The 124,290-nt window shown below is 46.6% G+C and overlaps 2 protein-coding genes across 2 annotated transcripts; both read left to right on the forward strand.

Annotated features, from left to right (window-relative positions):
* Positions 1–1,208: 1,208 nt before the first annotated feature.
* clptm1 (CLPTM1 regulator of GABA type A receptor forward trafficking) lies at positions 1,209–58,910 on the forward strand. Its single transcript, XM_080218158.1, has 14 exons — positions 1,209–1,338; positions 18,399–18,535; positions 21,649–21,772; positions 24,516–24,674; positions 27,085–27,202; positions 28,569–28,654; positions 30,123–30,243; positions 36,642–36,886; positions 40,881–40,974; positions 42,939–43,129; positions 46,270–46,365; positions 48,106–48,241; positions 54,702–54,869; positions 58,484–58,910. Exons 1-14 carry the CDS (start codon positions 1,291–1,293, stop codon positions 58,648–58,650), a joined length of 1,890 nt encoding a protein of 629 aa, XP_080074284.1. The 5' UTR covers positions 1,209–1,290; the 3' UTR covers positions 58,651–58,910.
* Positions 58,911–68,109: 9,199 nt separating this feature from the next.
* LOC145362171 (potassium channel subfamily K member 13-like) lies at positions 68,110–80,102 on the forward strand. The gene is made up of 2 exons (XM_080218221.1): positions 68,110–68,449; positions 79,172–80,102. The coding sequence occupies exons 1-2, from the start codon at positions 68,110–68,112 to the stop codon at positions 80,044–80,046; spliced, it is 1,215 nt and encodes a 404-aa protein (XP_080074347.1). The 3' UTR covers positions 80,047–80,102.
* The last annotated feature ends 44,188 nt before the right edge of the window (positions 80,103–124,290 follow it).

The raw sequence follows: 124,290 nt of genomic DNA on the forward strand, positions 1-124,290 counted from the left end.
CTGGTGTTGTGAGACTTCTTACTGTGATGATGGAAGGGGCTGTGCTCTGAAAGCTTGTGCTACCAAATAAACCCGTTGGCCTTTAACCTGGTAGTTGTGAGACTTCTGACATTGCTGTATGAGCACAGTAAGAAGTCTCACAACACCAGGTTAAAATCCAACGGGTTTGTTTGGTAGCACAAGCCACTAGCTTTCGGAGCACTGTTCCTTCGTCAGGTGAGCGGGAATTCTATTCAACAAAAGGACATATAAAGACACAAACTCAATTTATAGAATTATGATTGGAATGCGAGTCTTTACAGCTAATCAAGTCTTAAAGGTACTGAAATAGGGAAAGGGTTAATGAATTTTGTACCTAGTATATATCACAAACATAACCCTTCCTCATGGCTGATCTCCTTAAGCTTATACTACTCCTGGTATCAATATAAATTATTTATTCATGTTTTCCTTACTTGTTCATATCTTTCGTTCTTTAACTTTTGTCTCCATAAAGACAGAAAGTCAAATGTGAATGTTATTTTGCAGACATCGCAAACCTGATCTGTTTGTGCCAACTGAACATTGTTAAACAGCTACAGCTGATAGATTGCGATACTGGCTTACAGCTGCAGCTGGTAGATTATGATACCATTAGCAGGAAGAGTCCTGCTGGGACAGCCGCGACTGCCCAAATAATTTCAGGGAAGGAGATGCCGACGCTGCCAGAAGTGTTGTGGGTCACAACCGGACCGAAAATTATGTCGTGACTGCAGCTGCCAGATGGACTGAGAATCCTGGTTGAATTGGGAGTTTGCATCGTGACCAAAATAGGAAGACCTGCAGTCCTAACCGGAATTGGGAGTTTGCATCGTGATTGATACTGGGCCTCATGATGTATAAAACCCACTTGTATTTGTGTTCAGTGAGAAGCCTGGTAAACCAGTGCTGGGTCCAGGTTTCTTTATTTTGAAATAAAACTTACTGTATTTTGACTCACTAACAGTCTCAGAGGTGTCTTTTACCTACAACAGGTACAGACAATGTGAGCGGAGAGAAGGTTAAGCACAGGTTGAAGAGATGTGTATTGTCTCCAGCCAGGCCAATGAGTGAGATTTTTCAAGTCCAGGCAAGTCATATGAGAGTCAGGTGAGACCATGCTGGCAAGGGAGGCATTTCCGCCTGCGTCAAAGATGGTGGGCGACTATTTCTCACAGGACGCCCGCGAGATTCTCGTATGACCTTCGACCCCCCGTCCCCTTCCTCCACCCCACTCTCTCCAAATCCCGCAGTTAAAGCTGCTGCGGGAAGATGGCGGCGCAGGAAAGCGCGGTGCCGGTGCGGTCGGCAAACGGCGAGGTGAGGAAGCCGGAGATGGGGTGGTGAGGGGTACTGAGGGAGGAAGCCGGGAGGTGGGCTGCCAGGACCGGGGGGGGAGGGAACCCGCTGCCGCCGGGGCGGCTCTTCCAGCGGCCTCGGTTCCTTCCCCACCCCCGGCCGCTGCTCCTGGGGCCCTGGCAGCCGCTGGGTGGCCAGCCTGGCACAGGGAGGCAGGGACAGTGAGATCCCTGGGTGACACACACCCACAGAGAGACATCCCCACCCCCGGAATCTAAATGGTTTTTTTGGGGGGTGGGGGGGTGTCGGAGGATTAGTCTAGTCAGTCCCATCCTTCCAGGGCCCTTCGGCCCGTCAAGCCTGTACTCAACTCTGGTAAAGCATCTTCCTCAGGCCGTGATCCCATATATTTACCCCCTCATCCTTACCTTAACCCGTACATCTTTGGACAGTAAGGGGCAATTTAGCATGGTCAGTCCACCTAACTTGCACATCTTTGGGCATGGGGCAATTTAGTATGACCAATCCATCTAACCTACACATCTTGGACCCTAAGGGGCAATTTAGCATGGCTGATCCACTGAATCCACACATTTTTGGACACCAAGGACTAGTTTAGCATAGCCAATCCACATAACCACATCTTGAGACACTAAGGACCAGTTTAACGTGGCCAATCCATCTAATCTGCACATCTTTGGACAATGTGGGGAAAATATTCTACCAATGTCACCAGGGTACGCAATACAATCAGCCCAGGCATCAGATCCAGCTGGTGGATCTTTCATTCTATTAATAAAATCTGGAATTGAAAGCTAACCTCAGTAACAGCGATTGTGACATCTATCATCAATAGTGAAAGCCCATCTGATTCACTAATGTCCCTTTAGGGAAGAACATCTGCTTTCCTTGCCTTGTCTGCCCTATGTGTGAGTTCCGGCCTACAGCAAATGAGAGTGGCACAGTTAGTACTGCTGCCTTCCAGCATTCGGGACCCAGGTTTGTTTCCGGTCCTGGGTGACTTTGTGGCGTTTGTATATTCTCCCTGTGTCTGTGTGGATATCCTCCCAAATGCCAAAGATGATGTTTGGCCATGCTAAATTACCCTTTAGTGTCAAGGGGATTGGTGGGTTGGGTGCATGGAGTTGAAGGGATAGGGCCTGAGTGGGATTGTTATCAGTGCAGGCTTGGGCTGAATGGCCTCCTGCACTGTAGGGGTTCTATGATAAGTAAATGACTGTGGGCACTGGAAAAACAGAAAATGCTGGAAAATCTCAGCAAGTCTGACTGCATCTGTGAAGAGTGAACAGAACTAACGTTTCAAATGAGGTGAGGGGGGGAGATCTAAAAAGGTTCAGAGGGGCAGTTTTTTCACATTGTGTGGTGAGTGTCTGCAGCAAGCTGCCAGAGATAGTAGTAGAGGCAGGTACAATTTTGACTTTTAAAAAACATTTTGACAGTTACTTGGGTAAGATGCCTATAAAGGAATATGGGCCAAACACAGGCAATTGGGACTAAATGGTTAAAAAAGGGATGGCATGGACAAATTGGGTCAATGGGACTGTTTCCATGCTATAAACCTCTGTGACTCTGAGCATGGATAACCCTTCGCCAGAGTAAATGTGATTGATTCTTAACTGAAATGGTTAAGCAAGCTGCCACGGTGGCTCAGTGATTAGCACTAGTGCATCACAACCTGAGACCTGAGTTCGATTCCCAGCTTGGGTCACCATCTGTGTGGAGTTTGCACATTCTCCCCATGTCTCCGTGGGTTTCCTCCAGGTGCTCTGGTTTCCTTCTGCGGTCTAAAAGACATACTGGTTAGGGTGCATTGATCCAAACTGGCGCCGGGCTGTGGTGACTAGGGGAATTTCACAGTAACTTCATTGCAGTGTTAATGTAAGCCTTACTTGTGACCAATAAATAAACTTTAACTTTCAGTTCAAGGACAATTGGGGATGGGCAATGTGGTTGACTCTTAAATGCTCTCAAGGGAGGGCAGTAAGTGTTGGCCCAGCCTATGATACCCACACCCCATAAATAAATTTTTTAAAAAACTGATCTTGCCAGTAACAGCCATACTTCATTAAAGGATATATGTAATCACGTATAATATATATTTTGTATGTGTGTACGCATATATTTATAGAGCAGGAGACATTTCTGCTGGTTGAAGAGTCTAGGTTTAGGATGGGTCCTAGGCAGAAATACTTGTAGACAGACAACTAAAGTCCTGTAATCTCTAGGGCTGAGGACTAAGTGCTGGAGAATGGGATTAGACTGGGTGGCACAGACACTGCACACAGTGTGGCTTCCTCCTGTGCTGCAATTCTCTTCTAATTTTTCTAAATGTTCTCAACTTCTCAAAAGAGGGAATGTGTGGGGAGGATGTGCATTGCTCCTTCGGAGTGCTGGCATGGACCCAGTGGGCAGAATGGCCTTCTATGCTGTGATGATTCTATCACCTCAGGAGTGAAATTTGGAAAGGGTGGTTGAAGTTTAGGACTCTTGCCCACAATAGTTGCTGGGTCAAATGTTTTTTTTAAATGTGGGCTTAATAGGTTTTTGCAGACCCAAGGGTGTTAAAGGAGGAGAATGTAAGACTTGGGAATAGGCCATTCGGCCCTTCAAGCCTGCTCCACCATTTGGTAAGATTATGTGCTCTGTCTCAATGTTATTGCATCATCTTGTAGAGTTTGGATCCCCTGCAGGGTGACACAATGGTTAGTACTGCTGCCTCTCAGTGCCAGGGACCTGGGTTCGATTCCTGACGGGCACTGTCTGTGTGGTGTCTGTAAGTTCTCCCCATGTCTGCGTGGGTTTCCTCTGAATGCTCTGGTTTCCTCCCACAATCTGGAAGGCGTGCTGGTTAGGTGCACTGACCTGAACAGGTGCCGGAATGTGGCGACTAGGGGAACTTTACAGTAATTTAGTTGTGGTGTTAATGTAGGCCTACTTGTAACTCATAAATAAACTTTATTTCACTTAATGGGAAGGACAAAACCGGTTTCCTGTGGTGCCTCTTGCAAACTTAGCTATGAAGAAGGATTTCAAAAGCTGGGTAACTTTTTTTGGAACAGAGGAGAGCTTTAATTGAGGTGTACCAAGTTTTGAGGTGCTTGGTTAGGAAGACCCTATGGTTAGGAAGACCCTATTTCCCTTAGCAGATTTAAACATTAGTGGTATGATTAGAGGGGAGTTGAGATATTCTTTTCATGCTGAGGGTGTGGGAACAAAAAACAAAGAAACGTACAGTACAGGAACGGGCCCTTTGACCCTCCAAGCCTGCACCGACCATGCTGCCCGACTGAACTAAACCCCCCTATCCTTCAGGAGATCTTATCCCTCTATTCCTATCAGATTCATGTATTTGTCAAGATGCCCCTGAAAAGTCACCATTGTATCTGCTTCCACTGCCTCCCCCACTGACAGCGAGTTCCAGGCACCCACTGCTCTCTGTAGGGAAAAAAAATCTGCCTCCTACATCTCCTTTAAACCTGTGCCCCCTAGCATTTGACTCTTCCACCCTGGGAAAAATCTTCTGACTATCCACTCTGTCCGTGCTCCTCATAATCTTGTAGACTCCTATCAGGTTGACCCCTCAACTTCCATCTTCCCAGTGAGAACAAACCAAGTTTCTTCAACTTCTCCTCATAGCTAATGCCCTCCATACCAGGCAAACCCTGGTAAATCTTTTCTGTACCCTCTCCAAAACCTGCACATCCTTCTGGTAGTGTGACAACCAGAATTGAACATGATATTCCAAGTGCGGCCTATCTAAGGTTCTATAAAGCTGCAACATGACTTGCAAACTTTTAAACTCAGTGCCCCATCCAATGAAGGCAAGCATGCCGTAAGCCTTCTTGACTACCTTCTCCATGTGCACTGCCACTTTCAGTGACCTGTGTACCTGACCCCTCTGCTTATCAATATACTCTTATGAGTTCTGCCATTTACTGTGTATTTTCTATCTGTATTAGACCTTCCAAAAATGCATTACCTTGTTGTACTTAAAAGGATAGTTTTTGAATGAAACGGTTCTTTTCTCCAGCTCTGTAATAAATGTCAACTTAAAACTTTAAAAAACAGCAGCCAAACGTGACCTTGAATTGCCATCCTGTTCGCGGCTATGGATCGAGAGTACAAAAGCAAGATTATTATTTTTCTTGGCATTCCCGACTATGATGGGCCATATGTCCTTTCTGTATAAATTTCTATAATTATGTGAACTTCAGAATGTCTTGAAAGAACTTTGGAAAGAGCTTTAATTGAGATGTACAAAGTTTTGAGGCACCTGGATAGGAAGGCCCTACTTCTCCCAGCAGATTTAAACGTTAGTGGTATAATTAGGAGTTGAGACCACTCTTGAACTGCGACCATTGTTGGAAATACAAGCCCATTTTTGCACATGAAACTGTCATGTTGTTTGTGATATTGGTTGAGGGACAAATATTGACCAGGAGAGTGGGTAGAAGCCCTCTTGCTTAGAGGGAAGTTTTGATTTAACGTTTCATCTCTGATAGTGCAACATTCTTTCTATGCCGGACTGAAATGTCAGCCTAGATATTGAACCTACATCTCTTCTCCAGAACCAGTAGAGGGTCAGAGATCGGACAAGGAAATTCAGGCTGGCAGACGCTTGCTGCCATGATATCAGAACAGTTTATAAGCAACAAAGTTGTATTTAAACAAAGGTAATTGATATCTTTGTTCAGATTATTGTCTGGTCTCTTGAACTTATTCATAGAATCCTAGGTTAAAAAGAGGCCAGTTGGCCCATTGAGCCTAGACCAACTCGTCGAAAGGGCATCTTATCCAGTATCCCCCCCCCACCCCCTGCATACCTTTGGACACCACAGGGTAATGTTGCATGGCTGTGCACCTAACCTGCACATCTTTGGATAGTGGACGGAGACTGGAGCATCCAGAGGAAACCCATGCAGACACGGGGAGGACATGCTGACTCTACACAGACAGCCATCCAATCGAACCCCAGTCCCTGGAGCTATGAGACCGTAGTGCTAACCACAGTGGCACTGTACTGCCCCATTTTTGTATGAATTTTTCTAATATTTGTTGGCAATTACTAATTGCTCTTGAGAAGGTGACGGTAAAGGTGACAGCTGAGTGTCTTGCTCGGTCATTTCCTTGGGCAGTTAAAAGTCAACCACATTGCTGTGGCTCTGGAGACACGTCGACCAGACCGGTAAGGATGGCAGATTTCCTTCCCTAAAGGATGCTTGGTGAACCAGATGGGATTTTACAATAACCCTGTAGTTTTTGTGCTGACGAGCTTATGATTAACTAATGAATTTCAATATAGCTCAATGTGAGGTGTCACAACTTGCCAAAGAAAATAAGGAGGTTGCGTATTATTTAGAAAATAAGTGTTTAAATGGGAGCAAAGTGATCAGGGAGTGCAAATATACAGATTGCTAAAAATAACAACAAAGGTCAGTCAGACCATAACAAAAAACAGCCACTGGTGATTATTTCAGAGGGATAGAATTGCAAACTGAAGAATGCCAAACTTGTATTGAATTTTGGTTAGACCATGCTTGGAGTACGGAGTAGAATTCTGGTTGCATTATCATAGAGAGAGGCACCGGAATGTGTGGGGAGAAAAAAGATTTAAAAGGATGGTACGTTTCCTCTTATGGGAAGACCATAATGTCAATATAAACTAGTCCTCAAGGAATCCAATCGGGAATTCAGAAGAAACTTGTTTGTTCAGAGAGTGGTAAGAATGTGGAACTAGCTCCCACAGGGAGTGGTTGGAATGGATAGTATTTAAGGGAAGGCTTGATTAGTGTGCAGGGTTATGATGACAGAATTAGATGAAGTAACATGAGTGATTAACTCGGATGCTACCAGGGCTTGATGGTTTGAGTTATAAGGAGAGGTGGGATGGACTGGGACTTTTTTCCTCTGAAGAGTAGAAGGCTTAGGGGTGATCTTATGGAGGCCTATAAAACAATGAGGGGCATAGATCACCTTGATAGTCAACATCTTTTCTCAAAGGTATGGGAGTCTAAAACTAGAGAGCATAGGTTCAAGATGAGAGGGGATAAATACAAGAGGGTCCAGAGGGACAATTTTTTCACACAGGGTGGTGAGTGCCTGGAACGAGCTGCCAGAGGTAGCACTAGAGGCGGGTACAATATTGTCTTTTTGTGTAGGGATATGGGCCAAACACGGGCAATTGAGACTAGATTGTTAATTTTAAAACAAAAAGGGTGACTTGGACAAGTTGGGCCGAAGAGCCTGTTTCCATGCTGTAAACTTCTATGACGAGCGTTAATGCTAGCATGAATTGGTTGGGCAGAATGGCCTGTCTTTGTGCTATCCTATGCAGTTCTATTGAATCCACACCCACCAGCCTCCAAGTCAACATGTTCTAAATCTCAGTCATTCTCTGCATAAACAGATTTTTCTTCATGTCCTTTCTGGTTGTTTTCCTAAATGGGGAGGTGATGGCCTAGTGGTATTATCACTTGACTATTAATCCAGAAACTCAGCGAATGTTCTGGAGGCCTGAGTTCGAATCCCACCATGTCAGATGGTGGAATTTGAATAAAAAAAAATCCGGAATTAAGAATCTACTGATGACCATGAAACCATTGTGGATTGCCATTAAAAACCCATCTGGTTCACTAATGTCCTTCAGAAAAGGAAATCTGCCGTCCTTACCCGGTCTGGCCTATATGTGACTCCAGAGCCACAGCAATGTGTTTGACTCTCAACTGCTCTCTGACCAAGGGCAACTAGGGATGGGCAATAAATGCTGGCCGGCCAGCAACGTCCATGTCCCACAGATGAATAAATAGAATGGTTTAAATCTAGAGGGCCTGCTAATTATCAACCATTGGAGATGGTTTATCTTTATTTAAATCTGTGGCAGCTGCCAGAAAAACTGAAGGCCAGCTGGGATGTTTGAAATATTTGCAGTGGGCTGCAGGGGTGTGGGGGGTGTGTTTGGTGGGTGGGTGAAGAGACTGGGTTTGCTGGAGGTTGGGGAAGAGTTGTTGAAGCAGGAAAGTGGACGAGGTCGGTTGGAGAGGTGTGGGGAATGGTGTCTTCTTTAAACATTTTTTAAAAAAACAGTTTATTCATTAGTGTCACAAGTAGGCTTACATTAACACTGCAGTGAATTTACTGTGAAATTCCCCTAGTTGTTACACTCCGGCACCTGTTCAGATACGCTGAGGGAGTGTTTAGCCTGGCCAATGCACCTAACTAGTGGAAGGAAACCGGAGCATCCGGAGGAAACCCACACAGACACGGGGAGAACGTGCAAACTCCACACTGACCCAAACCAGGAATCGAACCCGGGTCTCTGGTACTGTGAGGCAGCAGTGCTAACCACTGTGCCATCCCTCTGGCAGGCTTGATGCACACGCCCAATGATGGCAAATCAGAGTGTATTTCATGACAAGAGAAATAAAGGTGTACATAGGCATAGGGAGGGGGGAGGGTCATGTAGCAGAAGCCCCCAACCTCTCAGAATTTAAAGCAACCTGCCTGAGCTCCTCTTGGCTGCCTTTGCTTGAAGGAGAGCATCCCAGTTTCTGGAGTTAATCCCTGCAACTAATCTGGAGTCATTGTAGTAAATCTCTTCCATACTCTTACCAAACACTTCGGGCCCTTCCTAAAGTGAGACCCAGAACTGGGCATGCACACTTCAGCTTGAACCTGAGCTAATGTTTTTAGACTAAGTCAGTTAGGATTGTATTCACTGGAGTTCAGAAGAGTGAGAGGGGATCTCACGGAAACTTAAAGTTCTAACAGAGTAGATTCTGAAAGAATGTTCCTGATTGTGGGAAAGTCCAGAACTAGGGGGTCATAGTTTGAGGATAAGGGGTAAATCATTTAGGACTGGGTAGGACTGTGGGTGGCACAGTGGTTAGCGCTGCTGCCTCACTGCGCCAGGGACACGGGGTTGATTCCTGGCTTGGGTGACTGTCTGGAGTTTGCACATTCTTCCTGTGTCTGCGTGGGTTTCCTCCGGGCGCTCTGATTTCCTCCCACAAAATCCGAAAGATGTGCTAGTTAGGTGGATTGCCTGTGCTAAATTGCCCCTTGGTGTTGGAGAATTAGCAGGGTAAAGGGTGGGGTTTAGGGGGCGAGGGCTTGGATTGGATTGTTCAGTGTGGGTCAAACTTCCTCGTTCTGCACTGTAGGGATTCTGCAATTTTATTCTGATTCTATGAAATTTTGTTGCCTGAAGAGTGGCGATTGTGGAATTCGCTATCACAGGAAGTAACGGGGCTAAAATGTGTGATTTCAAGAAGAAATTAGATATAGCTCTTGGGACAATTGTGGGGGGGATGGAAGGAACCAGGATATTGAATTTGATGAAGAGCTATGATCAGACAGAATGATGGAGCTGGCTTGAAGTGCTGAATGGCCTAATCCTGCTTCTGTTTTCTATGTTTATGTAGGTTTAGCACAACCTTCGTGCTTTTGTACTCGTATCTAATAAAATGCAGGATTTAATATGCCTTAACTGTTTTGTTAACCTGCCAAAACTCCTTTAAAGATTTGTGTGTCCTCAGTCAATGCACCACCTTTAATATTGTACTTTTAATGTGTTTTGTCTGCCCTTGTCCTTCCTACCAGAATGCATCGCCTCACACCAGCCTACCTGTATCCTCTTAAGTCTGTCACCAATTTCCTCACTTTCCTGTGCTTTCAGGTTTTGTGCCATCTACTAGTTGCTCCCTATACCCAACCTATTCTTTAATATACCTCAAATAAATAGCAGAGGCCTGTGTGTTGAAACCTGGGGGTTGGGGGGGTGGTGGGGGAGGGGGGCATCAGTTTGATTTGATTTATTGTTGTCATGTGTATTGGGATACAGTGGAAAGTGTTATTTCTTGCGCATGATATAGGCAAAGTATACTGTTCATGGAGTACATAGAGGAGAAAAGGATGGGGTGGAGGATGTAGTGTTGCAATTATAGGTAGGATGAAAAGAAAGATGAGCTTAATATATGATAGGTTCATTCAAAATTCTGATGGCAGCAGGAATGAAGCTGTTCTCAAGTTGGTTGCTACGTGTTCTCAGACTTTGATATCTTTTTCCAGATGAAAATACCTCACTTTTTAGCTCCCTCCAGTCAGAACAAAGAGCTATTCACCATTCTGACGTTGTGTATTGGTGATGCATTGTTCAGCTGTTGTATGTTTTGGTTAGAACAAAGAATCCCTACATTGTAGAAGGAAGCAATTTGGCCCATCAAGTTTGCACTGATTTGGGCCCTATTCTCGTAACCCCACGTATTTACCCTGCTAATCCCCCTGACACTATGGCCAATCAATCTAACCCACACGTCTTTGGACTGTGGGAGGAAGCTGGAGCACCCGGAGGAAACCCATGCAGACACGGGGAGAACATGCAAACTTGGTTTGTTTTTACTGGAACGACAGAGGGTGACGGGTGACCTGATAGAAGGTTACAAGATTACAAGGGGCATGGACAGAGTGGATATTCAGAAGCTCTCTTCCCAGGGTGGAAGAGTCAGTTACTAGGGGCATAGGTTTAAGGTGTGAGGGGCAAGGTTTGAAGCAGATGTACGGGGCAAGGTTTGAAGCAGATGTACAGGGCAAGTTTTTACAGAGGGTGATGGGTGCTTGGAACTTGCTGCCAGGGGAGGTAGTGGAAGCAGATACGATAGTGACTTTTAAGGGGTGTCTTGACAAATTTACCAATAGGATGGGAATGGAGGGATATGGTCCCCAGAAGGGTAGGGGGGTTTTAGTTCTGATGGGCAGCATGGTCGATGCAGGCTTAAAGGGCCTGTTCCTGTGCTGTAATTTTCTTTGTTCTTTGTTCCACACAGACAGTGACCCGAGGCTGGAATTGAACCCGGGTCCCTGGTGCTATGAGGCAGCGGTGCTAACCATTGTGTCACCGTGCTGTGGTTAGTAAAACTCTTGTCTGGTTTTTGGCCTGGACTCATGTCCTACTGATCAGACCGTTGCTGCAGGGAGGGCTTGTCAGCTGGAGAAGTGGAGGCTGAATAATACTCCTGTTACTTGCAGGGTAGTTGCTGGTGGCATCCTAATTCAGTGGGCTGAAGGGGATATGTGGATGTTACAGCTGGCCTGGAGACCGGTTAATGGTCTGCGTGGCTCATGAGCGGAGAGAGGTTGCCTCCAAGAAGTAAGTTGCTCCTTTTGTGCCAAGCATGTTCTTTCTGTCTGAGCACCTCCAAGATGTCTGAAAGCTGTGGAACTTATCAATCCAGTCTATCCTCTTCCAGAAATCTGTGGCTTTTTCATGTTCAAATTTGAGCGTGCCAGATTACTTGCCGATTTTCCCTCTTCTTCTTCTCTCTTTCTCTCTCCAAACGTGTTTCGTGATCGCAGCGTGAGCTCCCAAACCTTCATCTTGAACTAAAGCCCGTGAGAACCAGCCCATTGCATTGCCCAAGTGGTGACTGTACCCCACTCCTGTCCCCAGGGTTACACTGTTAAGCCTGCCTTTGGCCATTTACACGCAGCTTGATGAGTTCCTGGAATAGCTGTGCAGACCCCAGATTTTGGGGGATGCCCCTCTCCCCACTCCCTTCTGCCATTTTACATCTGCCAAGACTATTGCCCTCCGCCCAGGCAACGTTCCCCCACTTTTATTTGTTAGTCACCAAGTAAAGCTTACATTAACACTGCAATGAAATTACTGTGAAAATCTAGTCGCCACAGTCCGGCCCCTGTTCGGGCCAATGCACCCGAACCAGCATGTCTTTCAGACCGTGGGAGGAAACTGGAGCACCTGGAGGAAATTCACGCAGACGTGGGGAGAACGTGCAAAGCTTCATTTCCACTCCACTTCGAGAAGTGTTGCCCATGCTTTGTCATGCTGAAGATTGATTTCTTGAACTTGCTCCTCAACTTTCCTCATTTTCTAGACTTGGTGAATCCAGAGCTGTGACATTTTAACAATCTTCTTAATCTGAGCAAGTGTCAAGAGCTGCATCTTCCTACATTACAAAGTACAAATACGTTTTTAAAAAATGCTTCATAGGTTTTGAAGCAGCCAGCATAATTAAGGACCTCATGCACCCCAGACTTCTCTATTCCGCCTTCCATCAGGAAAAAGTTTGAGGTCACGTACGAATCAGCTTCTTTCCTTCGGTCGTCAAACTTTTGAATAGACCAACCTCTCATTAATTTGATCTTTCTCTACATCCTAACTGTGACTGTAACACTACATTCTGCACTGTCTTGTTTCCTTCTGTATGAACAGTATACTTCGTCTGTGTAATGCGCAAGAAATAATACTTTTCACTAATACAAGACACAATGCTAAATCAAATCAAAGAGATTTGAGATATTCCAAGGCTGTGAAAGGCACTGTTTAAATGCATATTATTCTGACCCAGTTTCTCTGTGTGTTTTTCCCCCTCTAAACAGTGTTGTTTTGGGGACATCTCTTCTAGACTGCCTTCAAAGGCTTCTGAAAGGGCAAGTGGGTTCAGGCTAGCCAAGGAGCTATGTTTTAAGGAGGAGGAGAGAGGATGTAGAGATTTAGGGAGGGAATTCCAGAGCTTTAGGCCTTGGCAGCTGAAAGCACAGACACTGGTGTGATGAAAGTGTGGCGTGTACTGGAGGTCATGGCTGGAGGAAGAGACAGAGCTCCTGGCAAGATGCATGTAAAGGTTATAGAAGTAGGGAAGGGGAAGGCTATGTACACAAAAAAGCTGTTGGTGCACTGGCAGCCAGTGTGGATCCATGCATGCAGAGCTGATAGGTGAACAGGACTTAGTGCGAGTTAGGAAATGGGTGACAGAGGTTTGGGTGTGCTTGACTTAATTGTGAAAGAATGATGGGAGGTTTGCCTGGAGACCATTGGATCAGACAAGTGTAAAGGGAGCATGAGGGTGTCAACACGCGATTGGATCAGATGTCCAGAAATCATTAGTCATTCACAGGCCTGACTGGGTTGGCACAGCGATGGCACGGGTAGCGTGGTGATTAGCACTTCTGCCTCTCACTGCAAGGGACCTGGGTTCGTTTTCAGTCTTGGGTGACTGTGTGGGGTTTGCACATTCTCCCTGCATCTGCATGGGTTTCCTCCGGATGCTCCAGTTTCCTCCCACAATCCGAAAGCGTGCAGGTTAGGTGCATTGGCCATGCTAAATTCTCCCTCAATGTACCCGAACAGGCACTGGAATGTGACTTCATTAAAATGTAAGTCTGCTTGTGACTAATAAAATAAAGTGACTAATAAAATAAAGAAACTAAATAAATAATAAATCAGCTCTTATCAAATCCTTTTATTATCTTAAAGACTTCCATCGGGTCACCCTTCATGTTTCTTCTTCCCATTTTCTAATGGAAAAAAAGCATAACCATCTGTGACGGGAATGCTCTGCCTTTACAGGAATTTGCATTGATTTATTTAAAAATCCATCTACAGGATTCTGAATTCTCACGCTGGTGTCTTGTGTTTTTGATTAGTACCACCAGAATGAACCTGGGTGCTGAAGTATGAGGATAGGTTGTCCAGTTGTGTCTGAACTTGTAGCAGTGATCTAATCACTAGCGTTTAGAATGGATTTGATAGGGTCGCTATGGGGGAAATCTTCTTCCCTGTGGGAGAAATTAAATGTATATATTTTCCTGCCCCATTATGCTGTTTGAGTCATTTGGTGGAACAGGAAATTTAAGCAGGAGGCCAAAAAATGGGAATCACCCAAGCCAATTTTTTGATGTGATAAGCGATGTGTATTGTTATTTGCGTACGTTAAGTGAGCCCAGGATGCGATCAACCGGGCTTACTTGGATTTCCGAATTCCTGGTGTATATTCCCACTGGCAGGGATCACAGGTAGTCCCCAGTAATCAGGACCTGGTGTGATGGCCCAGCTGGTGGAACTAAAGGCCATTGAGACCCCTGGGAGGTTGGGAGGAGCTCTGCCCACCAGGCACCCAGCACTGCCAGCCTGGCACCCTGACAGTGCCCATCATGTCCTCCCAAGGGGTTGAAGCCTTGGGGTGGGGCCTTAAGGGCAGTGCCAGATGGGAGTGGAAACAGACCCAGTGGAAGGGGAGGAATGGGGGGAGAGCTGCAGGGGGGCTGATCAGGGCTTGTGATGTTCATGGGGTTGGGGGCATGTCACTGAGCTCGCAGTATGCCAGGAACCCAGGTTCAATTCCTGGCTTGGGTCACTGTCTGTGCGGAGCCTGCATGTTCTCTCCATGTCTGAAAGGGTTTCCTCCAGGTGCTCTGGGTTCATCCCACAGTCCGGAAGATGTGTTGGTTAGGTGCATTGGCTGCGCTAAATTCTCCCCCGGTTTGTTTGAACAGACGTAGGAGTGTGGCAACTAGGGGATTTTCATAATAACTTCATTGTGGTGTTAATGTAAGCCTTCTTCTGACACTAAAATAAAATTTACTGGGAGATTGATGCATGCCCAATGGTCCCCTGAGCAGCCTGCTGCCGGCCTGTCAAGCGGGTTTAGGTCTCGCCACCCCACCTCCCCAAAATACTGGCATGAATCACCTGGCTTTCTGCATTGCATACAGTGTCATAAATTCATTCAACAATGCCCACTTAATGCCTGGGTGGGAAAATGGGAGGTTTTCTGCCTGTTGGGCGCTTAGATTTTTTGGGGGGAAAATCGCGTCCATAACCTTAAACCTAGAACTCGGCCAAGGAGGCAGGAGCCTTCAACAGCTGATGGGTTATTCTGAATGAAGCGATGTTGGATCGAGGCTTGCCTAGTTATTGTGTGTAAGTATATTGTAAATGTCATCTTGTCCTGTGGAATTATTCTAATTGAGGAAGTAGGGTGTTGCAAAGCTGATTATTGCAAAGAAGCTAAGCAGAGCACATCTAGATGTGATGGAGGGAGAGTGAGTGCAGGAGAGCAATGGGCTGGAAAATCTTTCCATTTGACTTTTCTTGCGTTAAGACAAAACTGGTACCTTTAAATCACCACCCACATGTCTGATTTTTGCAAATATGTAGACTTGAAACCAGTCACTTCTGTAACTGATCCATTGCCAATGTTGGTTTCATATGAATATCTCCCTACTCTTTATCCGGTTCCTTTCTTTCTCATGCTTAGAGCTTCCTCTTTTATACAGCAATTTTCTTCACTTCAATTATGTCTTTTGGGGGGCGGGGGGTGGGGAGGGAGTGGCGACGACAAGTTCCACATACCAACCCCTGTCTGGGCAAAGCAGTTTCTCCTGAATCACTGCTGGATGTATTAACAGTGTCATTTGTGACACTCATTCTGGTCTCGCCTGCAAGGTTCCCCTCTCTACACCTACTCAAAACCTCAAGTGGGCAGCTGGTACAGTGGTTAGCACTGCTGCCTCACAGCATCAGGGACACCGATTCGATTCCTGCCTTGGGTGACTGACTGTGTGGCGTTTATATATTCACCCCATGTCTGCATGGGTTTCCTCTGGGTACTCCGGTTTCCTCCCACACGCCAAAGATGTGCGGGTTAGGTGGATTGATCATGCTAAATTGTCCCCTTAGTGTCGGGGGTTAGTCGGGGAAATAAGTAGGGTTATAGGGATTGGGGCCTGGGTGGGATTGTGATTTGTGCAGATTCAATGGGCCGAGTGGCCTTTTTCTGCACTGTATGGATTCTAAGTTGCTTCTCATTCCCAGCCTGTTCGTTCTTCCCTGATATAATTGCTCTGTTCTGTTTTACTGTATATGGAGATGTACAGAGTTCCTGCAGACAATTTTAATTCCCCTTGTCTTTATTCCCTGGTGGTTATTATTCTGGCATATCCAGGCTGGTGCACTGTTAGGAATGGGTTAACAGAACTTCCAATTAAGTTCTAATTTGACGTCAGTTGTTCAGTACAAGTCACTGATATGTAAAGGGGCTACAGATGGCACTGGGTGTTGGGAAGAATTGTATGTGGAATTGGATCAAAAAAAAAGGTAATTTATGAAGAAGCAGAACTCGTGTTTCTTGCAACCTAGAGGCTCAAGCATGCTGTGCCGTTAGTTTACAGTGAAATGACGCAGCAGATGCAAGTTATCACGGCTCTGAAGTGATGATTTTGGTGAGAAGAGTGAGGTGGCACAGTGGTTAGCATGGTGCATCACAGCTCGAGGGACACAGGTTCGATTCTGGCCTTGGGTGACTGTCTGGTGTCATTCTTCCCGTGTCTGCGTGTGTTTCCTCTGGGTGCTCCGGTTTCCTTGCACAGTCCAGAAATGTGTGGGTTAGGGAGATTAGCCATTCTGAATTGCCCCCTTAGTGTCTCAGGCTGTGTAGGTTAGTTGGTGTTAGCCATGGTAAATGTGTGGGATCACAGAGATAGGGCCAGGGAGAGGGTCTGGAAAGATACTGTATCAGAGTTGGTGCTGACTCAATGCTGAATGTAAGGATTCTCTGAGTAGATAGAAAGTGGTGCAGGATGGGTGTTGGGGGTAGTGGGGAAGGGAGTGGGTGAGGAGGATGTGGTAAGAATGCAAATTTTTGGGTGCTGTTACATAAATCATACAATGTCCTTATCTTATGCACAGAGGTATAGATTAGCAAAGCAAGGAAACTGTCTTAATCTTTATAAATCATTGGTTTGACTCCACTCAATAGTGTGATCAAGTTTGGGCACCGTACCTTAAGGAGGATGCCAAGGATGTGAAAGTGATTTAGTGTTGCTGAAAATTAAAGATGTGCTATCAAAGCTTTTTGCTTTGCACTCATCAGGAGAGCTATGCCAGATAAACCAACAATACAGGAAACCGTTTTTACTGCACGTAAAGTGGGTGCTAATTGGTTGGCACGTTGCCAAGGACGTGGCCACACAATTGAACCTTTTCCAACTAAACAAAAGCTTTGGGGACCTGCCATTCCCTGGTTCATTCCTCATGGCAATGCCTTGATCAATTAATCGACCTGCCTGGTTTAACTTTGAAACAAAAGCTTGGCAGTTAACTGTTCCCTGCAGCAGTCTCCTTGGCAATGCCCACTTATACTCAAACAGGAACCGGAGTGTAGTGACTCGGAGATTTTCACAATAACTTCCTAATAGTGTTAATGTAAGCCTACTTGTGACACTAATAAAACAAAAGTAAATAATATTGTTCTGAATGGGTATGGACGAACCAATAAATAAATGAAGAGAAGAAACTTCTCTATAAACGAGATTTTTATTTTAAAAGCGCTTCCAAAATTTCGGGGTTCTCTGAGTCTCTTGCGATTTTTAAAAATTCATTCACAGGATGTGCGCATTGCTGGCTGGGCCAGCGTTGTCCATTCTTTACTGCTCCCAATTTCAGAGGGAATTTGAGAGTCAACCACATTGCTGTGGCTCTGGAGTCACATATAGGCCAGACCAAGTAAGGACAATAGGTTTCCTTCTCTAAAGGGGCATTAGTGAACCAGATAGGTTTTTATGACTATCAACAATGGATTCTTGGTCATCCATAGATTCTTAGTTCCAGATTTGTGTTTATTGAATTTGTATTCCACCATTTGCTGTGGAGAGATTCGAACCCAGATCCCCAGAGTATTACACTGGGTCTCTGGATTGCTAGTCCGGTGACAATACCACTATGCCACTGCCTCCTCTTGAAGTATAATCACGTGTAGTAAAAGAAGCAGCTGATTTTTAAAAAGCAAACTCTCACGAACAGCAGTGAAATATGCGACCAAATTGTTTGTCTGAGTTGTTGGTTGAAGGAGAAAGGCTGACCAGGCTACTGGGGAGAACTTCCCGTCTTTTACATCCATCCAAGAGGGTAAAAAGGGACCTTGGTTTAAGATCTCACCTATCATCCATGACCCCTCCAGCAGGGCTAAAAAGAGACACGCTGTCAAAACTCTTCATCTTGCACTCACCAGGATAGCTGCACAAGATAAGTCAGCAGTTAACTCAGCAGCAATTTATACTCGTGAGAAGAGTGTGCTGAATGGCATAAGAGTCCAGATTTGGTGCTCAAGTCTTTGGAGTGTGACTCGAACCCACAAGTGTTAACCAACTGAGCCAGAACAGAAAATGGCTGCTCCAGTGATGTGAACAATCTTCACTGTCGATTTCTGTCCCTCTTGGTTGAAGGTCATCCCATTCCTATCACCTGTCTCTTTTGCATTCTGCAGGTCAGCAGTGAGCTGGTCGCTGATGGGCAGGTCCAAGTATCGGAAGGTAATCAGGTCGAAGCACACCCACCGCAGCAGCAACAACAGCAGCAGCAACCCCCTAATGCTTGGCAAGTGATAAAAGGGGTTTTATTCAGGTAAGGACTGCTTCAGAAATATTAGCACCATTGAACGGACAGCATGACAAATCAATCGAGCCAGCAGGGCTTTGTTCTAGTTGTGGATGTGTTTTAATTTATTAGTCACAAGTAAGACTTGCATTAACGCTAATGAGGTTACTGTGCAATTCCCTAGTTGTCACACCCGGTTCTTGTCAATGCAGCTAACCAGCACATCTTTTAGATTGTGGGAGCTTGTAAAATGGAAACTTGCCCACAACTAAGGGGCAAAACCTTGAAATTAAAGCTAACCCTTTCAGAGATTATTTCATGAAGCACTTTTTTACACAGGAGTAATGGGAATCTGGATCATTTTTCTAAAAAGCTGTGGAAATCGCATACAAAATAGGCTACTCAGCCCTTTGAGCTTGCTCTACCATTCAAGTAGATCATGGCTGATCAGATTGTAACCTTCCTTTACTGCTGAGTAGATGCAGGGAGGATGTTCCCGATGATGGGGGAGTCCAGAACTGGGGTCACAATCCGAGAATTCGGGTAGACTTTAGGATGGTGATGAGGAGGCATTCCTTCACCCAAAGAGTGGTGACCCTGTGGAATTCATTATCACAGGAAGTAGTTGATGCTAAAACATTGAATGTATTCAAGAGGGGGCTAGATATAGCACTTAGTCTCTGAGTCAGAGATTTACAGCATGGAAGTAGGCCCTTTGGCCCACCTTGTCCATGCTGCCCTTTTTTTTTTAAAAACCCCTAAGCTAGACCCAGTTGCTCACATCCTTTTATACTTGGGGCAAATGGGATCAAAGATTATGGGGAGAAAGCAGGATTAGGCTATTCAGTTGAATGATTATAATGAATGGCGGGAGTAGGCTCGAAGGGCCACATGGCTCCTGCTCCTACCGTCTATGTTTCAGGCCTGTATTCTGGCATTCCTCTGATAACCTCTCAAGCCTTAGAATCACAGGAACCCGCAGTGCAGAAGGGGGTCATTTGGCCCATCAAATCTGCACCAACTACAATCCCACCCCAGGCCCTTGTTAATCAAGAATCTATCTAGCTCTGCCTTAAAACTATTCAAAGACTGTACTTCCACTGCCTTTTGAAGAGAGATCCAAAGGCTCTTAACCCTCTAATTCTAGATTCTGTGACAAGTGGAAACTTCCTTTCTGCATCCACCCTGTCAGGTTTCAGTCAAGTCTCCTCTTGCTTTTTTAAATTCTGTGGGTACAAACCAACCTATTTTCGTAAGACAATCCGCCATCCTCTGAGCTGCTTCTAACACATTTACGTCCTTCCTTGAATAAGGAGACCAATACTGTGTACAGTACTCCAGATATGGTCTTACCAACGCCCTGTACAACTGAAACAACCTCTCCACTTTTAAAATCAATTCATAGGCACATATAGTAACATAAAAGATAGGAGCGGGAGGAAGCCATTCAGTCCTCCATGCCTGCTGTGCCATTCGTCACAATCATGGCTGATTGCCCAGATCAATAGCCTATAGAATCTACAGTACAGAAGGAGGCCATTTGGCCCATTGAGCCTGACAACAGTTCCGACCAGGTCCTATCCCCGTAACTCCACTTATTTACTCCACCTCCTCTCTCTGACACCAAGGGGCAATTTACCAATATTCCCCTCACAATAAATGATAACATTCTCTTAGCCTTCCTGATGACTTGTACCTGTAAAACCAATCTTGTGATTCATGTACTAGGACACTCGGATCCCTCTGAATCTTGGAGCTCTGTAATCTCTCATTATTTAGATAATAAGCTCTTTTATTCTTCCTGCCAAAATGAAGAATTGTACTCCGTGTGCCAGATTTTTGCTGCCTCACTTAACCTATCTGTGTTGCTTTGTAGCTACTTTGAGTCTTCACAATTTATTTTTATACCTATCTTTGTGTTATCGGCAGACTTAATAAATATACCTTCAGTCCCTTCGTCCAAGTCATTTGTATAAAATGTAAAAAGTTGAGTCCCCAGGACTGATCTCTGTGATATACTGCTCACCACATCCTGCTGAGCATAAAAAGACCCATTTACACAAATTCTCCTGCTCAAGTGAACATTTTGCAACTGTGATTGGTGGGCCTTTTGTTCAGGGTGGGATATTGAGTGTTGTGGAAGCCACGTGGCTAGATGAGTACAAACGCAGATCAGCTGTAATCTGATTGAATGATAGAACAGGCTTAAGGGGCTGAATGGCCTATTACTGTTCCTATGCCCCGAAAGATTTCTGAGAAACTGAATAGGGAAAATAAGATTTCTACTGTCTGGCCAATTGGTGGGACGGGAGCACGGACTCACCAGCAGAACAAAGCGGGAAGTGGAAATCTTCTGCATTGGACAAGGGAACGTCTTGTTCCTTGTGGCAGTGTGAATTGAAAGGGAACTGAATGGCATGGTGAATAAAGAGCACCTGAAAAAAGTTATAAAACAGTAGTGGAAACGGAATCCTTGGAAAAGGGAAATAGATATTTGGATACAGGGATTAAGCCAGGAATGGGCCGAATTAGGTAGCTGCATTAAGGACTTAGCACTGTCCAAATGGACTGATTGACAAGCCCAAGTGCTGTATGATCTTTGATGAGCTTAAAGCATTTGGCACATGGTGTCACACTGGTTAGCACTGCTGCCTCAGCGCCAGGGACCCGGGTTCGATTCTCAACTTGACTCGGTCTGTGTGGAATTTGCACATTCTCTCTGTGTCTATGTGGGTTTCCTGAGTGCTCCGCTTTCTATCCCACACTCCAAAGACGTGCGGGTTAGGTTGATTGGCCATGCTAAATTCTCTTGCCGTGTACCTGAACAGATGTTGGAGTGTGGTGACTAGGGGAATTTCACAGTAACTTCATTGCAGTGTTAATATAAGCCTACTTGTGACTAATAAATAAACTTTACTTTAAACTTCGGATGATTTAAAATTCCCTTCGATTATCATTGTTTTAATATACTCTCCACCCAAATTGAATTCCTAATGTCCTTTCCAAGGTTTAGCAGTCTGTAATATATGCTCCAGGAGTGTGCCTGCCTCCTTGATATTCCCGACTTTCGGTCTGAAGGGACTTTGCAAGTTGTTGCTGATGTGATTTTTGTTTTGATCCCTTTTACTATTTTGTTTCAGAATTTTTATCATCTGGCTGATCAGCAGCTGGTTCCGTCGTGGGAGTGTGCCTTCAGAGCAGAGTGATCCAACCGGAACGGTGCGGCATCCTAGCCGCAACCTTTTCCCCAAAGACACACTTATGGTAAAGCGAAATTGCAGTTCGAGCCATTTCCCACCCCTGCTACTAATAGTGTGCCTTGTTTTTTGACATTTTTCCAACCTCGTATTGATATGGGCTTTGCAGGGGACAGTGCTTAGACCCTGTTGATTCAAAGCTATATGTTTTTGCGATCTCCTGCAGGTCCTTTCATTCCTTTGAATAGATGGAGACAGCACTAGTACGATGAATTTCATTTATTCACAGAACTTAAAATTAAATCATTACAAGAACGAACAGAAAAAGAAACAAGGCAGAGAGAGAGACTGGCTTCTTCTGCCTTTCCTGTACTGATCAAAACAGAACCCCCCAAACACTCTGAACTAAACAAGGCTGAACACTCAGAGCTGAAACTACAATAAGTGTGATTCATTATCTTTTGTTATTGGAATTTTTTTTGGCAAATGCTGCCTCTGACTTAGAGACACTGGCCTTGCAGATGTTGTTCGTGGAAAAACTTTGAGTTATAAAAAGCCTGTTTTGCTCACATTGTACTTTAAAAAAAAAAGCAGACTATTTTCTGGCTAACCCAGCATGCCTTCTGAGTTTCAAAAGTGTAGTCAAGTTAAATCTGAGTTAGTTAATTTTTTAATCTTGGCATTTAAATGTAATTGCATAGGCAGAAACATCTTAACATGAAGCCTCTGCACAAATAAAACAAACCACACACAGGCTCAGCATCTCTAGAGAGACCAATGACTTTTAAAAAGAACTTCGAAATCCTGGTTGATACCTGAAAGGATCTTGCACTTTAAGATGTTTAAAAATAACTATTGGCTAAATACAACCTTTGTAGGCCACGTACACTTTGAACCACAGAACTGATAACCCCCCCCCCCAGCACTTCTTATTTTTAGTACAACAAAGTACAGTACAGGACAAGAACAGGCCCTTTGGCCCTCCAAGCCTGCACCCGTCACATTACCCTATCTAGACCAAAGGCCTATATCCCTCTATTCCCCATCTTTTCATGTGTCTATCCAGATAAGTCTTAAATGTTGCTAACATACCTGCCTCGGCCATCTTGCTTGGCAGCACGTTCCAGGCGCCCACCATCCTCTGTGTTTAAAGAAAAATTTGCCCGTGCATCTCTGCTGAACCTTTCCCCCCTTACTTTGAACTTGTGCCCCCTGTCCTTTAAGTAGACATTCAGTTCGCCCAAAATCTGATTCTTGGCTCTTGAGGGTTGACTTCTGTTCTTTCCTTTCTCAGCCTGGTAACTTCTAGCCCCAGAACTGTCCTTCATGATGAGGGTATGACTGGATATCCTTCCTCCAGTGCAAACTAGATGAATTATCCAGCCTCTTTTTAACTTCTCCCAAATTTGGTCTTAAAAGTTAAAGTTTGTGTCACGAGTAAGGCTTACATTAACACTACAATGAAGTTACTGTGAAAATCCTCTAGTTGCCATACTCTGGCACCTGTTTGGGTGCAAGGAGAGAGAATTTAGCACGGTCAGTCAACCTAGCTTACACATCTTTGGTCTGTGGGAGGAAACTGGGGCATCTGGAGGAAACCCACGCAAACACAGGGAGAATGTACAAACTCCACACAGATGGTGACCCAAGCTGGGAATTGAACTGGCTCCCTGGCGCTGTGAGACAGCAGTGCTAACCACCGTGCCATCTTTTGGTGTTTTCAATCTTGACACAAGTTTCTACCCACATTTCTGTGCAATGAGCCATTGAGACTTCCATCTTCTCTCTCTAACGTTTTCTCTCCCCTTCTCCAGACTCTGGCAGAATAACCTGTCTGTGATGTTCAGTGATTTTTTTGGAAAGCCTATAAGCCACTATGGCTTTCTCTTAATGTTCCCATCTCTAAGGCAGTGTGAATCACATGGGCCTTGTATTCAGGTAGAGATGCTAATTAGCTATCTTTGGGACTCCAGCTGTCTTTCTCTTGGAGGTAAAGCGTAACTTGCAACCCAACATCCTCATACTTTTCTAGGACTTTGGAGACATCCTCCCATTATTAGTGCACAGATAGTGCCTTTGAGTGTAATAACATTGCATCATCTTCCCAATAAAACAAACTTGGCCCCTTTTAATCTGGAACATTCAAACCACCTGGACCTTAGAATCATAGAAATCCTACAGTGTAGAAGGAGACCATTTGGCCCATCAAGCCTCTTGCCAGGCAGAATTCAGAACAGGTCACATGTCTCCCCATTTTGCATAAAAGAGACCGTCCCAAAGCACAGCAATCTTATCAGCCCCATCAGCACGGTGGCACAGTGGTTAGCACTGCTGCCTCACAGCTCCATGGACCCGGTTTCGATTCAGGCTTGGGTCACTGTCTGTGTAAACTCTGCGTGTTCTCCCCATGTCTGCATGGGTTTCCTCTGGGTTCTCTGGTTTCCTCCCACACTCCAAAGATGTGCAGGCTAGGTGGATCAGCCATGCTAAATTGTCCCCTAAGTGCTCCAGGATGTGTAGGTTAGGGGGATTAGCAGGGTAAATGAGGGGTTACAGGGAAAGGTCCTGGGTGGGATTGCTGTCTGTGCAGGCACAATGGGCTGAGTGGCCTCCTGCACTGTAAGGATTCTGTGATAATTGATACACCGTGATAAGTATCCCAGACAGTGGAGATGAGCGTAGAATGCCATTACTCTTTTTTGCATGCTGATTTTGATTCGCCATGCTCATCTGGGCTTTATAGCTTTGTCACGTTGTTTAAACTTTGATTCCTTGCCTTAACCAAAATATCTCCTTTACGATCCTGACAGGACCTACGAGTTTATATCTCAGAGAATGAGCACTTTACAGAATTTAACGACACTGGCCCGCTTTTCTGGGAGCACCTTGATCTGGTGTACGGGGACTGGACGAGTGGGGAGTCTGGGACTGGGTGTTACGAGCACTACGGAGAAATAGAAACGACCGAGGTACGAAAACTCAGCAACCTATCCTGTCGGTGCGGAATCGATAGGCTGAATGGCTGCCTCCTGCACTGTAGGGATCATATGATGAAACTTGAATGCTCCAGGAATTGTTCAATTCCTCCTGTTCTTGGGCTGCAGCCCAGAGATTACTGTCAGTGATGTTGGTGACTCAGTGCATGCTATATTTCTTTGGGCGTGTCGGATTTCCTTGTATGCAGCACCAAAGATTGTTCCAGCCAACAAGCAGTCACTCCGTGGCTGGCAAATCAGCCTGGGCTAAAGGTCCAGATTTACAAGTTAAATCCCACCAGGGAGCTGAGGAATTTAAATTGGGTAGCACAGCGCCAGAGACCCGGGTTCGATTTCTGCCTCGAGTGATTGTCCGAGCAAAGTTTGCATATCTTCCCCATGTCTGCGTGGGTTTCCTCCCACAATCCAAAGATGCACAGGTTAGTTGGATTGGCCATATTAAATTGCCCCTTAGTGTCCAAAGGTGTGTAGGTTAGGTGGATTGGCCATGCTAATTTGTCCCTTAGTGTCCCAGGATGTGTAGGTTAGGGAATTAACAGGTAGGGTTATGGGGTAAGGCCTGGGCTGGATGCTTGGTTGATGAGTTTGCACCAACTCTATGTACTGAATGCACCCCCCCCACCCCCCCTGACTTCTGCACTATGATTAAATAAATCTGGAATAACAAAGCTAGTATCATTAATGGTGAGCGTGGAAATATCGAAATTGTCACCTTGACAAGGTGGATGTGGAAGAGATGTTCCGTCTAGTGGGTGAGTCCAGAATTAGGGGCACTGTTTTTGAAATCAGGGGTTACCCTTAGAGGCAGAGATGAGAATTTGTTCCTCTAAGGGTTGTTTGACGCTGGTGCTTCCACTCTCTGGAGGAGGTGGAAGTGTGTTATTGAGTATTTTTAAGGCAGAGGCAGGCAGGTTCTTGGTAAGCAAGGGAATCTAAGGTTTTCAGGGGTGGTGGCTGGGAAGATGGGACTTGAACCACAGTCAGAGCAGTCATGATCTTATTGAATGGTGGAGCAGGCCTGAGGAGTCAGATGACCTACTTCTGCTATTTCCTATGTTTTTATATAAGTCATGTAATAATTAGTCAGCCACCTTATTCACTAATGTCCTTTAGGGAGTGAAATCTGACACCATGACACGATCTGGCTTCACATCTGAAGTCACAATGTGACTTCAGACCTCAGGCATGTGGTTAACACTGGAAAGCAGTGTTTCATTAGTCTATAAACTCCCAAACAGATTTATTTACAAGCCAGTCCAAATTAAATAAAATGCTACCTAAATGTAAGTTGCTGTATACAATTTTTTTAAAGACAAAACCACAGATATACTGTACAATGCAGAACATAAATATGCCTGCCACGAAAGTTACACTAGTTTTACACTTAAAGCTTTTGGATGGTGCGATGCAGAAGATTTTGTGCTTAATGGGCATGAACATAATGAAGATCACTCTTTCCTTTGCAGCCAGCTACAGATGCAGTTGCTGCCATCCGATCCATCGAAGCTACACCAACCACAATTCTACCTATTTGGGCCTACTCTTGCACCCCAAATCTTCAGCCTGCTAATCCCCCACGATACTAGGGTCAGTTTAGGGCCAGTCAACCTAACCCGCACATCTTTGGATTGTGGGAGGAAACCGGAGCACCCGGAGGAAACCCACGCAGACATGGGGAGAACGTGCAGACTCCACACAGTGACTTGAGCTGGGAATCGACCTGGGTTCCTGGCAGTGTGAGGCAGCAGTGCTAACCTCTGTGCTACCTCGCCACCCATGTATATAACATATATAATCTTCAGATATGTTACATATCTTTTAAATTGTATAGAATCCCACAGTACAGAAGGAGGCTTTTCGGCCCATTGAGTCTGCACTGACTGCAATCCCACCCAGGCCCTATCTATATAACCCCATGTATTTACCCTAGCTAGTCTCCCTGACAGTAAGGGGCAAATTAGCATGGCCAAACAGCTTAACCCACACATCTGTGGACTGTGGGAGGAAACCGGAACGCCCGGAGGAAACCCATGTAGATGTGGGGAGAACATGCAGACTCCACACAGACAGTGCCCCAAGCCAGGAATCGAACCCAAGTCCCTGGCGTTGTGAGGCAGCAGCGCTAACCACTGTGTCACCATGCCTCCCATATATAACATACATTATGAAATATAATCATCTGATAAGTTGCATACCATTTAAATGTTATCATTCAACTCATCTCAGGAAGCCATTTCATCTTTGTTGGTAAAAATAAACAAATTGTGTGTTTGCGTCCCATATTAATTAGGCAACAATGTTAGCCAACTGACAGGGTTCATCCATTCTGCAATATGTTTGGAGTCGGTAAATGCATGAGTAACATTTGCTCTTTTTATTCCAGAATATAAAATCTAATGGTTCCATGTATATTCACATATATTTCACAAAGAGCGGATTTCATCCAGATCCAATGAGGAAAGCCCAGTACAGGCGTCTGGCCACAGTGTCAACAACAAGAAGTAAGCTTTTCTTTTACTCATTCATGGGATGTGGGCTTTGCTGGCTAGGCAAGCATTTATTATCCATCCCCACCACTACAATTCACATGGTGTCTCGATACACCCACAGTGCTGTTAGGAAGAGTTTCAGGATTTTTGCCCCAGCTACAGTGAAGGAATGGCTAATTATATTCCCAAGTGAGTGGCTTGGGGCAGTACTTGCAGGTAGTGGTGTTCCCATGTGTCTTCTGCCCTTGCCCTTCTAGGTGGCAGAGGTCACAGGTTTGGAAAGCGCTGTCAAAGGAGCCTTGAAGGATTGCTGTAGTGCATCTTGTAGATGGTACACACTGTTGCCACTGTGTGTCAGTGGTGGAGGAAGTGAATGTTTGTGGCTATAGTGCCAATCAAGTGGGTTGCTTTGGATGGTAGCAGACTTCTTGAGTGTTGTTGGAGTAAAGCTTCAATAATCTTCTTGTGCTGGAAGATTAAGCTGGAACTGCTTAAGCTCGAGTCCCTTAGCCTCCTGAGAGAAGGTCGAGGGCTTTCTTAACCATAGTGTCAGTGTAGAGGGGCCAGGACAAGTTGGTGATTTGAACGCCTAGAAACGTGAAGCTCTTCACCACCTCTACTTCATCAAATTAACGTAGATTACGCCTTTTCAGTCAGATCTGAGATGGTGTTCAATTCTGGTCGCCACATTACCAGAAGGATGTAGAGGCTTTGGAGAGGGTACAGAAAAGATTTACCAGGATATTGCCTGGTATGGAGGGTATTAACTATGAGGAGAGTTTGGAGAAATCTGGTTTGTTCTCACTGGAATGACAGACGTTGAGGGGCGACCTGATAGAAGCCTACAAGATTATGAGAGGCATGGACAGAAGCTTTTTTCCAGGGTGGAAGTCAATTACTAGGGGGCATAGGTTTAAGGTGCGAGGGGCAAGATTTCAGAGAGATGTATGAGGCAGATTTGTTTTTACAGAGGGTGGTGGGTGCCTGGAACTCGTTGCTGGGGGAGATGGTGGAAGTGAATACGGTAGTGACTTTTAAGGGACGTCTGGACAAATACATGAATAGGATGGGACTAGAAGGATATGGTCCCCAGAAGAGTAGGGGGTTTAGTTAAGTCGGGCAGCATGGTTGGTGCAGCCTTGGAGGGCTGAAGGGCCTGTTCCTGTGCTGTAATTTTCTTTGCTCTTTGTTCAAATGGCTGCCAGCTATAATGTTTTGTCTTGATGTTACTAACTAGTGGCTAACCCTGAGCTTTCCTGGGATTGATGAAGGAAGACCAAGTTTGCTATTGTTACAAGAATTTTGCAAAAGGTTATTGTCCTCAAGATGGCATGTTAGCAACAATTACTCCTTACTGCACCTATATCTTTCACAACAGTGTTGAACAAGTACAAGAGACGGAAATTTCAAAAGACAAAAAATCTCCTGACTGGACAGACGGAAGCAGACCCTGAAATAATTAAGGTACTTTTGAAAGGTTTTTATGTATAATTAATGCTCTCTGTTAAACCCATCAAATAACATTCAAGCAAAACGCAGTGGAAACTGGACCTGAAATAAGGAGTGTGTGCTGGAAAAACTCAGCAGGTTCCCAAGAAGGGTCTCATCAGACTCAAATGTTAATTCTGTTTCTTTTGATTTATATTGTCACATTTGTTGGGATACAATGAAAAGTATTGTTTCTTGTGTGCTGTACAGACAAAGCGTACCATTCATAGAGTGCATAGGTAAGAGGGGACAATACTCATTGGAATTCGGAAGACTGCGAGGAGATTTTAGAAACATAGAAACTCTACAGTGCAGAAAGAGGCCATTTGGCCCATTGAGTCTGCACCAACCACAATCCCATAACACCACTTATTTACCCCACTAATCCCTCTAACCAAGGATCCTGGGACACTAAGGGGCAATTTAGCACCCAACATGCACATCCTTGCATTGTTGGAGAAAACTGGAGCACCTGGAGGAAACCCACAATGAGATGGGGAGAATGTGTAAACTCCACATAGACAGTGTCCCAAGCTGGGAATTGAACCTAGGTCTCTGGAGCTGTGAGGCAGCAGTGCTAACCACTGTGCCATCATGCCGCACCAAGAAACATATAGGATTATGAGGGGAGTATGTAAGATAGAAGGAGGGTGGTTGTTTCCAGGTGAAACTTGAACTAGGGGGCTTGGCCTCAAAATGAGGGGGAGTAGATTTAGGACTGAGTTGAGGAATTTCTTCATCCAAAGTGTTGTGAATCTGTGGAATTCCCTGTCCAATGAAGCAGTTGAGGCTACCTCATTGAATGTTTTTAAGGCAAGGTTAGATAAATTTTTGACAGTAAAGGAATTAAGGGTTGTGGTGAGCGGGTGGGTAAGTGGAGCTGAGTCCATGAAGAGATCAGCCATGATCTTATTGAATGGGCGGACTGGGCTCGAGAGGCCAGATGCCTACTCCTGCTCCTAATCCTTATGTTCTTGAGGAAAGCAGAATATCGTGTTTCTGTTACAGATAGGATGTACAGAAAGATCAGACTAACTCATGGTAGGACCATTCAAAAGTCTGACGGCAGCGGGGAAGAAGCTGTTTTCGAGTCCGTTTGTACGTGACCTCAGACTTTTGTATCTTTTTTCCTGACAGAATTAGGTGGAAGAGAGAATGAGTTTCGCTCTCAGCAGATGCTGCCAGACCTGCTGAGTTTTTCCAGCACTTCTCTCTTTCTTTCAAATATCCAAAGCTGTCTAAAGTCAAATTTAAAAATCAAAGTTTATTCATTAGTCACAAGTAAAGCTTGCATTAACCTTACATGTGAGAAACCAGAGGTCCCAACACGGGGCTCGAACCCACGATCCTGGGAATTGAGAGTCCCATGCTCTACTGACTGCTAGTTGGGCTGCTGATATCAGGGTCTAATGATGTTATCTGCACGTGACTTTTTTTTCCACAGCGAGCTGAAGACTATGGGCCTGTTGAGATCATTTCCCACTGGCATCCAAACCTCACCGTTCATATCGTAGACGATCACACAGCGTGGGCCATGGGAGCAGTGCCACCGCCTCTTGACCAGTGTAAGTCTATAATCATTGCTCCTTGAATTTCTCACTGCATTAGTTTTTCTCATTATCAAGTTATTACAGAACATTTCAGCTCTGCACAGGCATAAAGCTAGTTTTAAAGTTTAAGTTTAAAATTTATTTATTAGTCACAAATTGGCTTACATTAACACTGCCATGAAGTTGCTGTGAAAATCTCCTCATGGGCAGCACAGTGCTTAGCACTGCTGCCCTACAGTGCCAAGGACCCGAGTTTGATTCCTGCCTTGGTCACTGTGTGGAGTCTGCAGGTTCTCCCCGTGTCTGTATGGTTTTCCTCCCTCAGTCCGAAAGACATGCTGGTTGGGTGCATTGACCCAAGCAGCCGCTGAAATGTGGCGACTAGGGGATTTCCACAGTAACTTCATTGCAGTGTTAATGTAAGCCTTAGTTATGATACTAATAAATAAACCTTTTAGTTGCCACACTCCAGTGCTGGCTCACTAAGGGAGAATTTAGCATAGCCAACGCACCCAACGAACACATCTTTGGACTGTGGGAGGAAACCGGAGCACCCGGAGGAAACCTACGCAGACAAGGGGAGAACATGCAGACTCCACACAGACAGTGATCCCAGCTCGGACTCGAACCCGGCTCCTTGGTGCTGTGAGGCAGCAGTTCTAACCGCTGCCCATAAGGTACTCAGGAGCTCAAGAATTCTCTGTTTCTGCACCACCCTTGATGTACATTTAGAATCCCTTCAAAGTGGAAGGAGGCTGTTTGGCCCATTGAGTCTGCAGTGACTCCCTAACAGAGCAAGTAGGTTATAAATCTGTAGAAAGTCATAGATAGCAATTACAGACGGAGGAGTTTTGGGCACCTGGTTATACAAAAGATGTTAAAACAGCTCAGTTCATCAGAATGCTTGGGATAACTGTGAAGAGCAATTTTGAAATACTGGGACGAATACAGAAAATGCTGGAAATGGTGAGTGGATCCGGCAGTATTTTGTGCAGGAAGTCACAGTTAACACCCCAGACTTTCTTTCTCCAAGACAGATGCGCAGGAGTTGGGAAATGTCCTGGCTCGCTGCGCTGGCCTCAGTCTTTGGCGAGTGCGGCTGTGGAATCGAGTTTCATCTGGAGATAATTAAAAGGTCACACTTGGGGGTTTGGGTTGGAAACATGACTTCAGCCATCCAAATTTTTACTTGCCAGAAGTTGATGCTTGGCTAGAAATCTGGCAGTACAGCACAATCAGAGGGGAGCAGGAGGTAGAGCTAGGGTGTGTGTGTGTCTGACTGTGTGCGTGTACGTGCGTGCGTGTACCTGATGACCTGGGTGGGTATGTAAAACAAAAAAGCTGGCTCAGTGTCTGCTGGGGAAAGTTTATACTGCTCGAGGAGACGCTCAAGGTGGTGCTGCAGGCTGGGAAGAAAAGGCATTGTTTGAAATACTGTTGCTATGATTGGATAGGCAAGACGCGAATCGAGTGAGGACGTTTGCACTCAGCTGGACTGTGGAGGGAGCAGGTACGGTTGCCTGTATCAAAGTCAAAATGAAGGAATAATACACTCTGGTCATTGTGAAGTGTGCAGCTTCAGCTGCGGCTTTTTAAGCACTGTAGCAGGGACCAGAAGCTTGATTGGAGGAATTCAAATGGGTCTGGAAACTTCAAAATACACCAGAATTATTCTAGGTTTAAGTTTTTGACATTGCATGTTTGTAGGATTCTGACTGGATACCTCTGGGAGAGTGTAGCACTTGTTGAGCCTGGGATAATCCGGTAAAGTCACATTAGTCCCAGCTGACCATTCCCCTCCCCTTCAAAGGGTGGTGATTTTAATCTGAGACTCACCACATCTTAGGTGAGAAGGCGAGGCCTTCGTGAATAACCTCAGTGGTACAGGAATCAAACCCACGCTGTTGGCATAACTCTGCATCACAGACCAGTTGTCCAACTGGCTGAGCTAAACCGACCTCCAATCATCTGGACGTTATCGTATTGCTCCTCAGAGTCATAGAGGTTTACAGTGTGGAAACAGGCCCTTCGGCCCAACTTGACAATGCTGCCCACTTTTCTCAAAAGCACACAATATTTTGGCCTCAACTACTTTCTGTGGCAGTGAGTTCCACTGATTCACTGCTGGGTGAAGAAATTTCTCCTCACTTCAATCCCAAAGGTTTACCCCTGGTCCTCAAATTATGACCCTAGTTCTGGACTCCCCCCACCATTGAGAATATTCTTTCTGAATCAGTTTGGGTCTCTTGAGGCAAACGGCTTTCCTACTTACGTGATGAGTTCCTGTTTATTCAGGTAAACTTTAGTTTTTTTTAGTTTAATTTAACATTGTGCTTGTTGAAGGCCTGCTGTGTTGAGGGGAATGGCCAAAGAATCTTGCACCATGGTGTCAGGGATCACCTGATGAGTCAGTGCCCTCAGGAAAGGAGGATTGGGAAATTTCTTAGAAGACTAAGGAATTTTGGCATGTTAGCTATGACTCGCACCAGTTTTTACAGATACAACATTGAAAGCATTCTTTCTGGTTGTATCACAGCTTGGTATGGCTCCTACTCTGCCCAAGACTGCAAGGAACTACAAAAAGTTGTGAATGTGATTCAATCCATCACGCAAACCAGCCTCCCATCCTTTGACTTTGTCTACACTTCTCACTGCCTTGGCAAAGCAGCCAGCATAATTATGGATCCACACACCCCAGACATTCTCTCTTCCACCTTCTTCCTTCGGGAAAAAGATTCAAAAGTCTGAAGTCATGTACCAGCCGACTCAAGAACAGCTCCTTCCCTGCTGCCGTCAGACTTTTGAATGGACCTACCTCGCATTAACTTCATCTTTCTCTACACCCTAGCTGTGGCTGTAACACTATATTCTGCACCCTCTCCTTTCATTCTCTATGAACCGTATACTTTGTATAGCATGCAAGAAACAATACGATGGGCCGAGTGGCATAATTCTGCTCCTCTGTCTTATGGTCTTCTGGAGATAGAGCTAACTGGCGAGATCTTTCAAAGACCTATACAGAAATGATGGACTGAATGGCCTCCTGTACTGTATCATTCTACGATTGTGTATGTGTGAAGTTAATTATATGGCACTGTGACAGATTTGATAAGCCACTTGGAAGTGATTATTTTGACACTTTGCATTTCCTTCTGAAGACTGCAGCCTCTTTTCAAGGCAAAAATATCATGGGTTGAGGGCAAAAAAAGAACCTTGCATTTATACATTGCCTGAGCACATCCTTATTGTGCCGTTAAGGGAGTCACAGCTAATGAATCACTTTTAAAAAGTGGAGGCATCATTGTGATGCACGTAGCTAAGTCCCAAGAGTAGCAAATGAAATGGGTGAGCTATTTTAAATGATGGTTGGGGAAGAAATGTTGGATTGGATCCAAATAGACCTGCTGCTCTTCACATATGAACATGAAAACCTAGAAAATAGAAGTAGGAGGCCGCCGTTCGTGTCAGCTCTGATATCTGTTCTGATCACGACTGATCATCAAATTCAATATCCTGATTCTCCCCCCCTTTTTCCCCCTCATATCCCTTGATCCCTTTATCGCCAAGAACTATATCTCATTTCTTGAAATCTCTTATTTTGGCCACAACTACATTCAGTGGTAGCAAATTCCAGACATTCACCACCCTCTGGGTGAATCAGTTTCTCCTCACCTCAATCCTAAAAGGTTTACCCCTAGTTCTGGACTCCTCCCACCGTTGGGAATGTTCTTTCTGAATCTATCATGTCTAACCCTATTAGAATTTTACAAGTTTCTTTGAGATCCCCCTCACTCCTCTGAACTCCAATGAATTTAATCCTAACCAATTTAGTCTCTCTTCATGTGACAGTCCTGCCATCCCAGGAATCAGCCTGGTAAACCTTCACTGTTTTGATTTGATTTATTATTGTCATGTATATTAGCATACAGTGAAAAGTATTGTTTCTTGCGTGCTACACAGACAGGGCATACTGTTCATAGAGAAGGACATAGTGTAACAGTCATAGCTACAGTGTACAGAAAGATCAACTTAATGCAAGGTAGGTCCATTCAAAAGTCTGGCAGCAGGGAAGAAGCTGTTCTTGAGTCAGTTGCTGCATGACCTCAAACTTATCTTTTTGTAACACTGTGCTTCCCCCTATGGCAAGGACTGCAGGGTCTTTTATAGCTAGCTGAACAGTCGGGCAAGGCTTTGGTTTTAATGGTGCATCCAAACAAGGGTAACTCAGTGCTCCCTTAGTGTCAGCCTAAATTGTAACCTTTTAATCCATCATGGGATGTGGACATCGCTGGCTGGGCTAGCAGCTATTGCCCATCGCTTCACATCCTCGAATTTTCTGTAAACCCAACAAAGGCTGAGAGTTTTACCCTAAGACAGGGTGACACTTGTGTTCATGTTGATGTGATAAGTTCCAAAGAGCTGAGTGTCAGTCATCAGAGTGTAATTCAAGGGTGGCACAGTGGTTAGCACTGCTTCCTCTCAGCGCCAGGGACCTGGGTTCGATTTCTGGCTTGGGTTACTGTCTGTGTGGCACCTGCACATTCTCCTCCGGGTGCTGTGGTTTCCTCCCAGATGTGCGGGTTAGGTGGATTGGCCATGCTAAATTGCCCCTTAGTGTCAGCGGACTAGCTAGGGTAAATGCATGGGATTATGGGGATAGGACCTGGGTGGGATTGTGGTCAATGCAGACTCGATGGGACACATGGCCTCCTTCTGCACTGTATGATTCTAGAGATATAGACCATTGGTTTGATTGGGAGGCAGTAATTTCACACATCTTTGTAGGTGTCAAACTTTGAAAAGGTCTCGAGCTCAGTGTTGTATCTGGTACCTCTTCCTCCTTATTCCTCTCTCCCTTGTTCCGTTCTGAAGGTGCGCTGCATGGCACAGTGGTTAGCACTGCTGCCTCACTGCACCAGGGATCTGGGCTCAATTCCTGGCTTGGGTCACTGTCTGTGCAGAGTCTGCACATTCTCTCCATGTCTGCATGGGTTTCCTTTGGGTGCTCCAGTTTCCTCCCGCAGTTTGAAAGTTGTGCTGGTTGGGTGCTATGTTGGCCGTGCTAAATTCTCCGAAACAGGTGCTGGAGTGTGGCGATTAGGGGATTTTCACAGTAACTTCATTACAGTGTTGATGTAAGCCTACTTGTGACGCTAATAAATAAACTTTAAAAAAGCTTTAACTGTTGGAAGTGCCATCTTTCAGATAAGATGTTAAACAGAGACCTCATTCGGCCACCTCTGGTGGATGTAAAGGATCCGTCGACACTTTCGCAGAAGGGTCAGGGTATTTTGCCCTGCTTTCCTGGTTAGTGTTAATCCCTCAATCAGTGTCACAACAGATTATTTGATTTCTTTGGGGAGCTTGCTGTGCACAAAACAGACTGTCGCATTCCCTGCTTTGCAACGGTGATTACATTTCAAGAAGCGTAATAGGACAGTTAAGATTTGATGGACATTCGCTTTCATCAGTCATTAAAGTGTATAAGAGCAAAGTTGGAGCTGTACAGAGCATTGGTGTGGCCACAGCTGGAATACTGTGTGCAGTTCTGGTCACCTCACTATAGGAAGGATGCTGTAGCACCAGAGGGGTTTCAGAGGAGGTTCACTAGGATGTTGCCTGGGATGGAGCATTTTGAGCTATTAGGAGAGGGGGGACATGATTGAGGTGTATAAGATTACGAAGGGATACGGACACAGTGAATAGGGAATAGCTGTTCACCGTGGTTGAGCGGTCAGTCACAAGGTTTTAGGGTAAGAGGCAGGATATTCAGAGGAGATTTGAGAGAATTTTTTTTCACTCTGCCTCTAATGTTGATTTCATTTTAAAGCACTTTGGGACAGCTATAGTTGTATGAAGTGCTGTATTTGTTTTTATTTGCTTATGGGTCATGGGCGTCACTGGCTGGCCAGCATTTATTGCCCATCCCTAGTTGCCAGAGAGTTGAGTCGAATCACTTTGCTTGGAGTCACATGTAGGCCAGACTGGGTAAGGACGGCAGATTTCCTTCCCTAAAGGGCATTAGTGAACCAGATGGGTTTGTTTGACAATGGTTTCATGATCATCAGTAGATTTTTAATTTCAGATATTTTTAATTGAATTCAAAAGCTGTGGCAGGATTCAAACCCGGGTCCCCAGAACATTAGCTGAGTTTCCTGGATTAATAGTCGACTGACAATACCACTAGGTTGCGGCTAAAGTATACGTTTGAGTCTTTCTGTTTGTATGTTTGAATGGAATTTGTAACTGAGGTAGCATTTTAAATGATTATAAGGCAATGCCCAAATTCCCAGGTTATTATTAAAGGGTAAATTATTTTCATATGAGCATTCATGCAGTGAACCACGGAATACCCAGAGAACGTGTCACATAAAATGGCATTTCATTTGATTCCTGTTCTGATTTTCCAACAGATGTGAAGTTTGATCCAGTCAGTGGTGACTATTACCCAATAATTTATTTCAATGATTACTGGAACCTGCAGAAGGACTACTTTCCCATCAATGAAACACTGGACAGACTCCCTTTGCGTATGACCTACTGTCCGTTGTCGCTGTGGAAGTGGCAACTGTACGCTGCACAGAGCACCAAATCCCCGTGGAATTTCTGGGGAGAGGATTTATACGACCAACCAGATGAGGAGCAGGATTCAGTGAAGGTTTTTTCTGTCTTTTTAATATCCAATATAAGTAATATTAAATAATAAGTAATGATCTCAATTCTATTGGGGCGGCACTGTGGTTAGCACTGCTGTCTCTCGTCTCCAGGGACCCAAGTTCAATTCCGACCTTGGGTGACTGTTGGTGTGAAGTTTGCACATTCTCCACGTGTCTGTGTGGGTTTCTTCCACACTCCAAAGGTGTGCGTGGATTGGCCATGGTAAATTCTCCATTAGTGTCCAAAAATATGTAGATTAGGTGGATTGGCCATGGTAACAAGTATAGGGGAGAGCTGAATCTGGGTAAAATACTGAGTCAGTGCAGATTCGATGGGCCAAACAGCCTCCTTCTGCACTGTAGGGATTTTATGGTTTTCAGCCAGCTGGTGTGGAGTGCCGAGTGTTCCAGTTTGGGTACCTAGCCCAGTAGCTTTAGGGATATGAGTAGGCCTTTGAACCTCTTCTGCTATTCTATTAGATTCTGGCTCATATGTACCTGTACTCCCGTTTACCTTTTTGTTTGCCGTCTCCCTGGTGACCCTTGCTTGGCCACCAAAGATCTCATTCTCCACCATCAAAATTTCAATCGCCCCTCAACGTCCCCAGCCTTTTGGAGAGGAGAGTTTGGAGGGAGAAGCTGTTCCCACCTGTAAAAGGGTCAGTGGCACGAGGGCACGGATTGTTAGTGGTTTGTATAAAAAGCAATTGTGATGGGAGGGAAAAAAATACTTCTCCACACCAACTAGTGGTGGAGACAAGTTCAATTGAGGCATTCAAGAGGGCATTGGATGATTATTTGAATAGGAATAACATGCAGAGGAATGACACTAAGTCAGAATGCTCATTTGGAGAGCTGGCGTAGACACAGTGGGCCAAGTGGCCTCCCGTACTATAATTCTGAGTTTTTTTCACACTTTTGCACTGCACTCCTACCTGATCTAACTCTAATTGAAGATTATGCACTCTCGTTCTTGATTCTACCTCCCTCCCCTGACTTAGTACCCTTGAGGATATAATTTCTTTGTGTCTACCGTATCAAATCCCTCAATTGTCTAAATTCGAGGGAATATGTTACAAGTTTATGCAACCACATCCTTGCAATTTAAACCTTTTTAACCTCAATTGTACCCTGGTGAATCTGGAATCTTCCTCAAGGCCCGTAACTTTCAGTGATGTGTGTACTCGCACCCCTATTTCCCTTTTTGTTGCTTCTCTGCTCAAAGTCTTCTGTCATCAAGAAAATAATCTGATTTGCCTTTCTGACTGTCAACACCAATTGAAGAATGTTCCCTTTATCCCTACTCCTGATCGATTGCCCAGTTTTGATGGTTATCATTTGGGACCAGACTCGGCAGTTCTTCGTGCTTTGGTGAAGGATTGTGCTGTTTGGTGTAATACTGTGATATACAGAGCAGTTAGCGATTTGATCCCAATCTTTGTACAGATCAGTTGATCTACACAGTGGAGGAGCCACAAAAAGTCACACAGGATTTTCACTTGCAAGACTGCAAAGGAAAAATAACCTTGTGTGTTTTTTGTGAAGACTGGGTTAAGGTTATAGTAACAGGAGTAGGCCATTCAGCCCCTTGAGCCTGCTCCACCACTCAGTAAGAACATCTGTGCTGTACCTCCATGTACCTGACATAGGTCCATACCACTACTTATCCATCTCCAGACTTAAACCTAACAATTCATAGAATATTACAGTGCAGAAGAAGGCCATTCAGCCTATCGCATCTGCACTGACCATAATCCCAACCAGACCCTACGCTCATAAGTCCATGCATTTACCCTAGTTAGTCCCCCTGACACTAATTTAGCATGGCCAATCCACCTAACCAGCTCTAAGATTTTTATCCTGCAGCAGTGAAGGCACGGCAATATAATTCCAAGAGAGAATGATGTATGGCTTGGTGGGGATTTTCTCTATAGTAGGTCACTCTACTATAGAAAGGATATTACTAAACTAGAAAGAGCGCAGAAAAGATTTACTAGGATGCTACTGGGACTTGATGGTTTGAGTTTTAAGGAGGATGGATAGACTGGGATGCTTTTCTCTGGCGTGTAGGATCTTATAGAGGTCTATAACATAATGAAGAGCATAGATCAGCTAGATAATCAACATCTTTTCCCAAAGGTAGGGGAGTCTAAAACTAGAGGGCAAAGGTTTAAGGTGAGAGGGGAGAAATATAAAACGGTCCAGAAGGGCATTTTTTTCTCATACAGGATGGTGAGTGTTTGGAATGAGCAGTAGTAGAGGCGGGTACAATTTTGGCTTTTAAAAAGCGTTTAGACGGTTACGTGGGTAAAATGGGTATAGAGGGATATGGGCCAAATGTGGGCAATTGGGATTAGCTTAGGCATTTTAAAAAAAAAAGGGTACCATGGACAAGTGCCAAAGAGCCTGTTTCCATGTTGTAAACCACTATGACTCAATGACTATCTTTGGACTGTGGGAGGAAACCAGACCGGTTGAAGGAAACCCACGCAGACACAGGGAGAATGTGCAAACAGGGTCCCTGGCACTGAGAGGCAGCAGTGCCAACCTTGATGCTATGATTGCTGATGAATAACTTGGAAAGTGTTATATGGCATTTTTCCCTGACTCTTATTCTTCCCACTTTTTAACAAATTTTAACAAAATCTCCTAAGCTTGCTTTCTTGGGGACGTTGACTCTATTGCAAAGATTGGTGAGATATGAATCTCATCAGTTACTGTAAACTTGCAGTCTGCCAGACGATCACCGAGTGCCTTGAATGTCATATTTCCACATGACCACTTTAGAAATGGCAGCAAAATAGAAATAGTTTTTTTTAAACTGTGCGGGAAGGAACGTTTGCTTGGAAAAGAAGAAAAGCAGTGAGGCTAATTGGATAGCAGACACGGACAAAATGGGCTGAATGATCTCCATCTGTGCTGTATGATTCTTTCATACTTGCATGTTTGTAGAAATTAGCAAAAAAGTGTGTTAGCACTGCTGTCTCACAGCATCAGGGGCCCGGGTTCAATTCAGGTCTCGGGTCAACTGTGTGTGCAGAGTTCGCACGTTCTCCCGGGTTTATTCCAGGTGCTTCGTTTTCTTCTACTGTTTAAAGATGTGTGGGTTTCATGGATTGACCATGCTAAATTGTCCCTTAGTGTCCAACAATGTGTAGGTTATGTGGATTGGCCATGCCAAATTGCTCCTTAGTGTCCAAAGATATGCAGATTAGGTGGATTAACCATGCTAAATTGCCCCTCACTGTCCAAAGATGTGCCATGTTTTGGATGGATTGGCCATGCCCTTCGTGTCCAAACACGTGCTGGTTAAATGGATTGGCCATGCTAAATTCTCCCCCAGCGTACCTGAACAGATGCCAGAGTGTGGGCAACTAGAGGATTTTCACAGTAGCTTCATTGCAATGTTAATGTAAGCCTACTTGTGACACTGAAGTTAAACTAAATAGCCTCTTAGTGTCAGGGGGATTAGCAGGGTAAATTTGAAGGGTTACGGTGATGGGGTGGTTGTCGGTGCAGGCTTGATGGGTCCAATGGTGTTATTCTGCACTGTAGGGTTTCTATGATTTAATGCATTCTGCCATCTCTTTCATTCTCTGGAAGAAAGATGAGGATTTGATGTCCAGCGCCTACCATTTTTGGGTCACAATCACCCTTCCATTTTTTTAATATTTTTTTTGGAAAGCCTTCTGGGAAGCAGATACAAACCTTTCTTGAATAAGCAAAAGACTGGAACCTGAAACAGCTGAGAATACTGGAAAACCTCAGGTCTGGCAACATCTGTAGGGAGATGAAAGACATTTTTTGATTGTTTCCTGTGTTTGATCACATCGTGACTCCTTCCTTTAGAAAAACAGAATGTCGAGAAATGCCTGAATGGTGGTTTATAAAATTCTCCAGGTTTTCGATAAAATAGATACTGAGATGTTTCCATGGCTACACAGTGGTTACCCCGGACAGCCTTCTGTTTAATTCATTTTTCTTCTTTCCGTACAGGTTGCGTTATTGGAGACTAATCCCTATCTTCTAGCAATAACTATTATTGTGTCAATTGTGCACAGTGTCTTTGAATTCCTGGCTTTCAAAAATGGTGAGATGTAACTGCACTTCATTTAGAATCATTTCCTGACTGACTATAATCTACAAGTTGATAGACAGGCAACAGCATGGGGAGGCGATGGCCTAGTGGTCTTATCGCTAGACTATTAATCCATCAGCTCATGTTCTGGAGATCCTGGGTTTGAATCCTGCCACGGCAGATGGTGGAATTTGAATTCCATAGAAAATATCTGGAATTAAGAATCTACTGATGACCATGAAACCATTGTCGGGAAAAACCCATCTGGTTCACTAATGCCCCTATAGGGAAGGAAATCTGCCCTCCTTACCCTGGTCTGGCCTACATGTGACTCCAGAGCCACAGCAATGTGGTTGACTCTCAACTGCCCTCTGAAATGGTTGAATGAGCCACTCAATTCCAGGGCAACTAGGGATGGGCAACAAATGCTGGCCCAGGCAGCGATGCCCATGTCCTACGAATGAATGAAAAAAAACCCTTCCCAGTTCACCCAACATGACAACGACCTGCTTTGCAGGGCTCCAATATATCAGTTTTGCAGGCCTTCCAGGAATTGTATTCTAGATTTTGAGAGAGATCTTGTAGCTTTCTCCAGCCTTAGAGGAGACCCCTTATTTCGCACCAGAGATCAAAGATGGTACCTTGCTGGACTTTACGGTTCCGCTGGTCGTTGGATAGAATTAGAGTAGCTGAGAAAGCATAAGTTGGCACCTTGTGCCCTTTGCTGATCCAAGCTTGTGATGGTTCATTATTTTCGTTGGGGTGGCACAGTGGTTAGCACTGCTGCCTCACAGCGCCAGGGATCCAGGCTTGATTCTGGCCTTGGTTGACTGTGTGGAGTTTGCATGTTCTCCCTGTGTCTGCATGAGTTTCCTCCTGGTGCTCTGGTTTCCTCCCACAGTCCAAAGATGTACAGGTTGGGTTGATTGACCATGCTAAAATTGACACTAGTGTCAGGGGGATTAGCAGAGTAAATGTGTGGGCTTACGTGAAATAGGGTAATGGGGTTGTGATTGGCGCAGACTAGATGGGCTGAATGGCCTCTTTCTGCACATAGGAGTTCTATGATTAAATTGAGATGTGCTGCAAGATCTCACCAGAGCTACTTAAATCGCACCCTCTGAACCCATGGCTGCTACCATCTAGACAGATGAGGGCAGCAGATACTTGCGAACACAACCACTTGCAAGTTCTCCTCCAAACCATTCACCATTCTGACTTGGAAATCTATTGCTGTTCCTTCACTGTTGCTGGATCAAAGTCTCAGGGAACTCCCTCTGTGGGTGTACCTATGCCACACAGACTACAGGTCACCATCGCAGGATGAGCTAGTAATGCCTACATCCCATGAATGAATAAAAGAAAGTTTTAAAAAAAAATTGCCTGGAATTTTAAAATTCACACGTGTGATATCAGAACCATCACTGAGGAAAGAAGGGACGAGCTGATATTCTTTAGCGAAGTGAAGGCTGATGGGCAAATTAATCAGGGGCTTTAAAATTATAAAGGATTTTGGTAGAGTAGATGTAGAACCTAGAAACATTAAGGAATGCAGGAGAGTTTGCACATTCTCCCCATCTCTGTGTGGGTTTCTTCCAGGTGATCTGGTTCCCTCCCACAGTCCAAAGATGTACAGGTTAGGTGGATTGGCCATGCTAAATTGCCCCTTGGTGTCGGGGGATGAACAAATTGGGGTTACGGGGATAGGGCCTGATTGGAATTGTTGGCAGTGTAGACTTGATGGGCCAAATGTCTTCTTTCTGTACTGTAGGGATTCTGTGATTTGCCTGGAGAATGTGGAACTTGATGTCACATAGAAATAGCACCGGTTAATTTAGGGGAAAGTTAAAGTACATGAAGGAGAGGGAATTGATGGACATGCTGACTGGGTGAGGTGGAGAGGTATGATTTATGTTGGATGTTCGATGTAAGTTGGCCCAAGTGACTGATTTTTTTTTTTTCTTCCCCTCACCTAGACATTCAGTTCTGGAACAGCCGTCAGTCCCTGGAGGGGCTTTCCGTCCGCTCAGTTATTTTTGGTGTCTTCCAGTCCGGCGTTGTACTGCTCTACATCCTGGATAATGAAACCAACTTTGTGGTCCAGGTCAGCGTGTTTATCGGCCTCTTGATCGACCTGTGGAAGATCACAAAAGTCATGGATGTGCGGGTAAGAAAATGAACATAAGAACATAAGAGCATAAGAAATAGGAGCAGGAGTAGGCCATCTAGCCCTTCGAGCCTGCCCCGCCATTCAATAAGATCATGGCTGATCTGAAGTGGTTCAGTTCCACTTTCCCGCTTTCTCCCCATAACCCTTAATCCCCTTGCCTACCAAAAACCTATCTACCCGTGTCTTAAATATATTTAGCGAGGCAGCCTCCACCACTTCAATGGGCAGAGAATTCCAGAGATTCACCACCCTTTGAGTGAAGAAGTTCCTTCTCAACTCTGTTCTAAACTGCACCCCCCCCCCCCATCTTGAGGCTGTGCCCTCTAGTCCTGCTGTCCTTTCTTAGCGGGAAGAACCTCTCCACCTCTACCCTATCCATCCCTTTCATCATTTTATACGTCTCAATGAGATCTCCCCTCATCCTTCTAAACTCTAACGAGTACAAGCCCAGTCTATCCAAATGCCTCTCCTCCACCTCGGGAAAGAGCTTTGAAATAGTGCTTCATGGAAACAATGGGCAAGTGGCTAATCTGCAGAAGAAGCTCTTGAGGGAGATTGGGTATTAACTCAGTCAAATAAGAAAATCTGATTTAATTCAGAAAATGTCATTTTGAACCCAGTATATTAGTAATTGAAAACTGGGCAGAATTTCCCCTCCCAAAATTCTGTGTCTCAAGAGTCTGAAAACCGGAGCGATTCACTTTGGTTTTTTTTTCAGTGAGCTACACCATGCACCCCCTCGTCCCTTCCCCTCCTACTGACCTTCCTTCATCTAGAATCATAGAATCCCTCCAGTGAAAAGAAAGTTATTTGGCCCATCACATCTGCAGTGATGACAGTCCCACCCAGGCTCTATTCACATACCTCCACACATTATCCTGCTGACCTGCCTGACACTAAGAGGCAATTTAGTATGGCTAATCCACCTAACACGCAAGTGGGAGGAAACTGGAGCACTCAGAGGAAATGCACGCAGACACAGGGAGACCATGCAGACTCCATACAGACAGTCACCCCAGGCTGGAATTGAAACTGGGTCCCTGGTGCTGTGAGGTGGCATTACTAACCCACTGTGCCACCCTGGCTCTGCCCTTCAGGTCCCACCCCTTTGCACCAGTGGGTAGTGCCAGGGTTCTGATCTGGCACTGCCCCCAACCACCCAGGTGGGCCCACTGGTGAGGCCATCACATCAGGTCCCCGTTGGTAAAGAACCTCCAGTGGCCAGGCCAGAGAGCTAAGTTAGCTCCGTCTCTGGCATCCTAGGCTCACTAGTAGCATTTAAATCAACAAATAAACAGTTAAAAATGCCCTGGGAGGATTGCGACCAGCTTGATACTGGGCACAATTCTCGTTTTGAGCCTCCAGCTAAAGTGTCCTGCTACGCTACTTGACCAGTGCAACAGGGCGGTAAAATGGCACCCATTGTGTTTGAGTGGAGCAGGTGACTTTGAATGCTTTGTAGATGCTGTCCTCAAAGAGGTTCTCTTCACCTCATGCTGGATTCTGTAGTGGAATCATTGATAGTGATTGATCACTATGATTATCTTTTAAAACTGGTGGAAATTTAGAATCATGTTGCAGCATGTCTGTGTGGGTTTCCTCTGGGTGCTCCAGTTCCCTCAGGCTCAAGATATGTGGGTTAGGTGGATTGGCCGTGCTAAATTATCCCTTAGTATCAGGGGGACTAGCAGGGTAAATATGTGAGATTACGAGGATAGGGTGTGAGTGAGATTGTTGTTGGTACAGGCTCGATGGGCCAAATGGCCACCTCCTGCACTGCAGGGATTCTGTGATTCTTATTTAATCCACTGTGTTTATGTTGGAAATAAAAACTTGCTCACTAAAAAACTACAAATTGTAACATTTGTTGAACTGTAAGAAAATGTGTGGATAAAATGAGGGAGGCGATGGCTGAGTGGTATTATCTCTAGACTATTAATCCAGAAACTCAACTAAATTTTTTGGGGACCCGGGTTTGAATTCTGCCACAGCCGATAGTGGAATTTGAATTCAATTTAAAAAAACCTGGAATTAAGAATCTACTGATGACTATGAATCAATTGTTGAATCTGGTTCACTAATGCCCTTTAGGGAAGGAAATCTGCCATCCTTATCCAATCTGGCCTATATGTGACTCCAGAGCCACAGTAATGTGGTTGACTCTCAACTGCCCCTCTGAACAAGGGCAACTAGGGATGGGCAATAAATGCTGGTCCAGCCAGTGATGCCCATGTCCCAAGAATGAATGATAAAATAATGCAGCTCATTCATTGAATACGGTATAGATATTACAGTGCGCCCATACAATGCATCTCCCTGCCTAAGTAACTGAAACAAGTCAAGGTAATGCAAGAACCAGAGAAACGGGCGGTCAGCAGCATTGTGAAGAAGGCCTGGTGTTATGGCACTTGCACGTTCTCGGATTATAAAGAGTGGGATCGGGGTCAAGATTGTAATCCTATTTAATACAATGGGACAAATACTGTTTGATTAGAACAAAAATTTACAGCACAGGAACAGGCCTTTCAGCCCGCCAACCATGCTACCCGTCTGACTAAAACCATCACCCTTCTGGGGTCCATATCTCTCTATTCCATCCTATTCATGTATTTATCCAGACACCCCTTTAAAAGTCACAGATTTTTGAATGACAAAGTTGTTCACAGTTCCTTTTGGTCCTGTTATGGGTAACACAGTGGTTAGTACTGCTACCTCACAGCACCAGGGTCCCAGGTTCAATTCTGGCCTTGGGTCACTGTGTGGAGTTTGCACTTTCTCCCCATGTCTGCATGGGTTTCCTCCGGGTGCTTCGGTTTCCTCCCGCAGTCCAAAACGTGCAGGTTAGGTGGATTGGTCATGCTAAATTACCCTCGTGCCACGGGGGATTAGAGGGTAAAGGCATGAGGTTTCGGGAATGGGGCTTGAGTGGGATTGTGGTCAGTGCAGATGTGATGGGCAGAATGGCATCCTTCTGCATTGTAGGGATTCCATTCAGTGGATAATTCTAAGCAGAAAGAAGCAATGAGAGCTTAACCATATCTGGACCAAGTCCTCACAGATCACCTAGTATTTCTCTTTAAGACTCTTGTACGTTTTTGAAATTGAGGGTAATGTGATTTTTAATTTAATTTTTATAGATTGACCGTGATAATAAAGTGGCAGGGATCTTCCCACGTTTGACATTAAAAGACAAATCAACATATGTACAGTCCTCAACTAAGAACTATGATGATGTGAGTATGAAGTTGTGTTTATAACTGCTTGAAGTATTGTGTGTGTGTTTTAAAATACAGGATCCCAAATCCTGGATTATGGGGCTGAGATTGTGCTGGGTTTTGGACGTCTAACCTGTTATCGTGCACTAGGTTAAGTCATGGAGAGTTCAAAATATCGAGCTTGCATCCAGTTCTCGTGAGCTTCAGTTAGCAGTTTGCATCTGGCTTTTTATGTTTTGAGGGTTGTGTTTGCCAAGTGGAATCAGAGGGCGTAGGTAATGATGAGCTCCTTGTGCCTTCAGCCAGAACCAATTTGGAGTGGGGCTCAACCTGACCAGCCCATTTCCAAAACTTCTGATTGGATTTATTATTGTCACATGTACTAGCATACAGTGAAAAGTATTGTTTCTTGCGTGCTATATAGGCAAAGCATACATACTGTTCATAGAGAAGGAAAGGGGAGAATGCAGAATGTATGTTACAATCACAGCTAGGGTGTAGAGAAAGATCAAGTTAGTGCGAGGTAGGTCCATTCAGAAGTCTAATGGCATCAGGGAAGAAGCTGTTCTTGAGTCAGTTGGTACGTGACCTCAGACTTTTGTATCTTTTTCCCGATGGAAGAAAGAATGTCCGGGGTGCTGAACAATTATGTTGATGGGTCAAGATGTGTGTGGAGTATAAATGTGGTCTGTTTAAGTTCTGTAAATTCATTGATTTTGACTGCTTCAATTGATGTTCCAAATATAACTTGGTAGAATGTAGATCTGTCATTTCTGAGAGATGAACTGATTGGTAATTTGCAATTAACACTGTGGATCTTTAGTGATGTTCCCTGATGAGCGTGTTCAGGTAATTTCCCATTCTTAATGTCACCTTTGCCTTTAAGGAAAAAGCCAGAGGTCTGGTCAGTGCAATGTGGTTGGACTGTTTGATCTTTTTTCTAAAAAAAAGAGTTTTTGGGTGTCAAAATCTTGCAATTTGATATAGGTGCACAAATCCTTAAGATACACTAGATATTGTAATTGTGTCAGTAATAACTTGTAGGATTGCTCTGTGCTTTGAAGAGGCTTGACTAAGAGGAGTGTTGAGGCCTCGGGATCCGTACTCGGTGGAGTTTAGAAGGATATGGGGGATCTCATTGAAATTTATAGAATACTGAAAGGCCTGAATAAGGTGGACGTGGGGAAGATGTTTGCATTTGTCGGAGAGACTAGGATCCGAGAGCCCAGCCTCAGAATAAAAGAATGAATGTTTAGAATTGATTTGATTTTATTATTGTCGCACATATTAGTATACAGTGGAAAGTATTGTTTCTTGCCCGCTATGCAGACAAAGCGCACTGTTCATAAAGAAGGAAAGGAGTGCAGGATGTAGTGTTACAGTCATAGCTAGGGTGTAGAGAAAGATCAACTTAATGCAAGGTAGGTCCATTCAAGAGTCTGATGGAAGCAGGGAAGAAGCTGTTCTTGAGTCGGTTGGTAGAACTGAGGTGAGGAGGAATTTCTTCAGCCAAAGGATGGTGAATCTGTGGAATTCATTGCCACAGAGGAGGCCACGTCATTGAGCGTATTTAAGACAGAGATAGGTTCTTGATTGATAAAGGGATCAAAGGTTACAGGGGGAAGGCGGGAGAATGGGACTGAAAACATATCAGCTATGATTAAGTAAAGCAGATGCGATGGGCTGAATGGCCTAATCCTGCTTTTATGGTCTAGAGATTAATAGGTGGTTAATGATTAATACTTTGTTCTTTTACAGATGGCTTTTAAATATTTGTCTTGGATTCTTTTCCCACTCTTGGGCTGCTATGCTATCTATAGCTTATTGTATATGGAGCACAAAAGCTGGTATTCCTGGGTACTGAGCATGCTCTATGGTTTCTTATTGACATTTGGTGAGTACGACTGACTTGCAAATGCCTTATGGTAAATGTAACAGACTAGAGACATTCCTCTGACTCAAAGTTTCCAAAATGTTTGGATAGGCGAGGCTTGTTTTCCTTGGCACATAAGAGGCTGAAGGGTGACTTTTTTGTACTCCATTCTTAAGTCAAAGCTCAGAATGGACAGGCAAAGAGTAGTTAACACTGCTGCCTCACAGCGCCAGGGACCCGGGTTTGATTCCTAGTTTGGGTTGCTGGCTGTGTGGAGTCTGCATGTTCTCCCCATGTCTGCATGAGTTTCCTCCGGGTGCTCTGGTTTCTTCCCACGATCTGAAAGACGTGCTGGTTAGGTGCATTGGCCGTGCTAAATTCTCCTTCAGTGTACCCGAACAGGTGGCAACTAGGTGATTTTCATGTAACTTCATTTCAGTGTTAATGTAAGCCTACTTGTGACACTAGTAAATAAATAACGCAAATCCATTCCTGGCTTGCTCCGAAAACCAAATTCAAGATGCCACACAAGGCAAGACAAATAAGATCCAAGCTAACGAGACGAGACATTGCAACTCATCCTGGGCTTGATCCAACACTTGATCTCGGCCAAAGAGCTAGAAAGGAAAGACTTGTTTCCCCTAGCTGAGGGGGTAATTACCAGGGGGTGTAGATTTAAGATGATCGATAGAAGGATTCAAGGGGGATATGATGCAAATTCTGTTCCTCCAGAGGATGGTGGAGGTTAGAATTCACTGCCTAAGTTGGTGATTGAAGCTGAAACACTAAACTCATTGAAAAGGTACCTGGATCTGCACCTGTAATGCTGGAACCTGCAAGGATGCAGGAAAGTGGGTTCAAAATAAATGACTGGCTTTTTTTCTCACTTTTCTTTTGGGCCCACGCATACATGATGGGCTGAATGGCCCCTCTGTGCACTGTAATAGTTCTTTGTGGCACAGTGGGTTAGCACTGCTGCCTCACAGCTCCAGGGACCTGGGTTTGATTCCCAGTTTGTGACTCTATGTGGAGTTTGCACATTCTCCCCGTGTCTGTGTGGGTTTCCTCCAGGTACTCCAGTTTCCTTCCACAGTCTGAAAGATGTGCTGGTTAGGTGCATTGACCCAAACTGGCGCCGCTCTGTGGTGGTTAGGGGGTTTTCACAGTAACTTCATTGCAGTGTTAATGTAAACCGACTTGTGACTAATAAATAAACTCTAACTTTCCAATTCTCTTCTATCATCTGATTGTAACCTAGTGAATGAATTCTGTGACTGAGTCTAGTGCTGAATCTCACATGAGAATTTTAATTTGCTAATCATTTCATAGGGTTTAATGTTGAGATTTTGGCAATGGGAAGGGGGAAAGAACTCCAAAGAACGCTGTTTTGATTTAAGCAACAACTGTTATTTTCATCAGAGTCTTTAGTGTCCCAGGTTTGGGATGTTGCAGAGTTTGAACACAGTGCAGGGTTTCTGCGACCTCCCCCGCAGCTGGGAATCTCCGGTCCTGCTGCAGTGAACAGGGATTTGGCTGAGTGCCAGATTCTCCGTTCTCGCTGGCAGCAGCAGTGGGCCGGAATGGCTGGAGAATTCCAGCCACAAGATGAAATTTTAGAAAGTAAAACTGGTTTTATTGAGATGAGTTGTAAGCGGGGGCTTGTGGGTGTGGAAGGAAACATAGAAAAGTAGAAACTAGAAGCAGGAGGAGGCCATTCGGCCCTTCAGGTCTATTCTGCCATTCATCTTGATCACAGTGGGTCATTGATTCTCCCCCCCCCCCCCCCCCCCCATATCCCTTGATTCCTTTAGCCCAAGAGCTATATCTAATTCCTTCCTGAAATTGCACATTTTGGCCTCAACTACTTTCTGTGGGAGTGAATTCCACACATTCTCCACCCTCTGGGTGAAGAAATTTCTCCTCACCTCGATCCTAAAAGGTTTACCCCTTATTCTCAAACTATGACCCCTAGTTCTGAACCCCCCCCCACCCCAACTCTCCCTCCAACCCTGTGCCCCCGCCATCACCACTACCATTGGGAACATTCTTTCTGAATCTACCCTGTCTAACCCTGTTAGAATTTTGTAAGTTTCTATGAGATTTCCCCCCTCACTCTTCTAAACTCCAATGAACACCATCCTAACCCACTTAGTCTCTCTCCATATGACAGATCTGCCATCCCAGGAATCAGACTGGAACAGTAGTACAGTTGGTAAAGTATAATCTGGAATAGAGGTGAGGCAAAATGTTCCAGATTTTGGTTCTCATTTCTAAGTTACCTGATATTGATGGGGTGCTGTAATTGGCCACCCTGGACTTGTAGGACCAGCAGAAAAGATACTGCAAAGCTGTCGGCACGGTGGCACAGTGGCACTGCTGCCTCACAGCTCCAGGGACCCGGTTTCGATTCTGGCCTCGGGTGACTGTGTGGAGTTTGCACGTTCTCCCCGTTTCTGGAGGAAACCCACACTCCAAATGTGCAGGTTAGGTGGATTGGCCATGCTAAATCACCTCTTAGTGTCCAAAGGTTAGGGGAATTAGCTGGGTAGATATGTGGGGTTATGGGAATAGAGTCTGGATGGAATGCTCTGTCGGGGATTGGGCGCAGGGTTCTAATGGCCTCCTTCTGCACTGTAGATGTTCTATGAAAATACGTGAGATGCAATCCCTTGTTATCAGCACTGTACACAATGGGTGGAGACAGCCCTAACTTTGTGTTTATCAAACGTGTTGTAACTATATGGAACTGCATCAATTTGAGGAAAGTCCTAATTTGGGCAAAGTTACAGGAATTAACCCACTGATCACCAGGATTCCAAAAGCTCTTAAAGTGCCTTCCTATCATTTGAAAGGGAAAAAAAAGTGGCGTTTAAACTCTGGCAGAGTGAGGGGGACTATGAAAAGCAAGGAGAATCCTGAATGAAAACTTTAGGAATGCTTTCACTGGAAGGTTTTCCGAACTGTCGAGGAAGAGACTTTTTTTTTACGCTCCCAAATGATGGCGCAGATCTCGCTGAATTCCAGCCAGTTAATTTATAATCAGAAACGGAGTTAATGTTTCAGGTTGTTGACCTTTCAACAGAGCAGAGCTGTGAAGCTAGTCTGAGTCAGCCTGTTAGAGCGATAAGGTGATTTAATCTTTCAATACTTGGAGAATGCAATATAAACCACATTGAACGGTCGAGTAAACTACAAAGTTAAGCACATATTTGTGTGTTTACACATGAACGCAATGTGCATTTACAACCAACATAAAAATACAACAAGACAGTGAAGCTCTTGCAGAGGTCATAAGCTCATAAAATATTGGAGCCATTCGGCCCATCAAGTCCACTCCAAGTTCAGTCATCGCTGATATGCTCCTCGTTCTCATTTTCCTGCCTTCTCTCCATAACCCTTTTAATCCATTATCAATTAAAAATCTGTCACTCCTCCTTAAATTTACTCACTGTCCCAGCATCCACTGCACTTGGGGTAGCGAATTCCACAGATTCACAACCCTCTGGGAGAAGTAGTTTCTCCTCAACTTTGTTTTAAATTTGCTGCCCCTTATCCTCAGACTATGACCTCCTGTCCTAGAACACTCCACAGGAGGAAGTACCCGCTCCATGTCTACTTTATCCAGACCTTTTAACATCTTGTATGCCTCAATTTGATCTCCCACTCATTCTTCTAAATTCCAGAGAGTTTAGGCTTAAACTGCTCAATCTCTCTTCTTGTAACAAACCCCTTATCTCTGCAATCAATCTAGTGAACCTCCTCTGGACTGCTCCAATGTCACTACATCTTTCCTCAAACAGGCCTGTGACACTGAATCTCAAAGGACACAGGGAACCCAGCCAGGCTTGGAACACTGAATCTGATAGGACACAGTGAACTTAGCCAGGTCTGTGACACTGAATATGATAGGACACAGTGAACCCAGCCAAGCTTGGGACACTGAATCTCAAAGGACAGAGTAAACCCAGTCTGACCTGCGACACTGAATCTCAAATGGCACAGTGAATCCTGACAGGCCTGTGACATTGAATTTCAAAGGACACAGTGAGCAAAGACAGGCCTATGACACTGAACCTCAAATGACAGCGAACCCAGCCAGGCCTGAGACACTGACTCCAAAGGACAGAGTGAACCCAGTCAGACCTGCGACACTGAATCTCAAATGACACAGTGAACCCAGCTAGGCCTGTGACACTGACTCCAAAGGACAGAGTGAACCCAGCCAGGCCTGTGACACTGACTCCAAAGGACAGAGTGAACCCAGCCAGGCCTGTGACACGAATCTCAAACAAGACTCTTTCCTCAAACAAGGACACCAAAACTGTGCACAAGGAGTAAACTGTGCGCAATACTCCAGCTGCAGCTGCACTAATGTCTTGTATATGTCTGGAGCGAGGTTTAGATTGCCTTGGCGTTGACCTTTTGTGCATCTGTTACTCTTTTTGAAAAAAAAGCATTAGTAATTGGTTATCTTAAGTTTGCTCTTGAAGCAGGGAAGATTAAAGGGAGAGTCAGTAGAGATGTCCAAAATCATGTGGCGCAGTGATTAGCACTGCTGCCTCGTGGCATCTGGGACCCAGGTCCAATTCCAGCCTTGGGTCACTGTCTGTGTGAAGTTTGCACGTGCTCCCTGTGTCTGTGTGGGTTTCCTCCGGGTGATCAGGTTTCCCCTCTCAGTCCAAAGATGTGCAGGTTAGGTGGATTGGCCATGCTAAGTTGCCTGTTAGTGTCAAAGAGATAACAGGATAAATATGTGGGGTTATGGGGATAGGGCCTGGGTGGGATTGTCAGTGCAGGCTCGATGGGCTGAATCACCGCCTCCTGTGTTGTAGGAATTCTAATGAAGGTTTTTTTTTGACAGTAAATAAGGAGAAACTTATTGTCAGTCAGTGATTGTAGCTTAAGTAACCAGAACACACAGATTTAAGTTAAGATTTAATTTAAGATTAAGTAGATGAGAATCTTTTTGTTACACATTGAGTTAAGCTTGGGAATGGAACACCAGAACACGAGGAAGCAGTTTCAGCACTAACTTGTAAAATTGGATCAATAAGTGAAGAATAACTTTGCTGAGCTAAGAAAACAAGGGAGTACTCACATAATTTGGTTAATAATTAAAATATCGGCAAATGCAAGGCGCTTAGTTGCTTCATAGAATCCCTACAGTGCAGAAGGAGGCCATTCAGCTCATCAAATCTGCACCAACTCTCTGGAGCATCTTACCCAGGCCCTATCCTTGCAATCCCATGTATTTGCCCCATTACCCCATCTCATCTGTACATCTTGGCAATTTAGCATGGTCAATCCCACCTGACCTGCACGTCTCTGGAGTGTGGGAGGAAACTGGAGAACACAGACACTGAGAAAACATGCAAACAGCCACCCAAAGCTAGAATTGAACTTGGGTACCTGGCACTGAGGCAGCAGTGCTAAACACTGTGCTGCACAGTTGTAGAGTGGGTACTTGCCACAAAATTGTAATCAGTTTATTATTAACAACTGTGCTGTCCAGAAGCCACTGAGATCTTAATTGTATTTTGTTATCTTTTGACATAATGTGTATGCTGAGGCTATGGGTGGAGCCTGACAGGTTTAATCACTTGCTGAACATGCATAAGATGACTTGTGGAGCTTCACTTATCCATCTACAGTGTTTCCAAGTGTTAAACCCCAGATTATAGCTCAGGGTTTAAATATGACAGGCATGAGATTAGCACATTGAATGCCAATCCTTACTCTTGTAGCCCTTTGTACATTTACATTAGAGTGGGAAATGCACTGTATGTTGTTGCATGGAATGTAATGTGTTATAAAAATTATTTTTCAACGTCTGCAGCTACCCTTGAAGCTTTGTGGCACACTGTTGCCTCATGATGCTGGGGACCTGGGTTCGATTCCTGGCTTGGGTCACTATCTGTGTGGCATCTGTACCTTCTCCCCGTGTCTGTGTGGGTTTTCTCTGGGTGCTCTGGTTTCCTCCCAGAGTCCAAAGATGAGCAGCTTAGGAGGATTAGACGTGGTAAATTGTCCCTTAGTGTCCAAATATGTGCCGGTTAGGGGATTGGCCATGCTAAATTGCCCTTTAGTATCTAAAGGTGTGTGGATTAGGTGGATTGGCCGTGCTAAGTTGCCCCTTCGTATCCAAAGATGTGCAGGTTAGGTGGATTGACCCAAAAAAAGCTTTAAATTGCCCCTTAGTGTCCCAGGATGTGCAGGGTGGCGGGATCAGTGAGGTAAATACATGGGGGTTACAGGATAGAGCATGGGAAGAGGGTTGGGTCTGGATGAGATACTCTGAAGAGTTGCTACAGAACCAATGGGCTGAATGGCCACCTCCTGCACTGCAGGGATTCTCTGATTTTTAATCAACTCTTTGCAGCCCATCATGTCTGTGCCAGTCCTTTCATAGCCTCCTTCTGTGAAGAATTGTTTTGTGATTGTAAGGATTATAATTGTCTCTTTTGTGTTTGTCTCCTCACAGGATTTATAACAATGACACCACAGCTTTTCATTAATTATAAGCTGAAGTCAGTAGCCCATCTCCCGTGGAGGATGCTTACCTACAAAGCCCTAAATACCTTTATTGATGACCTCTTTGCATTTGTTATTAAAATGCCAATGATGTACAGAATAGGATGTTTGAGAGATGGTAAGTGGCTGAATGAAATCTTTTAATGAGTTCACTGATCATCTGACACTTTTGCCTTCCTCCTCCCCTGCACACAGTTTGAGGAAGTGAGAAAAGCCTCCTACTGTCTCTGCTGGGGTGGATTCCTGCAAGTTTCGCTTGGGTGGTGTTGCCTGCCACGGTCTGTTTTAACCCTCTTATGGTGGACAAAGAATTGCGAGTGGACTTCTTGTTAGTACAATAATATTTATTCACACACACAAACACACTTATTACTCACCCATCCTCAATCAATACTAAGTTACCTTACAGAATACAAAAGTTCAAGTCCAAGACTAGACCTCGACTTAACTTTTGTGTGATTGGCAAATTCCCAGACATGTATTGGCCTCTATCCGTGTGTGGTCTCTGTAATTCTCTGCGAAGTCTGGTCTGATACTCTGGTCTTCCTTTCTTCCTCGGGTGTGGTGGCTCTCCTCGTGCTGGTGTTGGTCACCATGGTTGTCGCTCGTTTGGCGAGAGAGAGATTCTTCTATTGTGCAGCACCCTTTTATATGTCATTGATTTTGTGGCTTTTTTGGCTATTGCCAAGCAATCGATCAGGGTTTAATCACCCTGATCGATAGAGTCCAGTCAAGTGCTGCCACACCAATTTCCGGATGTGTCCCCAGTGGCCATGCCTGTAGGTAGGTCACATACCTCCCTCCCAAATAAGATGTTAGGGTGCCCTGTGTCTGGTAAACAACCTGGTTTGATCAGAAAGTGTCCTTGTCCTGGAGGTGGCCCATATCCCATTTATTCCAACATCTGTAGCCTGTTTATCTCTGTCCAGTTTCTTTTGAAGCTGCAGCCTGTCTGTTTCAATACTTGTCCAATTATCCCAGCATGCTCCTGCAAACCGCCATCTTAGGTGGCCTGTTTAGCCCCAGTGATGACTGCATTGTACAGTTTATTGGAAGGTGAGACTCTGAGCTCCTACACCTTTTGGATAGAGTAGTTGATTTAAAGAGATGGGCAGGCAGCTTGTGAATTACCCTTTAGTATTGGAGTGCTGGAGAAGAGGGGGAATGCAGCAGTGATAGTGTCCTTTCACTGGAAGTTCATTATTGATTCAGGCTTATGCTCGCTTAGAGGTGTCTTTCTGCTTTGGAGAGCTAGGACTTCAGAATGTTGTTGAAAGCTTGGGTTCCGAAAGCTGCTCAAGAAGTATTTTAAAACCTTCTCAAAGGAAATGAGACAGATCACGGCACAGAAAAGGCGACCATTGGCGTTCATTGTGAAACATAATTCCTTTCGACTCTCATGGGTGGCACAGCGGTTAGCACTGCTGCCTCAGTGTCAGGGACCTGGATTCGATTCTGGCCTTGGGTCACTGTGCAGAGTTTGCATGTTCTCCCTGTGTCTGCATGGGTTTCTTCCAGGTGCTCCAGTTTCTTCCCACAGTCCAAAAGACATATTGGTTAGGGTGCGTTGGCCACGCTAAATTCTCCCTCGGTGTACCCAAACAGGTGCCGGAGTGTGGTGCCTAGAGGATTTTCACAGTAACTTCATTGCAGTATTAGTGTAAGCCCACTTGCGACACTAATAAATAAGCTTTAAAACTTTAAACTTTGAGATTTCTCTCTAAGAAGTGGCCTAGTGGTGTTATCGCTAGTCTATTAACCCAGAAACTCAGCTAATGTTCTGGGGGACCCCAGATTTGAATCCTGCCATGACAGATGGTGGAATTTGAATTCAATAAAAAATATCCAGAATTAAGGATCTACCGATGACCGTGAAACCATTGTCGGAAAAACACATTTGATTCACAAATGTCCTTTAGGAAAGGAAATCTGCCATTGAACCTATTGTAGATGTACACTCTTTTCTGCGCCCTCCAGTCTTCCGAGTCTTTGCATTCTATCATTGAGGCAGAGCTTTAAGTTGCCTGGGCCCTTCTACTTGGAACCCTGTCTGAGACCGCCCCGCACCCCACTTTCAAACTTTCTTTTCAGGTTCTGAATTGTCTCAAAATCTTTAATCACCCCTCCTAAATCCGATTGCTGTTCTTCTTGCAAATACTCTGCAAAGTGCCTCGGGGACAAGTTTGCAGCATATTGCATCAGTACGATCTTCACCATCTGTAATGGAACAACTCTGTAAGTGATACAGGAAGTACTTCTCACGCAGTGAGTGGTTAAAGTCTGGAATGAGTGTGCGTAGGAGGCAGGTTGAATGGAAAATAAGCGTTATCTGAAAAGGAAGAATGTGCAGGGCTACGGAGAAGGTGGGAGCATGGCATTCAGTGAATTACTCATTTGGAGGGCCAGTCAGATCCAGTTGGGCCAAATGGCCATCTGCTAGGGTTAACAATTGTGATTCCATGAAATTTAGTGCATTTATTTTTTATTCCCTCGTGGGAAATGGGCATCACTGGCTGGCCAGCATTTATTGCCCATCCCTAGTGCCTGAGGGCAGTTGAGAGTCAACCACATTGCTGTGGCTCTGTAGGTCAGAGCAGGTAAGGACGGCAGATTTCCTTCCCTAAAAGGGCATTAGTGAACCAGATGATGGGTTTTTCCGACAATGGTTTCATGGTCATCACATTCTTAATTCCAGATTTGCTTTTAAACCAAGTTCAAGTTCCACCATCTGCCATGGCAGGATTTGAACTCAGGTACCCAGCACATTAGCTGAGTTTCTGGGTTAATAACCTAGCGATAATACCACTAGGCCATCTCTTCCTTAAGGTATCCCAAAGCACTTCAGAACCACACTTGAAGTGCAGTTGCTGCTGTCGTGTAGAAAACACAGCAAGCTCTCGCAGCGAGATGTGATATTGACGCGGTTAATCTGTGCTGAAGATGTTGTTGGAGGGAGAAATATTAATGCGGGCACTATGAAGGGCTGTTTTGAGGGGTGTCGTGGGATGTTGAATGAGGAATCTTTTGGTTTAATATCTTATCTGAAAGATAGATCCACGATCTTTGTGTCTTTCATGGAGTGGATGTGGAGAGGTTATTTCCACGAGTAGTCAAACCTAGAACCAGAGGGCACAACCTCAGGCTAAAGGGACAATCCTTTAAAACAGATGAGGAGAAATTTCTCCAGCCAGAGAGTGGTGAATCTGTGGAACTCTTTGCCACAGAAAGCTGTGGAGGCCGGGTCATTGAGTGTCTTTAAGACAGCAATAGATAGGTTTTTGATTATTAAGGGGATTAGGGGTTATGGGGAAAAGGGGCTGAGAAAAATATCAGCCATTATTGAATGTCAGATGTGATGGGCTGAATGGTCCGGCAGGACAGCTGTTGGCACTGCTGCCTCACAGCACTAGGGAGCCGGATTTGATTCCCAGCTTGGGTCACTGCCTGTGTGGAGTTTGCACATTGTCCCTGTGTGGATTTCCACCGGGTGCTCCAGTTCCCTCCCACAGTCCAAAGATCCTCGATTAAAGTTTCTTTCGGCCGTGCTAAATTCTCCCTCAGTGTACCCGAACAGGCACCGGAGTGTGGTGAGTAGGGGATTTTCACAGTAACTTCCTTGCAGTGTTAATGTCAGAGTACTAATGTGACTAATAAACAAACTTTAATTCTGCTCCTGTGTTTTATGGCCTTAATGTGACTACCCAAAATAACCCTATTTTTCTTTTGAACCAGACGTGGTGTTTTTTATCTACTTGTACCAACGCTGGATCTATCGAGTAGATCCGACTCGAATGAATGAGTTTGGGACGAGTGGCGAAGACTCAGTAAAGGTGACGAAAGAAAATAGTTCCCCAAAAGCTCTAATGGCAAAACCGGAGGGAGAGAAGAAGAATGATTAAATTAAAACCTTTGTATGGTCGTAAGTTTAATGTTTTGCTGAAGCTGCAGCAGAATTGAGACCATGGACTGTAATAATCTACTTCCTGATTTTTGTATTAATATAATCCTGTTGAAAATAAGTGAATTTTGAAGTCCAGGTTAATGTGATGTACTGTATTGTTCTGAAACATATCTGTATTTAAGTATGATAACTTTGTAATCACTGTATTCCACTGTGGAATATTTGGTACATTAAATTACTAATAACGTTTAAATTGCAGCCACTTGTCAAAGGCAGCCTCTGTTCATTTCGGGGAGGGTGTGGGGTGGGGGGAAACGTACCAGATTTTAGAAATATTCGTCTGAAATTCTGTTTCCTGTTGCAATCAACACTCCAGTAAATTTATGTTTCGAAGCGGGTTGCGTGTTAGACTTGCTAGTGGCTATCTCTTCAGTTTTTCATCCAACTTTATTGGATGTTGATTTCCAGTTGGTGTTGATTATACCACCAAAGGCGTTGATTCTCCTGACGCAAGGGAAGGAGAGGGAGGAGGGAGGGATGGAGGGAGGGTTGCAATTCTAGGCTGCATTCTCACACCCCCCCCCCCCCCCCCCCCCGTGAGTATGATGTTTTCTTTCTACTAATGGAATCCATTTGGAAAAAGCGAAGATATTTGTGCAAATGCTCAAAGCGGTTGGTGCTCCCTCGTCTTGGTTTACTTGTCCTGAGTTGCGGCACCAAAATAAAAATAGCGGTTAGTTGATTTAAAAACACTTCCCACCTGTCTGGTGCTTTATTTTTCAAAGATTGAGATTACTGAATTGGAGCTGCCTGGTGCTGTTCAGCCTAAACTCCACCCCTCCCCCCCAACCCACCTCCAACTGACCCTGTAACCTCGCCATTCCCCATTGGAGTAGTGCTCGTGTGTGGACATTAACTTCAAACTTGAACGTTAAACTTGGTGCCACAAATTGGTTTACGTTAACGCGGCAATGCAGTTATTTTGAAAATCCCCCAATCCCCACACTCCGACATCTGTGCGGGTACATGAAGGAAGAATTTACTACGGCCAATGCACCTAACCTGCATAAGTTTGGACAGTAAGGGGTAATTTAGCATATCCAATCCATCTAACCTTTTACATCATTTGATAGTAAGGGGCAATTTAGCATGGCCAATCCACCTAACCTATACATCATTGGATAGTAAGGGGCAATTTAACAAGGCCAATCTGCCTAACCTGCATTTCTTTGGGCTGTGGGAGGAAACCGGAGCATGGACGAAACCCAGAGATACAGGGAGAATGTGCAGACTTCACACAGACAGTGACCCACGCTGGGAATTGAACCCGGGTCCCGGTGCTGAGGCAGCAGTGCTAACCACTGCACCACCATACGAAGCAAGGTATAGGAGTTACCTCTATGCATTCACAGTTATTGATTTTAGGTTGCAACGTTCATAAGGTATTAAAACCAATCACAATCACTTCACACTTAATTGTAATATCCAGTCAGTGTGAGCTTTTTAATCATGCTAGCTGACCTAATCTGTCATTGTTACAAGTTATTGTCCCAGCTTGTGTCTGCAGATACCGTACCCATCTCCCCATTCCAAATCTTAGAATCCTACAGTGCAGAAGGGAGGCTGTTTGGCCCATCAAGTCTGCACTGACCACTATTCCACCCAGGCCCTATCACCATAACCCCATGCATTTACCCTAGCTAGTCCCCCCTGACATCAGGAGACAATTTTGCATGGCCAATCCACTTAATCTGCACATCATTGGAGCGTGGGAGAAACTGGAGCACCTGGAGGAAACCCACGCAGACACGGGGAGAATGTACAAACTCTGCACAGACAGTGACCTAAGCTGGGAATTGAACCCAAGGTCCCTAGCGCTGTGAGTAAGCTGTGCTGTCATGCCACACTTCAGACATCTAAACCAGACATCTGATTTAATAAATCTTCTCAGACTGAAGGCCATGATGCTTATCTGTGACGAGCTTTTTATTTTCTCATTGCAGCTTCTGTGATTTCTTAAAAATATATTATTCCTTTCAACATCCATGTCAGAGGTGATGAATCCCATTGCCAGTGCTCCCTGTTCACTGCATTGTGGTCGCGTGTCACATTCCAGCACAGTAGCTCACAACACCCCAAACAAAAGTGTTTGCCAAAATTAATTGTGCCAAGGGATGACCACCCTCTTAACTGAGGGGACAAACCGTGACATCACAGTGCAGCCACCCACCTGCACGCACGCACACACAAACAGGCATCAGTGAGATCAGGCATCACACTCTGTCTTGAAACTGGGAGAATTTGAGGCAGGAAGCTCAAATTGGATTAGCTGAAGGAGCTGTTACTATCTGGCTGATTTATCTGGGAGTGAATGCAATGACACAGTGGTTAGCATTGCTGCCTCATCACGCCGGGGACCTGCGTTCAATTCACTCCTCAGGTGACTGTCTGTGTGGAGTCTGCACATTGTCCCCATATCTGCAGAGGTTTCCCCTGGGTCCTCTGGTTTCCTCCCACAGTCGAAAGATAAATAGGTTAGGTGGATTAGTCGTGCCAAATTGCCCCTTAGTGTCTGAAGATGTGCAGGTTAGGTAGATCAAGGGCCGATATAGCATAGCTCATCTACCTAACCTACACATCTTTGGGCACTAAGGGGCAATTTAGCATAGCCAGTGTCCGAACATGTGCAGTTTAGGCGGATTGGCCATGTTAAATTGTCCCTTAGTATCCAAAGATGTGCAGGTAGGGTAGATGGGTCATGCTATATTGGCCCTTGATCTACCTAACCTGCACATCTTTGGACACTAAGGGGCAATTTGGCACGACCAATCCACCTAAATTGCCCCTTAGTGTCCCTTTAGAACTGCAATGAGGAGGAATTTCTTTGGCCAGAGAGTCGTGAATCTGTGGGATTCGTTGCCACAGAGGAGGCCAGGTCGTTGAGTGTGTTTAAGACAGACAGAGTTAAGTTCTTGACTGAGAAGGGGGTCAAAGGTTACAGAGAAAAGGCTGGAGAATGGGGTTGAGAAACTTAGTAAAAAGTCTGACAACACCAGGTTTTAGTCCAACCTATTTATTTGATAATATACTCGCAAGCTTTCGAGGGGTTACCCTCTTCGTCAGGTGACGAAGAGGGTAACCCCTCGAAAGCTTGCGAGTATATTATCAAATAAATAGGTTGGACTAAAACCTGGTGTTGTCAGACTTTTTACTGTGTTTACGCCAGTCCAACGCCGGCATACCCACATCTTGAGAAACTTAGCCATGATTGAATGGTAGAGTGGGCTCAATGGCCTAATTCTACTCTTTTTTTTCTTACGGTCTTTCTCAGCATTGAATATATTCAATGGAGTACCCACAACCTTTTGGGGTGGGGAATTCCAAAGATTCCCTTCCCCTCGAATGAAGGAATCTCTCCACATCTCAGTCCTAAATTAGCCCCCTAATCCTGAGACTGTGTCCCTCCCACCCCCCGTTTTAGATTTCCAATCTCTTCTCAGCAGCACGGTGGCACAGTGGGTTAGCACTGCTGCCTCACAGTGCCAGGGTCCTGAGTTCGATTCCCGGCTTGGGTCCCTATCTGTGTGGAATCTGCACGTTCTCCCCGTGTCTGTGTGGGTTTCCTCCAGGTGCTCCGGTTTCTTCCCACAGTCCAAAGATGTGCAGGTTAGGTGCACTGGCTGTGCTAAATTCTCTGTGTACCCAAACAGGCACCAGAGTGTGGCGACTAGGGGATTTTCACAGTAACTTCATTGCAGTGTTAATGTAAGCCTACTTGTGACTAATAAACTTTTTAAAAAACTTTGGCTTGAGAGTTTCGTGTTGCTGCTAGTGACTGCAGTACTCATTGTGAACAGTAGATGGGGCATGGCACCAATATTAACCCTGGACAAGTCAAAAAGGTTCCTCTCCCATGATGTGACCAAGGAGAAATATCATTGGGGTGTTAAAAATAGATCATTATTTTTGTATTTTCTTTGAATATTTCTCTTTACCAGATATAAGAATATTGAAAATGGGGGAAAAGGTTAATTGGCTGACATTCAAACCTCATCCATTGGGTAATGGGTCTTTTCGCTTTCTGATTGGTGTAGGAAGGTCGTACATCACAAGGTTGGGTATGTTGGCCAACTAATGGCTGGAGGGTGGGGGAGGGGGTAAGTCATGTGATGCCACCTCCAGGAACACAAGTAATTCCAGTTGGCAGCCCTACTGGGCCCAACCTTGTACAGGATGCACTCTGAGGTGCAGCAATGGCCAAGAATCGAGCAGCACTGTTCTGTTTTGTAAGACTAAAATTGTCAGAGACACTATGAGAAGGGCTCAGCCCCCATTCTCGTTGCCCCTTCCTGCGCACACTCTAATGCCCCGTAACCCTGTTCTGCCCTGAGACACAGTAAAAAGTCTGACAACACCAGGTTTCAGTCCAACTGACTTATTTGATAGTAAATTCACTAGCTTTCGGGTTAGCCCCTTCGTCAGGTGAATGGAGAGTTCTGGTCTCAGACAGAGCATATAAAGCACAGACAGTTTACAGATTACTGATTAGAATGCGAATCTTTACACCTAACCTGCTGTTCAAGTCTTAAAGTGGCTGACAATGTGTGTGGAAGGAGCACTGATCACAGGTTAAAGAGATGTGTATCTTGGGTTCATGTCGCACTATCTGTAACCCCCATGACTTGCCTGGGTTTGCAAAACCTCACTCACTGTACTGTCTGGAGACAATACACATCTCTGTAACCTGTGATCTGTGATCAGTGCTCCTTCCACTCACATTGTCGGCCACTTTAAGACTTGAACAGCAGGTTAGGTGTAAAGATTCGCATTCTAATCAGTAATCTGTAAACTGTCTGTGCTTTATATGCTCTGTCTGAAACCAGAACTCTCCATTCACCTGACGAAGGGGCTAACCCGAAAGCTAGTGAATTTACTATCAAATAAATCAGTTGGACTGAAACCTGGTGTTGTTAGACTTTTTACTGTGTTTACCCCAGTCCAACACCGGCATATCCACATCATGACTGCCCTGAGACAGCAGCATGAGTGGCCTATTAGATTCCCTTCCTTCTGCGCAGTCACACAATAAGTTGGTTCCTGTCCCTTAGTGTCCAAAGATGTGCAGGTTAGGGGGATTGGCCATGCTAAATTGCCCCTTAGTGTCCAAAAATGTGCAGGTTAGGTGGATCAGCCATGCTAAATTGTCCCTTAGTGTCCAAAGATGTGCAGGTTAGGGGGATTGGCCATGCTAAATTGCCCCTTGGTGTCCAAAGATGTGCAGGTTAGGGGGATTGGCCATGCTAAATTGTCCCTTAGTGTCCAAAGATGTGCAGGTTAGGGGGATTGGCCATGCTAAATTGCCCCTTGGTGTCCAAAAATGTGTAGGTTAGGTGGATCAGCCATGCTAAATTGTCACTAAAGTCCAAGGATGTATCGGTTAGACGAATTGACCATGCTAAATTGCCCCTTAGTGTCCAAAGATGTGCAGGTTAGATTGATTTGCTATGCTGATTAGGGGTGTTATGGGGATAGGGCAGTGGGTGTTTGGGCAGGGGGCCTGGTGAGATGTTCTTTTGGATAGTCAGCACAGACCTGATGGGCCGAATGGCCTGTTTCTGTAGCATAAGGATGCTATAGTTTATCACACACGAGGACTGCTCTGACTGCTTTAGTGCCTTTTTAACGTCAGCAGATTCTTACTACCTCCTCCCTCTCCCCCATAAATAAGAATACCGCTCCGACCTGTTCCTTCCTTCTGGCCCCTCACCCAGTCTGCCAGCCAGCACTCCCTCCCCTCCCCTCCCCGCCCCGCCCAACTCCCAGCTCGTCCTGCGTGTGGGTGAAGGTTGATTTTGAAGTGGTGCTTTAAGCCATCGACCGTGTGATGTGGAAATGATGGATTTGAAAGCTTTGCGAAAGGCTTGGAGCACCACTCGAAGGCGCCTTGAATTTTAGATGAGAGTCCTGGAGGCTGGCCTCAAAGGAAGGGAGAGAATGTGGCGACGCTGGCACATGGCAGACTTCAAAGAGGCAATCGCAGTTGGGTGGGGGTGGGGGGGAGGGGGGGGGGTGCTTCTTCAGTATGTCTGTCCACACACATAAGGACTCAGGCAAGAGTGCGATTCGTGCCTCCAAAATGGGACTTTGATCAAGTGGAGGTGAAACGGGATTTCTTACCCCCTCCTCCACCAAGCAGCAGAAACCAGAGGACCGTCCAACCTGGACGCAGCTCACGTACGCTGGAGCAGAAAGCAGACAACGACAGTGAGCGGGAGTGTTGGCAGACGAGATGCCACCCCCCCCCCCCCCCCCCCCCCCGCCTGCAAATGTAGCCACTTCTCTTGAAATGCAACCTCTTACCCAGTCCCTGTGCAATGAAAAACTCTACAACCCTCCGCCCCGTGACTTTCAAAGCACGAATAGAATCCCTACAGCACAGAAAGAGGCTATTCAGCCCATCACGTCTGGACTGACAGCAATCCCACCCAGGCCCTATCTCCGTAACCCTATGCATTTACCCTGCTAACCTCCACCCCCCAAGACTAAAGAGCAATTTAGCATGGCCAATCCACCTAACCTGCACATCTTTAGACATTAAGGGTAATTTAGCATGGCCAATCCTCTTAATCTACACATCTTTGGACAGTAAGGGCCAATTTGGCCAGATCAATCCATCTAACCTGCACATCTTTGGACACTGAGGGACAATTTAGCATGGCCAATCCACCTAATCTGTACATCTTTGGACATTAAGGGGTAACTTAGCATGGCTAATCCCCCTAACCTACACATCTTTTGACAGTAAGGGCCAATTTAGTCAGACCAATCCATCTAACCTGCACATTTTTGGACACTAAGGGGCAATTTAGCATGGCCAACCTCCCTAACCTGCACATCTTTGGACATTAAGAGATAACTTAGCATGGCTAATCCCCCTAACCTGCACATCTTTGGACACTAAGGGAAATTTAGCATGGCCAATCCACCTAACATACGCATCTTTGGATACTAAGGGCAACTTAACCAGGCCAATCCACCTAGTCTACATATCTTTGGACACTAAAGGGCAATGTAGCATGGCCAATCCACCTAATCTATGCATCTTTGGATTGTGGGAGCACCTGGTGAAAACCCATGCAGAGATGGGGAGAATGTGCAAACACAGACATTCACCTGAGGTTGGAATCGAACCAGGGTCCCTGACGCTGTGAGGCAGCAGTGCTAGCCACTCTGCCATTGTGCCACCTTCTCATTTACATAAAACAGATAACATAGTTATTCAAGCCTCCTCCAACACTCTTTGCTTCACCCCACCCTCCCTCCTTGGTTACTTGGCTTCCCCAGGTAATTAATCCATTCACTTTAATTGCTCCAAGTTGGTGGCAAGTAGAATAATGACAGAACGTTGTGAATGTAGCCCAGCCCATCATTCAAAACAGCCTCCCATCCATTGACTCTGTCTACACTTCCCGCTGCCTCGGGAAAGCAGCCAGCATAATCAAGGACCCCACACACCCCGGACATTCCCTCTTCCATCTTCTTCCTTCGGGAAAAAGATACAAAAGTCTGAGGTCACGTACCGACCAACTCAAGAACAGCTTCTTCCCTGCTGCTGTCAGACTTTTGAATGGACCTACCTTGCGTTAAGTTGATCTTTCTCTAACCCTAGCTGTGACTGTAACACTACATTCTGCACTCTCTCCTTTCCTTCTCCCTTATGAGTCTCCCTTATGTACTCTATGAATGGTATGCATTGTCTGTATAGCGCTCAAGAAACAATACTTTTCACTGTATCCCAATACATGTAACAATAGTAAATCAAATTAAGTAACAGTAAACCTGTTCTGAACTGCATATCCAGTCCCACTGATTTCGATGGGGTTGGTGAACACTTTGAACTTCTACAAGCAGGGAAATAAAGGATAATGATAAGACTATTCTGGGTGGCACGGTGGTTAGCACCACTGCCTCACAGTGCCACGTACTCAGGTTCGATTCCTGGCTTGGGTCACTGTCTATGTGGAGCCTGCACATTCTTCCTGTGTCTGCGTGGGTTTCCTCCCACAGTCTGAAAGATGTGCTGGTTAGGCGCATCGTCCATGCTAAATTTTCCCTCAGTGTACCCGAACAGTGTGGCGACTGGGGGATTTTCACAGTAACTTCATTGCAGTGTTAATGTAAGCCTACATATGACACTAATAAATAAACTTTAATTTTAACCTTTGCATTGGACATGCAGCCTCTTCCCCGTGGCCATCAGACTTTTGAATGGACCTGCCTCGCATTAAATTGATCTTTCTCTACGCTCTAAGTATGGTTTTAGTTCGGTCAGGCAACATGGTCAGTGCAGGTTTGGAAAGCTGAGGTTCCTGTGCTGTAATTTTCTTTGTTCTTTGTAACACTACATTCTGCAGTCTCTCCTTTCCTATGAACGGTATGCTTTGTCTGTACAGCGCGCAAGAAACAATACTTTTCATTGTATGTTAATACGTGTGACAATAATAAATCAAATCAAATAAATTCTCCCTCAGTGTACCCGAACAGGTGCCAGAATGGGGTGAATGTTCTTTCTTAAACACATCAAATAATATAAAAGCAAAACACAGCAGAAACTGGACCTGAAATAAAGAGAAAATGCTGGAAAAACTCAGCAGGTTCTCAAGAAGGGTCACATCAGACTCAAAATGTTAACTATTTCTTTTGATTTATTATTGTCACATGTATTGGAATACAGTGAAAAATATTGCTTCCTGCAGACAAAGCATACTGTTCCGAGAGTGCATAGGGGAGAGGGCACTATACTCACCGGAATTCAGAAGAATGAGGGGAGACCTGAGACACGGGTTCGATTCCCGGCTTGGGGCACTGTCTGTGCGGAGTCTGCACGTCCTCCCCGTGTCTGCGTGGGTTTCCTGCGGGTGCTCCGGTGTCCTCTCACAGTCCGAAAGACGTGCGGGTTAGGTGGAGTGGCCATGCTAATTTCAGAAAGACATGCAAGTTAGTTGGATTGGCCGTGCTAAATTGCCCCCTTGGGGGGGGGACTAGCTAGTGGGGCTATGGGGGTTGGGCTTGGGTGGGATTGTACAGACTCAATGGGCCGAATGGCCTCTTTCTGCACTGTAGGGATTCTATGACTAGGGAATTTTCACAGTAACTTCATTGTGGTGTTAATGTAAGCCTTGTGTTTAATTATTAGTGTCACAAGTAAGGCTTACATTAACACTGCAATGAAGTTACTTGTCTCTTGCGACACTGATAAATGGAATAAATCCCTGAAACTCCAGTAGTTCTGATTCCTCCAGGGATGTGAGTTCCAGGTTTGTTGAGGTGGAACTGGGGAGTTTCTCTCTCCTGCCTTATTTGGAAGATGAGAGTCTGAAGAGCAGCCCTGGGTGGCCAGGGGCTGGCAGCTGGCACCAGGATCCATTCCTCTGGCCAGGCAGTGGTCAGTCCTGCCATGGCAGGCAGGCCAGTGGGCTGTAGTTGCCCCCTGCCTGGGCTGAACCAGGATAACGGGCGCTTCGCCCTGCTGGCTGCCCTCATCCTGCTCTACCTGCTGTGCGGGGCTGCCGTCTTCTCGGCCATCGAGCGGCCGCCCGAGGTGCGGGCACAGCGGGCATGGCACCTCCGCCTGGCCAACTTCACCCGCTGCCACAACATCAGCCGCCGGGAGCTGGGCGCCTTCCTGCGGGAGTACGAGGCTGCCAGTGTGGCTGGGATCCGGGCAGAGCCACTCCGACCCCGCTGGGACTTCCCCGGAGCTTTCTACTTTGTCGGCACAGTGGTGTCCACCATAGGTCAGTGTGTGAGGGTCTGTGTGTGTGTGTGTGTGCCTGTGAGGGTCTGTGTGTGTGTGTGTGTGTGTGAGGGTCTGTGTGTGTGTGTGTGTGCCTGTGAGGGTCTGTGTGTGTGTGTGTGTGTGTGAGGGTCTGTGTGTGTGTGTGTGTGCCTGTGAGGGTCTGTGTGTGTGTGTGTGTGTGTGAGGGTCTGTGTGTGTGTGTGTGTGTGTGCCTGTGAGGGTCTGTGTGTGTGTGTGTGTGTGTGTGTGCCTGTGAGGGTCTGTGTGTGTGTGTGTGTGTGTGCCTGTGAGGGTCTGTGTGTGTGTGAGGGTGTGTGTGTGAGGGTCTGTGTGTTTGTGTGTGTGCCTGTGAGGGTCTGTGTATGTGTGAGGGTCTGTGTGTGTGTGAGGGTGTGTGTGAGGGTCTGTGTGTGTGTGTGTGTGCCTGTGAGGGTCTGTGTGTGTGTGTGTGTGTGTGCCTGTGAGGGTCTGTGTGTGTGTGAGGGTGTGTGTGTGAGGGTCTGTGTGTTTGTGTGTGTGCCTGTGAGGGTCTGTGTATGTGTGAGGGTCTGTGTGTGTGTGAGGGTGTGTGTGAGGGTCTGTGTGTGTGTGTGTGTGCCTGTGAGGGTCTGTGTGTGTGTGAGGGTCTGTGTGTGAGGGTCTGTGTGTGTGTCTGTGTGTTTGTGTGTGAGTCTATATGTATGTGTGTGTGTGTGTGTATCTATGTCTGTCTCTGTGTGTGTCTGTGTGGAAACTACCTGAGAGATTCACAGACACACCTCAGCAACAGGGAACACAACTGTTTTCTCTCTCTGTTTCTCTCTGTCTTTGTTTCTGTTTTGTGTGTGTCTCTCTGTGTTTCTGTCTCTGTTGTCTCTCTCTCTCTGCATCTCTGCCTGTCCATCTGTCTGTTGTGTGTGTCTCTTTCTCTGTCTCTGACTCTCTCTCTCTTTGTGGCTATGTCTCTGTCTCTCTTTCTGTTTCTCTCTCTGTCTCTTCCTTTCTCTGTCTGCCTCTTTATCTCTCATTCTCTCTCATTGTTTCTCTGTCTGTTTCGCTGTCTCTGTTTCTATCTCTGTGTTTGTTTCTGTGTGTGTGTGTGTGTTGCTGTTTGTCTCTGTGTTTCACTCTCTCTGTATCTCTCTCTGTCTACTCCCTCTGCATCTCTCCATGTTGTATGGTTGTGTGTGTGTCTGTCTTGCTGTTTCTCCCCCTCTCTATCTCCCTCTGTCTTCCTTTCTCTCTCTGACTCTGTCCCTCTATATCTGTCTGTGTCTCTGACTCTCTCTCTCTGTCCATCTGTCTCTATATTTCTCTGTGTCTCTTTCTCTCTCTTTCTCTGTCCCTCTGTCTCTATACCTTTCTATGTCTCTGTCTCTCGCTCTCTCTCTCTGTCCCTCTGTCTCTATATCTCTATATGTCTGTCTGTCTGTCTCTCTCTCCCCCTCTGTCCCTCTGTCTCTATATCTGTCTGTGTCTCTGTTTCTCTCTCTTTCTGTGCCTGACTCTATCTCACTCTTTTTCCCTTTCTCTCTCCCTCTGTCTCTATATCTCCTTGTGTCTCTATATCTCTCTCTGTCCCTGTGTCTCTATATCTCTCTCTGTCCCTGTGTCTCTATATCTCTCTCTGTCCCTGTGTCTCTATATCTCTCTCTGTCCCTGTATCTCTATATCTCTCTCTCTCCCTCTGTCTCTATATCTCCCTGTGTCTCTAAATCTCCCTGTCCCTCTGTCTCTATATCTCTCTCTGTCCCTGTGTCTCTATATCTCTCTCTGTCCCTGGGTCTCTATATCTCTCTCTGTCCCTCTGTCTCTATATCTCCCTGTGTCTCTAAATCTCCCTGTCCCTCTGTCTCTATATCTCACTGTCTCCCCCTCCCTCTCTGTGTCTCTTGCTTGTTAACTAATTGTTTATACTTTCCCAGAAAAAAATAACTGGGGGAGTAAGGATACTGTTCCGAACTGGTCCTGTAAATTGTCAGGTAAATCACCAGTAAAAACTGGGAAGCAAGGATACTGATCCAGACTATCTGTTCATCCTGGGGATTGTCACATTTTACAGATACAATTGTGGCAGAGTTATCCGGGGATTCTGTTTGGTTCGAAATCATTTACAAACTTGAAGTAGTTGTTCCTTTTTTTAATGTCTGCTGAAACATGCCTGACAGATGTTTTTTCAAAAGTTCTGAACTGGAAGGATGTGATATAAAAACACACCTCCTGATTTCAGAATCTTATCGCTGCTTATTTCTCGAATTACTCTCATTTCGATCAAATTCGCCCAATATTCTTTTGTCTCCACTCCTTTAGTTTTCCTCTCTCTTTTCTTTCTCTCTTCCTGGTCTCTCCCCACTCTCCCCCTCCCAGCTCCTCCACACCCCCCCCCCCCAGACCCCCACACCCCACTCCCTGCTCCCCCACCCCACACCCCAATACTGGGAAGCAGGGTACTGGTCCAAACTGTTTTTCTTCCTTCTGGGTGCCCCTGACACATCATAGAATAGAATAGAAACCCTACAGCACAGAAAGAGACCATTCGGCCCATCGAGCCTGCGCCGACACGTCGCCCGCTACGCTTCCCCCTGCCATCCAGCACGGGCACGCCTCAAGAGTGTGGGGCGGGCTGGTCAGCAACGAGAGGCGTCACACCAAAGACTGACTACCTCCCCCAGCAGTATAAAGAAGGCAAGTGGCATGTTGACATTTATTGCGAGAGGTTTCGAGCAGGAGTGGGATGTGTTATACGGGGGGCCTTGGTGAGGCCCCACCTAGAGTATTGTGCGCAGTTTTGTCTCCTTTTCTGAGGAAGGATGTTCTTGTTCTCGAGGGAGTGCAGCGAGGGTTTCCCAGGCTGATTCCGGGGATGGTGGGACTGATGAATGAGGAGAGATTGACCAGGTTAGGATTGTTTTCACTGGAGTTCAGACAAATGAGGGGGGCAATCTTATAGAGACTTATAAAATTCTAACAGGACCAGACAGGGTAGATGCAGGGAGGATATTCCCAATGGTGGGGGAATCCAAAACCAGGGGGTCACAGTCTGAGGATTCAGGGAGAGAAAACAGCTACACAGATGGAAATCAGTAGCATGTGCCAATCCTGTATGGGCAACAGTGTGTCTGCTGGGGACGGCGCCCAGACAGGCCAATGGGGCTCAGGGCTGTAAGTTACCCACCATTGGTGCACAGTGTTTGGTGAGGCACAACTCTCTCCGCTCTACATACAGCTTTAGAAGCCATCGCCCTCCCTCGGTCGTCCCCTGGGCTGTGCAGTAGGGCACATTCGGGTTCAATCTAAGCTCTTTTAGCCAATCAACCTGGGGAGGCGGCCCATTCATGAGACATGGGCATCTCTGGTTGTGCCAGCACTTCTTGCCCATCGCTAGTTCCCCGAGGGCAGTTGAGAATCAATCACGTTGCTGTGGCTCTGGGCGGCCATTTAGGATGGAGGTGAGGTGACACTTCTTCACCCGGTGAGCCTGTGGAATTCATTATCACAGGAAATAGTTGATGCCAAAACATTGAATGTATCCAAGAGGCAGCTGGATATAGCACTCGGGGTGAATGGGATCAAAGGTTATGGGGAGAAAGCAGGATTAGGCTCTTGAGTTGGATGATCAGCCATGGTCGTAATGAATGGTGGAGCAGGCTCGAAGGGCCGAATGGCCTCCTTCTGACACTAAGGGGCAATTTAGCATGGCCAATCCACCTAACCCACACATCTTTGGACACTAAGCGGCAATTTAGCATGGCCAATCCCCCTAACCCGCACATTTTTGGACACTTGCCCCTTAGTGTCAGGTTAGAGGGATTAGTGGGTATAATATGTAGGGATATGGGGGTAGGGCCTGGGTAGGATTGTATTTGGGGCAGACTCGATGGGCCAAATGGCCTCTTTCTGCACTGTAGGGTTCTATGATCTATGACTAAGGGACAATTTAGCATGGCCAATCCACCTAACCCGCACATTTTTGGACACTAAGGGACGGGACAGTGCAGGATTAGCCACGATCTTATTGGGTGACTGGGCAGAAGGAAGGGGGTCTAATAGTCTATCGCTGCTGTCTCAGGGCAGAACAGGGAGATTGGGCGATTACGTGCGCGCAGGAAGGGGCAATGAGGATGGGGGCTGAGCCTTTCTCACAGAGTCCCTGACAATTTCAGTGTTACAAAACGGAACAGTGCTGCTCGATTCTTGGCCGTTGCTACACCTGGGAGTGCGTCCTGTACCAGGCTGGGCCCAGTAGGGCTGCCGACTGGGATTACTTGTATTCCTGGAGGTTCCATCACATGACTTGTCTCCCCCCCGACCCCCCCGACCCCCCCTCCAGCTATTAGTCGGCCAACACACCCACCCTTGTTACGCGTGGCCTCCCTAAACCAATCAGAAAGACTCATTACCCAATTGGGCAATGTTTAATGTCAGCCAATCAGCATTTTCCCCCCATTTTCAATATTTTTATATCCGGTAAAGAGAAATGTTCAAGGAAAATAATGATCTATTTTTAACATCCCGATGATTTGATTTGATTTATTATTGTCACATGTATTCGTACAGAACGAACAGTATTGTTTTTTGCGTGCTATACAGGCAAAGCATACTGTTCATAGAGAAGGAAAGGAGAGAGTGCAGAATGTAGTGTTACAGTCATAGCGAGGGTGTAGAGAAAGATCAGCTTAATGCGAGGCAGATCCGTTCAAAAGTCTGACAGCAGCAGGGAAGAAGCTGCTCTTGAGTTGGTTGGTACGTGACCTTAGACTTTTGTACCTTTTTCCCGATGGAAGAAGGTGGAAGAGAGAATGTCTGGGGTGCGTGGGGTCCTTAATTATTCTGGCTGCTTTTCCCCAAGGCAGCGGGAAGTGTAGACAGAGTCAATGCTCGGGAGGCTGGCTTGCGTGATGGATTGGGCTACGTTCACAACTTTTTGTAGCTTTCTGCGATCATCGATCATAGGATCCCTACAGTGCAGAAGGGGGCCATTTAGCCCAACAAGTCTGCACAATCCTACCCAGGCCTTATTCCCATAATCTCACATATTTATTCTGCCAAATCCGCTGACTCTAAGGGTAAATTTAGCACGGCCAATCCACCTAACCCGCACATCTTTGGACTGTGGGAGGAAACCGGAGCTCCTGGAGGAAACCCACGCAGACATGGGGAGAATGTGCAAACTCCACACAGAGAGTGAACCGATCGAGCCCATGTCCATGGCGCTGTGAGGCAGCAGTGCTAACCACTGTGCCCGGATCATGGATTTTTCTCCGGGGTGGCACTCGGTAATGTCCTGGAGATGGATTGTCGCTTCCTGGGGAGTCCAGGCCGGTCCTGGAGGGGTTGGTGACCCTGGTTGAACCTTGCTGTTAGCATCAGTAACACATCAGGCAGTGTTGTTACTACGAGTGGGCAATGGGGTAGGCTTTTTCCACTGGGCAGGGATAGCAGATAAACAAGGGAGGAAAGCAATTGTTTGATTTGTCACTTATCAGTGCCTCAGCTCTGTAACGGAAGTGAACCATTAATGATAGTCCTGTTGAGTTATTGCTTCAGCAGCCGCTCACTCTTTGCACAATACTATCAAATGCTGCTTTAGAAGCAGAAAGGGATGACAATGGGACACATTAGCAATGCCCAGCTACCACAATGAGAGACTTTCAAACAAATTGGCAGCTGGGGTGTTAAAGGAAAAGGTTATTTCAAACGTCATTAACTAATGTTTACACATACAAGTATCTTCAAACGGAAACCCAGCTATTAATGAGGTTAGAACAACAGCTTTTCCATCAGACTTTTGAATGGATCTACATAAGAACATAATAAGAAATAGGAGCAGGAGTAGGCCATCTAGCCCTTCGAGCCTGCCCCGCCATTCAATAAGATCATGGCTGATCTGAAGTGGATCAGTTCTACTTTCCCGCTTTCTCCCCATAACCCTTAATTCCCTTGTTTATCATGAAGTTGATCTAAAGGATCGCCGAGGTCATCTGTGCACAGATCCACAAGAGATGGGCGAGATCCTAAATGAATATTTCTCATCAGTATTTAATGTTGAGAAAAGCATGGGTGTTAGAGAATTTGGGGAAATAAATAGTGATGTCTTGAGGAGTGTACGTATTTCAGAGGAGGTGCTGGAAATGCAACTGTCTAAATGCTTTTTAAAAGACAAAATTGTACCCGCCTCTACTACTACCTCTGGCAGCTTGTTCCAGACACTCATCACTCTCTGTGTGAAAAAATTGCCCCTCTGGACCCTTTTGTATCTCTCCCCTTAAACCTCTGCCCTCTAGGTTTAGACTCCCCCATCTTTGGGAAAAGATATTGACTATCTAGCTGATCTGTGCCCCTTATTGTTTTATAGACCTCTATAAGATCACCCCTAAACCTCTTACGCTCCAGGGAAAAGAAATCTCAGTCTATCCAACCTCTCCTTATAACTCAATCCATCAAGTCCTGGTAGCATCCTAGTAAATCTTTTCTGCACTCTTTCTAGTTTAATAATATCCTTTCTGTAATAGGATGACCAGAACTGCACACAGTGAGAATGTGGGTTGACAGCGTTGATACTCCTGTACATGTGACAATAATAAATCAAATCAAATCAAAACAACACCACATTCTGCACTCTCTCCTTTCCTTCTCCCCTATGTACTCTGTGAGTGGTATGCTTTGTCTGTATAGTGCGCAAGAAACAACGCTGTTCACTGTATCCCAATACATTTGACAATAATAAATCAAATCAAATCAGATCAAGAATAGGCAACTATGACAAATGGAGTTTAATTTAGACAAATGCGAGGTGATGCATTTTGGTGGATCGAATTGGGGCAGGACTTATTCAGTTAATGGTATGGCACTGGGGAGAGTTATGGAACAAAGAGATCTAGGGGTACATGTTCATAGCTCCTTGAGAGTGGAGTCACAGGTGGACAGAGTGGTGAAGAAGGCATTCAGCATGCTTGGTTTCATCGGTCAGAACATTGAATACAGGAGTTGGGACGTCTTGTTGAAGTTGTACAAGACATTGTTAAGGCCACACTTGGAATACTGTGCAATTCTGGTCACCCTATTATAGAAAGGATATTATTAAACTAGAAAGAGTGCAGAAAAGATTTACTAGGATGCTACCCGGACTTGATGGATTGAGTTATAAGGAGAGGCTGGATAGACTGGAACTTTTTTTTCTGGAGTGTAGGAAGCTGAGGGGTGATCTTATAGAGGTCTATAAAATAATGAGGGGCACAGATCAGCTAAATAGTCAATATTTTTTTCCCAAAGGTAGGGGAGTCTAAAACTAGATGGAATAAGTTTAAGGTGAGAGGGAAGAGATACAAAAGTGTCCAGAGGTGCAATTTTTTCACACAGAGAATGGTGAGTGTCTGGAACAAGCTGCCAGAGGCAGTAGTCGAGGTGGGTACAATTTTGTCTTTTAAAAAGCATTTAGATAGTTACATGGGTAAGATGGGTATAGGGGGATATGGGCCAAATGTGGGCAATTGGGGTTAGCTTAGGGGTTTTAAAAAGAAGGGCAGCATGGACAAGCTGGGCCGAAGGGCCTGTTTCCATGCTGTAAACTCTATGACTACATGACTCTATCTGTCAGGGATTTCATTAAGAATACACCTTTTCCAACCTGCGACTATGAACCTCTTTTATTTCAAAGAGAGTACAAGAATAGAGAATTCTTATGAAAACTCTGCAAAGCTAGTTAGACTATATCTGAAACATTGCGTAAAATACTGGTCCCCTTATCTTAAAAGGGTTAGAGTGACATTGGAGGCAATCCAAAGGAGATTCACCCGGCGAATTACTGGGATGAGAGGTTTGTCTTGTCAAGAGGGAGTGGATAGCCTGGGTCCGTATTCCTGGGAGTGAGGGGTGACCTTATTCAAACATACAAGATCCTGATGGGGGCTCATCAGGATAGATGGTGAGATGTTTTCACTAGTGAGTGAAACAAGGGGGACACAGCTACAAGATAAAGAGCCAACCATCTGAAACTGAGACGTGTAGAAGTCTCTTCTCGCAGAATCTCTGGACTCCTCTGCACCAAAGGGTGGTGGAGGCTGGATTGTTAGAGGTATTTAAAGTGGAGATGGATAAATACTTGATAGATCGAGGAATAGAGGGGTAGGTGGAAATGGCACAGAAAATGAACTGAGGCCAACATAGATCAGTCATGAATGGTGGGGCAGGCTCGAAGGGCCTATTCCTGCTTTTTTTTCCCTCTGTGTTCCTATGATCCCAGGTATGGAGGGATTTTCTTATGAGGAGAGGCTGAGTAGGTTGGGGCCTGCACTCATTGGAGTTTAGAAGAACGAGGGGCGACCTTATTGAGACATATCGGAGTCTCAGTTGACAAGTTAGATGCTGAGAGGCTGTTTCCTCTTGTGGGAGAGTCTGGGACCAGAGGGGGGAATCGCAGAGTGAGGGGGTCGCCCATTGGAGGCAGAGATGAGGAGGAATTCCTTCTCTCTGAGGGGAGTGAAGTTGTGGAACTCTTTCCTACAGAGGCTGGGTCACTGAGTCTGTTCAAGGCGGAGACAGACAGACCAGTGAGGGAATCGAGGGGTTAAGGTGGGAAAGTGGAGTTGAGGATTATCACATCAGATCAGTCATGATCTCATTGAATGGGGGAAGAGACTCAATGGGCCGAATGGCCTAATAATGCTCCTGGGTTTTGTCCTAAACTCTCACTGTTTACCCAGCATGCTTTGCTCGCTGGCCTAGATTGGCTTCTGGACCCGCAAGTCTTCAAACTTACAGATCCATCCCCGGCTTTGCCCCCTCTGTAACCTCCTCCAGCCTCCTGAACGTACACACAAATGTACACATGTATGAAATGAAATGTATGTCCAAACCTGTGCAGGTTAGGAATGGTATGCTGTTCAAATAATAATAATTCCCCAATCGTTAACCAAATAAAATTTAGTCATTCAGTAAATTACAACCAGGTTTTGTCTCTTCCAGAATATTCTGGGCCTTCTCTGTTGATTCTTCTGTCTGGAACTTCTTTCGTCTTTGGTACAAAGAACAGTACAGGCCCTTCGGCAGCGCCCCCCCACCCCCATCCCCCAAGTCTGCACCGATCATGTTGTCCTATCTAGACCTGTATCCCTCTATTCCCTGGCTGTTCGTGTGTCTATCCAGATACATCTTAAATGTCGCTAACATATCTGCCTCACCACCTCACTTAGCCGAGCATTCCAGGCCGCCACCACCCTCTATGTGAAAAACTGAATTCCCAATTCTAAGACCTCTGCGCTTCTCCAATTTCTAACCTCTTGTACATGCCCTGAGTTTATTCATTAAAAATCAGCTAGTCCTCCAAAATGTGAGTATTGAACTCGCTGGCAATTACGTGATGTTCTCATTGCTAACGAGTCAGCATCAACAACTCCATCATGTTGGTCATTCCCTCAACTACCTAGGCCTAAGCTCTGGAACTCCCTCCCTAAACCTCTCCACCAATTGTCTCTCCATTTTAAGACTCTCCATAAAATCTACCTCTTTAACCTTGTTCTTCTGTCCCATGTCAAACTCTTTAGTGGTAATGTCACTGAACTAGAGAACCAAGCTTGGGTCACTGTCTGTGCAGAGTCCGCATGTTCTCCCCGTGTCTGCGTGGGTTCCCTCCGGTTTCCTCCCACACTCCAAAGATGTGCAGATTAGGGGGATTGGCCATGCTAAATTGTCCCTTAGTGTCCAAAGATGCACAGATTTGGTGGATTGGCCGTGCTAAATTGCCCCTTAGTGTCCAAAGATGTGCGGGTTAGGTGGATTGGCCATGCTAAATTGCCCCTTAGTGTCCAAAGATGTGCAGGTTAGGTGGATTGGCCATGCTAAATTGCCCTTTAGTATCCAAAGATGTGCAGGTTAGGTGGATTGGCCATGCTAAATTGCCCCTTAGTGTCCAAAGATGTGCAGGTTAGGGGGATTGGCCATGCTAAATTGCCCCTTAGTGTCCAAAGATGTGCAGGTTAGGTGGATTGGCCATGCTAAATTGCCCCTTAGTGTCCAAAGATGTGCAGGTTAGGTGGATTGGCCATGCTAAATTGCCCTTTAGTATCCAAAGATGTGCAGGTTAGGTGGATTGGCCATGCTAAATTGCCCCTTAGTGTCCAAAGATGTGCAGGTTAGGGGGATTGGCCATGCTAAATTGCCCCTTAGTGTCCAAAGATGTGCAGGTTAGGTGGATTGGCCATGCTAAATTGCCCTTTAGTATCCAAAGATGTGCAGGTTAGGTGGATTGGCCATGCTAAATTGCCCCTTAGTGTCCAAAGATGTGCAGGTTAGGTGGATTGGCCATGCTAAATTGCCCCTTAGTGTCCAAAGATGTGCAGGTTAACTAAACATGCACAATGTAAACTGAAGCGGACTTTCTATTGCAAATTTCGCACATCTTTGGACACTAAGGGGCAATTTAGCACGGCCAATCCTCCTAACTTGAAGACCTTTGGGAGGAAACTGGAGCACCTGGAGGAAACCCATGAAGACACGGGGAGAATGTGCAGATTTAACACAGACAGTGACCTCGATGCCGCCATCTCCCTCATTAACTGTATTTAAATTCCCCGGTGATTAAGGCCTGTCTGTGTGTTACACCCCTCCTCTGGCAATCTCTTTGATTGGGAGTCTGATTTGGTGATTGTTGCCTCTGAGGGAGGGGGTGGGGGGAGGGAGCTGATGGGACTTTGGTGATGCTTTGCGCTGACTGCCCCCCCCCCCCCGTTTGATTTGCCCGCAGGGTTCGGGATGGCCACGCCGGTCACCGTCGGAGGCCGGATCTTCCTGATATTCTACGGCCTGGTGGGCTGCGCCGCCACCATCCTGTTCTTCAACCTGTTCCTGGAGAGGACCATCACGCTGCTGGCCTACGTCCTGCGCTGGTTCCACCGACGCAAGGTGCGGCCGAGCGCGACGGCGCGACTGCCGGAGCGGGGGAGCTCCGGCCGCTCGGGGGAGGCGGACAGCCTGGACGACTGGAAGCCCTCAGTCTACTACGTCATGCTGATCCTGGGGTTGGCGTCGTTGGTGGTCTCTTGCTGTGCCTCGGCCATGTACTCGCCCGTCGAGGACTGGTCCTACGCCGAGTCCCTGTACTTCTGCTTCGTGGCGTTCAGCACCATTGGCTTTGGCGACCTGGTGAGCAGCCAGAGGGCGGCCTACGCCAACCAGAGCCTGTACCGGGCTGGCAACTTTCTACTCATCCTGATGGGCGTCTGCTGCCTCTACTCGCTCTTCAACGTCTCTTCCATTGTCATCAAGCAGTTCCTCAACTGGATCCTGGAGAGGATGGAGTGCCGGCGTTGCCGTTGGTGCCGGAAGGGGCGGCCGCACTGGAACGCTGTCCACCCGGCCAAGAGCCGGCGGCACGAGGTCTCCGTGGAGACGGTGTACGACAGCGAGACTGACGGGCGGCGGATGTCGGGGGAGATGATTTCCGTGAAGGATTTCCTGGCCTCCAACAAGGTGTCCCTGGCCATCATGCAGAAGCAGCTCTCGGAGACGGCCAACGGGGGGCCCAGGCAAAGCCACTCCCGGTGCCACGGTTTCTCCGGGGGCGTGGGGGCCTTGGCGATCATGAACAACAGGCTGGCGGAGACCAGCGTGGACAGGTAGCCTCCCGGGCGAGGGAGCTCGATCGCGGTAAAACGCCTCCGGTCAAGGATGTGGCTGGCACAGCGCCCAGGATTTGGCCGCTCTCTCTCGGCGCCGAGGTCACACCTCGGCGATCCGGTCACTCCGAGTTTGCCTCCGCCAGCTGGGCAGAAGGGGCAGGCAAATGTGCCCGGGGGGGGGGGCCTACACGGCTGAGTGAAGCCTAACTCCTTGAGTGTTCATCCTATCAGACCTACTGGGTGGCACAGTGGGTAGCACGGCTGCCTCACACTACGAGGGGCCCGGGTTCGATTTTGGCATTGGGTGACTCTGAGTTTGCACATTCTCCCCATGTCTGCGTGGGTTTCCTCCGGGTGCTCCGGTTTCCTCCCGCAGTCCAAAAATGCGCAGGTTAGATGGATGGGCCATGCCGAATTACCCCTTGGTAAAGTCCAACCGTGGACCACCTTCCGGTCTCTTCCTGCGGTGATCTCCCAGCCGTGGACCCCCCGCCACATGACAGGGGTCACAATGGTGGGGGAGGCCTGGCACTGGAGAGGAGTGGGGCGGGGGGGTGGGTGATGGTGGGCCATCTCCTGATGGTGCCAACAGCAATAAGACAACAACTGGCATCTATACGGTGCCCCTTCACGCAGTCACAACACCCCAGGGCCCTCCGCAGGGATGGTGTGAGGCGAGACTGGACGATGTAAGGTGTTTGTTAGACTGGCGACCAAGGGAACGGTGAACAAGGAGCATCTTGATGGAGGGAATTACAAAACTTAGAAGCGAGGAAGGTGAGGGGATGAAGGGATGGAAATTGAGGATGTGTAAGAGGCCAAAAATGGACCAATGTATGGCAGAGACAGAAGCAAACAATGTGGGGGTTCACTGGGAACGACTTGAGGTAGACAGGGAGATGGTTCAGGCAGGATCTGGTCAACTTGGAAACACTGTGTGAAATATATACGCACAACTGTAAAATGGACCAACATTCTTACTGCTGTAAATAATAAAATAACTCATCTATTCAAAAATGACATTATCATCTTTAGTGACTGAAACTTCTACCTTTATTACCCAGAGGGATATCTTCCCACAAAAGGGTTTGATGAGGGTTTGGAATTTTCACACTGCGAGTGTTCATCGTATCAGAGTGACTGGGTGGCACAGTGGCACTGTGGGTAGCATGGCTGCCTCACTATGAGGGGCCCGGGTTCGATTTTGGTCTTGGGTGGCTCTCTGTGTGGACATTCTCCCCGTACCTGCGTGGGCTTCCTCCGGGTGCTCCAGTTACCTCGCACAGTCCAAAAATGTGCAGGTTAGGTGGATTGGCCTTGCCAAATTAACCCTTAGTGTCCAAAGATGTGCAGGTTAGGTGGATTGGTCATGCTAAATTGTCCTTAGTGTCCAAAGATGTGCAGGTTAGGTGGATTGGCCATGCTAAATTGTCCTTAGTGTCCAAAGATGTGCAGGTTAGGTGGATTGGCCATGCTAAATTGTCCCTTACTGTCCAAAGATGTACAGGTTAGGTGGATTGGCCATGCTAAATTGCCCCTTAGTGTCCAAAGATGTACAGGTTAGGTGGATTGGCCATGCTAAATTGTCCTTAGTGTCCAAAGATGTGCAAGTTAGGTGGATGGCCATGCTAAATTGCCCCTTAGTGTCCAAAGATGTGCAGGTTAGGTGGATTGGCCATGCTAAATTGTCCCTTAGTGTCCAAAGATGTACAGGTTAGGTGGATTGGCCATGCTAAATTGTCCCTTACTGTCCAAAGATGTGCGGGTTAGGTGGATTGGCCATGCTAAATTGCCCCTTAGTGTCCAAAGATGTACAGGTTAGGTGGATTGGCCATGCTAAATTGTCCTTAGTGTCCAAAGATGTGCAAGTTAGGTGGATGGCCATGCTAAATTGTCCCTTACTGTCCAAAGATGTGCGGGTTAGGTGGATTGGCCATGCTAAATTGCCCCTTAGTGTCCAAAGATGTACAGGTTAGGTGGATTGGCCATGCTAAATTGCCCCTTAGTGTCCAAAGATGTACAGGTTAGGTGGATTGGCCATGCTAAATTGTCCTTAGTGTCCAAAGATGTGCAAGTTAGGTGGATTGGCCATGCTAAATTGCCCCTTAGTGTCCAAAGATGTGCAGGTTAGGTGGATTGGCCATGCTAAATTGCCCCTTACTGTCCAAAGATGTGCAGGTTAGGTGGATTGGCCATGCTAAATTGACCGTAGTGTCAGGGGGATTAGCAAGGTGAATGAGGGCTGTATGGGAATAGGGCCTGGGAGGGACTGTGGTTGGTACAGAGGCGAGGGGCCGAATGGCCTCCCTCTAACCATGGGCACGTAAAGGTGGAGGAAGTTCCTCACACGGTTAAATTTTCGGCCGTTCTTTCAGGCAGAGTCCGTTTCGGGGTTATTTAGATGACAATTTGATCAGGAAAGCCATTTAGTGACTGGATTTAAACAATCTGGGTGAAATTGCTGAGAGAGTGGTGGCTGTGATTAGACACTGACGTCAGGAATGAGGGTCACTCTGTCGAGGACACTCACACGCAGCTTGTCATCAGCATCAAGTGCCTCTCAGTAGCCTCATTTCCAAATCCAAAATCAAAGCAATGCCAGATGGAGATCTTTCTCCCCCCTCCTCCTTCACCAGGCACCTCAATCACCATCCGAAACCACACAGCAAATTTGACTAACATTGCAAAACATAATTAGCTGAACAAGTGGGACAATCACAAACAGAAACTATACCGGCTGGCAGGCCAGAAGAGGGTGTTGCTGACCGTGAATTACCATTGGATTGAATCACAGAATCCCTACAGAGCAGAAGGAGGCCATTCAGCCCATCATGTACACCGACTCTCTAACAGAATATCCCATCCAGGCCCCATCCCCATAACTCCATGTGTTTATCCCGCTAATCCACCTAACCTACACATCTTTGGACACTAAGGACAATTTAGCATGGCTAACCCACCTAACCTGTACATCTTTGGACACTAAGGGGCAATTTAGCATGGCCAATCCACCTAAACTGTACATCTTTGGACACTAAGGGGCAATTTAGCATGGCCAATCCACCTAACCTGCACATCTTTGGACACTAAGGGACAATTTAGCATGGCCAATCCACCTAATCTGCACATCTTTGGACACTAAGGGGCAATTTAGCATGGCCAATCCACCTAACCTGCACATCTTTGGACACTAAGGGACAATTTAGCATGGCCAATCCACCTAATCTGCACATCTTTGGACACTAAGGGGCAATTTAGCATGGCCAATCCACCTAACCTGCACATCTTTGGACACTAAGGGACAATTTAGCATGGCCAATCCACCTAACCTGCTATCTTTGGACACTAAGGGGCAATTTAGCATGGCCAATCCACCTAACCTGCTATCTTTGGACACTAAGGGGCAATTTAGCATGGCCAGTTGAAGGGTCTGTTTATTTCTTCAGAATAAACAGCACAACTGATCCGAAGCAAATATCCTTTATTTAAGTGCCTTTTAGAAACGTTTTACAGGCAGCAAAATAAGGATTACCTAAGAAAGAGAGAGGGGGGTGGGGAAAGAGAGCAGGCAAAAGCTAGCACTGAGATCGAACAACTTAAAACATAGTCAGGGTTGAACTAACTAATCATCGATCTGTGTCTACAGTATAACTGAATACTTGTATTATTACAAGTCGTATACAAGCAATCTCTTGCTGTATCAATAACTTGCTTCTGTGGCAATGAGAAAGCTTCTGTTGACCTTACATGGTAGTTTCAGAGAATGCAGCTGTGTCTCGAGGTCAGACCCAGAATTGCAAGCGGATGTGTCCAAATTAGCTTGAGTTAGCTTGAAGCATTGAGTGGCATTGGGCAGAATTACCTTAAAAGCCCGGGCAAACCATGCAGAGGATCCCACAATTCCAGCACGGGAGCGCGGTGGGTTAGCACCGCTGCTTCACAGCTCCAGGGACCTGGGTTCGATTCCCGGCTCGGGTCACTGTCTGTGTGGAGTTTGCACATTCTCCCCGTGTCTGCGTGGGTTTCCTCCGGGTGCTCTGGTTTCCTCCCACAGTCCAAAGATGTGCGGGTTAGGTTGATTGGCCGTGCTAAAATTGCCCCTTAGTGTCCTGAGATGTGTCGGTTAGAGGGATTAGCGGGTAAAATATGTAGGGATATGGGGGGAGGGCCTGGATGGGATTGTGGTCAGTGCAGACTTGATGGGCCAAAGGGTCTCCTTCTGTGCTGTAGGGTTTCTATGATTCTAATTCCCTCCTATATAATCATCTTGAATCAAATACATGAAAGTGCCTGTGGGAATGGTTTCTTTCTGTTCTTTTTAGACATCATTATCACTGATTTACCCCTCCCCATTATCATTACACGGTTACACCTGCATTTAAGAAATAAGACACTACAAAATGTATCATTACAAGAGTAACAAAACAAAGTGACACAAGTCCTTGCAATAGGGAGCTTTCAGTTGAACCTAGCCAACATTGTACAAGACCCTGGTCAGACCCCGCTTGGAGTACTGTGCGCAGTTCTGGTCGCCTCACTACAGGAAGGATGTGGAAGCTATTGAAAAGGTGCAGAGGAGATTTACAAGGATGTTGCCTGGATTGGGAGGCATGCCTTATGAGGATAGGTTGAGGGAGCTTGGTCTTTTCTCCCTGGCAGAGTTGCAGGATGAGAGGCGACCTGATGGAGGGTGTATAAGATGATGAGAGGTATTGATTCTCAGAGGCTATTTCCCAGGGCTGGAATGGGTGCCACCAGAGGACACAGGTTTAAGGTGCTGGGGAGTAGGTGCAGAGGAGACGTCAGGGATAAGTTTTTCACTCAGAGGGTGCGTGGAATCGGTGGTGGTGGAGGTGGATTCATTAGGTCTTTTAAGAGACTTCTGGATGAGTCCATGGGACTTAGTAGGATTGAGGGTTATAGGTAAGCCTAGTAGGTAGGGATGTGATCGGCGCAACTTGTGGGCCGAAGGGCCAGTTTGTGCTGTAGTTTTTCTATGTTCTATACCCCGAAGCACCTCACTGGCAATCTTTCGTGGCATAGTCCCCCGTTGTAATGTGGGAGATGCAGCAGCCGATTTGCGCATGGCAAGATCCCAGCAATTAACATAAATAAATGCAAGTTCACCGGGTACTTTGAATGGGTTTGGAACTCACGCCCTCTGTCTAATTCCCCATCTAATCACCATGCCGCTGTATCTCTGTGGATTTATCTGAGGACTAATTTGCTAAGGGCTCCTGCTCTGATGAAGGCCACAACAAACTAAAAGGGTTGTGAACATAGCCCAGTCCATCAGGCAAACCAGCCTCCCTACTAAGCCTAGTAGGTAGGGATATGAATGGTGTAACTTGTGGGCTGAAGGGCCTGTTTGTGCTGTAGTTCTTCTACGTTCTAAGCAGTCGCCCAGTTCCACAAGGTGGAAGGTGGGGGATATTTCAGTTTCTCCATTTCTTTTGTAATGCCCCCTAACCAAATCGGTGATATTTTCCAAACTATTGGTGAGATGACCTCTCTTGGCATAGGTGTAGTCCAGGTCTGTGAATGTGTTCACCTGTAACTATTCGGTCATTTCTTTAGGTTCCTAGGGTGCAGGGGGTTGGGACTAGATAAAAGCTTAATGTACAAAATAACATAATACTGAGTTTAAATTTGTTAAGATACTGTGATACGTGTAACAGATAATGAGAACAAATGGCACGGTAGCACAGTGGGTTAGCACTGCTGCTTCATAGCTCCAGGGTCCTGAGTTCGATTCCTGGCTCGGGTCACTGTCTGTGTGGAGTTTGCACATTCTCCCCGTGTCTGCGTGGGTTTCCTCCGGGTGTTCCAGTTTCCTCCCACAGTCCAAAGATGTGCGGGTTAGGTTGATTGGCCGTGCTAAGAAATTGCCCCTTAGTGTCCAGGGATGCGTAGGTTAGAGGGATTAGTGGGTATAATATGTAGGGATATGGGGGTAGGGCCTGGATGGGATTGTGTTCAGTGCAGACTCGATGGGCCGAATGGCCTCTTTCTGCACTGTAGGGTTCTATGATTCTATAAAATTGCTGGCATCCATTTGTTCAGGTCCACCATTGCTTATTCCTGAATATCCCATCCACACAGTCCTAACCAGTTTGTTGTATTCTCAGACATCTTCAGTACCTTTCTGCTCACAGGCTGCTATTTATCTTCTGTCCAAATTTGGGGGTTGCTGAATACCTGTGGCCACTGCAAGATAGCGCCCAACTTGTATCTAGCTTTGTTCGTCTTCACCCAGAGCCATTTTCTTCACCTTGAATACAGGAGTTGGGACGTCTTGTTGAAGTTGTACAAGACATTGGTAAGGCCACACTTGGAATCCTGTGTGCAGCTCTGGTCACCCTATTATAGAAAGGATATCATTAAACCAGAAAGAGTGCAGAAGAGATTTACCAGGATGCTACCGGGACTTAATGGTTTGAGTTATAAGGAGAGGCTGGATAGACTGGGACTTTTTTCTCTGGAGCGTAGGAGGCTGAGGGGTGATCTTATAGAGGTCTATAAAATAATGAGGGGCAGAGACGGGGTAGATAGTCAATACCTTTTCCCAAAGGTAGGGGAGTCTAAAATTAGAGGGCATAGGTTTAAGGTGAGAGGGGAGAGACACAAAAGTGTCCAGAGGGGCAATTCTTTCACACAGAGGGTGGAGAGTGTCTGGAACGAGCTGCCAGAGGTAGTAGTAGAGGCTGGTACAATTTTAAAAAGCATTTAGATAGTTACATGGGTAAGATGAGTATAGAGGGACATGGGCCAAATGCGGGTAATTGGGATTAGCTTTGGGGTTTTAAAGAAAAGATGTGCTTTTAGGCTGATTGATTGGGTACTAAATTGTCCCTAAATTGGACCTCCCTGATCCTCGCACATTAGGCGTAGACTAAAATCATGAATAGGTCACTGAGACAGTGGGACGGCGGCGCGGGCTCGTTGGGCCGAAGGGCCTGTTTCCCGTGCTGTGTTGTTCTTTGTTCTTTGTTCTTTGAAAAGGGCAGCATGGACAAGTTGGGCCAAAGGGCCTGTTTCCCTGCTGTAAACCTCTATGACTCTATAACCCAAGCCCTTTTCACCTCTCGCTGTAGTCGCTTGCACCATTATGGTTATAATCTGAACTCTGTCCCACGGGTGGAGGTGGTGGGTAGCTCCGAGACAGTTTCACTGGTTCCAGGTCTTCAAGCCCCCCTTTCCATGGGTGAGGAAACTTGGACCACGTCTATCATCTCTGGATCTGCCGGTTTGTGTAACAGGCGGTAAACGTACTGGCCCTCTTTAATGGATTTCCCATCTGCTGTGGTTGTCTCAGGCTGAATCTTAAGTCGGGCCCTCCTGAAGGGATTGTGGTCGGTGCAGTCTCGATGGGCCAAATGGCCTCCTTCTGCACCGTAGGGATTCTATGAACTAAAACGAATCCCATTTGCCCCTCGCTTCAGCTGCCCAGATAGTGAAACGTGACTGCATTTGGGTGGGAGACTCTGAGAGATTAATTCTAATGAGGTCCAGCTGTAAAAATCGCCAGGGCCAACCAGCTATTCAGCTGAATGGGGCATCGCAGTGGAGCGACATTCAAGACAGGAGTCTTGGAGACAGAGCTGCTGAAGTTTGGTTCAGATCTGCCACCTGGTGGTCACTTGAGACCTAGCAACTGGTTAAATATCTTGATGGGGGATCAGGAGATGACATGACCAAGAAATGGTCAAAAAGGAGGGAGTCTTGAAGCAAAGTCAAGAGGTTAAGGGAGCGGTCGAGAGGTTGAGGGCCCAGGCTGCGGGAAACACGCCCACTAATTAAAATTGGGGTGGGGGGGGGATGTTCAAGAGGTCAGAAATAGCATTAGACATCTCGGGGGCATTGAGGGGGCTGGAGGAGACCACCGAGATAGATAGGGAGGGCGAGAGAGAGAGGGATTTGGAAACAAGGATGAGAATTTTAAAACTGAGGCTTGGCCTGACTGCGAGTCAGTGTGTACAAGTCAAGTCACAACGGAAATTTCCAGAAAAACCCATCAGGCCTGGCAGCAGCTGTGAAAAGAGAAACAGAGCGATGGTCCAGAGTCCAATTAATCTTTTCTTTGCAACTCATGAGACTGGAATGTGAAGGCCTTATATCTTTCAGAAGCTTAATTCTGTTTCTCTCTGTCTCTGTTTCTCCACAGATGCTGCCAGCTCTGCTGAGTTTTTCCAGAACGTTCTGTTTTGGTTTCAGGTCTCCGCCGTGTTTTGCTTTTATCTTAGATCCGCCGGAATTGGCGACTTAAGGTGAAGAGCTTCGTGGGATCTGATCACAGGGAGGGTAAAATGGCAGAGGCTGCCCCCTCCGGAAGTTACAAAGGTGCGGGTGAGTGTTTCAGCAGCTGAGGATCTGGGAACGTTTTCCCTTTGGGGAATAGTGAGGGAGGATTCCGGAGTGGATTATGTCACTGTAGAATCCCTAACAGTGCAGAAAGAGGCCAGTCAGCCCATCCAGTCTGTACCTACTCTTCTGAAGGAGTATATTATCCAGGCCCTCTCCCCCGCCCTATCCCCATAACCCTGTGCATTTAACATGGCCAATTCTCCTAAACCACACATCCTTGGACTCTAAGGGACAATTTAGCATGGCCAATCCCCCTAACTTGCACATCTTTGGACATTAAGGGACAATTTAGCATGGCCAATCCACCTAACCTGTACATCTTTGGACACTAAGAGGCAATTTAGCATGGCCAATCCACCTCACCCACACATCTTTGGACACTAAGGGGCAATTTAGCATGGCCAATCCACCTAACCTACACATCTTTGGACCCTAAGGGGCAATTTAGCATGGCCAATCCCCCTAATCTGCACATCTTTGGATACTAAGGGGCAATTTAGCATGGCTAATCCACCTAACCTGCACATCTTTGGACACTAAGGGGCAATTTGGTATGGCCAATCCACCTAACCAGCACATCTTTTGGACTGTGGGAGGAAACCAGAGCACCCGGAGGAAATCCACACAGACACGGGGTGACTCCACATAGACAGTGACCCAACCTGGAATCGAACCTGAGTGCCCCAGTACGTAGTGAATGGTGATAAACCCCAACAGCACTTTGTCAATGACAATAGATACATCACCAGTTCCTCTCCTTGTGACTAATGAAAGGAACCTTGCCTTCACAGCTGCTCTCAGATTCAGAATCTCTGTCACTTTAAGCCAACAAAAAAATCCCTTTGAACGGGGATCAGAGTAAAGAAGCTTCATAAAAATGCGCCACACACACTCCATTAGGGCTCTCAGATCAAACAGCACAACACATCAGCTACCTGTCTTTGTACTGAGTGAGTTGGCTTCCTTCTGTGACCCAGTCTGCAATTCTTTATTACTCAAAAGCAGTGGGGGGGTCCCAACTATCAGATTATCAACTCTCCAGGAGCGGCCTGGAATCTCCTGGAATTAGAGAACAGCCTCCAAGACAACACCTGGGAGAAAACATCAGAGAAAAACCACCAGCGTATGAAATAAACTGCATCTTTTTTACAATTATCCATAATTCATCATTACAGGATGTGAACATCGCTGGCTGGGCCAACATTTATTCCCCAACTTTTAGGGCAGTGGTATTATCGCTAGACTATTAATCTAGAAACCCAGCTAATGTTCTGGGGGACCCGGGTTCGAATCCCGCCACGGCAGATGGTGGAATTTGAATTCAATAAAAAATATCTGGAATTAAGAATCTACTGATGAAACCATTGTCGGGAAAAACCCATCTGGTTCCCTTTAGGGAAGGAAATCCGCCGTCCTTACCCGGTCTGGCCTACATGTGACTCCAGAGCCACAGTTAGAGGGCAGTTGAGAGTGGGTCTGGAGTCACATGTAGGCCAGACCGGGTTAGGATGGCAGATTTCTTTCCCTAGAGGGGACATTAGTGAACCAGATGAGTTTTTCCGATGATGTTTTCACCAGTACGTTCTTAATTCCAGATTTTATTGAATTCACCATCTGCCGTGGTGAGATTCGAACCTGGGTTTCTGGATCACCACTACACCACTGTTACCTGCCCACAAGCCCTCTGTATTGATCCGGCTGAGAACTTCCCTCAGTGAGAGGTTACATTCCAAAACCTCCCATTGCAGGGCAGGTCAGATATCTGTTGGTCAACTTTTAGGAGAGGCGATGGCCTAGTGGTACTATCGCTGGACTATTAATCCAGAAACTCAGCTAATGTTCTGGGGGACCCGGGTTCGAATCCCACCACGGCGGAATTTAAATTCAACAAAAAAAAAATCTGGAATTAAGAATCTCCTGATGACCCATTGTTGGAAAAACCCATCTGGGTCACTAATGTCCTTTAGGGAAGGAAATCTGCTGTCCTTACCCGGTCTGGCCTACACGTGATTCCAGAGCCACAGCAATCCCAACTGACTTTAGGCAACTAGACATGGCCATCAAATGCTGGCCGGACAGTGACTCCCATGTCCCATGAATCAATAAAAAATGCTGCATTGTTGCAGTCTCTGGGGGGACAAGCCAGCCCACCGTGTCCGATAGCAAGGATTTTGATCTAGTCAGAAGTGAGTCCACCAGTGAAACAATACATAGCAGAGTGGGTCACATTAGACATCGATCTTTCTATTCTTGGGCCAAGATACAAATCTAACCAAGTGCAATGTTCCATTTCAACAAAGAACAAAGAACAAAGAACAACACAGCACGGGAAACAGGCCTTTCGGCCCAACGAGCCCGCGCCGCCGTCCCACTGTCTCAGTGTCCTATTCGTGATTTTAGTCTACGCCTAATGTGCGAGGATCAGGGAGGTCCAATTTAGGGACAATTTAGTACCCAATCAATCAGCCTAAAAGCACATCTTTGGGGATGTGGGAGGAAACCGGAGCACCCGGAGGAAACCCACGCAACCACGGGGAGAACGTGCAAACTCCCACAGACACAGGCCCAAATCCATGTGTCCGCACAGCAACAGAGATAGTCTCTGAGCTGTCATGTTGCCCTCGAGATGGTCCAGTTTAAGCACACTAACGACATGAAGCAATAGGCAACTCCCGAAGCAACGTCCAAGAGCAGCCCACTACAACCTGCCGCATGCATGCCCCTTGCTGGACTTAAATGCCTGTGGAGACAAAAAAATTCATTATTATTATTTCCATGGCACTTCATGCACCATTTCCAATCGGTATGGACTCACATCGCAAAAATGTCTCACTTTGTTACGATTTCACACAGAGTTTCATATTCTCATTGGACAAGGCTCTTCAGTAACTTTGAAAAATCTGGAGCCTGGCGGCACGGTGGTTAGCACTGCTGCCTCACAGCACCAGGGACCCAGGTTCGATTCCCGGCTCGGGTCACTGTCTGTGTGGAGTTTGCATGTTCTCCCCGTGTCTGCGTAGGTTTCCTCCGAGTGCTCTGGCTTCCTCCCAAAGATGTGCAGGTTAGGCGAATTGGCCATGTGAAATTGCCCCTTAGTGTCAGGGGAATTAGCTAGGGTAAACATGTGAAGAATGAGGGGAGATCTCACTGAGACGTATAAGATGATGAATGGGATGGATAGGATAGAGGTGGAGAGACTCTTCCCGCTCAGAAAGGACAGTAGGACTAGGGGGCACAGCCTCAAGATAAAGGGGGGGGGCGGTTTAGAACGGAGTTGAGGAGGAACTTCTTCACTCAAAGGGTGGTGAATCTCTGGAATTCTCTGCCCGTTGAAGTGGTGGAGGCTGCCTCGCTAAATATATTTAAGACACGGGTTGATGGGTTTTTGATAAGAGAGGGGATTAAGGGTTATGGGGAGAGGGCGGGAAAGTGGAACTGAGCCACGACAGATCAGCCATGATCTTATTGAATGGCGGGGCAGGCTCGAAGGGCTAGTTGGCCTACTCCTGCTCCTATTTCTTATGTTCTTATGTTCTACGGGGATAGGGGATGGGATTGTGGTCGATGCAGATGTGATGGGCTGAATGGCCTCTTTCTGCAGGGTAGGGATTCTATGAAGAACAGTACACACTCTAACCACCCATTCTCGAAATCAAGTCACCTTCCATCCCACATTCACCCAAGTATCAATTCAATCCTTCCTCACATTTTTCTTTTTTGCCCCCTCAGGGACGCAGTACAGTCACATGGAGCTCACTTCTATAATTGAGGCATGGTGTTAGCACAAATGGGTTGGAAATTTACTCTATCTAACCCTGTGCTGTACCTGTCCTGGGAGTGTTTGATGGGGGACAGTATAGAGGGAGCTTTACTCTGTATCTAACCCCGTGCTGTACCTGTCCTGGGAGTGTTTGATGAGGGGACAGTGTAGAGGGAGCTTTACTCTGTATCTAACCCCGTGCTGTACCTGTCCTGGGAGTGTTTGATGGGGGACAGTGTAGAGGGAGCTTTACTCTGTATCTAACCCCGTGCTGTACCTGTCCTGGGAGTGTTTGATGGGGGACAGTGTAGAGGGAGCTTTACTCTGTATCTAACCCCGTGCTGTACCTGTCCTGGGAGTGTTTGATGGGGGGACAGTGTAGAGGGAGCTTTACTCTGTATCTAACCCCGTGCTGTACCTGTCCTGGGAGTGTTTGATGGGGGGACAGTGTAGAGGGAGCTTTACTCTGTATCTAACCCCGTGCTGTCCCTGTCCTGGGAGTGTTTGATGGGGGACAGTGTAGAGGGAGCTTTACTCTGTATCTAACCCCGCGCTGTACCTGTCCTGGGGAGTGTTTGATGCATTGTTGAGTGTTTGATATGATAGTTACTGGCAGTGCTGAGTGACAGTACCATGTCAGTGTGACAATGTGGTGTGAGAGAGACTGCCCAGGATCGGTGCGGCTCAGATTTGAAACGGACCTTTCCGGAAGGAATGAAAGACTTGGATTCTATCCCTGTTTGTGTGTTTGGGATGACTGGAGCCACCTCTGCAGGCACTGAGTGACCTGTTCCGTGAAGGAGCTTTATGATAGATGACTTTTCCACAATATCCTTACGGGAACTTTGAAACTGTACAGGACAGAAAGCAAATGAGGAGCTGTGAGCATTTCCATGACGTATGTCCACTTAATCTGCAATATCTCTAAACAGGACTTTGTACTTAACTGGAACATGTTCAGCAAGAATAAGATCCAATTTCACCCCGTTCCCTTTACGACACTGACTCTCGTTGGGATCTTTTCAGGCCACTGAATCACTCAGAAAACAACAAAGAGAATTACAGCCCAGGAACAGGCCCTTCGGCCCTCCAAACCAACACCGACCATGCTGCCCCCACTGATCTCAAATCACCCCCCCCTCCGCCCCCAACCTTCCGGGGACTTATCCCTCTCTTCCCATCCCGTGGGCAGCATCAGGGATCTGGGCTTGATTCCCCGGTTGGGTCACTGTCTGTGTGGAGTCTGCACATTCTCCCCGTGTCTGCGTGGGTTTCCTCTGGGCACTCCAGTTTCCTCCCACAGTCCGAAAGACGTGCTGGTTAGGGTGCATTGACCCGAACAGGCGCCGGAGTGTGGCAACTAGGGGGAATTTCACAGTAACTTCATTGCAATGTTTCTTGTGACTAATAAATCAACTTTGAGATGTGCAGGTTAGGTACACTGGCCACACTAAATTCTCCCTCAGTGTACCCGAATAGGTGCCAGAGTGTGGCGACTAGGGGATTTTCACAGTAACTTCATTGCAGTGTGAATGTAAGCCTACTTGTGACAGTGGTAAATAAACTTTTGAACTCTACTCTAACCAGTTCCAGCATAACCTCTCTGTTCTTAAACGCTACGTCTCAGCTAATAAAGGTAAGTGTACCATATGCCCACTTCACCACTTTGCCCTGCTACCTTAAGGGGCTAGTGTACATACACTCTAAGCTCCCTCTAATCCCAGTGCTTCCCAGGGTTCTGACATTCATCCCCTTGCCTTGTTTGTCCTGCCCAAGTGGGGTTCCACGGTGGCACAGTGGTTAGCACTACTGCCTCACAGCGCCAGGGATCCGGGTTCGATTCCTGGCTTGGGTTACTGTGTGAGGTCTGCGCATTCTCCCCATGTCTGCGTGGGGTTTCCTCCAGATGTTCTGGTTTCCTCCCACAGTCTAAAAGACGTGCTGGTTAGGGTGCATTGGCTGTGCTAAATTCTCCCTTGGTGCACCCGAGCAGCAGTGTGGCGTCTAGGGGATTGTCACAGTGTCTTCATTGCAGTGTTAATGTAAGCCAACTTGTGACTAATAAATAAACTTCTGAAGTGCATCACGTCACACTTACGGCGAGACCAGCGTTTATTGCCCATCCCTAATTGCCCCTTGAACTGAATGTCTCGCTTGGCCGTTTCAGAGGGGCAATTAAGAGTCAACTACATAGCAGTGGCTGTGGAGGCCAGACCGGGTAATGGTGGTGGAGTGCCCCAGGGATCTGTTCTAGGACCCTTGCTGTTTGTCATTTTCATAAATGACCTAGATGAGGAAGTGGAGGGATAGGTTAGTAAGTTCACCAATGACACGAAGGTCAGTGGTGTTGTGGATGGTCTGGAAGGATGCAGCAGGACATAAATAGGATGCAGGACTGGGCGGAGAAGTGGCAGATGGACTTCAACGCGGATAAATGTGTAGTCGTCCATTTTGGCAGAACCAACGGGATGAACAAGTACACTATCAAGGGCAGGAGTCTTAGTAGTGTGGAAGAGCAGAAGGATCTTGGGGTCCGGGTCCACAGGACTCTTAAATTGGCCTCGCAGGTGGAGGATGTGGTCAAGAAGGCGTGTGGTGTACTGGCCTTCATTAATCGAGGGATTGAGTTTAGGAGTCGGGAGGTAATGCTGCAACTTTATAAGACCCTTGTCAGGCCTCAGTTGGAGTACTGTGTGCAGTTCTGGTCGCCTCACTATAGGAAGGATGTAGAAGCTATTGAGAGGGTACAGAGGAGATTTACAAGGATGTTGCCTGGACTGGGAGGCATGCCTTATGAAGTTAGGTTGAGGGAGCTGGGACTCTTCTCCCTGGAGAGACGAAGGTTGAGAGGCGACCTGATAGAAGTTTATAAAATGTTGAGAGGAATAGATAGGGTGGACTCTCAGAGGCTATTTCCCCGGGTTGAAATGGTCGCTACGAGAGGACACAGATTTAAGGTGCGGGGAGGAAAGTACAGAAGTGATGTTAGGGGTAAGTTTTTCACTCAGAGGGTGGTGAGTGAATGGAATCGGCTGCCGTCAGTGGTGGTGGAGGTGAACTCGCTGGGGTCTTTTAAAAGACTTCTGGATGAGTATATGGGGTTTAATGGGATTGGGGGTTATAGATAGGTCTATGGATTGGTAGGTGTTGATGTGATCGGCGCAACTCGTGGGCCGAAGGGCCTGTTTGTGCTGTAGTGTTCTATGTTCTATGTCCTTCCCTAAACCAGATGGGGTTTTATGACAATTGGCAATGGTTCAATTTATTTGTGTTTTCGAAGGGTCTCATGCCACACAGAAGGAAAGATAAAGGAAAGCATTGACATACGGACTCACGCACTTCTGCAAATCTGCGTCACATCTGGGACCACAAACCCCCTTGTAGGTTTGGGACAGGCTGGAATAAAACAACGGCTTAAAGACTCACAGCTTTGAAACGGGGGAAGAAAACAAACTTGTTATGATTCGATGCACCTTCCAACCCATAGTGAGAAACAGACCACGGCAGTGTTTGCGTGTTGAGAAATCTGCCCTTAATATAAACAGCCGAGGATGGCACGGTAGTTAGCACTGCTGCCTCACAGCGCCAGGGACCCGGGTTCAATTCCGGCCTTATGTAACTGTGTTTATGCCGCTTGCACAATCTCCCAGAGTCTGTGCGGGTTTCTCCCGGGTGCTCCGGTTTCCTCCCACAATCCGAAGTTGTGTAGGTTAGGTGGATTGGCCATGCTAAATTGCCCCTTGGTATTCAAAGATGTACAGGTTAGGTGGATTGGCCATGCTAAATTACTCCTTAGTGTCCAAAGATGTACAGGTTAGGGGGATTGGCCGTGCTAAATTGCTCCTTAGTGTCCAAAATGTGCAGGTTAGGTGGATTGGCCGTGCTAAATTGCCCCTTAGTGTCCAAAGATGTGTAGGTTAGGTGGATTGGCCATGCTAAATTGCCCCTTAGTGTCCAAAGATGTGCAGGTTAGGTGGATTGGCCATGCTAAATTGCCCCTTAGTGTCCAAAGATGTGCAGGTTAGGTGGATTGGCCATGCTAAATTGCCCCTTAGTGTCCAAAGATGTGCAGGTTAGGTGAATTGGTCTTGTTAAATTGCCCCTTAGTGTCCAAAGATGTGAAGGTTAGAGGGATTGATTGACTTATTATTATTACATGTATTAGTATACTGTGAAAAGTTGGGCAAGTTATGTCACAGCTGTATAAAACTTTAGTTAGCCCGCATTCAGAATATCGCGTTCAGTTCTGGTGGCCACACTACCAGAGGGATGCTTTGCAGAGGGTGCAAAGGTTTCCTCGGACGTTGCCTGGTCTGGAGGGTTTTAGACATGAGGATGACCCTAGATTGTTTACACTGGAAAGATGGAGGTGAGGGGAGAACCCGATAGAGGTCTACGAAATTGTGAGAGAGTGGGTAGTCAGAGGGCGTAGAGAAAGACCAGCTTAATATCGGGTCGGTCTATTCGAAAGTCTGATGGCAGCAGGGAAGAAGCTGTTCTTGAGTTGGTGATCACAAACTTTTGTATCTTTCTCCTGATGGGAGAAGGTGGAAGAGAGAATGTCCGGGGTGCGTGGGGTCCTTAATGATGATGGCTGCTTTGCGGAGACAGTTGGAAGTGTAGACAGAGTTTGCGTGATGGATTGGGCTACATTCACGGCCTTTGCTTGTGGTCTTGGGCAGAGCAGGAGCCCATATCAAGCTGTGATACAACCAGAAAGAATGCTTTCTATGTTGCGATGATGTGCGGATGCTGGCATTGGATCACAACACCAGGTTAAAGTCCAACAGGTTAAAGTTGTGAGACTTCTCACCAGGTCCAAGTGGTTTATTTATTTCTGGGAGATTGATTGTACAACTGAGGCCCTGTTTGTTCTTCCAGGTTGATAAGGAACATCTCCCCGGCTATACTGATCACACGGTACTTTCTTGGTTGTACATTGCCCTTGGATTGTACAGAGGTGCATTACAGATCTCCCTTCACCTGGAAGGGTCGGTGTGGCTGGCTTCCCTGAAGGTCCACTCCTTCAAGTGTAGGTGGCGCTATTCACTTCAAGTTGACATTGAAAAATAGAACCACAGAATCCCCACAGTGCAGAAGCTGGCCATTCAGCCCATTGATCTTGCACCGACAACTATTCCACCCAGGCTCTCTGCCCATAACACCCCATATATTTACCCTGCTAATTCCTCTAACATTAAGGGGTAATTTAGCGTGGCCAATCCATTTAACCTGCACATCTTTGGACATTAAGGGGCAATTTAGCATGGCCAATCCACCTAATCTGTGCATCTTTGGACACTAAGGGGCAATTTAGCATGGCCAATCCACCTAACCTGCAGATCTTTGGACATTAAGGGGCAATTTAGCATGGCCAATCCACCTAATCTGTGCATCTTTGGACACTAAGGGGCAATTTAGCATGGCCAATCCACCTAATCTGTGCATCTTTGGACACTAAGGGGCAATTTAGCATGGCCAATCCACCTAATCTGTGCATCTTTGGACACTAAGAGACAATTTAGCATGGCCAATCCACCTAATCTGTGCATCTTTGGACACTAAGAGACAATTTAGCATGGCCAATCCACCTAATCTGTGCATCTTTGGACACTAAGGGGCAATTTAGCATGGCCAATCCACCTAATCTGTGCATCTTTGGACACTAAGAGACAATTTAGCATGGCCAATCCACCTAATCTGTGCATCTTTGGACACTAAGGGGCAATTTAGCATGGCCAATCCACCTAATCTGTGCATCTTTGGATGCTAAGAGACAATTTAGCATGGCCAATCCACCTAATCTGCGCATCTTTGGACACTAAGAGACAATTTAGCATGGCCAATCCACCTAACTTACACAGTGTTGGTCGGCGAGCACAGAGTCAACAGAAGCTGGCAAGAAGAGTTCCAGAGTCAGGGGTGGGGGAGGGGTGGAATTAATGTGGTTCTTACCCTCACAATGTCTCCCCAAACCCCTTTTTCCTATATTCATTCATGGGACATGGGTGTCGCATCTATTGCCCATTGCTAGTTGCCCTTGGAGGGCAGTTGAGAGTCAACCATGTTGCTGTGGCTCTGGGGTCACATGTAGGCCAGACCGGGACATTAGTGAACCAGATGGGTTTTTCCGACAATGGTCATCAGTAGATTCTTAATTCCAGATTTTTAAGATTGAATTCAAATTTCACCAGCTGCCATGGTGGGATTTGAACCCCGGTATCCTGGGATGTAGCTGTGTTTCCGGATTGATAGCCTTGCGAAACTACCACTGGACCATCTGCCAAGCTACCTCATTCCTAAGCTACTAAACCTGTCTGGAATCCTTTCGCACTTTGATTGCAAATTGTGTTTGTTGTCCAACCTGTGACTTAACATCTGCTAGCACTTCTCCAGAAATGTCGGGAGAGTTTTACGATGTTGAAAGTAGCATATAAATCCAATTAAGCTGCGTTTGATAAAATAAATAGAACTATTTCCCCATGACTAGTGACTCTGGAGAAGCATTGCATTTACGCTCGTCACTAAGGGATTAAATGAGAATTTGTTTTTTTAACGCACACAATTATTTGGATATGTGGCATCCGAGGCTAAAAAAAAAGTGTTTGTAGAAGGATCTACAACAGGAACATTGCCGTGAGGTAAGGAAAGGGGAAATTAGTTGAAGGAGACGGCTGTAAAGTAAAGTTTATTTATCAGTGTCACACTGCATTAACGCTGCAGTGAAGGTACAGTGAAATTCTCCTGGTAAATAATAGTAAAGTTTATTTATTAGTGTCACAAGTAAGGCTTACATTAACACTTCAATGAAGTTACTGTGAAATTCTCTTAGTAAAGTACAGTAAAGTTTATTTATTAGTATCATGAGAAAGGCTTACATTAACACTGCAATGAAGTTACTGTGAAATTCCTCCAGTAAAATAATAGTAAAGTTTATTAATAAGTATCACAAGTATGGATTACATTAACACAGCAATGAAGTAACTGTGAAAATCCCCTAGTAAAATATAGTAAAGTTTATTTATTAGTGTCATAAGTAAGACTTACATTAACACTGCAGTGAAGTTACTCTGAAATTCCCCTGGTAAAGTAACAATAAAGTTTAGTTATTAGTTTCACAAGTAGCTATGAGGAGAGGTTGGAGAAACTTGGTTTGTTCTCAGTGGAGTGACGGAGGTTGAGGGGCGACCCTGATAGAAGTCTGCAAGATTATGAGAGGCGTGGACAGAGTGGATAGTCAGAAGCTTTTTCCCCAGGGCGGAAGACTCAATTACTAGAGGGCGTAGGTTTAAGGTGTGAGGGGCAAGGTTTAAGGGAGATGTACAAGGCAGATGTTTTACACAGAGAGAAATGGGTGCCTGGAACTCACTGTCGGGGGCAGGTGGTAGAAGCGGATACGATAGCGACTTTTAAGGGGCATCTTGACAAGTACATGAATAGGATGGGAACAGAGGGATCTGGTTCCCAGAAGCGTAGGGGGTTTTAGTTCAGTCGGGCAGCATGGTCGGTGCAGGTTTGGAGGGCCAAAAGGTCTGTTCCTGTGCTGTAATTTTCTTTGTTCTATGCTTACATTAACACTGCAATGAAGTTACTGTGAAACTCCCCTAGTAAAATAATAGTAAAGTTTATTTACTAGTGTCACAAATAAGGCTTACATTAACGCTGCAATGAAGTTACTGTGAAATTCCCCTAGTAAAGTAAAAGTAAAATAAAGTTTGTTTATTAGTCACAAGTAGGCTACATTAACGCTGCAATGAAGTTACTGTGAAAATCGCCTAATCGTCACACTCTGGCGCCTATTCAGGTTCACCAAGAGAGAATTTAGCATGGCCTAACCAGCACATCTCTCAGACTGTGGGAGGAAACCAGAGCGCCTGGAGGAAACCCACGCAGACATGGGGAGAACGTGCAGACTCCACACAGACAGTGACCGAAACCGGGAATTGAACCCGGGTCACTAGCGCTGTGTCACAGTAGATGGGCTGAATGGCCTCCTGTTGTGCTGTCTCATTCTACAGGGGGGGCGATTCTGAGGCCGCCCTCTCTCTGTCTGCAGGAATGGCGCTATTTACCACAGCTCCATATAAAGCTTCACTCCTGAGGGGGCTTTGGGAGGTGAGCACTCAGGCTTGCAGGCACACTCTGGGCTGTTCACCACTCGGACAGCACTGGGGGACACAGATAAGTTCATTGGGGTGGTGTAGGGGTGGGGGTGGTCCCAGAGTCGCCACTTTGGAGGGGGAGAGGTCGGGTGGGGTCACTTTTGCAAGCCTTACCATCCCTTCTATGAATGGCTATACATTGGGAGAGGGGAGTGTGTAGAAGGATCTGGGTGTCCTTGTGCACCAGTCACTGAAGATAAGCATGCAGGTGCAGCAGGTGGTAAAGAAGGCAAATGGCATGTTGGCCTTCATTGCGAGAGGTTTCGAGTACAATGGCAGGGACGTGTTGTTGCAACTATACAGGGCCTTGGTGAGGCCACACCGAGAGTATTGTGTGCAGTTTGGGGCGGCACGGTAGCACAGTGGTTAGCACTGCTGCTTCACAACTCCAGGGACCAAGGTTCGATTCCCGGCTCGGGTCACTGCCTGTGTAGAGTTTGCACATTCTCCCCGTGTCTGCGTGGGTTTCCTCCGGGTGCTCCGGTTTCCTCCCACACTCCAAAGATGTGCGGGTTAGGTTGATTGGCCGTGCTAAAATTGACCGTAGATTCAGGTTAGAGAGGATCAGTGGGTAAAGTATGTACGGATTGGGGGTAGGGCCTGGGTGGGATTGTGGTCGGGGCAGTCTCGATGGGCTGAGTGGCCTCCTTCTGCACTGTAGTTCTCTGAAATGCTGACCCAGCCAGCGACACCCAAGAAGGAATAAAGAGCAAAGCAGAATCCCCCTGCAGCTGCCCCCCCTCCTGCCGTGTTCTAACCATCGGCAGGAACCTGGCCGCTAGTTTATATTTTAATTGTTTTGTTATGCTTCCCTTACGCATGTTTACCGAGCTCCTAACGCATCGGAAAATACTGATCCCGTTCTGTCACCTGCTTATTGTCCTGTCTGTTGTGCCGTTCACCCCGTGCATCTGTGGGTGAGGTGGGGGAGCTCAGCTCAGCCAGACCAGGAGTGAAATATTCACCAGCAGCTGCTGTCTGCCACGCCGTCTAAACCAGCCAGTTTGAATGGATTTGATTTATTATTATTATATGTATTGGGATACAATGAAAAGCATTGTTTCTTATGCAGACATGTGGCACAGTGGGTTAGCACTGCTGCCTCACAGCGCCAGGAACCCGGGTTCAGTTCCGACCTCAGGTCTGTGTGGAGTCTGCACATTCTCCCCATGTCTGCGTGGGTTTCCCCCAAAGATGTGTGGGTTAAGTTGATTGGCCATGCTAAATTACCCTTACTGTCAGGGGCATTCGTTTTTATTTATTAGCCACAAGTAAGGCTTACATTAACACTGCAATGAAGTTACTGTGAAATTCCCCTGGTCGCCACACTCCGGCTCTTGTTTGGCTCCTCCCGTAGTCTTTCGGAGCACGCGGAGGAAACCCAGGCAGACACAGGGAGAATGTACAAACCGCACGCAGACAGTGACCCAAGTAGTCACAAGCAGGCTGACATTAACACCGCAATGAAGTTACTGTGAAAATCCCCTAATCGCCACACTCTGGTGCCTGTTCAGGTTGACCCAAGAGAGAATTTAGCATGGCCTAACCAGCACATCTCCCAGACTGTGGGAGGAAACCAGAGCGCCTGGAGGAAACCCACGCAGACATGGGGAGAACGTGCAGACTCCACACAGACAGTGACTGAAGCCGGGAATCGAACCCGCATCACTAGTGCTGTGTCACTGGCACTGTGAAGCAGCTGTTCTAACCCCTGTGCTACCCTGCCAGATAAATCCGGGGGGGTTACAGTGATAGGACCTAGTTGGGATTGTTGCCAGGCTCGATGGGCCGAATGACCACTTTCTGCACTGTTCTATACTGTTCATAAAGTACACAGGGGAGTGGGAAAGGAGAGGGTGCAGGATATAGTTCTACAGTCATAACTAGGGTTTAGAGAAAGATCAATCAATATCATTTGATTTGATTTGATTTATTATTGTCACATGTATTAGTATACAGTGAAAAGTATTGTTTCTTGTGCGATACACATACCATTCATAGAGAAAGAAAGTAGAGGGTGCTGAATGTAGTGTTACAGTCATAGCTAGGGTGGAGAAAAAGATCAACTTAATGCGAGGTAGATCCATTCAAAAGTCTGACGGCAGCAGGGAAGAAGCTGTTCTTGAGTCGGTTGGTGCGTGACCTCAGACTTTTGTATCTTTTTCCCGATGGAAGAAGGTGGAAGAGAGAATGTCCGGGGTGCGTGGGGTCCTTAATTATGCTGGCTGCTTTTCCCGAGGCAGCGGGAAGTGTTGACGGAGTCACCGGATTCGAAACTGGTTTGCGCGATGGATTGGGCTACATTCACGACCCTTTGTAGTTCCTTCGGGTCTTGGGCAGAGCAGGAGCCCAAACCAAGTGACATTGTTTTGAAATAAGGTCATTGCAGCAAAGCAATGGAGTTTGCACAGCGCAAACAACTCCCCATGAGAATGAGCAGATACTCTGCTTTGAAAAATATTGGTTGAGGGGTTAGATATTGACCAGGACTCTCCTGCTCTCCCTCAAATGATGCTAGGGTATGATTTGCACCCACTTGAGAGAGCAAGTATGTTCATTAATGTCTCACTGTTCATTATCAACAACTCGGGGCTATCACACAAGCTGCAAACAATGACTGTCTCCAACAAGAGAGAATCTAACCATCGCCCCTTGACATTCAAGTAAGAAGTTTATTAGTTACAAGTTGGCTTACGTTCACACTGCAATGAAGTTACTGTGAAAATCCCCTAGTAGCCACACTCCGGCACCTGTTCGGGTAAAGCTGAGGGAGAATTTAGCACGGCCAATGCACCCTAACCAGCGCGTCTTTGGAGTGTGGGGAGAATATGCAGACACAGGAGAACATGCAAACTCTACAGTGACCCAAGCTGGGACTCAAACCCAGATCCCTGGAGGCAGCAGTGTAAACTACCGTGCCACTGTGCCACCCCGAGTGGCATTACTAAATCCCCAACTGTCCACATCCTGGATGTTACCACTGACCAGAAACCCAATTGGACCAGCCATATGGCATTCATGGGCAGCATGGTGGTTACCACTGCTGCCTCACAGCGCCAGGGACCTGGTTTCAATTCCCGGGTCACTGTCTATGCGGAGTTCTCCCCGTGTCTGTGTGGGTTTCCTCCGGGTGCTCCGGTTTCCTCCCACAGTCCGAAAGACGTGCTGGTCAGGGTGCATTGGCCGTGCTAAATTCTCCCTCAGTGTACCCTGAACAGCAGTGTGGCGACTAGGGGATTTTCACAGTAACTTCATTGCAGTGTTAATGCAAGTCAACTTGCGTCACGAATAAAATAAACTTTAAACTTGACGAAAGGTCATCCAGACTGGAAACGTTGGCTCTATTCTCTCTCCGCAGATGCTGTCAGACCTGCCGAGATTTTCCAGCAATTGCTGTTTCTGGTACACGGTTTTTAAGGTTTTCCTCTTGGGCTTAATTCATAGAATCGTAGAAACCCTACAGTGCAGAGAGAGGCCCTTCGGCCCATCGAGTCTGCACTGACCACAATCCCACTCAGGCCCTACCCCCATATCTCTGCACATTTTACCCGCTAATCCCTTTAACCTACGCATCTCTGGACACTAAGGAGCATCTTCTCAGCACGGCCAATCAACCTAACCCGCACATCTTTGGACTGTGGGAGGAAACCGGAGCGCCCGGTTGCAGCACCCCAGCGATCGGTCTCCATGGTGATCACAGAGGGTCGGCAGCCCCTGTTTTTTTTTATTATTATCTTTTCTCTCCCGCTGTCTGGGTCCGACTCAAGCCACACAGCTTTCCGTTTCTCAGTCAGAAGTGTTTGGCCGGAGACCAAGACGTGAAGGGAGGTTTGCATCAGATCCAGGAAGTGGCTATCCTGTCAGTGATAAAAAGGCCATTAAAGGAAGTAGCTGATCTGTGGCAAGGTGTCCCGGCCCGCTCCGAATGCTCAGAGCTGTGTCTCTTACAAAACCCCTTGCAAAGCTGGATTTCACTGTAAACACAGCTCCCTGACTGTTTACACTGGCTATAATCTGCACCATCTCAACACCTAGGGCTTCGTATATACTTATGTGCTTTGCAATGACATTTTGCTCCCAAATCAATCACTTTGTGGGTGAACAGCAGCTTCCTGAGGCTTTAGACGAAACAGCCTCCAGAAAAAGACCCCAATTTTGTTCCTCAGCCCCTGCTGAGATCCGGAGTTGGGGGGCTGCTGTTATATGGATGACATGCCCAGCGTTGCGAGAGGGCATTCTTGCCCACTCCCTGCCCACTGAGTGCCCTGCGGGTACGTCAAGCAATTAGGGGGATTGTAGAATCCCTACAGTGCAGAAGGAGGCCACTCGGCCCATCGAGACCACAATCCCCACCCAGGCCCTATTCCCGTAAGCCCTCATATTTACCACCCCCCCCCCCCCCCCGACACTAAGGGGCAATTTAGCACGGCCAATCGGCCTAACCCGCACATCTTTGGGCTGTGCCGGGCAACTGGAAGAAACCCACGCAGACATGGGGAGAATGTGCAGACTCCACACACCGTGAGAATGTGCAGACTCCCTGGCGCCGTGAGACAGCAGCGCTACACTGTAGAGAGGCGGTGGCCCAGTGGTATTATCGTTAGACTATTAATCCAGGAGCTCAGCTAATGTTCTGGGGGACCCGGGTTCGAATCCCACCACGGCAGATGGTGGAATTTGAATTCAATAAAAAGAAATCTGGAATTAAGAATCTACCGATGAAACCATTGTCGGAAAAACCCATCTGGTTCCCTTTAGGGAAGGAAATCTGCCATCCTTTCCCGGTCTGGCCTACATGTGACTCCAGAGCCACAGCAATGGGGTTGACTCTCAACTGCCCTCTGAAATGGCCAAGCGAGACTCTTGTTCAAGGGCAACTAGGGATGGGCAATAAATGCTGGCCCAGCCAGCGATACCCACGCCCCATAAATGAATTTAAAAAAATTAGCAAGGCAACTTACAAAGACCAGATTGACCTTACCGCCATCTTTAACACCCACTCCCGCCACCACCAACACACAGCGTGTGCCATCTACAAGATGAACCATGCCAACTGGCCGAGATTCCTTAGACAGTGCCTTCCAAGCCTGCCATCGCCACCATTGAGAAGAACAACCGTGGGCAAATGGGAACACCCACCACCTGCATGTTCCCTTCCAAGAATTGTTTTCCGGGAGCAGAAGGAGGCATCATCTCAGCTCTGCGAGCGAGCATCATATAGCCATCGAGATATACAGCACTGAAACAGGCCCTTCGGCCCAACCCGTCCATGCCCTCCTGAACTGAACTAGCCCCATTTGTGGTCCATATCCATCTAAACATTTCTCAACCGTGTGTACCTGACCAAATGTACTTTAAATGTTCTAATTGTACCCACTTCTACTACTTAGTGTCCAAAGATGTGCAGGTTAGGTGGATTGGCCATGTTAAATTGCCCCTTAGTGTCCAAAGATATGCAGGTTAGGTGGATTGGCCATGCTAAATTGCCCCTTAGTGTCCAAAGATATGCAGGTTAGGTGGATTGGCCATGCTAAATTGCCCCTTAGTGTCCAAAGATATGCAGGTTAGGTGGATTGGCCATGCTAAATTGCCCCTTAGTGTCCAAAGATATGCAGGTTAGGTGGATTGGCCATGCTAAATTGCCCCTTAGTGTCCAAAGATATGCAGGTTAGGTGGATTGGCCATGCTAAATTGCCCCTTAGTGTCCAAAGATGTGTAGGTTAGGTGGATTGGCCATGTTAAATTGCCCCTTAGTGTCCAAAGATGTGCAGGTTAGGTGGATTGGCCATGCTAAATTGCCCCTTAGTGTCCAAAGATATGCAGGTTAGGTGGATTGGCCATGTTAAATTGCCCCTTAGTGTCCAAAGATGTGCAGGTTAGGTGGATTGGCCATGCTAAATTGCCCCTTAGTGTCCAAAGATATGCAGGTTAGATGGATTGGCCATGCTAAATTGCCCCTTAGTGTCCAAAGATATGCAGGTTAGGTGGATTGGCCATGATAAATTGTCCCTTAGTGTCCAAAGATGTGCAGGTTAGGTGGATTGACCATGTTAAATTGTCCCTTAGTGTCCAAAGATGTGCAGGTTAGGTGGATTGGCCATGCTAAATTGTCCCTTAGTGTCCAAAGATGTGCAGGTTAAGTGGATTGGCTGTGCTAAATTGCCCTTTCGAGTCCAAAGAGGTGCAGATTATAGGGATTGGCCATGCTAAATTGCCCCTTAGTGTCCAAAGATGTGCAGGTTAAGTGGATTAATTGGGTAAACACATGGGGTTATGGGGATAGGGCCTGGGTAGGAGAGTTAGTGCAGAGTCAATGGGCTGAATGGCCTCCTTCTGCTCAGTCGGGCTTTGATAAGAAGCAGACCCCAGGTTTGATTAACAGCTCACAGAACAGAGGAGAGTTAACAGGCTCTCCTAATCAGACAAATAATGTCTGAATAATTGAATGACACAGCCAGTGACCTGCTAATTGGTGAGATGGCAGCAAAGTGGAGGTCTGCACTTCAGGCGGGTCAACAGGGCAAGTATCCACTTCGAACAACCCAAGAACCACGTTCCAGTTCCAACGTCCGACATTTGGACTCCAGCTTGTTTTTCTTCACAATTTGTTGGGCCAGTCAGCTTGGCACACAGACAGAACCACTCCAAGTCAACCAAAGCACCGAGGAGATTCCAGAACGTTCTGTCAGCGCCAGGCATGGCAATAAACTATCATGAGATCTTAGGGGTTCGCAGCACGGAAACAGGCCCTTCGGCCCAACTCGTCCCTGCCGCCCCCTTTGTCTTTTAAAGTGACTAAGCTAGTCCCGATTGGCCACATCTGGTAACCGTGACAGCGTCAACGCAAGTCGCCCCCGCAACAGCCAATCAGCGTCACCGCCCTGCTGCCCTCTGCTGGACGGTTGCCTTCACTTGAACGCAGAGGGGCGCCTGCTGGAAGTACGCCTACTGGCAGTGGAAACTGTGCCTTTGCAAATCGCCCCTACAATTAAGGCAATCACCGTCCATTCTTTCTGGAATATTCAATTTCAAAGCAGCAATCCTTCTAATTATAAAACACAGCATGTTCGGAGCATAACTTGCCCTTAAAAGTCAAGCTTTAAATCAAATTCTCCAGTATTTTGGAAAAATACTAAGTCCTGCCAGGTGTGTAAGAGTATAGGTTGTTATTTTTCAATTGATGTATAAAATCCTGGCAGCTCTGGACACAAGCATTTCAGCCCGGAGGGTTCTTTTTGTCAGAACTCTTTCAAAAATATCGACCTCCCCGACAGGTCCCCCGAGAATGGAATCATAGAAACATTGAAACCATAGAATCCTACGGTACAAAAGGAGGCCATTTGGCCCATCGGGCTCACACGAACCACAATCCCACCCAAGCCTCATCCCCACAACCCCATGCATTTACCCTAATTAGTCCCCCTGACACTAAGGGGCAATTTAGCATGGCCAATCCACCTAACCCACACATCTTTGGACACTAAGGGGCAATTTAGCATGGCCAATCCACCTAACCCACACATCTTTGGACAGTAAGTGGCAATTTAGCATGGCCAATCCACCTAACCCGCACATCTTTGGGCACTAAGGGGCAATTTAGCATGGCCAATCCACCTAACCCACACATCTTTGGACAGTAAGTGGCAATTTAGCATGGCCAATCCACCTAACCCGCACATCTTTGGGCACTAAGGGGCAATTTAGCATGGCCAATCCACCTAACATGCGTATCTTTGGACACTAAGGGACAATTTAGCATGGCCAATCCACCTAATCTGCACATCTTTGGACACTAAGGGACAATTTAGCATGGCCAAACTACCTAACCTGCACGTCTCAACCTAAGCTGTCATGGTGGCACAGCACAGTGGTTGGCACTGCTGCCTCACAGAATGAGAGACTCAGGTTCAATTCCCAGCTTGGGTCACTGTCTGTGCGGAGTTTGCACTTTCTCCTCGTGTCTGTGTGGGTTTCCTCCGGGTGCTCCGGTTTCCTCCCACAGGCTGAAAGACGTGCTGGTTAGGGTGCATTGACCCGATCAAGCACCGGAGTGTGGCGACTAGTGAATTTCACAGTAACTTCATTGCAGTGTTAATGTAAGCCTTACTTGTTACTATTAAATAAACTTTTCTTGGGGCACTAAGGGACAATTTAGCATGGCCAATCCACCTAACCTGTGCATCTTTGGACTGTGGGAGGAAACCGAAGGAAACACACACAGGGGTACGTGCAGACTCCGCATAAACAGTGACCCAAGTCGGGAATCAATTTGATTTATTATTGCCACATGCATTATTATAAAGTGAGAAGTATTGTTTGTCAGATGCTATACAGACAGAGCATACTGTTCACAGAGAAGGAAAGGAGAGGGTGCAGAATGTAGTCATAGCTAGGGTGTAGAGAAAGATCAACTTAATGTGAGGCAGGTCCATTCAAATGTCTGACACAGCAGAGAACAAGCTGTTCTTGAGATATTTGGTATGTGGCCTCAGACCCGAACCCGGGTCCCTGGCGCTGTGAGGCAGCAGCGTTAACCACTGTGCCACTCTGCCACCCCAAATGAATGTGTGTCATTTATAGCACATGTGAGTGTGTCACGTTATAATTTCAACTTGGATTTTGAACATGTTTACATTGCTCTGTGTACCGTTGCATCCAGATTATATATATATATAAATTTTAAAAAGGGTGCAGATGCTTTAAGAGCTAGTCACATGTTTTAATGGTGATGTCATTAAGGCGTGTGCTGTTTTACATCCAGTTTTTGTACTTGATGCAGTACCGAGAGCAGCTCTTCAATAAAGCCTGATGTGCGTTAGTCTGAATCTATGCGTGCAAACCACATTCTTTTCTTTCTGTTGAAACCCACAACAGGTAACGTGGTTAGGACATAACATTTTACTTCTAGGAATATTATGTCAATTCGACTGTCCATGAGCAGGGAAAAGATATCTAAGATGTGGCACAGTGGATAGTGTCCGCATCTTGGAGAAAATAACTCTGGGCTTGAAGTCTCCAACAAGAGAGAATCTAACTATTGCCCCATGATGGTATTATCATTGCTTAATTCCCCCACTATCAATATCCCGGAGGTTACCATTGATGAAAATGAGACGGAGTATTGGAATGAGATAGAGAATCTGACGAATGGATGCGATGACAATAACCTCTCCCTCAGTGTCAACAAAATGAAGGAGATAATCATTGACTTTAGGAAGCGTAGTGGGCAACATGTCCCTGTCTACATCAACAATGTGAATGAAGTAGAAAGCATCGAGAGCTTCAAGTTTTTAGGTGCCCAGATCACCAACAACCTGTCCTGGTCCCTCCATGCCAACACTATAGTTAAGAAAGCCCCACCAACACCTCTACTTTCTCAGGAGACTAAGGAAATTTGGCATGTCTGCTATGACTCTCACCAACTTTTACAGATGCTCCATAGAAAGCATTCTTTCTGGTTGTATCACAGCTTGGTCTGGGCTCCTGCTCTGCCCAAGACAGCAAAAAACTAGGAAGGGTCATGAATGTAGCCCAATCCATCACTCAAACCAGCCTCCCATCCATTGACTCTGTCTACACTTCCCACTGCCTCGTAAAAGCAGCCAGCATAATTAAGGACCCCACACACCCCGGACATTCTCCCTTTCACCTTCTTCCATTGGGCAAAGGATACAAAAGTCTGAGGTCACGTACCAACTGACTCAAGAACAGCTTCTTCCCTGCTGCTGTCAGACTTTCGAATGGACCTGCCTTATATAAAGTTGATCTTTCTCTAGACTTTATGACTGTAATACAATGTTCTGCACTCTCTCCTTTCCTTCTCCCCTTTGTACTCAATGAACAGTACACAATCATAGAATCTATTGGATAGAATCTAGGGATTTAATGGGATTGAGGGTTATAGATAGGCCTGGTAGGTAGGGATATGATCAGCGCAACTTGTGGGCCGAAGGGCCTGTTTGTGCTGTAGTGTTCTATGTTCTAATCACTACAGTGCAGAAGGAGGCCATTTGGCCCATTGCCTACACTGATAACTACCCCACGTGGGCTTTATCACTCTAATCCCTCATATTTACCCTGCCAATCCCCCTGACACTAAGGGGCACGAACATGGACAATCAACCTAACCCGAGCAGCACGGTGGCACAATGGTTAGCATAGTGGCCTCACAGCGCTAGGGACCTGGGTTCAATTCCCGGCCTCGGGTCACTGTCTGCGTGGAGTTTGCACATTCTCCCCGTGTCTGCGTGGGTTTCCCCCCACTGCCCAAAGACGTGCGGGTTAGGTGGATTAGCTGTGCGAAATTGACCCTAGTGTCAGGGGGATTAGCAGGGTAAATATGCGGGATAGGGCCTGGGTGGGATTGTGGTGGGTGCAGACTTGATGGGCTGAATGGCCTCCTTCTATGATTCTAACCTGCACATCTTTGGCGCGTGGGAGCAAACTGGAGCGCCAGCTTTTCTCTCCCACTCCCCACTGTTTGCCAGTATGTGTGACAATAATAAATCAGTTCAAATCGAATGGTTTGGGATCTTATAAACACACGGGGTGGGACAAATGAACAAATTCACCCTTTATTCAGATATGGGCAGCAAACTGAGATAACCACTTGTTTACACCTAATTGCCCTTGGGAAGAGTACTCCTTCCACACATCCAGAGTCAACCTAAGGGCTTAAGGTTTATTTATTAGTCACAAGTAGGCTTACATTAACACTGCAGTGAAGTTACTGTGAAAATCCCCCACTCGCCACACACTCCGGCGATTGTTGGGGTAACTGAGGGAGAATTTAGCCAGTCCCCCCAACCAGCACGTTTCTCAGACTGTGGGAGGCTGATTGGTGTTAACAAATTGTCCCGAAATTAGACCTCCCTCAATCTGGCGCACGTAAAATTCTCTAAATTTGCACACCTTTATTGTGGAGTCCGAGAGACGTAGACAAAAATCACAGCTAGAAGGAGGATTGGAATGAGGCGTTCGCTGAGTGTTAAAACGGGCGGCGCGGGCTTGTGCCCTGTGCTGCGTTGTTCTTTGAAACCGGAGCAAACCCACGCAGGCACGGGGAGAACATGCGGCTTCCGCACAGACAGTGACTCGGGGGGAAGTCGAACCCCGGGTCCCTGGCTGCTGTGGGGCAGCAGTGTTAACCACTGCGCCACACTCCACACACAGACAGAAAAGGAGCCAATTTTGTCGCTACCCCCCCCCCCCCCACTTTGTCACTGCCGTGACCTGATAGGAAGTGAAGATGATGGGGCAGATTACAGCTGCCAAGTCAGTTTAAGAAAGGGGAAGTAAAGTGTACGGAGGCAACTTGTAACCTAAGCTTTATAACTGGAAACGTGCCCACAAAAGCAGCAGGAGATACATAGCTTTTAGCGTGGTGTCCTGTGATGCCAGGTTGCCCTCTTAAGTGAGTGATCTCTGTTGGCATCACCGGGTAACGCTTTGCCTGCTGGGCCACTTGGCAGGAACAACGGTGGCACAGTGGATTAGCGCTGCTGCCTCACAGCGCCAGGGACCCGGGTTCGATTCCCGGCTCGGCTCACTGTCTGTGCGGAGTTTGCACGTTCTCCCCGTGTCTGCGTGGGTTTGCTCCGGTTTCCTACAATCCGACAGGTCAGGAGGAGGCCATTCAGCCCATCAAAGACCAATACAGCACAGGACACAGGCCCTTCGGCCCTCCAAGCCTGCGCCACTCATTGGTCCAACTAGGCCATTTTTCTGGATCCCTCCATTCCCACTCTGCTGATGTGACTATCCAGGTAAGTCTTAAACGATCCCAGTGTGTCCGCCTCCTCCACCCTGCCTGGCAGGGTGCAATTCTGCACTGACCACAATCCCACTGAGATCCTATCGCCGTAATCCCATATAATCACCCTGCTAACCCCCCTGGCACTAAGGGGCAATTTAGCGCGGAGCTAACCCGCACATCTTAGGACTGTAGGAGGCAACCAGAGCACCCGGTCGCTTTTGAGAGTAAACTCAAACCTGTAACGGTGTGAAATGCCAACACTTTCTACAAAACTTTGGGACTTCTTTCCTACAAACACTAATATCTAGTTGTAACTTTAGATATGGGGAGAATGTGCAAACTCCACACTAACGGTAACCCGAGGCCAGAATCGAACCCGGGTCCCTGGTCTGTGAGGCAGTAATGCTAACCACTGTGCCACCTCTGCTGCCACTTATAAATATGATTTATTACTGTCGCATGTATTGGGACACAGTGAAAAATATCATTTCTCGTGCGCGATACTGACAAAGCATACCATTCATAGAGAAGGAAAGGACAGAGGGTGGAATGCAGTGTTACAGTCATGGCGAGGGTGTAGAAAAAGATCAACTTAGTGCAAGGTAGGCCCATTCAAAAGTCTGACAGCAGCAGGGAAGAAGCTGTTCTTGAGTCATAACTATAAGGTGGGAGATATAGGAGGGATGTCCGAGGTAGATTCTTTACTCAGAGAGTGGTTGGGGTGATGAATGGACTGCCTGTTGGAGTCGGACACTTTAGGAACTTTCAAGCGGTTATTGGATAGGCTCATGGAGCAGACCAGAATGATAGGGAGTGGGATAGCTTGGTCTTGGGTTTGGACATAGCTCGGCCCAACATTGAGGGCCGAAGGGCCTGTACTGTGCTGTAATGTTCTACGTTCTATGAGTCAGTTGGTACGTGACCTCCGATTTTTGTATCTTTTTCCTGACGGAAGAGAGAATGTCCGGGGTGTGTATGGTCCTTAATTATGCTGGTTGCTTTGCCAAGCGGGAGTTAAACATGGTCAATGCACCTAACCAGCACACCAGCAATCCACCAGGTGGATTGGCCATGCTCATGCCCCTTAGTGCCAGGGGGATTGGCTAGGGTAAAAGAACAGTTGAGGACTCTGGATCTGCACTCACTGGAGTTTGAGGGGAGATCTTATTGAAACTTACAGGATACTGCGAGGCCTGGATAGACTGGATGTAGAGAGGATGTTTCCACCAGTTGGAAAAACTAGAACCAGAGGGCAGGCTAAAGGGACAATCCTTTAAAACAGAGATGAGGAGGAATTTCTTTGGCCCGAGAGTGGGGAACCTGTGGAACTCTTTGCCACAGAGGAGGTCGGGTCATTGAGTGTCTGTAAGACTAATAGGTTCTTGATTAATAAGGGGATCAGGGGTTAACAAAGAACAAAGAACAACACAGCACGGGAAACAGGCCCTTTGGCCCAACGAGCCCGCGCCGCCATTTTAACAATGTTCTTTTTCCCTTCCACCCATGACCCATGTCTACGCTTATGGCCCTCCACATTGGAAACCAGATTGAGGGGAGACTAATTTAGGGACAATTTGTTACACAAATCAGCCTCAGAGCGCATCTTTTGGGGTGTGGGAGGAAACCAGGGCACCCGGAGGAAACCCACGCAAGCACGGGGAGAATGCGCAAACTCCCACAGACACCGGGCTATGGGAAAAAGGCAGGAGAATGGGGATGAGAAAAATATCAGCCATGATTGAATAGACGCGATGGGCTGAGTGGCCTCATTCTGCTCTTTCGGACTGTGGGAGGAAGCTAGAGAACCCGAAGGAACTCCACGCAAGACACAGGGATAGCCACCGCCCCGCCCGCCACAGAATCGCAGCAACGGAAATGCCCGTTGACTTTGAGTGAGAATTTCCAATCTCTCTCTCGGGTGGGCCCTGGGAAGGTGAGGCAAACCTTTCCCAAGCTGGGAATTGAACCTGGGTCCCTGGCGCTGTGAGGCAACAGTGCTAACCCATTGTGCCACCCCAGGGTTCGAACTGGAGCTCCATTTAAGACCAGTTCGCTTCAGTGCCAATCATTCTCTTCTCCCATGGGTGGTACGTCTTTGATGCATATCCTCCATTTTCAGAAACTTGGACTGGAAATTGCCGGATGGATTGAAGTTAAAAGCGTGGATTAAGAGACTTTCGAGATCTTGGCAGGAGGTAAGGATCTCTCGAGTGTTTACGATCCCGAGATCATTTAATTTTGGCATGGTCTCACAAAATGTGCTTAAGAACCTCAATTAAGCCAAATCAGACCTCACAAGGGCCAAAAATAATGACGGAGGATCGAGCTTGCCAAAAGCAGAGGTTTAGATTGCAGGGGAGATATCAGTGAGCATCTCCCAAGACACCAGAGGCTAAACTTGAGCTTTTTTCCTTCACCGTAACCAGGGCTCGATGTTTTAATCGACACGCCCCACGCGCACTTGTCAGCCAGGCCTGCACTGGGCCTTGCGAAAGGGCTCTTCCAGTTACTCCCAATCTTTCCCCATCTCCCCGCCAATTCCTTTCTTTCCAAATCCCTTCCGAATTCCCTCAGGCAGGATATAACATGACACATTCAAAACATGCGCCGCATCTCTCTTTGCATCGTCTGGCCCTCAGATCCCTGGCGTCGCTGCCAAAGTCTCTCTTTGTTCACTGCGTCGTAATTTTGGAATCTCCGCTCGATCTCTCGCCTCTCCACGCAACCAAACTCCTTCATTCCTGATCGAACTCCAGGAGATCTTGGCTTCTCCCTTTCCGCATCGTTCCTACAGTAGTCTCAAGGTCACTCTAATCGTCCGCAAAATCCCTAAAGTGCAGAACAAGGCCATCAGGGTCTGCGTCAACTCGCAGAAAGAGCAGTCTATCTAGGCCCAACTCCCCTGTTCTATCCCTGTAACCTTGCATATTTAGCAAGGCTAATCCTCCAAATCTGCACATCTTCGGACACAAAAGGGCAATTTAGCGTGGCCAATCTACCTAACCCGCACATCTGTCAGTGTGTCAATGTACGACCTATGGGAGTGTATCAGACTAGGGCCTATTGTAGTGTGCTGGTGTAGGGCCTATAGGACTGTGCCAACATGAGGCCCATATGAGTGTGTCAGCATGAAGCCTATAGGAGTGTATCAGCGTGAGGCCTATAGAAGTGTATCAGTGTGAGGCCTATAGGAATGTATCAGCATGAGGCCTATAGGAGTGTGTCAGCATAGGGCCTATAGGAGTGTGTCAGCGTGAGGCCTACAGGAGTGTGTCAGCATAGGGCCTATAGGAGTGTGTCAGCATGAGGCCTATAGGAGTGTGTCATTGTGAGGCCGATAGGAGTGTGTCAGTGTGAGGCCTATAGGAGTGTGTCAGTGTGAGGCCTATAGGAGTGTGTCAGTGTGAGGCCTATAGGAGTGTGTCAGCATAGGGCCTATAGGAATGTGTCAGTGTGAGGCCTATAGGAGTGTGTCAGCATAGGGCCTATAGGAATGTGTCAGTGTGAGGCCTATAGGAGTGTGTCAGTGTGAGGCCTATAGGAGTGTGTCAGTGTGAGGCCTATAGGAGTGTGTCAGTGTGAGGCCTATAGGAGTGTGTCAGCGTGAGGCCTATAGGAGTGTGTCAGCATAGGGCCTATAGGAGTGTGTCAGTGTGAGGCCTATAGGAGTGTGTCAGTGTGAGGCCTATAGGAGTGTGTCAGTGTGAGGCCTATAGGAGTGTGTCAGCGTGAGGCCTATAGGAGTGTGTCAGTGTGAGGCCTATAGGAGTGTGTCAGTGTGAGGCCTATAGGGGTGTGTCAGCATAGGGCCTATAGGAGTGTGTCAGCGTGAGGCCTATAGGAGTGTGTCAGTGTGAGGCCTATAGGAGTGTGTCAGTGTGAGGCCTATAGGAGTGTGTCAGTGTGAGGCCTATAGGAGTGTGTCAGCGTGAGGCCTATAGGAGTGTGTCAGCGTGAGGCCTATAGGAGTGTGTCAGTGTGAGGCCTATAGGAGTGTGTCAGTGTGAGGCCTATAGGAGTGTGTCAGCGTGAGGCCTATAGGAGTGTGTCAGTGTGAGGCCTATAGGAGTGTGTCAGTGTGAGGCCTATAGGAGTGTGTCAGCGTGAGGCCTATAGGAGTGTGTCAGTGTGAGGCCTATAGGAGTGTGTCAGTGTGAGGCCTATAGGAGTGTGTCAGTGTGAGGCCTATAGGAGTGTGTCAGTGTGAGGCCTATAGGAGTGTGTCAGTGTGAGGCCTATAGGAGTGTGTCAGTGTGAGGCCTATAGGAGTGTGTCAGTGTGAGGCCTATAGGAGTGTGTCAGCGTGAGGCCTATAGGAGTGTGTCAGTGTGAGGCCTATAGGAGTGTGTCAGTGTGAGGCCTATAGGAGTGTGTCAGTGTGAGGCCTATAGGAGTGTGTCAGCGTGAGGCCTATAGGAGTGTGTCAGTGTGAGGCCTATAGGAGTGTGTCAGTGTGAGGCCTATAGGAGTGTGTCAGCGTGAGGCCTATAGGAGTGTGTCAGTGTGAGGCCTATAGGAGTGTGTCAGCGTGAGGCCTATAGGAGTGTGTCAGCGTGAGGCCTATAGGAGTGTGTCAGTGTGAGGCCTATAGGAGTGTGTCAGTGTGAGGCCTATAGGAGTGTGTCAGTGTGAGGCCTATAGGAGTGTGTCAGTGTGAGGCCTATAGGAGTGTGTCAGTGTGAGGCCTATAGGAGTGTGTCAGTGTGAGGCCTATAGGAGTGTGTCAGTGTGAGGCCTATAGGAGTGTGTCAGTGTGAGGCCTATAGGAGTGTGTCAGCGTGAGGCCTATAGGAGTGTGTCAGTGTGAGGCCTATAGGAGTGTGTCAGTGTGAGGCCTATAGGAGTGTGTCAGTGTGAGGCCTATAGGAGTGTGTCAGCGTGAGGCCTATAGGAGTGTGTCAGTGTGAGGCCTATAGGAGTGTGTCAGTGTGAGGCCTATAGGAGTGTGTCAGTGTGAGGCCTATAGGAGTGTGTCAGTGTGAGGCCTATATGAGTGTGTCAGTGTGAGGCCTATAGGAGTGTGTCAGTGTGAGGCCTATAGGAGTGTGTCAGTGTGAGGCCTATAGGAGTGTGTCAGTGTGAGGCCTATAGGAGTGTGTCAGGTGGGGTCTATAAGAGCCTGTTAGCATGGGGAATATCAGAACACTTTAGTCTCAGCTGTGCAACTAGTCCTTTTCTGTGTTGCCGCATCTAATCCATATTCTCCAATCTCCTCCAAGCACTTTCTCTCTTTTTTCTGGTGGCTCTAGTAGTCTGTTTATTTTTTTCAGTTCCAAAATGGAATACTTGGCGCATAATGAATATTTTCCCCTGCCTCTTGGCCTTTGTAATTCTCTGAAAGATGTTGCTGACAGCTTCTTGGAACCATTGGCACCATTTTGCCTCGATTGAGGTTGGTTTGTGTCTGTATCCACAGCTGCTCACAGCTAACGCAACTTCCAGCTCCCTGCTGCTGACATAAACCACCTCTTGTCCTTCTGCAGCTGTGATAAGTTGGCCTTGAGCTTCTATTAGCTGAGGCCTACTTGACAGGCCTGCTAAGGTCCCTAAAGCCTGCTAAGGCCTCTAAGGCTTGCTGAGGCCTCTGAAGACTGCTGAGGCCTCGAAAGCCTATTGAGGCCTCTAAGGCCTACTGAGACCTCTATGGCCTGCTAAGGCCTCTAAGGCCTGCTTAGGCCTCTATGGCCTGTTGAGGCCTCTAAGGCCTGCTTAGGCCTCTATGGCCTGTTGAGGCCTCTAAGGCCTGCTTAGGCCTCTACGGCCTGCAGAGGCTTCTAAGGCCTGCCAGCCAGTCACTGAGCTGGTGTTCAGTTGTGTTCCTGTTCCTTGCTCTGTGATGACAGGAGGCCTAGGGATAGGAAGCAAACGTGTCTGCTTTCTAACTCCGAGCCACCTGCCCTCTAGTGGGCATAGGAGGAGTTTGGACTTCTTGAGATCTGGCTGCCTTGGACACGACTGCAAGGTCCTCTGATTCACTCCGAGAGGATCTAAAAATAAGAAAAACGCGTGAGTTCACGTTCTTGATGTGCTAATACCCAATCGAATTCTGAAAAATGGAAAATGTTCCAGGTAGACTATTTGCAAAAATGGAGAACTGTAGCTCAGAGAGGGACCACTGACTAGATGGGCTGAAGGCCCTGATCCTGTTCTCTATAACTCTAATTATCTTATGATTTTTGATTTGAGTTGATCAATTATTATCTCACATGTATTGGGATACAGTGAGACGTATTGTTTCTTGCATAGACAAAGCATACCATTCATAGAGTACATAGGGGAGAAGGAAAGGAGAGGGTGCAGCGTATAAGTTTAAGTTTATTTTTTGGTGTCACAGGTAGGCTTACATAGAACATAGAACATAGAACATTACAGCGCAGAGTTACTGTGAAAACCTTTCATTGCCACACTCCGGTGCCTGTTCAGCTACACTGAATTTAGCATGGCCAATGCACCCAACCAGCAAGTCTTTCGGAATGTGGGAGGAACTATTTTCTCCACATCCACCTTGTCCAGACCCCTCAGAACCTCATCAGTTTCAATCAAGTTGCCTCTCACTCTTCCAAACTCCAGTAGATACAAGCTTAGCCTAAGCTGACCTTTCTCTACACCCTAGCTCTATCTGTAATACCATGTGCTAAGTGGCACAGTGGTTAGCACTGCTGTGTTACAACACCAGAGATCAGGGTTCAATCCCAGCCTTGTTTTTGTGGAGTTTGCACGTTCTCCCTGTGTCTGCATAGCTTTCTTCCGGGTGCTCCGGTTTCCTCCCACGCATGTGGATGTTAGATGGATTGGCTTTTGCTAAATTACCCTTAGTGTCCAAAGATGTGCAGGTTAGGTGGATTGGTCATGTTAAATTGCCCCTTAGTGTCCAAAGATGCGCAGGTTAGGTGGATTGGTCATGCTAAATTGCCCCTTAGTGTCCAAAGATGTGCAGGTTAGGTGGATTGGCCATGTTAAATTGCCCCTTAGTGTCCAAAGGTGTGTAGGTTAGGTGGATTGACCATGCTAAACTGGCCCTTAGTGTCCAAATATGTGTAGGTTAGGTGGATTGGCCATGCTAAACTGGTCCTTAGAGTCCAAAGATGTGTAGGTTAGGTGGATTGGCCATGCTAAATTGCCTCTTAGTGTCCAAAGATGTGCAGGTTAGGTGGATTGGCCATGCTAAATTGCCTCTTAGTGTCCAAAGATGGGCAGGTTAGGTGGATTGGCCATGCTAAATTGCCTCTTAGTGTCCAAAGATGTGTAGGTTAGGTGGATTGGCCATGCTAAACTGGTCCTTAGTGTCCAAAGATGTGTAGGTTAGGTGGATTGGCCATGCTAAATTGCCTCTTAGTGTCCAAAGATGTGTAGGTTAGGTGGATTGGCCATGCTAAATTGCCTCTTAGTGTCCAAAGATGTGTAGGTTAGGTGGATTGGCCATGCTAAACTGGCCCTTAGTGTCAAAAGATGTGTAGGTTAGGTGGATTGACCATGCTAAACTGGCCCTTAGTGTCCAAAGATGTGCAGGTTAGGTGGATTGGCCGTGCTAAATTGGCCCTTAGTGTCCAAAGATGTGCAGGTTAGGTGGATTGGCCATGTTAAATTGCCCCTTAGTGTCCAAAGGTGTGTAGGTTAGGGTGGATTGACCATGCTAAACTGGCCCTTAGTGTCCAAAGATGTGTAGGTTAGGTGGATTGGCCATGCTAAACTGGTCCTTAGTGTCCAAAGATGAGTAGGTTAGGTGGATTGGCCATGCTAAATTGCCTCTTAGTGTCCAAAGATGTGCAGGTTAGGTGGATTGGCCATGCTAAATTGCCTCTTAGTGTCCAAAGATGGGCAGGTTAGGTGGATTGGCCATGCTAAATTGCCTCTTAGTGTCCAAAGATGTGTAGGTTAGGTGGATTGGCCATGCTAAACTGGTCCTTAGTGTCCAAAGATGTGTAGGTTAGGTGGATTGGCCATGCTAAATTGCCTCTTAGTGTCCAAAGATGTGTAGGTTAGGTGGATTGGCCATGCTAAATTGTCCCTTAGTGTCCAAAGATGTGTAGGTTAGGTGGATTGGCCATGCTAAATTGTCCCTTAGTGTCCAAAGATGTGTAGGTTAGGTGGATTGGCCATGCTAAACTGGTCCTTAGTGTATGGGGGATAGCAGGGTAAATATGAGTAGTTATGAGGATAGGGCCTGGGTGGGATTGATATTGGCGCAGGCTTGATGGACCGAATGGCTTTTTGTATAAAGTATGGTTTTTATGATTGGAAGAAGATGTACTAATCTCTGCATTCTACACAGGATAGAACGTGCCCAGGAACTGGCACACTGTCAGTGAAATCGCTTCTTAAGTTTTTATGTTTATATCTATTTTTAGCCCCTGGTGACCTCATTCCTCGCTCAGTGGAAACTGAAAGTTCCTCTCCCTGCTGGGAGACTGATCAAAATTTAAATTCCATGTTTCGAAAGCTCACTATGTCCCACGGAGAGGCTGTGTTCCCCTGTTATTGTTAGCCCAGAGGGAAGTGGGACTGAGATGGAGGAAGGAACTCAAACCAAAAAAAGCACACCCAAGCATCTTCGCAGGAAGGGCGATCCACCCAGTCGCCCTGTCTCCGACTGCAGCTCAGTTTAAATGGAGAAAGATGCGACACCTAGAGACTTGGGGTTACTTGCGCATCAAACACAGGAACCTAGCATGCAGGAGCAGCAGGAAATCAAAAAGGTTAATGTAATGCTGATGCGGTGGCACAGTGGTTAGCACAGCTGCCTCACAGCGCCGGGGACCCGGGTTCTATTTCTGGCCTCGAGTCACTGTCTGTGTGAAGCCTGCACATTCTCCCCGTGTCTGTGTGGGTTTCCTCCGAGTGCTCTGGTTTCCTCCTGCACTCCAAAGATGTGCAGCTTAGGTGGATTGGCCACGCTAAATTGCTCCTTAGTGTCCCAAGACGTACAGGTTAGGTAGATTGGCCATGCTAAATTGCCCCTTAGTGTCCAAAAGATGTGCAGGTTAGGTGGATTGGCCGTGCTAAATTGCCTCTTAGTTTCAGGGGGATTAGTACAGTAAAAACATGGGGTTCCGGGAGAGGGCCAAGGTGTAGGTTTGATGGGCCAAAGGGTCTCCTTCTGCACTGTAAGGATTTTATTCTGTGATTAAATTACTGCCTCTTTATTCTGAGACTTTGCCTCTGGTCCTAGACTCTCCCATAAGGGGAAATTCCTCTCAGTGTTTACCCTGTCAATCCGCTTCAGAATCCGACATGGTTCAATGCGATCACCTCCACAGAATCCCTACAATGCAGAGGGGGACCATTAGGTCCATTCTTCTCAAGTCCAACCCCCAAACTGCTTAAACTTTCCTTAGAGGAAAATCCCTCCACACAGGGGATCTTACTAATGAACCTTCTCTGAACAGGCTCCAATATCTTTCCTGGAATAAATGGACTAAAACGGCTCCAGATGTGGTCTTCCCAGTGCCTTATCCAGTTGCAGCAAGTGTAGTTCCGTAGTGAAGAGGGCAAATGGCATTTCGGCCTTCATTGCAAAGGAGTTGGAGTTAAGAAATAGAGAGGATTTGTTGCAATTGTACAGAGTGTTGGTGAAGTTCAAAATTGTGCAAAATTGTGTACAGTTGTAAAAAAAAGTACGTAGAAAAAGGTTATAGTGACATTGGAGGCAGTCCAAAAGAGATTCACCAACAAAGAACAAAGAACAACACAGCACGAGAAACAGGCCCTTCGGCCCAACGAGCCCGCGCCGCCATTTTAACATTGTGAGTCCCCTCTCCACCCATGACCCCTGTCTATGCTTATGGCACTCCACATTGGAAACCAGATTGAGGGGAGACTAATTTAGGGACAATTTGTTACACCAGTCAGCCTCAGAGCACACCTTTGGGGTGTGGGAGGAAACCGGAGCACCCGGAGAAAACCCACGCAAGCACGGGGAGAATGCGCAAACTCCCACAGACACCGGCCCAAATCCATGTATCTGCACAGCAAACAGTGATAGTCACTGAGCTGTCGTGTTGCCCATCAGTTGGTCCAGTTTAAGTGTACACTAACGACGTGAAGCACCAGGCTACTCTCGAAACATCCAAGATGTGCAGGTTAGCTGGATTGGCCATGCTAAATTGCCCTTTAGTGTCCCAAAATGTGCAGGTTAGAGGGATCAGCCAGACTAAACTGCCCCTTAGTGTCCCAAGGTCTAAGTTGAGGGGTATGATTGGAGTAAATATGTGGGGTTACAGAGATAGGGTCTGGGTGGGTTGCTTTATCAGAGATTTGGTCCAGACCTGATGGGTCAAACGTCCCGTTTCTACACTGTCGGGAGTGTAATGTTGGCCCTTATTTTACGTGCCAGAGTCTAAGAGTTGGGAAGACAAGGAATAGAAGCAGCAGGAGGCACCAGGCCGTTCGAGCCTGACCCACCATTCAGCACGCCCATGGCTGATCTATACTGGCCTCAGTTCCTTTTCTGGGCCATTTTCCACCTCCCCCTCTATTCCTCGATCTATCAAATATTTACCCACCTCCACTTCAAATAAATACTTCTAACCATCCAGCCTCCAGCAGCCTTTGGAACAGAGAATTCCAGAGTTTCTCCACCCTCTGCGAGAAGAAATTTCTACGCACTTTAGTTTCAGGTGGGCGGCCATTTATCTTGTAGCTGTGATCTCTTGCTCGAGCCTCACTCACTAGTCTCACCATCTAGCCTGTCGAGGCCCCTCAGGATCTTGTGTGCTTGAATAAGATCTCCTAAAGTCCCAGGAATATAGACCCAGGCTATTTCGTCTCTCTTGGTAGGACAACCCTTCTATCTCAGGAATTAGCCTGGTCAATCTCTTTTGGACTGCCTCCAATGTCACTATAACCTTTTTCTACGTACTTTTTTTTTACAACTGTACACAATTTTGCACAATTTTGAACTTCACCAACACTCTGTGCAATTGCAACAAATCCTCTCTATTTCTTAACTCCAACTCCTTTGCAATGAAGGCCGAAATGCCATTTGCCCTCTTCACTACGGAACTACACTTGCTGCAACTGGATAAGGCACTGGGAAGACCACATCTGGAGCCGTTTTAGTCCATTTATTCCAGGAAAGATATTGGAGCCTGTCCAGAGAAGGTTCATTAGTAAGATCCCCTGTGTGGAGGGATTTTCCTCTAAGGAAAGTTTAAGCAGTTTGGGGGTTGGATTTGAGAAGAATGGACCTAATGGTCCCCCTCTGCATTGTAGGGATTCTGTGGAGGTGATCGCATTGAACCATGTCGGATTCTGAAGCGGATTGACAGGGTAAACACTGAGAGGAATTTCCCCTTATGGGAGAGTCTAGGACCAGAGGCAAAGTCTCAGAATAAAGAGGCAGTAATTTAATCACAGAATAAAATCCTTACAGTGCAGAAGGAGACCCAACAAACCTACACCAATAACAATTCCACCCACACCGTCTCCCGGAACCCCATATTTTTTACCCTACTAATCCCCCTGAAACTAAGAAGCAATTTAGCATGGCCAATCTTCCTAACCTGCCCATCTTTTGGACACTAAGGGGCAATTTAGCATGGCCAATCCACCTAACCTGCACATCTTTGGACACTAAGGGGCAATTTAGCATGGCCAATCCACCTAACCTGCACATCTTTGGACACTAAGGGGCAATTTAGCATGGCCAATCCACCTAACCTGCACATCTTTGGACACTAAGGGGCAATTTACCATGGCCAATCCACCCAACCTGAATATCTTTGGAGACTAAGGGGCAATTTAGCATGGCCAATCCACCCAACCTGAATATCTTTGGACACTAAGGGGCAATTTAGCATGGCCAATCCTCCTAACCTGCACATCTTTGGACACTAAGGGGCAATTTACCATGGCCAATCCACCCAACCTGAATATCTTTGGAGACTAAGGGGCAATTTAGCATGGCCAATCCACCCAACCTGAATATCTTTGGACACTAAGGGACAATTTAGCATGGCCAATCCACCTAACCTGCACATCTTTGGACACTAAGGGGCAATTTAGCATGGCCAATCCACCCAACCTGAATATCTTTGGAGACTAAGGGGCAACTTAGCATGGCCAATCCACCTAACCTGAATATCTTTGGAGACTAAGGGGCAATTTAGCATGGCCAATCCACCTAACCTGCACATCTTTGGACACTAAGGGGCAATTTAGCATGGCCAATCCACCCAACCTGAATATCTTTGGAGACTAAGGGGC

This window comes from Carcharhinus amblyrhynchos, unplaced genomic scaffold, assembly GCF_965287045.1.
Source record: "Carcharhinus amblyrhynchos unplaced genomic scaffold, sCarAmb.v2.hapA scaffold_37, whole genome shotgun sequence".
Lineage (NCBI taxonomy): Eukaryota > Metazoa > Chordata > Chondrichthyes > Carcharhiniformes > Carcharhinidae > Carcharhinus > Carcharhinus amblyrhynchos.

Bases quoted from the DNA above. Each gene is read 5' to 3' on its own strand.
- clptm1 (XM_080218158.1), top strand. From the start codon at position 1,291: ATGGCGGCGCAGGAAAGCGCGGTGCCGGTGCGGTCGGCAAACGGCGAG. The intron at 40,975-42,938 runs GTGAGATGTAAC...CCCCTCACCTAG, and splicing joins ATTCCTGGCTTTCAAAAATG to ACATTCAGTTCTGGAACAGC. The intron at 48,242-54,701 runs GTGAGTACGACT...GTCTCCTCACAG, and splicing joins TGGTTTCTTATTGACATTTG to GATTTATAACAATGACACCA.
- LOC145362171 (XM_080218221.1), top strand. From the start codon at position 68,110: ATGGCAGGCAGGCCAGTGGGCTGTAGTTGCCCCCTGCCTGGGCTGAAC. The intron at 68,450-79,171 runs GTCAGTGTGTGA...ATTTGCCCGCAG, and splicing joins CACAGTGGTGTCCACCATAG to GGTTCGGGATGGCCACGCCG.